At 42.2% G+C, this 133,782-nt stretch overlaps 4 protein-coding genes and 1 non-coding gene across 8 annotated transcripts in view; 2 read left to right on the forward strand and 3 right to left on the reverse strand.

The window, feature by feature from the left end:
- Nucleotides 1-19,242, reverse strand: part of CTNNA3 (catenin alpha 3) — a 431,599-nt gene extending 412,357 nt beyond the window's left edge. The window contains exons 1-4 of the mRNA XM_066555001.1: nucleotides 19,149-19,242; nucleotides 15,452-15,558; nucleotides 9,988-10,180; nucleotides 3,003-3,169 (exon numbers count right to left, since the gene is read on the reverse strand). Coding sequence (XP_066411098.1) covers nucleotides 3,003-3,169; nucleotides 9,988-10,180; nucleotides 15,452-15,558; nucleotides 19,149-19,164 — 483 coding nt within the window. The 5' untranslated portion in view covers nucleotides 19,165-19,242. The remainder of the gene's footprint in view (nucleotides 1-3,002; nucleotides 3,170-9,987; nucleotides 10,181-15,451; nucleotides 15,559-19,148) is intronic.
- A 13,137-nt stretch (nucleotides 19,243-32,379) lies between these two features.
- On the forward strand, nucleotides 32,380-32,461 carry TRNAS-UGA (transfer RNA serine (anticodon UGA)). Its single transcript has one exon. It is a non-coding gene; the product is annotated as a tRNA-Ser (tRNA).
- A 4,028-nt stretch (nucleotides 32,462-36,489) lies between these two features.
- Nucleotides 36,490-50,671, reverse strand: DNAJC12 (DnaJ heat shock protein family (Hsp40) member C12). 2 transcript variants are annotated; one of them, XM_066554948.1, is made up of 6 exons: nucleotides 50,479-50,671; nucleotides 46,566-46,682; nucleotides 43,556-43,634; nucleotides 41,745-41,884; nucleotides 39,786-39,990; nucleotides 36,490-37,599 (listed from the first exon to the last, which is right to left on the reverse strand). In XM_066554948.1, exons 2-6 carry the CDS (start codon nucleotides 46,641-46,643, stop codon nucleotides 37,505-37,507), a joined length of 597 nt encoding a protein of 198 aa, XP_066411045.1. In that variant the 5' UTR covers nucleotides 46,644-46,682; nucleotides 50,479-50,671; the 3' UTR covers nucleotides 36,490-37,504. The 2 variants fall into 2 exon arrangements, with proteins under 2 accessions (XP_066411045.1, XP_066411042.1); XM_066554945.1 differs by lacking the exon at nucleotides 50,479-50,671 and adding an exon at nucleotides 47,196-47,212.
- Nucleotides 50,672-51,096: 425 nt separating this feature from the next.
- SIRT1 (sirtuin 1) lies at nucleotides 51,097-67,428 on the forward strand. Its single transcript, XM_066554809.1, has 9 exons — nucleotides 51,097-51,535; nucleotides 53,960-54,076; nucleotides 54,990-55,231; nucleotides 56,493-56,645; nucleotides 57,724-57,871; nucleotides 60,245-60,324; nucleotides 63,044-63,230; nucleotides 63,950-64,507; nucleotides 65,373-67,428. Exons 1-9 carry the CDS (start codon nucleotides 51,097-51,099, stop codon nucleotides 65,693-65,695), a joined length of 2,247 nt encoding a protein of 748 aa, XP_066410906.1. The 3' UTR covers nucleotides 65,696-67,428.
- Nucleotides 67,429-73,766: 6,338 nt separating this feature from the next.
- On the reverse strand, nucleotides 73,767-103,878 carry HERC4 (HECT and RLD domain containing E3 ubiquitin protein ligase 4). 3 transcript variants are annotated; one of them, XM_066554486.1, is made up of 26 exons: nucleotides 103,766-103,878; nucleotides 102,887-102,984; nucleotides 101,334-101,623; nucleotides 98,520-98,679; nucleotides 97,409-97,485; nucleotides 95,218-95,439; nucleotides 93,141-93,232; nucleotides 91,847-91,977; nucleotides 91,013-91,173; nucleotides 90,572-90,648; nucleotides 88,424-88,548; nucleotides 87,833-87,892; nucleotides 87,232-87,343; nucleotides 86,713-86,902; nucleotides 85,547-85,719; nucleotides 84,470-84,586; nucleotides 83,447-83,470; nucleotides 82,859-82,957; nucleotides 81,518-81,685; nucleotides 81,278-81,421; nucleotides 80,245-80,411; nucleotides 79,462-79,528; nucleotides 79,167-79,249; nucleotides 76,645-76,828; nucleotides 75,995-76,097; nucleotides 73,767-75,140 (listed from the first exon to the last, which is right to left on the reverse strand). In XM_066554486.1, the coding sequence occupies exons 3-26, from the start codon at nucleotides 101,557-101,559 to the stop codon at nucleotides 74,932-74,934; spliced, it is 3,171 nt and encodes a 1,056-aa protein (XP_066410583.1). In that variant the 5' UTR covers nucleotides 101,560-101,623; nucleotides 102,887-102,984; nucleotides 103,766-103,878; the 3' UTR covers nucleotides 73,767-74,931. The 3 variants fall into 3 exon arrangements, with proteins under 3 accessions (XP_066410583.1, XP_066410582.1, XP_066410584.1); XM_066554485.1 differs by having other exon boundaries at nucleotides 102,837-102,984; XM_066554487.1 differs by lacking the exons at nucleotides 102,887-102,984; nucleotides 103,766-103,878 and adding an exon at nucleotides 102,611-102,690.
- Between the last annotated feature and the right edge of the window lie 29,904 nt (nucleotides 103,879-133,782).

A 133,782-nucleotide genomic window follows, 5' to 3' on the forward strand; every position in this document is an offset into this window, starting at 1 on the left:
TTGTAAAGATCATGCTGTCTGAGGCATTCATGAAAAATACGAAGACTTGCACCGTAAATCTACAAGCATGACATGAAGAGGAAAAAGGCAGCTAAAACATGTTGGCTCAGCATGATCTGAAACTGATTAGAGACAGACAGACTGCCAATGCTCTTTGAATGAAATTCTCCAAACTTGTTACTTTCCTGCTGTTCTCTTCTGATCAATAAATTTAAGCAATACCATTAGTCTGTTAATTCACTTAATTAAATAATATCGAGCATTACTAACCATAATGGATGAGCTGCTAACACAGCTCTGAATCAGAGTGCAATACAGAAGACAGTCCTTTGTCTGATCACATTTTTCAGAACTCAGTTGTTACTTTAGAAACTCCAAACTCTTTAAGCATGGAAATTCAGACAGAGATAGGTAATTATTTAAACTGCTCCCTGTTTAAAAAAAATATATTTAAGGAAGGAAAACCTTTCTTTATGGTGTGATGTACTTTATTTTTTCAGTGAACTCTAAAAGGATCTTCCTGTTTGCACTTGCACCCTCAGAGTCTTATAGGATTGTGAATTCGACAAGTGGCCAGAAGTGTTCTGTGCCAGAATGTGACCAGTCACTGAGGGTTTGTACTGGCATCTAGTAAGCATTACTTACACACACATTTATTCACTTTTTGCTCGGTGTCGATCTGATAGAATTCATTAAACAGCCAAAATTCGCTCCACTTTCTTAGCAAAACTTCTAAAATAGCTAATTTCCTGTTCACAAAGCTGTGGTTTTGAACATTCAGTTTGAAATTCCTCCCAGGATTATCAAATCCTTTCAAACTCACTTACCTGTTATTTCTAGTTTTGAAAAGTTACATATGTACAGAAATCAATATTTTTAGAGACTACATAAACTGGAAGGAGACAGCTGAGGTTCATCCTTTTTTCCTAGATATACATCAACAGGCAGATGTGACAGGTAAAAGCAGATGAGGCTTTCTATGACAGCCAGTCACATTGTCTTTGTTTTCCTTCTATTTTTATTCCCAGGTTACTGAGGAAATTAAAGTTTAATGATCCAGCCTGTATTCTGTCAGTAGAAAAAGCTATAGTTTTAAACATCACTGTTGGAATTAACTCATTTTATTGAGTGACCAAGACTAAAAATTTTCAGCACTCTTTGATAAATGGGTTTGAAAAATATTAGATACTTGAATAGGTAATTCCCCATTAAAAACTTTCATACTGAGCAAGATCTCACTAATACTGTAGGGAGTTCTTTCATGATGCTGAACCAACTTCTTTCATTTTATACATGCAAATAAAGAAAAGGGCCTTGATTAGAATTTTTATGTCTTTTATTCTACTATTACTTTTTTTTTTTAATTTTTCAAATCAATTTTGTCTACCCCATAAAAATTGCAGTGCTCAGAGACATGGAAATAAAGAGCTATGAAATTTCCCATCTCTTAAACGATAACAGCTGTAACACCCATGTCTGAAGAACAGGGTAATATGGTAGAAGTATTAAGGCTTTAGAGCAAGTGCAAAGAAAAACATGTGAAAACTTTTAAGGTGTTGATTTTCAAGGCATATGAACTTGAAAAACCCAAGAATATTACAACTGATACAGCAAAGACAAGGTCTACTTTGACACTGTGTGAATACAATGTCTTTTTGTGGGAGCAAGACCATGTTGAAGAAAAACTGAATTCCTAAGGGAATTTAAAGTATAATGATTACAGTTAAACACTTAGAATAGAGCCATGTTGAAATTCATTAAAATACTTAATTGCCTTTAAATCTGGCTCAGTCAGCTGTGACCAAAAGTTGTTAGAAACTGAGGGGTGTTCAATAGCATATGCTGAAATTACATTAAGTCAATTTCCTAATTAGATGTCAACATAAAAGACACCATTACAGCTAATACCACTGTTGGCAAGTTCAACAGCCAGAGCAGAGACTAAATAGATATGCAAAATGTAACACACTCTCCTCTAACAACTAGGGTGAATCTTTTTGCACTGGCTTTACTGAGAGTGTTTTACCACACTAATTTATTCTAAGGGTTCATTTACAAATTCAGTTCTCCCTCCTATTAAGAGGAAATATGGAAGAAGATAACAATTTAATGGCCCTCTGCAGTGCTGGAGTTGTTCCTGAATGATACTCAGCATTCTTTCACCATTTTCAGTTATTTTTTGTTTTAATTTTCAGATGGAAAACATGAAGTCAATTAGACAACCATTTAGAAATACTGAAACTCTAGTAAGGAAAACCATCTAATTTTAGCTCTCTCATGTAAAACATACTCAAATACATCTCAGAAGATAGCATCTGGGATAATGAAAATAAACATTAAAAATGTAATAGACTACCATGAAAAATATCATAATTTGAGAACATTTTCCATAAGCAGTGCAAAAGACATAGGCCATTCCTATTACAGCTGACAAATTTAAACTTACAGAACAACACAGAAGCTTCTGCAAGTCAGTGTTAATTTAGCCTGAGTGCATCTCCAGCAGTGGAGATTTTTCAAGCCCAGTATTGAAGCCCACACAACATTTTTTTATTATTAAATACTTTTCCTAGTCTGATTTGGAGCAATTTTCATTCTCTCTTCTTCATCAAACTGAACTTGTTTCAACATGGTCCTCTAAGCCACTGAGTCTCTTGTGGCATGAGGCATTATGACAGGTGGCATTGATTATTCACCTCTGCCCTGAAATATCAGGAAGTCAACAGAAATTTGTGGTTTTATTAGTCTCTTAGAAATTAGTGAAAGTATTAGTGGAAAAAAAGGAACCAAAAATAGATCAAATATGCTGAGCTGCAAGTAGATGAGTTTTTCTGGTCCATTCACAAATCTCATCTAGAATCCACACTTGCCCCAGCTGCCCAGGTGCTCCGTGCATGAGACCTACAAGGCTCAAGTACACGAAGAGTTTTCCATGCCCGCAGAGCCCTGAGCAGCCCCAGCTGTGGCTCACAGGAGCCTGAGGAGAGCAGAGCAGTACTCACCACAGTCAGGTGCTGCAGCAGATAGGCCACGTCCACCATGTCGGCCAGAACGAGGAGTCTGGTGACCGCGGCCAGCAGGGAGCGAGCGGCTGGCACCACAGCCTGCCTCCGGGGCAGGGAGCAGGGATCGCTGGTGAACGCCTCTGCTGACACCTGCAGGGCCTGACCTGCAGAACGAGACACGCTGCCTTAGGCTGCATCACAACACCCAGAGGAAAGGAAGTCACTCAAGTTCCCTCAGTTATCTGGCGAGTCACAAGTATTGCCAATAAATCTGCTATCTCTTTCTTGCCCTAATGCCTTGAAATGAAGGTCAATGATTACAGATCACGCAGGGTAATGTTCCACATCTTCCATTCTTTCCCTTTCTCTTCTACAGCATCATTTTACTCTAAAATAATTCCCTTGGCCTTCACACTATTACTTTTAACCATACACAACAAAGGCAGCAGCTTTGTTAAACTTCCCTAGTCACTACTTGTTATATTACTGTGTACTTTGGTGTCCTTGCTATTAAATAATTCCTGGTCACAGAAAGGAATCAAATATCGCTCTTCTCATTACAAATATAAGTTAATGGAATGAAAACCTCATACACTCAAACATCTGACTGACATAAAGGGAAATCTGTGCCATGGAGCTAGTGACTGCCAGTCACAATATACTGCTCTCCAATGAGAAGTTTGGTAAATGAAATTCAACAATACGGACCACAGCGACAAACACCATAAATTCCTGAAGGGAGGTGAAAAGGAGATGGAGCCAGACTGCTCACAGTGGTGCCCAACAACAGGGGGAGAAGCAATGGGCACAAACTGACACAGGAGATTCCATGTAAGCATCAGAAAATATTTTTTCACTGCAGGAGTGACTCAGCAGTACACAGGCCAACCAGGAAAGCTGTGGAGTCTCCATCCTGGGAGATGTTAAAAACCTGACTGGACATGGTCCTGGGCAGACTGCTGGCCTGCCTGACCTGGGGCACTGGACCAGATGACCCTCAGAGGTCCCTTACACCCCTCAACATTCTGCAATTCTGTGAGCAAACACAAATCAGAAGGGTCTGAATACAACCAAGCCCTTAGAAATGAGCATAAACTGGGATGGCCAGATGAACACATAAAATCATAACCCTAAAACAGATCCATAAGATGCAGGCTAGACAGATAGGAGCTACAAATACAAACAGCAGAAAATGACAGCTCCAACAACAACATGATGTTGAAACTTCTTTAAATTGCAGTAGACAGCATGACAATCTGATTCCATTTAATCTATTTTTATTTTAATTCCCATCAACTGGATATTTTTCCATAATTACATTTGTCACAAACAATGAAACGCAAAAAATGTCCTTTTAGTGGCACAAATAGAAATTCAGACAAACAGCAGCATTCAAAGTATTTCAATTCTTTTAGACAACCAAACCAAAAGCAACTCAAAGAACCAAAGCCAGGATCTATCATAACTGCACAATTACTGTCAGGCAGATATTTCCAAGACTCTGTTCAACACACCCAGATATGATGACTCCCAAAGTAAATGTTGCTCTACCATCAGCTGATCAGCTACTGACAGCTACTGCTGTGGCAAATGACTGTTACTTATACCTGCCTGCAAAAATCTGCTCAGGCACAGGCAAATGTAAAACACACTGTTCAGCCACAGGTAATTTTTTAAACAGTTAGAGGATTCACACACTTTATCCAGCACCAAAAATGAAAATTCCTTTAAAAACAAGTGAACTGTGAGCCTGTTGGCAATTAGCTGACAGCTCGTGCCAGGCTGTGTCTGTACAGACACTGCAACAACGCCACCAAGCGCAGGCAGCGAGCACCCTCAGAGACACTGCTCAGCATCACTCTGACAACAGCCAGGGGCTCTTCACTGGCTTAGGCAAGATCAACAAAGTTATGCTTTCTTCTTTTATTTATTTGAATAGATTTTCATTCTCCTATTGAAATCCCATCCAAGTATCACATTTTCCTCTCTTCTATTTGTATTTACAATTGGCTTTCTCATCTCATTTTTTAATTTTAACTACAGCAGTGTGAAATGCACATGGAATGCAGTGAATTTTATGCCATTCTTGTGTCCTCCCACAAGGAGGTACTATTGCCAAGAAAGTCCTGTCACCCACTCCTGAACTGCACAGTTAGAGGCTGATGGCTTTACAGCTCCAGAGAAACACTGCTGACAATAGGAGCCCATTTACTAAGGGGGGAACAGACATACCAAAGTTAGTAGAAAGAATTTCCAACATTTCAGTCTCAAACTTGAGAGAACAGAACTACAAACAAACAAGAAAATACCCACAATGGTTTATAATACAGAATCCTAAAGTGCTTTGGGCTGGAAGAGACCTAAAAGATTATCTAGTTCCAATCTCCCTGCCATGGGCAGGGACACCTTCCACTAGCCCAGGTTGCTGCAAGCCCCATCCAAGCTGGCCTTGGACACTTCCAGGGATAGGGCAGCCACAGCTCCTCTGGGCACACTGTGCCAGTGCCTCAGCATTTTCATGATGAAGAATTTCTTTCTAGCATCTAATCTAAAACACCCTCTGTCAATTTAAAGCCTTTCCCACTGTAGGAAGTCCCTCTCCAGACCTCCCGTAGGTCCCTGCTGGGTTCTGAGAGGCTCCAGTAATGTCTCTCCAGAGCTTCTCCTCAGCCTGAACAAGCTCAGCTCTCAGCCTGCCTTAAAAGGAGAGGTGCTCAATTCTGCTGAGCATCTTCACAGCCTCCTCTGGACTGGCTCCCACAGCTCCATGTCCTTATGCTGAGGGCCCCAGAGCTGAACACAGTATTCCACTGGTCTCACCAGTAACAGAACACTTATTGGCTCTTACTGACACTAGTATGTGCAGCCTCAAATCCTGCAGGCATGAACTAACACATTAAGCAGAATAAGGACCAGAGAAGCTTGGGAGTCAAGGTCACATCACAGCACAGAACAACTTATCATTTCTAAAAAGATTAAACAATACAAGTCACCAGTACAATCACCTGTTCTGTTCCTACAAATACCATCCCCATCTGCTACAGCAAATAAAAGGATTCTGCTCCAGCCAGCCAGCTGAAGTGACACTATCAGTGTCAGGGCACAGCAGATCGATACCTCCTGCATGTTCCTAATGCTCAACACTGTGATAACTCAGATTCTCCCAATAGCTTTCTGGAGCTGTTACAGGACATTTCTCTCCCGCCACACAGTCTCTTATCCCACTCAGATACCACTGGATTCTGTTGCATAGCAACTGTTTCACCACTGCGTATCAGGAAGTTCCACTTCCACATCTCATCCATTTCTTCCTATCATGTAATGAGAGCCACCACACATCCCCATCATGCCTCACACCCACCTCTTCATTCTCCCTTTCCCACTCAGGGGCACCTGATCCAGTGATGCTGATGTCAAAAGCTATTCTTGCAGAGGATCTGTTCTGGGTTTGATGAAAGGAGTGTACAGCACAGATCATTTTAAGCCATCTAAGTTCTGCCTCCCAGAACAGAAGTCCCACAGATGCAGAATACAGGCACTTAACTTTCTCATTCTACATGAAGAGGTAAGTTTACTTTTAAGATGAGAGGAGGAACTAACAAGAACATAGTATAATACAAAAGATCCCTATACCCTTCCTTTAGTAAATGCCCTTCTAAGTAAGCACCCACTTCTTGCTAGGAAATGGGAATGTTTTCCATGCCATCAAACTCTTGCCTCCCCTGTTTAGTATCAAAAGACATTAAATATGGCCATTCAAAACATCAAAGTATTTGTTAGAATTTCCTTTTAAAGAGTAACTTAAGGCTCAAAATGTAACTCCAGCAAGTAACTTGCTTTCAATTCACTGCTCTGTGTGATGACAGGTTAATCTGGGAACACACTTGAGCATGATAACAGCTAAACACAAGAAACACTGACACTGCAATAGATAGAAACAAGGCAGACAACAACTGTTGTGTTTCTGACTATATATAGTCAGTCAGCAATGGCAGTAAATACCGAACATTTCAGTTATGCCCATGCAACTGTTTGAGAACTGTAAGGCATCACACCTTCACATAAATGCAAAAACTCATCATCCTAAGGATAACACTAGACTTCAATTCAGACTTCTACAGCAACATTTCACCACATGAACAGCATCACTGCTTGCCATCAAATTGATTAAATCTCAGAATCAGGACATGAATTTGAGACTGATATTTAGTGCCAGAAGCATTCAGGGTTGAACAATGTTCCTTACACTCTTTGCATAGGGCTCAGGTATTCCACAGAACATTGAATTAGAAGACAATCTTGAAATGCTGCACGCACATGAAATCTCTCAGCAAAAGTTTTTCAATACACTTTGGGGTTTATTACACTATTTTAGAATAAAACTGTGGACATAAGTAGCCTCTAACAAAGCTTCACTAAATCAGATCAACAAAAATCATGGCAGTTCTTCAGTTACTAGGCCAGTGAATTTCTGGATGATCCATACAGTCCACCACCCATAAACCTTCCTGCTGACCCATTTAGCAGAGTTCCAGAAGATGTTATCAAGATGTGGGCAGGCCTTAAAAAGTCCTTTCTTGAGAGAAAACAAAGAAAAATGCAGAGAACATCTATTTAAATTACTGGCTCCAAGCCTATAAATCTTTGATAAAACTTCACAGATGTCAAAGGAAGCAAACACTGCGTTTATCCAGGTAACATGTCTGTCATCCATTATAGTAACACCTCCTTTCAGAGGTCACTTACAGAATTCAACTGAATTTGAGACTCCAGAATCTCATCTACTGACAGTGCCAAGAGCAAGCTGTAGTCAGTGAAGCCATATCCATGCCATCATGATTTCTGAAGGCCATGAATTACACACAGATGAATTAGACACACCAAACATTACCCCCACTCTTCATTTTCATCCCATTCATTTGCTCCTTTATTCTCCAAAGCATTATTGTAAATAGGAATATCAGAAGCAGATTGAAAAAAGTCAATCACTCCTTTAAAAGGAACCCCAAATTAATGAGCTCCAAAAGTGATGAAGGAGTTTTCACACTGGCAATTGACACTCCAAAGGAATAAGTGTTTAATGCCCATGATGCATCCCCAACTGAACAAGTTCAGTGACATAAGGTAAAACACAAGAGGAGGTGAGACAGAATTTATTCTTTCCAGATCTCAATGTGCAAATCTGAGTTTGGTTGATGTGAGAGAAATTATCTAAGGCATTTCTTCAAAATTCCATTATCCAGGAAACACAAGGTGTAGCCACGTGCAAAACTTCCTAATTAATTTAAGACTGCATTAATAAAAGTCCCTGCCAGTCAGCACAGTCACACAATTAAATATGTATGCTGTGACATGCATGGCAGGTGACTGCAGGCAGCCGTGGCTGATGACCCACATCCCCTCCAAGAGCTTCAAGTAAATAACAGGAGACATTTAACAGCAGCACAATGTGGCCTGAGTAACAGGCACTTCAGTTACATATGATGTGGCATACCACAAATTAAAAATAGCACACAGCTTCAAAGGTTAAAAATATCTGTGAAATTAAGAAACTGCTACCTTTTTTACAATTGTTTCAACAATTTCTTAAAATTAACCTGAGCAGTTTGGCAAATCCTTGAAGGGAGATCGGCTGCAACCACTCACTTTATCATTGCATAATGGTAGGTGATAAAATGGAGTTAACTTTCTTTTAAAATGTATGAGGTATATATAATCTACTTTATGTATTATTTATTTTTGTAGTTACCTCTGGTCTTGGCTGAAAATCAATAAGTAATAAAAAAAATATTTCACACTTTCAATTTCTCTATGTATAAAAATCAATATAAAACTATATATTTCATTCTTACCTTGTGTTATCAGCCAGTAATGGATGGGCTAACATTTTAAGAGTACTCCAAAATGAATGATTTTGCAAGAGCCTCAGCTGCTCAGTGTGACAGATAACAGTGATACTTGCTGGTCATAACGCTTTTAATCACAAAGGACCTTAAAGTATCTCAGACACCATCTGCATAGATCAAACTCTAAACCACAGCCATCTCTAGATTCAGAGGAAGCCAAAGCAAGTAATCACTGCCCTGAACAGCAGCAGAGACTCAGAAACCATCCCAGCTGCATGCGCAAGATGAACAAATAAAATAAATTTAAATTTAAAGGAAAACCTGATTAAGTTCCATCTTTAGTAAGGACAGGATGATCTAATTAAAACATAAATGAACTTTAGCTTGTGATTTCTGCAGGAACACATTCAGGATGTTGGTCATGCGACTCATGGCCTTCGTGCTCACCCAAATATTCCCAGTTTCCATGGGGAAAAGTAAAACTCAAGAAAACAACGAGCCTGCAAGAAAATGGCTACAACATTCTCTGCAGATCACAAAAACTAGCCTAGTTCTGGGAATCAGGTTCAAAATTGAGAGATTAAGTCAGGAGGACACAGAATATGACAAAACTCACCTGAGAGGAGCTGCTCTATCACGAGGGGATGACTCTTACGGAAGGTTAAAGGGTCCATCCTCCTCCTACTCTCAAAACATACCTCCACACTGGACTATCGTACCTCCCCAAATGAAATCCTTACTAGTAAGGACAAGCACAAAAGAGGGAAGATTTAAGAGGCCTTAATCTGAGATTCAGGTAAACAGTTCTTTTCAAGAAGTTAAAATATACATTAACTTTTAGTCATGCTTAACAGCCACTAAAATGATCAAGAGGCATCCTCTCCTCATGAAAAGAAAAAACACCTACATTCCAAATAACAAAACTTCCACTGATATATGTATTTTTTCCCAATGGGGCCCAGCTTGCACACGTTACCTCCTAATAGGTGTTATCCCAGAATACATAATTAGACAACTCCAAGTTCAGACATTTGCACATCACAACACGTTTCCCACAGATATCCTGGCTACGCTGTGACACCAGGCATGGTTAAGCCAGCTCCTCGTGGTGCCTGAATTGTTTGCCATGTACTTACTCTCTTTCCGCACATCCGCGAGCGCTGCATGAAGCTCCTCTTTGAACACAACTGCTTCCTTGGCAATTTTTTCTCCCTTGTCCAACAGATTCCAAGTGGCTTCCTCCACAGAAGCAAGCAAGACACGAGCTCTTTTGGAACGGCCCTTTTTCTTACTAGAAGGATTCTGTGGACAGTTCACTAATGTTGTAACCTACATTTAAAAGAAATAAAAGAGACAATAATGGTTTAAATTCTACAAGTGAATTTATATTGTTATTAAAATAAAAAAAATATATAATTATGAATAATCAAAGAGATTCCCTCTGCTTTAGAGACAGACAGGCAAAGCTCAGCATAAATACCAAGAATGGGCAAAAGTACTGAATTCAATCTAATGCAATTCTACTCAGTATGCATCATCTTTGTGCTCCTCCTTCTGCAGGATCAAAGCAAAGTTAACAGAAATGTCGCTATTACATTCTATTAATCCTGATGCCGACTTCTGCCACTGCTTGTTTTAAAACCTACTCATAATAAAACAAAAAAATACCAGTGCTATCCGAGGAGGGTTCAGCAAGGCAGGAATCATGGAACCATTCAGGTAGGAAAAGACCTCCAAAAGCATCAAGTCCAGCTGTCAAGCTAACATTGCCAAGTGCACCACTAAACCATGTCCCAAAACCACTGCACCCAGTGCATTCTGCATGCTTCCAGGGAGGGTGACTCCACCGTGTCCCTCGGCAGCCTGTTCCAACGCTGGACACACCTTTCAGGGAAAGAACGTTTCTTAACATCCAATCTAAACTTTCCTTGGGGCAACCTGAGGCCATTTCCTCCTCTCCTAGCACTCATTACCTGGGAGAAGAGACCACCCGGTCACAGCCTCCTGTCAGGGAGTGGTGGAGAGCCAGAAGGGTCCCTGAGCCTCCTCCTCTCCAGGCTGAGCCCTCTCAGCTGCTGCTGCTGGACCTGTGCTCCAGCCCTTTCCCCAGCACCTTGGCCCTCCTCTGGACAGGCTCCAACACCTTGATGTGTTGCAGTGCTGTTGTGAGGGTCCCCAGGATGAGGTGAGAGATGAGAATTGATTCCAAGTTCCCATAAGGCTGATTTATTATTTTATGATATTACATTATATTAAAAGAAAATTATATACTAAAACTATACTAAAGAAAGAGAAAAGAGCCATCAGAAGGCTAGAAAAGAATGAATAATAAAAACCCATGACTGACTAGAGTCCCAACACAGCTGGGCTGGGATTGGTTATTAAGTAGAAGCAATTCACATGGAACCAGTCAAAGATGCACCTGTTGACAAGCAACCTCCAAACCACATTCCAAGCAATCAGATAATTATTGTTTACATTTCTTTCCTGAGGCTTCTCAGGAGAAAAATCCTGGCAAAGGGATTTTTCAGAAAATATGGTGACATCGATGTCCTTCTTGTCATGAGGGGCCCAAGACTGAGCACAGGACTCAAGGTGTGGCCTCACCATTGCACAATCACTGCCCTGGTCCTGCTGGCCACACCATTTCTGACACAAGCCAGGCTCCCACTGGCCTCCTTGGCCAGCTGGGCGCACGCTGCTTTGTGGTCAGGTTCTCTCTCCCCAGAAGTGCTGGGTCTTCCCATACCTCCAGCCTAAGACTTGCAAGGTATCCCAGAACAAATACCCAAAATGAGTACAAACACCTTTCACAATGCTTTCTCTTCTTACCAAAGGGCTATCTCTGTGGCCAGAGCTCAACACCTCCAAATTCTTCAGGATGCTCTTAACATTAAAATTATACACCAATTTGCCCAGAATTTATATTTACTGCAGCTTAGACCAAATTTTATTTTACCAATGCACTTCAACACCCATAAAGAACTTGTTTTTATAGACCATCCCACTCCACATTCCTCATCATCTGAATACAGCCTCCACACTCCAACAGAATGTTTCTGAAAGACTATTCTCTAAGGCATTCCTTGAGCTGCAACACTAAGGAAAGATTCCAAAAACTTTTTTTTTTAAAGTGTTGTACAGGTATTTTAAAGCACACCTTATTGTCATAAAGTTCACTGATCCGTTTTTAATGCTCCCGTTCCTGTGCCAGAACACGGGTAGTACAGTGCTACAGGTGCCTTAGCTCACCTCCAGATCTCATCCATGAATTCATGCACTTGAGTGCTCTTTATGAATCATTACTTGTAAACATAACTGACAAATATCCTGTGGGTAACATTTCTATAAACACATCTACAAACACAAAAGCCCTGACCCCTGCACCATTCATGCAATTTTGGGGTGGAGAAGGAATATCCACTTGACATCAACTGCTTTGGCATGTCACAAGGGAGAGAGCAACATAAATAACTCTGGCTCAGATTGTTAAAGAAGGCTTGGGTATTTTTCTGACTCTAGCTCAAAGGAAGAAAATGGAATTATTTATTGCACATAAATCAGCCAGCTGGTAGAGAATGGACTGGAAATAAAAATCTTTATCTTTTATTTTTACAAACACTTCAATGTTAGTTTTAGAACATTTAAGACAGTTTCAATGTCCATATTTTTAAGAATGAGTTACAGATTACAGGCTAATACTTCCAATAAGAAAGGCATAAAACACCATCAAAAATTAGAAGCGGCCCAAAAAAATCTATCAAATAGAAGGGTTTTTTAAAATTTTAAGTATTTAATCACTATTCCACTAGAAATTAATGTATTCTACTTTGCAGATATTTACTGCAGTTTTTTAAATGTTAAATATCATTCTATATCCTGTTCATTGATATGTTGAGGAGGAAAGGAAATAAAACAAATGAAAAAGTGTAAAAAAACAACGATTCCTGCAGGTGAAAACTCTTGACTGTAAGACCCTGCATCTTTAGCATCACTCTCAGGAAATATTGGAGGTGGCAGCTGATCTCAAATACAAGTCAAAATTTGTTAGATAGCTCTTTGCTCATAGAGATTATGGAAAACAGAAAAACTACTCTGAATTCTCTAACACAGAACCCCAACAAGGAATGTAAAAACTTTATACAATCCTACCCAGAAAGAACAGAAGCACAGACTAACACAGTGTGCCATTGTTACCCTGCACAGCCCATCCCCAGCCTAGCTCTGGTAGGAACAGCACAGTTATGCTAAAGGCACAAGGAGTCTCTAAGCCATTTTCCAGGCCACGTGCCTCCACATTTACAGAGCTGAATCGTGCCACTGCTGCCTGTTATTGTCATTGGTTATTAGGCTGAAGAGGTGGGTATTTGGTTATGCCAAACACTAAGTTTCTAGGAAACTCTGAAGCAGTTCTTCCAATGCTATATTCAGTTACTGGCAGCACTTTGAGACAATCTCTCACTACTGCAGTAGTTCAGGAAGCAATGTCTTGATACCTTGAGTATCATAGTATTTGGTTCACCTCTTTGTAATATAAAAAGTATTTTTAAGCATCAATCATAAAACATTCTTTTTTGTTAACAATGTAACTCGATGTCAATCCCTAGACATTTAGGAAAAACGAGACATGAACTCTGATCTAATGACAACAGCAGAACCCCTGTCCATGGTTTCAAATCCAGTGAATTTGTATTATATACAAATAAACACTGGCTAATCCCACCCAGTGAGCAGAAGGTAAACTCACCATATGTAGAACTAAAACCAACAGTGAGTGCTTTCCCTGTGAGCAAACACCTGTGGTGTGGATGACAGGTGGGAACACAAGCCTTTCAACTTGCCTGTTTTTCATCAGTGATCCAAGGGACCCCAAAATGCAGGGAATTTTCTACACATTGTTTCAGCTGAACCATGCTAACTTTGACAACTGCCTTTTTTGTTGTGCCAGATGCACTGACTGAGAACTAGACTGAGAAGCCTTCCTTTCACAACTAACATCCTCAAAACACCTGGAATACAATAAAGGCCACAGACAGAGGGAAACACCCAGGGCAATTTAGGGACAGTGTTTTATTCCAAGGAGAGAGAAGTTGCCAACTCAGAGAGGGTTTTACACAAACCAGCTGCTACACTATTTTCAGAGTTTCACAGTAATCACCACTACCAATTGCACATGGCAGGGAAGAGGGTCAATTCAGCAAGTGATCTGCAGCTATTTCCACAACGACTTCCTAGGTGCTTCCCAAGCTGGCTGTGCCTCAATTTTTTCCTGTATTGATGCTGTTAATCTAAGGACTGCCCTAACACTGGGCAGGCTAGGACAGACTTCAGAGAACCTCAAGCACTTCCATTGTTTCTTTCCAGCCACAGCATTACAAGACTATTAAATAAATAAATTACAACAGAAATCTCAAAATAAAGTTAAATTGCATTCCAAGCAGCATTGCTAAAGGGAATCTGGCAAGAACATCATTTTTATCTGTGACTGGTCTGATTCTCTAATCACAGACTAATTCTCATTTATTATCTTTCCAGTCTTTCAGTCACCCTTGAGTATGAGCTTTAATCCCTGTTCTTATACTTTCAACATTTTCTTTTGAAGGATCCACTCAAAACATAAGTTTTCCTTACCCAGGTATGAAACAAGCAAAGCGTTAGGCTTAAGAGAGGGAAAAGACAGTCAAAATACTCTCTTAGAGCCAAAACATTTCCAATTGAAAAGGCTCAAGCTTTTCAATGGTTGAGAAGAGCTGGGAGGCAAAAAAAACCACAAAGCTTAGATGGTTTCTTTGTTTTATTCTGGATCTGCACTTCCTCTGTTTTGTCAGGTTTCTTTGATCCTGCCAAACTCAAACCAAAATTTACTTTTCTTTACCTCCTCTAAAAACACCCACAGTGTTGCAGCTGCCTCAGCACAGTCTGACCTACTGGTCTATAGGAGGCTTTTAAATTCAGTCTATCAAGACATCTATTCTTACTACTTTGAAACTAATTTTATAACCCATCCACATATCTTCAACAACTTCCACAAACCACTGACCTGTTAACTGAGGGTTTTTACACCATCAATCATATCCAGGCAAAAATAAATAAAGAAAGGCAGACAAAATAAGAAAGAGGCAGTTCAGTTAATAGTAGCTGGAAATGAAGTCATGATAGAAAAGAAAAGGTCACTCTCTGAGGAAAGTAACCTTCCAGACAGGAAAAATGAGTAAAGGAAGAAAAGACAAAAAAAAAATTGGGAGAGGCAAAGCTTCAAATGGGGAAAATACAACTTTATTTTTAAAGAATTACTTCACACATTGGAAATCCATTTGCAGTGTATTCTACATTTAAGCATCTCCTGGATAACACTGTGCAAGAGACCAGCTACAACATGCAGCATTTACTAGGACAGACTGGGTGACAAAGTTGGAGGTGACCAAATGAATGACCAAACCTGGAAGGCAAACCCCTGGAGAGCTCCTGAGCCAGAGTAAAGTGCAAGTGCAGAAGAGCTGGGGGTGTGACTTTCAGAATAATGCCTTTAGTCAAAAGTTCTTCAGCCTTATTCCCCTCCCTCTATGGTTATCCAGCTTACTTTCTGCAACTCTAAAATACCTGAATTATCAGTGGCTCCAGTAATTTCTCCACTGTAAATGTCTGGATCTGCAGATTCCGGGGATCAATTTTCAGTTTAATGTTTGGCACTTTTGTTGACATTTCACCTGGGTACAAAACAAGAGAAGTGCAATAAGCCAATATTAACCATGACTACAAGCCTCATTGCCTCCTGTCACAGCACAGAGACTAACTATGTGAGGATAAACTTGTTTCATAACAGAGCCTGATCTCAAGAAATACAATAAACTTTTCCAATTCCCCATTTCTAAACCGTTAAAAAAATACACTGATAATTATATAAACTGTAAAACCATAGACTTAAAGTACATATAACTCCTTATATTCATGCACAGATTTCTACACTGACATGTTAAAAAAATACAAGGATAATTCAATTAGAATACCATTAAATAAAATCCTCTACTAGTCCAGAAAGGATCTTTAAAGCAAAAACATCAAATTCCATTACTGAATTTATCACAAAACAAAAACATTAATGCTATGTGCACAATATCCGTTACCTTATTCCACGTGCCAAATTACAGGGGTTCTATAATAAGCACATTAAGAACAAAAAGCATTTACAGCAGTCCTTAAAATTTCTGGAAATTAACAGCAGAAAAAGGGAAACATTTTGTTATTTTATACCCTGCAAGAACAAATACTTTTTAAGTGTCAAGACAGATTAAGTTGAGAAAGCCTATTACTGAAGTCAATAAGATGGAAGTAAAGCCAAGTAAGTTCTTTAAAGTGAATAAATCATTCATTAGGAACTTGATGCAGAATCTACTGATGTGAATTAATAGTTTCCACCAAGTTCACTGGGCCATGGCTCAGGCCATTAGCCTGAAATGTGTGTGTGTCAACAAAGAATTATAACTGCTTTAGCTGGATTGCAACCGATTATTGTCCCAAAATAAAAGACACTTTAAATTTTGCAGTAACTTAACTTCTTACAAAACAAAGCTTGGCAAAGCCTTTTTAGCCAATAAAGACTTCAAATACACAAATAATGGATATCTGTCCTTTTTAAGCAAGACTTATTACAACCACTGCTGCTGTATAATGAAGTAATAAGGTACTGCAATTTTGCAGGCTGAAGAGATATATTGTCACCTTCCAGTGAACCTAGCAGTGATTTAACAAAACACAGTAAGTTCTGGGTTCCTGTAGCAAGAGGTGTAGAAATGGATCTGGAGAGTTATCCACATTTCACTTACAAGCAAAGATAATATGAGCAATAATTAAAGAATTAAGGTATAAAGCAATTTAGGGTTTTTTTAAGGTTAGACAAGTGCCAAGTTTTTCTTTAATTACAAACTATACTAGTGGCAGAGCTAAGTTCCCACAAATTCAGCTGCATCCAGGCAGGCAATAGCATATAGAATGAACTGATTTTTCAGTTTTAATTCTGAGCCAAAAGACAAAGAAACCCGAGATAAGACTGACCAGAAAAAAACCGCTTATCCTTCCACAGATATGAATGGAAAGAGAACTCCAGGAATGTCAAAGCAAATTAACTGCCCATATTTTACACACTTAACATTTAGATACTTTCAACAAACACCAAGGAAACAAACTGGAACTGCCAGCGGTGTCTTTGTGTCCAACACTAACAGCTCGCTCTGAAGGCCACCACTGCCTGGCACTGCCAGCCCCAGAGCGCCGCTGTGGAACCCGCAGCGCTGCCAGCCCCGGCTCTGCGGGGCCCGGAGCCGCAGAAGCTCCTGAGCCGCTTCCCTTGCGCCCACCCCTTAACCAAAAAGCCTTTTAGTTCAACAAGATACTGTCCTCCAGCGTCACTGGGATTGCATCAAACTACACCATTACACACTCTGGCTAAGACAGATCCTTTTCTGCCATGTGTAATTCACTGATTTTCTAAATCTTTGGCCAATATTTCAGCGAATCTGCCTTTTATTCACATTAGGAAAAATAATAAATCTTTATGATGGCGCTGGTTACCAACCCTTATCTTCCATATTTTCACAAGTCTCCCAAAATATGGGCACTTCTTGAAATCCATCACAACAGTTGCAAACAGATGGTATTGACAGTGCTGTGCATTTTTTTCTGGTCAGACACACATCAGTGACAAGGGGACAGGTAAATTAAACTGGATGGGGACTGCACTTCGTGCTCCTACTGAGCCCTAAAGAAGCCACGAGCTGACTCAGGTTATTCTTCTGCAAATACACTCTCACTTGAAACCTTGCAGTGCCTTCCCCACAATTCCTTGACAGGAGGGTGTCAGCACCTGCTTTACTCAAAATGGAGAAATTAAACCTTTTTGTTGCTTGCTCTCCATTCTCACAGCACTATCTCCTCTGCTACATGCTATCTGCAATCATCAGGTCTTTTCTAAATTTTGGCAGATAAATATGTATGGTAATTAAAGTCAATTCCTGTTACTAAAGGACTACTGTGCTCCACAATCCCACCACAGAGCACTCCCAAACTTGGAAAGTATTACAAATCCAACCACATTTTTGCAGGTCAGAAAAAAATGTGAATCCATGTGTCATGACTTTCCCTACTCTGGGTTGTTCTGTGGTTTTTGCTCGTTTGTTTCTTGCCCTTAGCATACTGTCCACCATCAGCATTTTTATTCTTTGCTTGAGCCCTGAGTTCAAAAGCCAGTTAAGCCAATAATAGCTTTTAGCCTTGAGTCGGGCCCTTAACGAATCATCAGCTGAAAGTCAATTGCAAAAACTATTGTCTCTGAAAATTTCAATTATATTCTAAGATATAAATAACCCACTTAAGGGCTCACTTGCTGATTCCAGCAATATTTTTCAGGTAAAATTCTAATGCTTCCTGAATCTTCCTTTTGTTTCTAAAAAGATATAAACAGTTTTGCAAGCCAATGCAGCAAAAACCACAAGATCTTAAATTATTTTGATAATCTGACTGCATATTTTTAGCTTACCAGGCTCTCCTTACTGTTATATACCATATAGGCTAATCAATATTTAAATTCAGTTCTTTAATTATTTAACTAAGGCAAGGATAAGAGGTGATAGAAAGAAAAATAAACAGCCAGCAAAGATCATCCTGGGATTTTCTCTGGCATTTCCACTTACTAAGTGAACCTCTGTCCTTCTACATCATATTCATTAAGATGACAAAACCTGATGTTTGCCTCAGGAAAAAAGTGAAAATCAACATTCCACCTTCCATGGTTTTTTTATGCATTTGTCTACTGCAGTACAACATCCCCCTAACTGAGATATTTTGGTAAAAGGCTGTATAACCTCACACTCAGTTCGATTAACCTCTACAGGAGGCAATCTCAGCCCTGTACACCAGCAGCTCTTACAACACTTAGGATGTTAAGCATGTGTCACAAGATACAGTTGTGTCCCAGAACAGCCAGAAAACCAACCACCTGCACACTCCTACCAAATGCTACCAACCTCAAGATAATGAAAATTCTGTCTTTTCATCAGATATTGAGTCTTTTGGTGTAGTAAGGAAAGACACTGGAAAAACAACCAAAGTCTATATCCATCTGCAATGCAACGTGAACACAGCACCTGCAGCTTTTTTTAGAATCTATAAGTACACTGTATACAGACATAAACTACCAAGTGTCAGAAAGCAGAGCCAAAGACATTCTGCATAAATTAGAAATCCTTTACTTTAGAATCCATTTCCTGCTAGATTGTTAGAAAGTCAACAGTGCATCACTCACCTATGCTAGAAAACATAAGGTCCAAATGCAGCACTAAAGCAACTGTCTATGTAATTTCCTTGTGTTAGGAACTTCAGTGCAAGTGCCCTGGCTCCCTATGGGGCTCCTGAGGCATCTGCAAGGCACTGCCTGACAAGCTCCCAGTGTATTTCAGGATGACTGACAGGACACAGCGGCTGCTGGACGGCTGGCAGGGGGATGGGCATCCTTAAAGCTGTATAGTAGAGCACCAGCCTGGCAAGAAAGTTTAGGCTTGAAAAGGTTTTCAACGATTAGATGGCACGAAGCATGAAATTACTTACACTTCCAGTGTTATTCTTGGAATTCCCAGCAACCGTTGTGCCATGCATTCTGACTGTATGCCAGCTTCAGTCTGGAGGCAATGACTCACTCTCAGACTCCTGAACTGGACAGCAAAGGGATTCATAAAGCTCTCAGCCAGGAACTTGGCACCAAAGTTGTTTTCTCTGTTGTTTTTTTTCTATTGTACGGTACCCTACAGTGACACACAATCTATTATCCTAGCAGTTTCAGAAAATGCAAAGACCTATTGCCTTCTAAAAAATTAAGAAAAGTTAAAACAAAGTAATCAGGATTTGTATTTTTTACCAAGATATATATAGACAGGGCACCTGAGGATTTCCAAGATATGAAACATTGCTGAGAATACGTAACAGAATTTTTTTACTATTTGTTCTTAATTTCAGTATTTCCTGTACAGCTTTATTAGCTGTTACCAACAGCACTCTGGGAATAAAATTTGTCAGCATTTTTGCTACAGTCGGTACAGCAAGTGCAAATCAGACTTCACAGAAGCCACAAAAAACAATTCCTGCATTTTCCTTTCATTCTCTAGCTGACACACAAAATAAGACAATCTTCTAGTTCAGGCAAAGAGAAGTCCAGGCTGTTGTACTGCAGAGAGACGTCTTGTACTCTGTAGGCCAGATCATGCTCTGGAATGGAGCAGTATCTCCAACACCTGGGAGGGACCTGGCCCATTTAACACCAGGTGAAGTCTATAAAGCACCGGCTAAATTATTTAAACTTCCAGACAAAGCTGTTAGGCTACTCTATAACTATCTCAGATTTCATCATTTCTTACCAGTAGCAACAAGAAACATTATTAATGCACAGACACCAAAAAGGGGGAGCTGGAGAAGGTGGCAAGATTCAGATCCATTAATAACATTTATTCACTGAAAGCCCCTTTATTTAAACAGGCTTTGCATTTAGGTATAGGTTGGCAATGAAGTAACTGGAAGATTTTTTTAATCTTAGCCCCAAAAACTGAAACCAGAAAAAACACAGCACTTCTTTTTGCATTTCCTTTCAATCCTGCCTGTGTTTACTATCTCCCTAGAGCACTTTTTCAATCCACATCTGAAGAGCAGTTAAAATTCACAAGAACATAAGATTTCCACCAAGTTCTTCAACACAGTTCTCAGCATAAATAATGCGATACATCAAACCTTACAAGCAATCTACCAAGAAAGAAGAAAACAGCATAAGCCTAGTTCTTTATGAATATTGGAGAATCCCCATGGCAAGCAACGGTTTCTGATTAACCTAGTGGCATTAAAAGATTTAATTAAGGTTAATGAAAAAAAAAAACTTTAGAGGTGGGATAAAGCATCACACCTCAACAAACTTTCTTATATCTAGTGAGATGAAAATTTAAGATTTTTCCCAGGTTTATAAGATTCAGAACAAGCTCTCTTTTCCTTGTTTAGTAATCATGTTTATTTTCCCTATAGTGCTGTCTGTCAAAGCACTGTTTCAAGCAGAAGTGGTGTTCCACTATCACATAAGGAAACAGAATCCCAGAGGAAAAATTAATTACTCAGGATCAGAGAGAATGCCAGTGGCAGAGCACTGGACTAAAACCATAACGGAACTGAAGCACCTTACCCTCACTTTCTTTAACTGAGGCCAAAAAGCAGGCTGAGGAGAGTGAAACATTTTCAGAAACAATTTACACTATAAATCTACAGTAAATTCTTTACTCCTGTGTTAGGGTTACCCTGACACTAGTATTGCTTATTCCTAGGAAGGTCAGCAATCATCTCCCTTAAATGTCCTATCAGCATCCCTCCTCTGGTGGATGCACACACTTCAGCCAGCTGCAGCACCAACAAATTCCAGATGTTCCAGCAGCAGTGGGAATGCTACAGCCTGAGCAGCTCCACAGCCTTTGGCTTTGTACTGGCACGCTGGACTGTTCCTCAACCAGCAGCTATCCAGAAAATGTGTGACTGCCCTCAAGCTACAGCCACTGCAAGAAACATCTCCCCACTGAAGCGTGACATGGACCCTGGGAACCTGACACTACCTCACTACCAGTAACCTACATCATTTCCCTCATCAGTGGAGTTCCACTGGATATGCACCATTGTGGGTGACAGCAGAATTAAAGTAATACTGCTTAGGCCAGAAAAATTCTTTAATAAACTAATCTTTGTAACATTTCTTCCAAGTATATTTTTGCAGGTACTGGAGTTACTAGTCTGAAAATTAGAGTTCTAATATTTAAGAAACTGAAAAAGCATTTACTTAAAAAAAACAACACACAAAAGAAAGTGGTGTGACATCAGATGGCAGCATTACATTTTTTAAAAAAATCATTCATATTTTTTAACCTATTTTAAATTTTTAAATAAAACCCCAAAATCCTTCCACCCCAAAATCCTTCCACATGAGTGTCAGAGCTATTTTCACTGCATGTAGTTTGAGCCCAGAACAAGGACTCCTCTCTATTTAAGTGGCACACAGTTCTTACATGGATGGCTATCTGAGCCCCTAATGATAGGTTAAGGAGGTCTGGCTCCAAGCCCTCCCTTTTGTTATCACATTTAAAGTGTTCCTATCTGTGTTCCAAACCAGAGACCCGGCTCAAATAAAGTTCAAGTTGACCTTCCACTAAAAATAGGATATTGTTCAACTCATTAAAATAATAGACAATAACAGAAATTCCATGAGGTGCTACTAAAAGATTTCAAATTTTATTTCTTTTAAATACAGCTCCCCATTTCCCCTTATTGCTATCTGTCATCTATTACAACACTACACTCTGCTGTTTTGCCTTAAAAAATGTGTCTCAGCTGCAAAGAGATAAAAAACCAGGGTTTCTTCTCTTTCTAGAGCTGCTACTGATTTTGCCAAGAGATGTGGTTGTTTCCTACTCATGGCCTACCCCAGGATGCTTCACCACCATGCACCATTTTATGTAACTAATTGATATAAATGTTTGCATTATTTGTTTTGTGCAGTGACCTAAAGAGTGTTTTAGCATTCTAGGACAGTATTCTTCTTCCCCACTGCTTACAGACATGCCCAAAACAACCCCAAAATTAAGGGTAGCAAATGTGACTGATACTTTATATATATAACATATTGACTCTGAGAAATGCATGAAAATAAGAGAGAAACGATTCTTAGAAGCTGCCTCACTCTGGATGCTGGCAGGCACCCTCAGCACATACAAAAGCACAATCTCATGAGAAGGGACAGAAAGCAGTACTTAAGCAAAGCCACAATCCCTCCACAGCATGCCTGCAAACAGGGACAGACCCCGAGATGCAGATGAACTCTTCCAGTGGGGTTCCCATTGCTGCACAGCACCCCACTTCCTTCATCAACTCTTTCAACCAGTTTCAAATCACACCCTGGCTCAGCAGAAACCCCTGCAGAGCTGGCAGAGCACTTCTGGTGAAACAGCTTCAGAAATAAAGCCTAAGGACATTCCAGCCCCTTCTGACCTCTGCCCACAGCTCAACTCAGGACCACCTGGCTGAAGTGCAGCCATTAAGAAAAAAATAGCCAAACTTTGTTCCAAGGTGAATTAATTTCCCAGTACTGATCAACAGATTTGAACCAGGAGAAAACAGTAAGAGTTCATGATGGTTTCCTCCTAAATGCCTGTCACGAGGCCTAATTCTTTGCTGTTGGTTATCTCTGGGGCTTCACTAGGTCTAACACAGCTCTTGTCTTCAATTTTACCGAAAAGTGTGCACATAAGTGTTTTGAAATATGCACAATGTTACACTGAATATAACAGCCCTCCTTTAGCCCTCTCTCGTAATAACTTTGTTTATATATTTTGAAATTTTTAAAAAATGGTATAAAATTGTGCAGTAACTCATTATTTTCTCACTGAGGTGTGATAAACACACATTTACACAAACCTTACTTTACTAGGTGCAACAACCAGCAAAGTACCAGGAAGTAAGCTAAACTTTTTTAAATAATAGCATCCATACAAGATTTTATTCTTCCTTTTCCAATATTCCAAAATGGCTTCCCATATTTGGAAAATATGCAAACGTGCTGCACAACTTCAGCTACTGGCTTGAAGTGATAAGACCACGATGATTAAAATATTTAGAATATTCATAATTTTTTTAAATCATGTTTAAAAGTTCTTTTTTTTTTTTTTTTGGAAAGCTGGCTAAGAAATCCAGCCTTTTAATTTTTTTTAACTTTTGGAGAGATTGTTTTATCAAGCAGCTACAGTTCCATTCATAGCTTTGTGTACTTCCACCACTAAGAGGAAAATTGCCTACACTCTTCTTCAATCTTACCTTTTGAATCAAGAGTCCAAGGAAAGGAGCTCCTAGAACAGCTCTGTGAAGAACTCCACCTCTGTGCAGGACTCCAGGGGCAGTGACAGTGAGGCTGCACAGGGTCGCCTGTCAGTCCCAGTTGTAGGAAACAAAATGGGAGGGCAGCACTCCCCTGGAGCTCCTCCCAAAATGGCAGCGCCTGCTGCTGAAAGGGCCACCTGGAGACAGCCAAGCCCATTGCCAGCCTTGCAAACCAGGTTTGACACAGAGCTTCTAGAACCTACATCAACAGCAGGGAAGGCAATTGCTCAGAAATCCATGAGGTTTAGGCTGAACATGAGAAGGGAAAGGGGAAGAAGGAAAGCAAAGGCCACTATCTTAAATCCACACTCAAATATAGATGCAATGTACCTCTCCTCCATTCACCTTCACAAAACACTCAAAACACACTTCCAGATTGATAATCCCCCATTTGTAAGATTTTCCACCAAGGCAGCCATTTAAAAAAATGGATATGAGTTAACTTTTGCTAATCTGCTAACAGAGCAAATTAGAGTACCCTGAAGCGCAGTTTACAATACACATAGAACAAGAAAATCCTCCTAAAACTCCCAAAAGGCAGAGGCTGCTCAATATTTGCATCTATTCTGCTGGAGACTGGAAGTCTTAAATCATTCAGTCTGAACATTTGCACAACATTGGGCTGAATTTTCATTTTGGAAAATTTCGATCAAAGCACTTTGGCTGTTTGTAGTTGATTTAGAGGTAAAAAGGGCACAGACGGCCTCAAGGTTGAGTAACCTGGCACTGCCTAACAGCACTGGGGAGACTCAACAAGGAATGAGGGGAAAAACACCCAAACCTAAGGAAGGAGCACATATTGTGACTACACAGAAGAGAGGAGGGAAAAAAAGAAATAAAAATGCCTGAACATACATAATAGACAGTACTGAAATAGTTGCAAGGAACAGGAAAAAAAATCAATCACATTTAAGCCCTGTCATGCAATGGCCAACTGATTTCTAAAGTGTCTTCTGCACTTAGAGATGCAGAGAAAGAATGCAGCAAAAAGGATTATGGATGCAAAAGCATCAAATATTATTAATATAAACTAAGCAGACTTTCCTAGATTATATCATAATTTATTATGGAGAAATGTACGTGGTATTGCCATATTAAGCTTACAATTTTATTCATAATTCATTCCTCTCATGATCATATTTGAAGCTTAAACCCTGAAAAAATCCTTCTTTTCTCACCTGCAACTCATGAATTTAGAAGATATGAACAACAACAGACAGTTAAGAAAGCTGCTGGAATAAGATTTAATTTTCTGAGTACTGTATTAAAACTATATCATGCAATGCAAGTATAAATCTCACCACCTGCAGTTAGTATTTCTCAGCATTCCTTAGTTCTCTCATTTACTTCATGAACATTATTTAAAAGTTAAGAACAAAAACACAATTCACTTCACTGCAAAGATCAATATAGACAAGTGGATTTATGTAAATGATCCCTATTGCATTTTTCTAACCATTAGATCTTTGTAACTGCATCAGTGTTTTATTTATGAAGCAAATTGCTCTAGAGGCGAGCAGCAACCCTCGTTGTTTTGATAAACTCACTAATAAGAGGTGTTAAAAATGCTCATTTTATTTGAAGTTTTTTGACCCATCATTTTGAGTTATCAAATGAGGAATGGGATTCAGCTGCTTAAGGTAAACACCTAAAACTAATTTATATACTGTAGAATCCATCAGAAAAACCTCTTAGACACCCCAGGTCTCCTGCAGACTTCAACCACCTATGCAAGGGCTGGATGTGGAGATGCTTTAAAAGGCTAAAAGTGTCTAGAATGGTGCTAGACCCCAATGTTCAGACACCTCTCACAACTGGAGAGGCAACCGGTTCGAATTCCGGGCGCTTATTAAGAGGGATTACTTCAAAAGCTGTGGTAACTTCATGGCAGCAGTCAGAATTAGCAGGGTTTGGACAAAGTTCTTGCCATCCCAATACAAATAAGCACCTTCTTACAAAAGACCCTGAAAGCATTTTCAGATGTTGCCGAGGCAGCTGCTGGCAATGCTGAGAGGAGTGTTTGTACTAATACACCAAAAATGGGGCAGTACAGGCAACTGTGTTCATTTCCCTGGCAAGATGGACAAAAGCAGAAAAACCACTACACTAAAAGAGACCTCCCAAAACCCCTGTATAAAATATATTTTTGCCCACTTACATACTCATACCATTCATGCCACAGAAGTCAGTCTGAGATGCTGAAAGTTCTGAGCAAAAGGCAACCAGGTCCAGGGTACACTAGAGTATCCAGAAACACCTGTCTGAGCCCCATTCTCTCCTCAGTAAGGGGGGACGTCCATATCCCTCTTTGGCCCGAAATCCTCCCCAGTTTCTACAATGAAGGGGCCGTCTGCCTCGTCAGCATCCTGAACACACGCACACCTGCTTCCCAACACGCCCAGCTCCCCGCTTCCCTTCCCTTCGCCCCTTCCCCTCCCACAGGACAGGCGCTCTTCCCTCGTCCCTGGAGCCAGCCATGGCAACGCACCCGGGCCAGGGCTGACCTGAGGGGAAAGAGGCGGAACCTGAGGGGATGGAGGGGGTCTGACCTGAGAGGATGGAGGGGGTCCGACCTGAGGGGAAAAGGGCGGAACCTGAGGGGATGGAGGGGGTCGGACCTGAGGGGATGGAGGGGGTCTGACCTGAGGGGGAAAGGGCAGAACCTGAGGGGATGGAGGGGGTCGGACCTGAGGGGAAAAGGGCGGGAACCTGAGGGGGGGATGTGTCCGACCTGACCTGAGGGGACCCGACGGGAGGCGCTGACCTGAGGGGAGGGGTCCTGACCCGAGGCTGAGGGGCGGAACAGAGCGGGGGTCTGGCCTGCGGGAGCCCGAGGGGGATCTCACTCGACGGCCCGGCCCCCCCGTCCCTGCTCCTGCTCCTGCCCCGCGGGCCGGTCCCGCCGCTCTTCCTTCGCCCCGTGACGGTAATTAGCTCACAGAGGGAACCTGTGCACTAAGCCTATTCGTTCGGGTTGATTTAAAATCATTTTATGTCAGTGTTCACGTATCCTCACTCCCGACGTACACTGTTTTTTCAGGTACTAGGTTGTTCCGGTCTCCCATGATTGCCCCTCCAGTTTGATTCACCAGACGAGGTTCTGCTTCTTTATCTTCTGCTGTAGGACTTTGGGTAGGATTTCACAGCTGTGAATGAGAGCTAGACCTATTGAGACACTGCACTTCTGGCAAACACATTTAAAATTAATCAATAAGGTACCCATGAAAACAAAGCATCTGTATCTGTGTCAGGTGAAGACAATCCCAGTCTTGGCCAGTGATCATCCAGGCAAGGAACCTGGCCAATTCACCTTTCCCACATACCTGCATCTCATGTACCTGGATTTCATTCCCAGAAGGCAAGTGAAAAATTCCCAACTGGGGAGTGGCTAAATGTACCCCCAGAATGGCAGAAGGGCCTGGATAGACTGTCTGACCAGACACAGGACCTCAGACACAACCCTGTGCCCACCAGTAGAGATGTCATCATCTTTTCTAAAATTATTTCAATTCAGCTAGGCAAAAGAAAATTTTATAATCAGATTCTTTAACAAAATTTCACGCTCCTGCAATAACTTTTGATGTTAGCCCTCACTTGAAACAGTTCAGAAATAAATCTGTTTTTTAGGAGGGCACATTCCAATATTCTGACTCTCCATTTGGTTTCAGTTATTATCTGTAAGTAAGCCTAGTAATTAGTAATTTCTTTCTATTTTCAGTTGTTTACACATCTATTTACTTCTAATGGAAGCACTGAGTTAATATATTTCATATTTGTACATTATTATTTAATCAGCCTTGTCAGAATGATACTGAATCCCTAAGACATAACTTTATACAAACAATAAATCATTTTATCTGAAAAGCTGACTCTTAAAAACAGCCTGCTTACAAGGCATTAATTCTCATTTCCACTGAGAAACTGTGCAGTATGAAATTAGTAGTTTGGGAGTTTGAATTGCAAAATTAATCATATCACCGTAAGTGTCAGAAATGAAATAGCAATGACTGAAGTTCCTAAACTTAGTTCTTGAGATTTACACAAATCTTAAGACCTCCATTGCTCCAGATTTTGCTTCAAACTATCTTTTGGAATTTTCACCAGGCAGATTTTTCTTGCGTGGGAAATGTAGGCTATTCAGGTGAGAATAACCAAAGACTAAAAAGGATTATTCCTGAAGATCCCGAGGTTCTCAGGCAATTCAGCAAAAGCACATGATCACTGTGTTTCTCCACTTGCAGTCCATCAGTGACAGAAACCAGCAGCAATACAGACTTAGGAAAATCAAACTTTCAGCCACGAGTGCCAATACTGCACACCACAGATTTCTGCACAAGTACGATGCTAACAGGAGGGGTGTAATTAGCACATCTGGAATAGTGGAACATAACCTACCTGTAGCAGCTTGATTTGAAAAAATGGGACATTGAGCTGAAAGACCCATGGGGAATTGCCTCTAAAGCATAATTAAAGTTGGTTTTATTCTATTTGTTACTGAGTTTTAGCTTTCCTTCATTCAAGGTCTTGCAATTCAAAATGTACAAAGTATTTGATTTTGAAGAATTGGGAAGGTTTATTACCATGATCTGTCTCTGAGGCATAATAGCAATTAAAGTGGTCATTTACCCAGGACAGTTGCAACCAGCCAATACTGCAAACAGATTTAAAGTTTAGGCACAAATGTGACTAACCAAGAGGGAGATTTTCTGATGAAGGGTTTTTTCATAACTGACCACGATCTGATTTCATTTCTAAAGCTTCTGCTGATGTGGAGGTACCAACACAAGGTGCACCTGCTGATGCTACCCAATGTCATAATTCCTCTCTGTAGTGACAATGTGAAAAATAGCCTGTAAAACTCAGCAAAATAACAGGTTTTAATCACAACTATTTAAAACAGACTGCAGATATTGTTTTTATGGAGGGGAAAACCTCCAACAAACTGGAAAAGAATGATTAAATGAAAAATAAATCAAACAAAAGGTCATGTAATTTAAGATTTGAAGCATACAAAAGGTGAGTAAATCAGGGTCTCCATACCAACATCTGTGCTCAGAATGGGGACAAAAACCAAGCAATACAGAATGGGAGCCAGAAGTCTATTTTACTTTCACGCAGGTGGAAAGAATATTACTCTTTGTAGTGCTGCAGATGCATTATAAAAGCCAAATCTCATTAATAAACCTACCATGAGGGTGGTTTTGGCCCAGAGTAGGATTTTCCTATGATATTCAGATAGTTGGATTTTGAATGCATATCCATTTCTGTTTTCATAAAAATGTAGGAGATGTGTGGATAAACCAGTTGCAAACAGGAACATTCTTTTTGTTTAAAACCCAGTAAATCTGGTAAAGATGTATTAAAGAAAAAGGTTCCAATCCAGTGGCACACACATGCCCAAATTTGCTAAGATGATTTATTAAAAATAAGAATGCAACAAAACATTTGGCTGCATTGGCACCTACAACAACATTCAGTGATATAATTTGATAATCTTGTGACACTGAGCCTGTAATTTCATTAAAATTTAAGTAGAACTAATAGCATTTTTCCAAAAATTATCTATTACTGAACATTTGAGAGGATTAGAGGCAAAAGCAGATTCTACAGTCTGTCAACTTTAAGAGCCACATTTTCAATAGTAAAATGAAAGCTTTGGGATAAAATGGTATGGCTCTTTTTGCATATGCATGGATGTTCAGACACCTTAATTAATATTTAGCTGCGTGAGCAGGATTAGCAAACTCTCCGTGTCTATTCACACACTTGTGGTGACAGATGTCCTGCTGCCTTCATTTCTAATGCTGCTGTAAGTGCCCTGTGAGCAGAGCCAGAGGCACAGGGAGCTGCAGCCCAGTTTGCCTCCCCTGAACACTCAGTCAGGAGCAGCAGCACCTCCTCAGCACTCCCTTGCCAGCAGCCTCAAATCCTTGAGCAGAACGGACCAGCACCAGGACACTTTGGTTTACCTAACCAGCAGACATTTCTTCTTATTCTTCTAGATAATGTTTATAAAAAATACCAATATTAATTGGGATACCAACTAATTCCATGGAAGCTGCTCAGCAGCCATTATATCTCACCAAATTTTGTCATCGTTGGCAAACAAACAAGGGAAAGTTTGACGTGTCTTAACTAAAGAAGTGAAGCCACTTTTGATTCTCTACCCGAAACTTGTCCCCAGATCCATTCTTAGGCATTCACAGAATGTGAAATTTTAGCCATACAGAATTTTCCAGAGTAAATTCTTATTTTCATGTATGGTCTGTATGGTTTCAGCTTTGTCAAATGATCTACAAATTTCTAACAGACAGGACAGGAGGAATACAGAAGAAATACTCTTCAGTATGCAGCATTAGTTTTCCTACTGTTATGTGTTTCTTCAGGGAGAAGTTTTCCTACTGTTATGTGTTTCTTCTTCTTCTGTAGTCTTGTGGTGCAAGCATTATCTGTTGTAAAACACAGTTTATATTGGAGTCATTATTTTGTTCAAATTCTTCAAGGGAGATGTAAAATTTACTCTTGAATATTCAAAGTTACACATAAGCACAAAGTTGTTGTTCTGCCAACATTGCTGTAAATACTTGTTAGTTTAGGCAGAATCTAATCTATTTTTTCTGTTGCAAGCATCATGGACTTCTAACAGGAAGAAATGTTCAAACTATTGAATTTGTAAAACTGACAGAGATTGATTAAATAAAAGGCCCCGGAGCAGATGATGGAGAAGGGATGGAATGAGCATTACAAAACTGACATTGCACTTGAGGTCAACTAAGACGAGAAACCTGGAGGATTGAAGTGCTTGGGGCTCAGTCCCTGTATTTCTTAAGAATCCACTTGTGCATTTTTGATACTGGTTGGTTAATCTGTCCATGTCCTATTGAAGATTTTTCAGTATCTGTCCTTGTTACTTGAAGAAATTAAAGACATGAGAAAAATACAGGCAATTCTATCCTAGCACCATTATTTTATATAACAGACCCAAAACAGACTTTTCTCTGTTACCTGGTCTAATGTCAAGACCTTGCTACCTTTAAGCGATTAAGAAATAAAACTTCTGAGATTCCTTGGGGAGATAAATTCATGTTCAAAGTCCACTTACTCCAGTGGCACTCTGCTTGTGTCCCTAACCCTTCTGTCAGCGCTGCCGGGCAGGGATGGGCACCCCGAGGAGCTGAAGGCTGCTCTGGGCGCTCCCTGCTCTGCGGCTGCAGCTTTGGCTGGGAGCGCTGGAGGTCACTGCAGCTCTGCTGGGAACCAGAGATCCTCCCGACACCCAGCCGAGCTGCTCGAAGAGCTCACGGCGTGTCCGAACAGCGCTCAGCCGCCTCCGATGCATCCTGTCTGACTGAAACTGCGCATCTCATCTCAGTCCTGTGCGTGAACACAAAGCAGTTGGTGTTTGTGAAAAACGCCAATCACTTGTTTTTAAAATTTTAAAAGTTTAATAGTAATAAAACGGTTATGAAAATAGTAATACAATTGGAGTAATAATAATTTGGACAATTTGAATTAGGACAATATGAGACAATAAAAACAAAGAGTTACGGACGTCCGGGTACCTTTTTCTGGGCAAAATAAGCCCGAAAAAGGACACCCGTTATCAAAGGATGAACCCTTAAAAACAACAGCCTGTTGCATATTCATACACCTCATACATGATGCATAAATTCCATTCAAACACAGGATTCTGTCTGGTCATCGTCAACTTCTTCCTCCTAATCCTAACAGCGTCGTTCTGCCCAAGCGAGGCGGGAAGAAGTTCGTTTCTCCTGATAATGGAGCAATAAATTCTCTTTCTCTGAAAGATTTGGGTGTCCTGTGGCTGCTGTCTCAGTGCGAGTCCTTTCTTCAGAAAAAAGTTTCCTACATAGCATAGTTTCTATTTTAACATTTTGATATAACATAAAACTATATTTAACACACTGCTTAAGAGAATTAATACAGCATAACTTTCTAACATAACACACATAATAATAATTTGAATATTTGCGAAAAGCCAATCTTAAAATACGCATTTTCCACATTGTTCAAAGTATAGATTAAAAATCAGGAAAAACTATTATTTTTACCCATTGCAACACAGGTGGAAAGTAAAATGAAATTTAATTTCCATTGTACTACTGCTGGCATAATTAACTGTTGCTAGAGTAAAAAAAAAATTATCTACAGTGAATTAATTTACATATAAAGGTTGTATGATAGAGACCTTTCAAGATTTTGTAATAGAGATTTTGCAATAATTGAAAGAAATAGTACAACCAGGAAAAACATTAACGCCACAGAAAGCTAATGCAGCGCCTAATGGCTGCTGTCTATGCAGGAGCTCCTGGCTGCCTCCTCCCTGCCAGGCTCCGGTTCCATTCGCTGGCGCTGGCGCGGGCGCGGCCCCGACCCCTCAGGCCGAGACTCTCTCCGGTGTTCATTGGCATTTGCTCCTCCTGCGCCGCTCCTGCCGAGCTGCGGCCGCCATTGCTGAGGGGGCGGGGCCGGGGCCGGCAGCGCCCATTGGCTGCGCGGGTTGGGGCGGGGCCTGCGGCGGGCGGAACGCCCTATAAGGGTTTAGCTCAAGAGCGTAAGCAACATCAGCAGCGATGGCCGAGTGGTTAAGGCGTTGGACTTGAAATCCAATGGGGTCTCCCCGCGCAGGTTCGAACCCTGCTCGCTGCGGCCCGGAGGGGCTTCGGTTTTTTGGTCCTCCTATTCCCTGCCGGGTGCACTTTTACTGCTCACGGCTCCTCTCCGGCACCAGCAGCACCCAGAGCGATGGGCTGGGATAAGGGCATAGAGCGGGGCAGGCCCCGCACAGCCATCATCCGCTGCTGCCGGTGCTCCCGGAGGGCCGCATCAGCCGGCTCAGGAACATCGGCCTGAGGGCCTGCACAGCCTCCCCGGGCAGGCCGGGCCGCCGGTCGGGCACTGCAGGGCAGAGAAGCGCGTTCAGACGGCAGTTCCTGGTCACTGCCTCTTGTCCCATTGCGGGGCACCACCGAGTACAGTCTGGCTCCACATTCCTGACATCCCCTTTGGATATTTGTACACAGTAAGGAGGTCCCCTCTCAGTCATCTCTTTGTGACGCTGAATAGGCCCAGCTCCCTCAGCCTTTCCCGATGAGAGATGCTCCAGTGCCCCCATCATCCTTGCTGCCCTGTGATCTTTATCCTACCGCAGCTCTTCAGGCCGTGCCCACCCGTTCCTCCCCTGGCTCTGCCAGAAGGAACAGCAGCGCCAAAGCTGCAGCAGGGCCCAGGGCAAGGTGCTGGTGTTGCACCTGCAAGCAGTGACGAGAGCCCTGGATGGAGGGGAGGGAACAGCACCTGGGGTTGGTGCTCTTTCAACAGCTCAGCTTCCAGGCCCTGCAGGCAGGACAGACAGCATCCAGCTGCAAAGCTCAGCATTCATCCAATGCCTAACACACAAACAGTGTCCTGATTCACCCAAAGGTCTATTGCTCTGCCCCCACGTCCTACAGCTGATACAAAATAAATTAAATCTTGCCAGCAGAAGGCTTCTCTATAAGGAATAGAGTTGCTCCGTCAAACCTTGCCTTTCCTGAAGGAAGCTGGTCTGATTCCTCCTGGACCTCCAGTGAGAGGGGTCCTCAATCCCCTTTTCCTGCTTTTTATGACCTTCTGCACATGCATGATGCACATACACACACAGTATGGTGTTGATGGGGAAAAAAACGACAGAAGTTATTATGCCATTAATAACCAGGGAAAACAAACCAAGGCAGCACTCCCCAGCCATCCACGATTGGCTTAAACTGAGCTCTCACCACCCAGGTGTGTCACTCTCCTCTACGTGTGGCCCCAGCACCAAGGAAGGGCTGCAAACCCTGCCGGCAGCAGGGGGAGCGTCTGCACCGGGCTGCAACCAAACCCCCGCACGAAGGAGCTGATAATCATCATCTGCCCGTCTGACAGTGACACAGCCCAGCGACCTGCGGAGTGGCTTTATCTTCTGTTGTGTAATTTCATCAGCTTTACAACAGCCTCACTGCTTACACTTTCATATCCTGAAATGAGAGATGAGCCTGCTGGGAAGGTAAGATAGCAATGTTGATGCTCAGGAAATTAAAGATACACAGTATCTCTTTTAATAATCAGGATACTTGCTTCTATTATAGAACATATAAACTGCCTTTGTTAAAAATCTCATTTAAAGAGGAAAACAAACAGTCAAGAAACGACCTTACCTATCATTCAACATTACTCAGCCTGAGATTTTAAGTCATGTACTGTCTGTGTTTATTTATCGTCCAAACTAACTCTTACACTGTCACTTGGCAAATGTTGGCAAAGCAACTTCTCAAATATTGGCAAAACAAAAATGTTGAGGAGGTTTTAGTTCTTGATAATCTTATATATTCTGCACTTGCACAAGCATAACAGCAGCAAATAAAGAAAAATTCATTTTATATAATTCTAGAATCCCCCCATGCTATTCAGTTTCACTGTAAATAACTGGCTAAGTAGTTGCTTAATTTCTGTTTAAAAATAGTTCAAAGGCCTGGCAACACAGCATTAAATGACGTTCCCTATACTCTGTATTTTATCATCATACACTTGCACCCTGTCTGCTGTCTCGTAACGTCCAGATGAAAACTCCTCAGCTTTCACAAGTCCAGTGAGGGCTGGGTTTTATCAACATTTTTGTCTGGACTCCAGAGGATCTGGGCTCACCTCAAAACTCTGTTTATTTTCATACCGAATCATTCAGAGCTGTGACACAGCACAGTAAATCAGAGCCCTCATGTACCCCAAACAATCAGGACCCTTTACTGCCCACCTAAGGTACTTCCAAGGGGAGCTCAAGAAGAAAACAGGAGCTTACCATGTCTCCAGAGGGCTGCCCTCCTCCAGCTTGAGACTCCTAGGCCCTAATCTAATAGTGTCTGGGTTTGCTGTTCCCCACCCCCTTTGCTGCTGTCTCCACTTTGCAAAGAGAGTTAAAGATCTCAGTGGGCCCCTGAAAACCATGAACCTCTGACTCTGCTGCCTCAATCACACCTTCACAGAGCCTGAGATCCACCACAACCCCTGCCCCAGTTAAAGCTCCAGCGTGTGAATTACGTTTGGTGCTCACCAGTGCAAGGGACAAAGCACCCCAGAACTGCTGCTGGAATGTCAGCTGGGACATTCACTGGATCTTTTCACACCACTAGCAAAAAGCTTCTAAAAGTGCTGTTTCTTTAAAAAAGCAGATAAGCAGTTTCTGCTTGGGGTGTAGACCCTGAATGATCTAACAGTGACTAAGCCGTCAGGTGCTTTCTTTACTTTCTAACATGAGGGAGAACTGATATGCCCACTCATACCAGTTAACTCTTGTTACTGGCCAACAGGCCAGGTCCCACCTGGTTCTGGGGAATGAAAAGCAGAACAGGGTGCACAGGCTCTTGTTTTCCAATCCATCTGAGTTTGCTCTGCTAGGAATAGATTCATTCAACTCAGGAAATACAGAAAATGGACCATTTCAAGTTTAACATGTACAGAAATGGAAAAAAAGAAGTCTGTATTGGTGGCACTGGCATTCTGGAACACCAGTTAGAACCTGCCCTCCTCTTGAGGACAAATTACAGGGTTGATCTTGAGCAGGTTGTTGCAAAACACAACTTTTGCCATGAGCTTTTACTGGGCTAAGAGCCTTCCAAATGTCTGCAGTTATTCATCCAGAACAAACATCCAAAGGTTCTTTGCCAAAACCAACCCCGCAATAATTGGCTAATAATGACATCAGTTTTAATGACACAAACTATTAGTTTGCTGTTCAAAGGTCTATTGTGTGTTCACTTCTCAAAGGAAACCAGCTCGTGAGGTGCTAAATCCATCCAACTACCCCTTTTTACCTTTAGTGGTAAGTGAAATGGGCAGAGGAGAATCTGGGCTGCCATCTGATTCAAAGTGCTCCAGATGGCTGCACTCCCATCTTTTTGTTGGAGGGAAAATTGTTCCCTATTAGTTTCCTTCACATACAGTAAGAGTTTCTTCTGTTACAATTGTTTGACAGACATTATATAAAATGGACCAAAGTCCTTCTTGAGCAAATACCTTTGTATGAAGTAAAGCAACAAATGCACCAGAAAAAAACAAACCAGATATATTTAACAAATGTTACAGAGAATTATTAATCTCATAATGTTTGCAGCTGCAAAATATGCAAGGGAAAAGCATGTAAAATGAAAGATGATGTGCTACAGAAGTGGCTCTGGGTACCAATGCCATCCACTCTAGGCCACTAGGCCAGCGTGGCGGCTGCAGCAGCAGAGCCCCAGCACTCAGCTTCCACCAGCTGGGAGCAGCAGCAGCAGCAGTGGCAGGGGGCAGCCCCAGGGGAGCGCTGGCTGCAGGGCACAGGCGCCCACCGGGTCAGTGAGATCCCCCCGTTCCTGGGTTCCAGTAACAGCACCCGGGGCACAGCAGGTGGCAAACAGGCCCCAGGCAGGAGGGGCACAGTAACTCAGGCAGCACAGCACGGCCCAGCCACACACACCCCTCCAGGGACAGACAGACAGACAGCAGATTGTTCCCATGTGGGCACAACACTGCACTCGCCTGGTTGCACTTTCCATTGCACTGCCTGGGATTCCTTACTGGACTCCTTAAGCTTTTACCCACTAAGATGACAAATAATAAGAAATTCCAAAGGAATCTCTGTGGTGGGAGGAGGATTTAATTAAAAAGATGAAAGAAACCCCTTTTCTGTATGCATAAAGTTTTATTTGCTGCTGATGGAATTATCTGCCTGCACAAAACCACAATGTCAATACCTGACATATTAGCCAAGTTTGCAAAGAAGAAAACAAACACAAAATAAATAAACAACAATGCAGAATTTGAAAAGTTGCCCAAAGTATAAAAAACTTTCATGTGAGATTTTGTACACATTAGTGCTGACTAGTCTGATGTTTCATTCCTCACTGCACAAAACCCTGGTAAAACCAAGTCTAGCACACCTGAGCAGGGAGGGGAATTGCTCTGAAGCCACGGGACAATGTTGGCACATAAACACAGGGAATCAGTCTTCCACTAATACTTCTTAAGACAAAAATTGCTATCTGGAGAAGTAAAGTTCTGAAACTGCCTTCCAAAACTAACATATTGCTGATGCAAAAAGTGTTCTCGTTAAGGTAGAGAAGACAAGTGATTTTTAGGAGTGCTTGATCTGTCACAGAGACCTTGGATAACAAGAACCTTCTTTCATCTATAACATAAGATCACAACTCTCCTACAAGTTAAGTTTGTAATGAGTACATTATAAATCACAGCAGCGAGTACAATGCAATGGAGAAGTGAAGCAGAGCACAGAGATAAGCATAGCTCTGTTTACAGTTCATTGTCATAAAGCTTTTGGAAGATCCTCTCTGAGTAGGATACCCTGGAGCCCAGGGTTCTACTAAGAGTATGTTTTCTATAACATCACACTATTGAAAGAAATATTAATCACTACACAATATTTGAGAATATAAGAAACAATGTACAAGATGTTAGATAACTTCACAACATCACTTTATATTAATACTGAAAAGGTTATGGAACAGAAAAGTCTCCATCTGTAATGCTCACAGCATGTGTGATAAATCAGTATTTCGACATTGACTAGAACAACACATTTCAATAAAGAATACAAAATACAAATAACTTATAACTGCTGTTAAAAAATACAAAGGGAATGCTGAACAGATGATCTCATGCTCCTGTGTGTTTCTCATTTTAGATCTCATAGTTTCTGAATTTCCTCAGAAGGTCTGATGGAGCATCGCCTGACCAGCGGAAACGCAAGTGCCAGTAATTCCCCTCTGAAAATCCTGAGGGGGAAAAAAGAGAAAGTCAATTAAATTATTATAAACATGCATAAAATTTAATTTTCTGAAATAGTACTTGATGGTCTTCCCAGAAAGAAGTATACAGAAAAGTGGTCACTTCCAGTGCTCTTGACTAGCAGGGACAAACAGAGCACTGAGTTCTTGGCAGGCTGGAACAAGAATCAAACACCAACCCTCACCAGAGCTCAGCTGGGAAGGTCCCAAAGGAGAACAGCAAGGACCCTGGCAGTCCTGCAGGGGACTCACAAAGCAAAGCTGACAAATTCCAGTGGCCTGATCTAGGGAAGGAGAGGGAGTTGGTGATGGGATAAATCTGCAAGTGTGATCTGAGGCCTTTTCATACCAAAATGTGACCTTCCTTTTACAGCAAACTGAATCCTGTGAGCAGAATTAGTGTTCAAATCTGTTGTTTGAGCTGAAATAGCCATGTAGGTGGCAGTCCAGAATTCATCCAGGCCAGTGACTGTCACTGTCATATTTTCTGGAAAAATCCCTTCACCAGGATTTCTTCTCCTGGGAAGCTGAGAAGCCTCAGGGGAAAATGAAAACAATATTGATCTGATTGCTTCTCCCTGTTTGGCTGCTTTGGAATGTGGCCTGGACATCGTTTACACACTGGTCATTGTTTGATTGGTTTCATGTGAATTGTTTTAACTTAATGACCAATCACAGTCTGGCTGTGTCGGGACTCTGGAGAGAGTCAGGAGTTTTTCATTATTACCTTGTTAAGCCTTCTGTCTGTATCCTTTCTCTATTCTTTAGTATAGTTTTAGTATAGCATTCTTTAATATAATATAATATCATAAAATAATAAATTAGTCTTCTAAGAACATGGAGTCAGATAAATCATTTCCTTCCTCCTCTGTCTGGGGACCCAAAAATACCACAAGTGACAGGAACAGACAATGCCATGGATTCAAAGTGGAACCCAATACAGCAATTTTTGCTGGATCAAAACAAAAACATTATCAACACCCTAACATGGGGTATAAACACTGAAGTGCATACACACCCTGTCAAATATATTATAACATTAACATTTATTCATGTGAATATATGCTACTGGATAAATTAAGTAGGCACTTGATGAGTTTGACTTTTTTCCATTCAAATATCTGGAAATTAAATTAAAACTTAAAAAAATAAAAAACTTGAGAAAGAAGAGGCCTGAAAAGAAAATTCACCATTACAAGGAACAAGATGATGTTTACTTCAGAATTTTCCTGTTCTACAAAGGATACAGTGATGATTTAATTACCAAAAAGAAAAAAAAAAGTGCAAATAGTATGAAGTTATAGAGCATAATTTTTCAAAATCAAGTTTTCAGTTAGGCCTGCTATACGCTTCCTTGTAGAATTTTCTTATCAATTTTATGCATTCCACAAATGTTTGGGATTGCATTAGGTTTTGCTACCCTCACAGTTGACCCTAATTTGCCGTTTGATCAAACTGGGGAGAAATGGCAGGATTTTGTTTAACAATAGCTCTGTGCTACCATGGGCTGGGATTATGAAACTGCTGAAGGATCAGGCAGCACAGAGGGTGCCTGTGGTGCTAAGGAGGCTTTGGTCAGGTACAGTGACCTCAACCACAGCCAGGAAATGCTGACTGCCAGGGGACACTTTTGAAACACACATTTATTCTGGTGCATCACTACTTAGAAAAAACAAAACTGTTTGAATATAAAAGAAGCCTTCAAGTCTCAAATTTTAGACTTCATTAATTCATCAGATGAAAACTGTGCAAAAGCACTGAATAATGGATTAAAAAAACCCCAAGCTTAAATATTTTACTTAACAGTTCTAAAATTTATTTTTAAAAGTCACTGAAAATAACTGCCTTCTCTTTTTACTTTGCATTTTTATATATCAGAAAAACTAAACTTTCCATTTGGCTGAATCATTTTTTTTTCTCCTTCTCCAGTTGCAGCTTTTACTAGCAAACAAAGAAGGAAACTTGGGATAGGGAGGAAGGAGCATCTGAAACCTTCAAAATTAAATAAGTAATCAAAAGCATAAAACCCAAACCAAAATCCCAACCCAAACCCACATTTGAAAAGCTAAAAGTTCAACACACTGCTCTGGAGAAGACTTTCTCATGACTGAAAGCCCCCATTTCAGGCCAGTCCCTGGATACTGCAATTTTCTGTAACTGCTGTTTTCACTTACTTGGGGAGTCTGGATTCTTTGAAGACTGTGGTTGCACATCAGGGATTGCAACATCTTCTTGTTCCCTGCTCCCTTCCAACAATCCCTCTCCACTGCTTTCCATCTGTTGGGCCCACATCTCATTAGTTATGTTGTTGGTATTACCAAAGTCATCAGGAGCTTCCAGCATTTGGTCCTTCTTACTTTGGACAGCCCAGTGCATTGACTAAAGGAATGCAAACAGAACAAAGAACTAAGCCCTATGCTTTAAGGGTTTTAAATGACTTTTTCTTTTTTATATTGCAGCAATAAATGGTTAAACAAAGCACATTGAGAAGCCTGCAGGTCAATGGGATAGGGAAAGTATGGTTACATGTCATAAACAGCATTGGAGAGGACACTTTATGGCAGGTGGGGGTGAAGAACAAAATGTATATCAGAATTTTAAGGCCCTTTTCTCCAGTTTCTTCTGTCATGAATTCAGACTTTTATTAAGAGGGCTTGAGTGACTTCAGAAATGTTCATTTTCAAAGCTGTCTTTGACTTCAGAGTACCTTTTGAAGGCAAGACAATTTGAAAATATTTAATATTAAAGTCTGTGGAATAACATCTTTGGAATTGAACTAGGCTTAATTGGATATTTCCACCAAACATTCAAGCTCAGGCATAATGCCATAGTTAAGTGTCAAACTTTTCTCCTAAGCAGAATTGAGATGAGCAGAATTCACATAGGAAACTTTTATTCACCTGCCTTAAAATATGACCATGTAGCCCAATCCAATATTATGGAATTGAGCTCTACTAAGGGCATGCTTCAAATCTTCTCAATAGCAAATTCAGGAAAGAAATCACCCAAAAAGCTCCTGCCTCTGTCCCAGATCACCCCACCAGCCCCTCAGAGCCCCTCCAAAGCTATGAGGGAAGCTCAGGGTTCCAAGGAATTACCCCCTGGATTTTTTCAATGACATCTTTATTTAATCAGACAACATGAAAACCTATCTGATAAGCAATATACCAAGAGGAGAATATATTATAAAAAGATCCCAGCTTTAACCTAAATTCGAAAATAAATAAAAATTTCCTACAAAGTGAGCTGAAGCATTTGAAAACAACCCTCAAGTTACTTAAACTTCCTATAAAAGCAGCAACTTGATAAATTCACTCTAAAACTACTGGCCTAACGCCCTTCTGTGAATGGGCTCCTGAAGTGCTCCAATTTTCCCTGAATTTCCTTAACATCCTGTCCTAGGTTGACCATATGATGCTTTTATCCCCAATCATCTTGTTCTGTTTATGCTGCATAATAAGTTTTGCACCTTTAAGCCTTGTTGCAGAGAGTGAAGGGGGCAGAGAAGAAGCAGCAGTTTGTTTTCAGACACTGCACTCACTCCTCCACATTCCTGCTCCTGGCCTGTGTTGTCTGTGGATGGACAGACAGTGGGACAGAGCTCTCCTTTGCTTTTAGTTAGTTTTAGCTTGCTGAGGCAAAGAAGTTCCCTGGACTGTGGGGTTTTTCCCTTTTCTTTGGCCCTGTTTAACCTGCTCTGGACTGAACACCCAGGGGAGCACTGGCAGCTGCACCTGTGCCCCACCGGGCCGGGCCTGGCCTGCAGCATTTCCAGCACTGGAGGGACTGATCAGAGACTGAGTGAGCTGAACTGCAACCCGGGGAGGGACTTTCTGACTTTGTCATCTCTTTCGGAGCACCAAGGGGTTTTATTGTTGAATATTGTTTAGGTTTTATTGTTTAATAGACAGGTTTTTTTCCACTTTTCTCCAAGGAGGTCTTTTCTCCCAGACCGGTTGGGGGGAGGGGCCGATTGAATCTGCTTTCCTAGAGGAGCCCCTTTGGAGATTCTCTCCCACATTTGCCCTGAACCAGGACACATGCACAGTGAGGAACGTGTCTGCACCATCGCCACGGCCAGAGCCTGGCCCTCAGCAGAAGGCAGAGCTGTAACTCATCCCCGCAGCACGGACCGTCCTGACGGAGCTGCTCAGCGCCTCCCAGTGCCGGAACGGGACGGGGACTCTGCTCCGGCGCCAGTGATCGTAGCGCGCCCGCCGCTCCGCGTTGGTCAGCGTCTCCTTGGCCTGCTGCAGCCGCTGGAAATCCTCCACTGCGACACACACAAAAACCACACCAAGGACAAGCTTTGCTTGGCAAATATATGAATTCAGATGCAAAAAAGGACCTGCCAGCAATGGCTCAGACCAAAGGAGAAGCAAGTGGCCAAGGGATGTGGTTCTGGGTCCAGCTTGCGCAGCTCTGGCTGGCTTTAGGATCACGGCCCCTTTGGTGGACTGATACCAGGACTGAAATGTTCCTTTGTCTACCAGCTTCAAAAGCTCCTAAACCTAAGTTGAGAGAAACTTGCAGAGTGCACAGGTAAAAGGCACAAGTCAGCCCCTGCAGACCACCTTAAAAAGGGAAATTAGAGCAACACTGCTTAGAAGGAACACACTGAGATCTGCAGCAGCACAGGGGTCAGAGCAGAGCACAGCAACAAGAACCATGAGCAGCAAGAAAAAAAGATGAACAGGAACTGACAAGAATAATAATCTAAATATAGTTCAGATTAATTAACTTGTGCATTTTATTAGGTATATTTTCCATGTATGCTAAAATGTTATCCAGACTGAATGAGTAAGAACTCTCGTTTTTCCCTACAGGGTAATTTTTTATGGAATGGTTACTAAGGATGCAGCTGCATGTTACTATTTGTGGAAGGGTTATAAAGATTTAGACTTTATCTATGACTCACCCATGTAACAGTGATCTATTATTATTACTATTATTCATTTATTCAGTTTATAAATTAGAGAGAGTTCTTTTGAAATACACTACACCCAAACACTAATCAAAATTGATAACAATAAATCAAACAAGAGACAACAGGCTGAGGGAACAATTGTACTAGGTTTTCTTATTCTAATATTACTAGGTTTTCTTATTCTAGTGTTATTAGTTTTCAACAAATAAAAGGTCTACTTTAATTATTCTTTATTAACCTTAGACTGATGAAATAAAACTCAAAGTAAACTCTCACTAGTACTGTAAAAAGGTATTTAAGTAAATAAGGCATGTTCAGGTAAAGAGAGAGTATAACATTTCTTTGTGCCAAACAAAGCTGCTCTGATATTTGGCACTTGGCTGCTCTTTTTTTGTACCTCAGCCTTGGTGAGCTCTGCCCAGGGCTCTCTGTGGCTTTGAATGGGTAAAGATTGGCTCCAAATGACTCAGGTGCTGCTCAGTCCTCCCAGCTCTGAGGAGCTGCTCCCTCTCATCAACACAAACATCAGCTGCTGTTCTGCAGAGGCTCCTCCTGGGGCTGCCTTCTCTTCCCTTCCAGTCATTAAATTACATTAAAAGAAAATAAAGCACATTTATGTGTTCCTCACAGGCTTGTTCCTGCCAGTAAATTAACTGATTGATGCAAGTGTGGCACTTGAGGGCCACTGAGCATGGAAGTACACCAGCTCCTCAGGCCTAGGAAGGGACAGACTCCAGAAATAAATTCTGTATCAAAAGATGATCTACTGTAGAAAGAAAAAAGATTCAAGGTCCTAGAAATAAAAAAAATCCAACAAGTGTCTTCCTTCACTATCACAAAGGAGCGTGCAAGTCTTAGAAAGAATATCACAAGCTTGCTATTTTAATAGAACGTGCTCAATGCACACCATGATTAAAATATACTGAGGGGAAACAAAGTTTTAAGGCTGAGTTTACTATCTTGCCACGATAATAGAAGAAAAAAATTGATTGTTTTTACACAGGAAAGAATACATACCTGCTTTTGGGTTTCCAGGATGCTTGTCAGGATGGCATTCAAGGGCTTTAATCTTATATTCAGCAAGAATCTGTTCAACCTAAACAAAATATTGAGACAAAGTAAGTAAACACAAAAAAAATTTGCAAATTTTTTTTGAAAGAGGCTGGGAGGAACACCAAGGAATGCTGAAAAATTTTGTCCCATTCAATTTTACAAGCTTTAGTACAAGGAAAGTAGGTACCAACAACCATCTGCCAGTGACACTGCTTATTTCATCTCATTTCCATGCACTCATCCTTAGTCTTGTTTTTGTGAGGCTCAGTCAGCCAGCATGGCTCGAGAAAAATGTGCAAAGACATTTGACCACAGAGGCAAAATGCATCCCTTCAGTTGCTCTTTACTTTGTTTAATCAACTCCAACTTTCAACAGAGTCTCATAGCAGGAAGCAAAGGCTCTCTGCATTGCTGAAGATCAATTTGTGTATTTGGGTGGCTTCCTCCACATCCTCTTCACAGGAAATTCAGCCAGCACCCCATGAGGTTTCCATCTTGGACACCACAAGATAATTCACTCCATAACCTGTAGTACATATTCTTTCTTCAATTTTCCTTGCAAAAAGGTTGGCTTGGAGTACAATAGATTTATAATCAATGTGAGAATATTGGCATGTATTAGTTTATCAGTTAATTGCAAATTCCCACCTTTTGTTATACCATAAAGTATTACAACCACTGGAAAAACTAACACATGTGGAGCCATGAAGCCACTGGAGTGGGCATCAGCTTAGATTTTCAAATATTTAGTGCTTTTCCAAGTATCTTGCTGGTTCTTATAATTCAGAAGCCAAAACTTCTTTATATCACTCCAGTTCAGCTTAAGCTTTCACAATTCGCCCTAAGGAATCAAAAATTACCATTCTTTCCCATACTACAAAGGCTGTTTATACAAATTCATCATTTGTCCAACCATAAGAGCCACATACAATTTAAATTATTTATTTCAAAATTAAGTCTCATAGCATTTTTTATTTAGAATAAAATTACAGTTCGCTCAACTAGCTGGGCAAATCTTGTTGGCATATTCTGGGAAAAAATGTGATCTACGGTAGTGTCTTAAGAATTCTACACTTTTCACTCTGCTCAGAAGCTCCTTCCAGAGGGACAGATGTAATGTGGTGTATCTGCAGGCAGTAAGACACTTTAAAACACACACAGTGTACAGAGAACTTGGTGAGACTGGTTACTGTATAGCCAGCTATCATCTCAAACACTTAGTTACTTAAAGGGGAACTTTAAAGTTAAAATGTGTACAGAGGGTTAAAATTTAGCAGAAGGGCAGCATGGAAGTTTCCAGCTTAAAAAAAAAATCAGTAGAAAGAAAACTTTATAGGAAGTTTATAGAACATACACAAAATTAATATAAAATATATAGTGAGGTGTTTCACCCAGAAAGACATCCAATACAAAACCAGCATTGTTCTTGAAGAAGGATGGAGATTAAATCTCCCCTCTTCCTGTCACATCTGAAGATGAAGTAGGTGTCTGTGAGCTCAATTCTACCAGAAGCCACGAATGAACTTGGTCTGTGTTTACTTGAATATGGCAAAAAGTCTGTAGGAACTGAGAGTATTTCTGCTTAAATTTGACCAGGTCCAACCAAGAGCGGGATATTCAGCAGCTCATGATGAAAGTGCTGCAGCTGGGAGTGTGCTGTGCATGCTGTGCCAAAGGCTCGACTCCTGTACAAGGTCGTGAGACTGCAAAATCCCCGAAGGGCTGTGCAGGGTCCTGAAGGGAGGTGATCCTGGAGCTCACTCAGCCTGGGATCTCCAAGTTCTTCCTCCCGTGTCAAAAGCAGTGCAGCAACATCTGCTGCTTCTCCCAACAAACAGTACTCGAGAGCTTGTTTTTCAGGACCCATTAGCATTTATTCCAGCTTTTACATTTCATTTTCAAGCAATTTGAGAAATTATTATTGCATGTACTTGAACTGTTCATTAATTGCTAAGCCCTTAAGGAATTAGCGTGAGGTAGAAAGTGAGAGAAAGCATCTGTGAAACAAGGCTGCGTGGAGCCCTGAGCACTGCCCTCTGCTGGGATCTCTTCTGGGAGTGCCCTCGGGAAAAGCTTTACATTTCCCTCCGGGACACACTGAAGATGTTTACTCCCGATCTTTATACTTCACCACTAGGACAGGTGAGAGCAAATTTACTGATTAAATTTACTGAGCAAAAGACAGACAGCTTTTATCTCCACTGACTACATTCCTCATTACAGCAGAGTAATCAAAACTCCTTTTCCAAATCAGAAACACAATTCCAGTTAATATAACAGCTAAATTAAAAAAAAATAAAATAAAATAAAAAAAAGAGAGAAAATCAGCTTACTAGACTAGCCGACAAAAAGTTGTATGGACACCTTTAACACGATGCACACTTGTTATAGCTGCAAATCACTCAAAAATAGCTTAGCTAAATCTCACTATAAAGCATGTATCTGCTATCAAAACAAGATAGTAACTTTAGTATTTGAATTTAATTAAAAACAGCATTTAAAAATATTAATATGGTAAATTATAAAGAGATATTGGTTTTGTTTTCATCTGAACAAGTGAATACATTTTAAAAAATATTATACTATGTATAAAGCCCAAGAAACTCATCAGCGTTATCAGTGCCCTAAAGCTATGAACTTTCACTGTATTCCTTGTACATAAATAGCTCTTTTTCAGTTTTCAAAACCAATAATATATATTATAAACTATTATTTGGATGCTGTCAAACACATGCAGTTGGCTCTCTCCATAATCCAGTCCTGTTCTGCATGGCATTTTCAACCTAAGCCTTACTCCAGGCTCTAAATGTCGGAGAAAACAAAGGAGATAAAACTGAGCTTTCCAAGGGAGATCCTATCAGTGGCAAGAAAGAAGGTGCACAAGGCATTTCAAATATTCCTGCCCGCAGATTCCCTGCAGACACAGGAGCACGTTCAAACTGTGAACAGCTGGCGAGGAGGGAGAGGCTCTTACCGTCGATAGTTCATCGCATCCCAGCAAGTTGTAGTAATCCTCCAGGTCCTCCGGCTTGCAGTTCAGGATCGCATCCATCGGCACTGGTCCAGCGGGCTTCCCCAGGCGGCAGGGAGGCTGCAGGGCACAGCGTGCAGGCAGAGCTCACTCGGGGATCTGGAGCAGCCCAGGGCGCCAGGCGCTGGCAGTCCGGAGCCAGCTCCGCTCCGCTCCGCTCCGTGCGGCGCCTTTGAGCGCTGGCAGCTGACCCGCACGGAGCGGGGAGTTCCCCGCTGCCATTGGCCCCGCTCGCTGCCAGCCCGCCCGCACGGAGCTGCTCTGGCACTGCTCCCTGGGATTTGTAGTTGCCACAGTCACTCCAGCGTTAAACCCTGGCTCCCGCCCAGACCGCAGGGTTCCGGACACTGAAACGGGCCGGAGATTTCTCTCACCATCACCCGTGCAGCCACTGCAAACCAAGCACACACCGAGAGGCTGCCCCACACCTGGGCCATCACCTGTTCAATTTTTATTTACAACTTTTGCCACCATCTTTGACCAGATCATTAGATGGGTAACTACCGATGAGAGTAAGGATTACTTCCAAAATAACAATTACAGGGTGCAAACTTTGGAGAAGAAAGCACCAACCTTGCCAAAGTCTCAGGGATCTGCCAGTCAGCTCAACACAAAGGGAACAACCTTCACTCTCTGAAGGTTTCCTTGGTACACAGACACTGCTCCTGAAAACCAAACAGCAATGGTACACCACTCACTCTGACCAATTGAAACTACCCGAGGACGTGAAACACTCACTCACTGTCTACTATCAAATGAAACTACTCTTTCTCATGCCAAATTACTTTCAGACTGCATATTGAAGGTCTGTTCTGTGTGCAAAACATGTTCCTCGTGAAACTCATTTTACATTGAGGTGAAATATCTTAATTTTCAACTATGATTAATAACCAAGGTCTCAGCCCAACAGCAACTCTGGACACATTTGGTGTTTCAAAAGATTACTTCCTAACCTAACCACATGCTGATGTCTTTGCCCTGGAGCCTTCGGAGCTCTGGTATTACATTTCCCACCCCTGGCAAGAGCTCTGCAACCCAAGATGTTTCATGTCACTAACTCCTGATGTTTCCTTAGCAGCTGCAAATAGATGCTGTGAGTGGTTATACAGTTCTAGATGCAGTGACCTTGTAGGAGAACGGATGCCCAGGATATGACCAAGGCTGGAACAGGCCATGTGTGAAACAATGAAGGGCCCAGTGACCATTCAGAGCTATTTATGAATAACAAATACAAAATTTTTGCATCCACAAGAGCTTTAATATCTGCATTGATAATGTTCTGCATTTAATATTAATCTTCCACCATTTTCTCTTCAAGGTTGCATCATCTAAAATTTTCTACTTTTACTGCATGTTCAGATAGCCTACTAAGATTATAAAATATACAAAGTAACTAAAAGCAATAATATTAAAAGAAAAAGCACAATCTTTGGTGAAACCATTTAAATCTGATAGAGAACTCTACCAACATATTTATCTGAGTAAATAAAACAACAGAATTTTTTTTTCAACGTCACTACAAGTGGAAGAATTAGCAATTACAAATCTCTCCATCTCCACCATTCAGAACTTAATATCCAGAAAAGAAAGTCTTTTAATAACAGAACATGTAAATATTTAAATAGGTTGTACTCTGTGGGAGGACAAAAAACAAACAGCTGTCCCTCCTCCCAACAGCATTCCTGACATCCCTTTCTTTTCCAAGTATTCCTTGTGTATTTGCGTAAGGTGAAAGGGAAGCCCTTTAACCCTTTTCCCCGGCAGCTTTCAGTGGCTCTTTCTGTGCTGCCAGGCAGCTGCAGGTCCCAGGGCTGCACTGCAGTGACAAAGTGGGAGCTGGCAGCTGGCAGGGGATGGGCTCCCGGAGCCTCAGCCCCGCCTGTGCCCCTCTGGCCAGGCCACACTCAGCAGGGCTCTGCCCCTCCGGTGCTTGGGGCTCCACAGCACAGCTGCAGCCTGGAGAACACAAAATGCGCTGAGCGGGAACTCAGCCTTTCACTGCTCCTGTTGACTTCTGAGGGACAGCTCCCAAAGGATCATCAAAAAGGACAGCAGGGGCAGCCATACCTGTTACACAAAAAAAACTACAGAGATTGGCTCCAGGACATAAAGTTCATTTAAAAGGGAATTGCAGCACAGGAGATGGCACAAACTATTGCCTACATATGGTTAGTGTTGCTCAGGATGTACAAACTGTTCTGGAAGTGAGGAAATCTCATATTTGTTCTCTGTACCCAGCCACCAACAAAAGGTGTCTCTCAGTCCTAACACATATTGACAATTCTATTTGTTTAGAGCCCAGAGTGAATCTAAATTCTACTTCAATGTAACAGGACATTTACCAACAACTTGGAAAAATCATAAATAGCCCTTTAAATAAATCTCTATTTGAATTCATTCCTGTAAAATACATCAAATATTCCAAGACCTGTTCTCAACTGACTTCAGGGTTTTGCTTCCTGAGGGCAGAGAACACATTTATGAGAAGTCCAAGGCACAAGACAACTCATTTGAGTTTTGCATGGTGTGCCCCCATCCTTGTTCTCACACAAGCTCAGAGCTGCAGAAACAGGAGAGGACCCAAGCACTGCCAAACTGCCTCCCACAAGAAGGCAACTCCTGCAAAGCCATCACTAACGTGGGGAAATGTCTGCAGGATCAGAGGAGGCTCTGGGATCCCTGAGTCACTCCCTCTCCGATACCTCCATGGAAAGCCTCAGATCCTACATCTGCAGCACTTGGATTATTTCTTCCTTAGAACTGTCTTCACAAAAATAACTACCAAACCAATCTTAAAGCCCCACCTCCCCTTTATATGCTGACAAAAGCATCTTGCATGTGTTTTTTAAGAAATATGGATCTTGCCTCAGCTTCCAGAGGCAAGCAGGAAAAAGAACGCTTCCATACAAAGTCGCACAAAATAACAAAGACTTTCTGATCTGATTACTCTGCAGCTTGCTTTGAGAAACAAGTAGTGGGAAAAATCAGTATATATGTATTTTTCAGGGTTGTTAGTACCGGAAAGAACCAGAAAAAAATTCCTAACCTCCTTCCCCTTACAAAGACCACCTATAAAGTTAATTATCCATAGAGTAATCCCTTTGAAGCCATATGTATCAAAATTTTTAATCTCGAGTTTTTTTTAAAAAGCTGTTTGTTATCAAGGACTGCAAGGGGGAAATTCTACCTGTCGAACCTGGGTCTTGCCACTAAATTCAGGAGTTCCATTGTATTAAATCCACTAATACTATTCTGCAAATAGCTCGTGATGTTGAACAGTAACAACAAACCAGTATTTAAACGTCTATCCATGAAGTTTAGACCAAAATTCCAGGTTGGTGGCAGACCTGGGAAAGAGACCGAGTTCTATCCAGTCCAAACTCCCAGGTGGAAAGAAACTACGCCATGGAAAGCCCAGGCGCGGCACCTCCTGTTTGCTGTGCAGGGATGGCCCCGCTGCAGCGCCCAGCTGGGGCACTAAGGACTGCTCCTACCCTCCACAGAACGGGAGATCCCCGGGAAAGCAGGGAGACCAACGTGCACAGCCCTGCGGAGCTCGGGAAACACAATGGGTTTGGGCGTGTTCGAACAAATCCCAACTCTCGCCGCTGACCATCAGGTCACTCCTACAGCACGCAGGCTCCATTCCTAAAGCACCATCGGTTTAGACAGGTGCTGACCCCCCCCAAAAAAGCTCCTGCATCCTGGGAACTCAAGTACCGCGATGCAGAAGCCCAGGTGGGGCCAAGGTGTTATCCCGGAGCACACGGGGCGATCCCTTACAGCAGCCCTGCCCGCGGTGCCGGTGCGCTGCCCAGGCAGGCAGGCAGCGGCCGTGCCCAGGGCTCACCCTCACCTTCAGCTCCGTGCGCTCAGAGGCCGCTCCGAGCCCCCGGCGCCGCTCTGCGGCTGCCAACGGGCTCAGGGGCAGCCCCGGCGGGCGGGTTCCCCTGGCCAGGTACCGCACAGCCCAGCACAGGGCTCTGCAGCAGGGAGCTCGCCCTCGGGAAGGGGCGATATCGTCTGTCCGATACCCTGACGGAGAGTGAGCCCTGAGGGCTTCTCACGCCGCTGGCGAGGAGCGAACAGCGGAGCCGCCATTTGCCGGGAGCCGCCGACCGGGGAGTGCAGAGGAACCGCGCGCTGTCATTGCTCGGCAGGGAGGGGCTGTGAGGGACACAGGCAGGGACGGGAACGGAAGGGAAGGCAGGGCACGGGGCCGGGTCGATGGCGCCCCTCAGGCCCCCGCAGGCTCCCGCAGGCTCCCTCGGGCTCTTGGCGCCGCCATGGCGGGGCCGGCGGAGGGAGGGGGCGTGAGGCGGCACGAGCGCCACGTGACGCCGGCAGCGCCCCCGGTCACGTGCTCTGGTTTGTTGTTGCCCGGTCACGTGCCGCGGTCACGTGCGGCGGTGCTGCCCGCGGCGGGCGGGGGGGGGCCGGGCGCGAGGGGGGCGGCGGCTGCGGCGGCGCCAAGATGGCGGACGGGGACGCTGCGCCGCTCCGCCCGCGCGGCCCCGCCGGCCCCGGCAGCGACAGCGCCGAGCCTGCGGCCAAGCGGCACCGCCGCGGATCGGGGAGCGCCGCGCCCGCTCCGCGCCCTGACCGCGCCGCGGGGCCGCCGCCCGCCGCCGCCGCCGCCGTGCCCGCGGAGCCGCCGGGGGAGGTGGCGGCCGCGGCGGCCGATGGCGGCCGGGCGCCGCGGGAGGACGGCGGCAAGGCGGCGGCGGCGCCGCGGAGCGGCGCGGACGGTGGGGCCGGGCTGCGGGGCCTGCCCCGGGCGGAGCCGCCTCCGCGGCGGGACGAGGGGGAGGGCGCGGAGGCGGCGCCCGGCGAAGACGCGGCGGAGGCGGCCCCGGGCTGCGGGCGGGCGCAGTGTTCGAACGGGGCGGCCGCGGTGCCGGCCCCGCATCCCGGTGAGGACCGACCCCTCCCTTCTCCCCTCCCTCCCTCCGCTCCTCCGCGGCTCCCTCCTCCCCGCACGGCGCCGGCCCCGGGTGTCGCACGGGGCGCGGTGTCACGGCTGGGCGCGGGGAGCGCCGCGGGCCCGGCCCCGCACACGGAGCGAACCCCGGGGCCCTGCGGCTCCGCCGGCCGGGGCAGCGCCGGGCCCGGCCCGGTACGGCACGGCTTGTGCCGCACGGGGACAGCGGCTCGGCTTCAGCCCTGGAAACGGTTATTCTGCTGTGGTGCTGGCAACAAGTTATTAAAACGAGAAATGATAAGCCCGGTTTCCTTTTCATAATCTCTGCCGTGTTAATTATTGTATTTTTCATCCTTAGAAACTTGCACACAGGCTCAGGAGCAGCAGCCTTGACTGGTTCTTTAAAGAACTGCAAGTGACAGTCTTGGCTAAGGTTTGAGTGACTGCTGCAGAAAACTAAACTATAATCTTTCTAAATTCTTTCAGACCATATTTGAAGTGTACTGTTGGGCAGCATCACTGTGAAAGTACCTCCCAGTACAAACTGATCAGGTTTGAGTTGTGTTTTGTTGGACTTGGTAATTTTGGGCTTTTTTTTTAAAGCAGTGTTTTGGAAAGATTTATTAAAATGTATCAGACACTGCATTCTGCCAGTACAGTCTTTACATTTTATCTTGGAATGCAGTTAAAGATACTTTATAGTAAAACTCTACTGAAACTTTTTGTCTGTGCAAAAGCAGTCCAAAAGGAACAGATACAGAATAAACCTGGAACAGCCTCAGTATTGAAATCCTCCATTGGAGCAGCTCAGAGCTAAGCCAGTGATCTCTAACCAGTGCCTTACACGAAGACTTTTGCTCAGGTCCCCCCGAGCCTCAGGCGTGTTTTGCTGTGCCTGGTTTAGTTCTGGCCAGCATTACGCCTGCTGTCCTTTGAGAAGTACTCAGGGAGTGTTACAGTTTAAACTGTTACTTTATCCTGCTTGTATCTGTCTCTCTTTCCTAAATCCCAGGCTCTGTGGCCTGTGTGTGAGGAGCCTTTCACAATGTAAGCTTTGCCGCTTGATACAGAAGCCATGAAGGTTTCTTAAGTTAAACTTGCGCCTCGCAGTTACTGATGTCTGCTAATGCACCTTTTCCTTCTTCAAAATTTTCAATGTCTTCACTGACTTCATGCATAACGAGATGGAACTGAAATGCTGTAAATAAATAGATTAATAATAGTAGTGTCTGTGAGCTCCTGTGGCCTCAGAAGAACAAGACAGCCAGAACCAACAACAAATTTCTGTCACTGACCTCTTTCTTTTCTAATCAAAAATAAAGTATTTATGCCAACAAGGAGAAGGACTTGAAGAAGAACACAACCTCTGAATAAAAAATGGTGGTGTTTCGTGATGTTCTTTATTTAAGAATCAAGTGGAATAACAGCTAAAATAGTGCAGGGGCTTCTTCAGTTCTTCAGATAAGAGACTGAGAACTACATTAGTGACTCTGCTTTACAGAGCATGACTGAAATTTGTTCTTTGTTTATATCTTAGATTTTCAACAACTGAATCTACAGGTGCTGAGGGTATTTCTACTAAAGCCAGTAAAAAAGGTTGAGTTGTCTAAGTTTTAATAAGCTGCTCAGGTTGGAATGTAGATTTCCCCTTCAGTGTGAGCTCAGTAACACAACTTACTTGTGTTACAGAACAAGTGCCTTGTTCTGCCCTGGGCTGGTTCATCGAGGTCTGAGATGGAGTTAGATTGAGTTTCTCTGGCTTAGGGCCACGGGCTCAGCTGAGGTGACTGGCAGCAGACCCAGCTGCAGGGGCAAATGGATGAGAGAAACTGAGTGAAGGTGGTTCAGGGGAGCATGTTCTGTGTCACAAGTGAAATACTATAAATTGTGTATGTGGTCAGCAAATACAGCTGAGCTGCAAGGTAACACCCTCACCAAATCCTGTGAATTTGTTGTAGCAAATGAGCACTTGTGGGTTTCTTTCAAAATGCTGTTAAAATGCTCTTAAAACCTAGTCAAAGATCTGTCTGCAATGGCAACATGTTTTCATTTCACCCAGTTTTTCAATGAGCTGAATGCAGTGACAATTGTAGGGGAAAGACATTTTTAATTATACTTTTAAAAGGTTTGGATTTTTTCTATGGTGAAATATCCATAATGCCCAACACTTCAGAGAATGAGCTTTCAACAAGGTCATCATGCAGTCCCCTGAAGCCCAGCATTGAGGTAGCAAACCCTGCAGTAAATCTACCAACAGCTTGGAAATATATCTATAAATGTGGAGAAAAATAGACATTTTCTGTGCCTAAGTGACAAAACTGCCAATTGAGAGTGAGATTTTTGTTTTTGTGATCTGTTTGAAGATACTCCATGCCCTTGGGCTGGAGTGTAACCCCCTGCTCGTGCTGTCTTGCAGATAACTTCCTCCTCAGCGATGAAATCATAGCCAATGGCTTTCACTCCTGTGACAGTGATGAAGAAGACAGAGCCTCACATGCAAGCTCCAGTGACTGGACCCCAAGACCACGTATAGGTAGAAGCCTGGAGCATGTTCTTGGATGCTCTTTGCCTTTGAACAGTCCTTAATCCTCCCCAGTATTCAAATTATTTTTCCTGTTGCAAACATATTGGCAATTAGTGCTTCTGAACAGTTTAGAGGTGTTGGCTGTATTCTGTATGTTATTTAAGGAGTTTAAAAATGAACCCCTTGAAACTTGCTGTATTTTGATTTAAATTGTCAATGTCTTATTTTTTTTCTTGAATAGAAATCCTGCCACAATCCCTATTAAAAGTATACACACAGGTTCACTAAATTAGACTAATTTATGGCATATTTCTATAGCCTGCCTACTTAGTGTTAACTCTTTAAGGGACAAGAAGATGATCCCTGTATGATTTTAGGACAGTGAGCCCTCATCTTGAGTGTTTTTGGAAAGATCAATCTTTTAATGGCTTGAGGAGGTAATGTCTGAAGTAATTCATGTTAGATGACCAAAAAACCAAGAAAAATCCATGGATTTCTGGGCTCTATGTGTCTGTTTAGAGTGATGGTTTATAATACCACTGGAAAGTATGTGCATGTTTGTTGTTTGTTTGGTTTTGTTTGTTTTCAGCTTATTCCTGTAAATACCAAATGTTGGGAAAGTACAGATGGAGACACATTGTGAAAATCCCGTTGCACCTCTAAAAGAGGTTAACTTTGCTGGAAACTGGGATTTTTACTTGACTTTCTATGAAATCTTTCATGGGTTAACATAAAATAATGATAAATAAAATGCCCAGCTCTCACTTCAGAGTTTAGACCAAAATACAGGGGGTTTGATGAATGGAGCATTAAATTGGATTAATGAAACTGTACTAGCAAGCATTAGTAAATGGAACAATAACCATGATCATCTGCAGTACCTGACTCTGTTTTAAATATCTGTATTTTTTAATTTTCTTAGGTCCCTACACTTTTGTTCAGCAGCATCTTATGTTGGGTACAGACCCACGGACGATTCTGAAGGACCTGCTACCAGAAACCATCCCTCCACCTGAACTGGATGACATGACTCTGTGGCAAATTGTGATAAACATCCTTTCAGAGCCACCAAAGAGGAAGAAGAGGAAAGATATTAACACCATTGATGATGCTGTGAAACTTCTGCAGGAGTGCAAGAAGATCATGGTCTTGACTGGAGCTGGGGTAGGTATTGCTGCAGTGTTGGTGTGCAAATGTGAAACCAGGTTGGTTCAGTGCAGCATGCAGGGGTGGGAGCAAGGCACTGTGCTGGGGGGAGAGTCCAGCCCACTGCAGGGACTGCAGCTTCCACTGGAAATAACTCCATCTCTCTTCTCAGAACGAAATATTCTTAGACATAGAAACTTGTGAACAGCTGCTCCCGTGCAAAACAGTTACAGAATGAGAGCACTTTACCTGTCCAGAACTTTTTCTATCCTAGTCTTCAGACAAAGGGGATGGCTTTTGTAAACAAAATCCCAGTGGATCTCTTAAAATCCCAGATGGAGCTTGAGGGACTGGAAGAATAGGATTAGAAAAGAGTTGGGGGGCTGAGGAGGAGTATGATCAATCATAGGGACAGTTTGATCGGATTTCTGCAGACTGAATGTTACTTTCAGCACATGGTGCTTTGTGATGGTGATAAAGTTACTCACTGACTAAAGAACATTTCTGCACGGCTGCACATTTGCAGCTCAGTACCTGTGCACCAGATCATTTCTTGCTTCTGTTGTTCACACACAGATGGTGTGACAAGACTCAGAGCAGATGAGTAATTCAAATCAACTTTTACAAGAGCGCTGCTACTCCCAATCCTGCTCTCTCCATACTTGCATACACCTGTTTCTCCTCCTCTTCCCATGCTATTTTGGGGTAGTCTGAGACAATGGTTTCAGTCCTTATTGACTATTACAATGCTTTGATAAGCAATGTTTATCAATAAACAACTTCTATCAAAAGGGGTTTATTCTTCAGAAGCAAGAATATATATTTATTAAAAGCAAGACTATTCTGTTACTGTGTTAGCATGTAAAAAAAATTTAAAATATCAACTACCATATCTAAGCCTGAGTTGGCAGATCAGTGAACAATTAATAATTAAATTTAATGCAATAATGCTCTAAATTTTTGTTCATATCTTACAAAACTTCCAGTGGTAAAAGCAAGTTCTGGTATCCTGTTACTACCTGTGCAGACTGTACTAAAGGGATTTTTGTCCACTTGTCAGATTTTGTTTCTGTGCCATTTCTCCTGATTGTGATTTGGGAATTGTTATATTGGACCAAAAAAAAAAAAAAAGAAAAGAAAAATAAATACAGAGAACTCAGGCTGGTTTTGTTCTTAATGTTTCTGAGCACTGAGCATACAGAAATGTGGTTTCCCAGAACAACACTTTATGGTCCAATATGTAGTTTCACTTATTTCAGATTGCAACAATATATTTCAGGTATCAGTGTCTTGTGGAATACCTGACTTTAGATCCAGAGATGGCATCTATGCACGCCTTGCTGTGGACTTCCCAGACCTTCCAGATCCTCAAGCAATGTTTGATATAGAATACTTCAGAAAGGACCCCAGGCCGTTTTTTAAGTTCGCAAAGGTATGGTTTTCCAGCAGTTCTTGTCTTGGTCGTAAAGGCAGATGACAATATTAAAATGCATAACTCTGATAAAAACTAGAAACTGCTCAGCAACATTCTCTCTCTTTTTCAAGCTTATTTTACTGTTCCTGTTGTAAGTTCATGATATAAACAACCATTTCAGATGGTTGAAAAGATCTCAGTGATATTAAACAGTATCAAAAGCAGAGATTATGTCTCTTAGATAAGAAGGAATTGTAGAAACTGTAGACATATGGAGAAACAAAAAAAAAAAAACCAAACCAAATTGCATTTAGTCTTTACTTTCCTTGGGACCAAAAAGAAACCAAACCCAAGACATAAGAATTTCTATAGGACCAGTGAGAACTTGTGAAATCAATCACCACTGGTTGTGCTCATTCTTTCTTCCATTTGCTAACAGTTCATACTACTGGTCTGTCCTGTTACAAAGATTGGAAAAGAAAACCCAGTGCATTCTTTCTCTGCTTGGCTTTCTCTGAAAGCCTTCTATCCAGATACTAACAAATTTTGATGCTCATTAGTATACTTGGTTCCTTTGGGTTTTAATATTAAAAAAACACCACCTCCACAAACAAAAACCCACCCCAAACCAAAAAACACCACAGCAAGCAAAAAAATCAACTTACTTGAAACCTGTCTACACACAGCTTTTACCAGAAAAGTCCAAATCTAACTTAGCTGATACTTTTTACTTTTCTGCTTTTCCACTCCTCCTCTTCCTTTTCTGTCTATCAGAATACATGTTTCTAGTAACAAATATTGAGGTCACTTGACACTTAACAAAGGCGAGAAAGCTTTCCTATTTCATAATTCTCAAAACCAGAAAAAGATCTGAACATTGCTTTTATGCTGTGTAGAACCAAAGTCCCAGCTTGCAGGGAGCAGTTCCTCCTGCCAGGCTGAGGAGCTGAGCAGTGGGAGAGGAGCTGGATCCAGGGCAGTGGCCAAGGGCACAGGGAGGGACCAGGGGAAGGGCTCTGGGATGGCTGGGACAGTGCCCAGCTCAGGTAAACTCTGTATCCACATCCAGTGTCTAATGTGCTGCTGAATTCCCCAGGAAATCTACCCAGGACAGTTCCAGCCATCTCTCTGTCACAAGTTCATCGCTTTGATGGATAAAGAAGGAAAACTCCTTCGCAACTACACTCAGAACATAGACACACTGGAGCAGGTGGCAGGGATCCAAAGGATAATCCAGTGCCATGGTTAGTGTGTTTAGTTTCACTTATGTTCCCTGTGGGAATTCTTACTGGTGCATGTGACAGGGTAATCACTGTTGGAATTAAACTTTCTTTCCTTGAAATCCTGTCTCTTGCCAACAAATATTCTGATTTTTAAATGCTGAAGTTTTGTTTTAGACAGCTTACATATTTAAATCAGAAGTGTTTCAAGTTGAAATAACTCCTTTTGGGAATTGAGCTTGATGAAGGGTCTGTGTATCAGTGAAGATCCACACCCTGTTGGCACAAGCTTAGACTGTAACTTCTAAAATGCATTTGGTGCTTCTTGATCTCTGTGACAACATGACATGGAAACCAGTCTTGCCATAGGTCCCTCTCACTGCCCATTCCATTTCATTCCTCCTATGAAATGGGAGTCTGAGTGTTATCTGATTCTTTATTTAGGTTATATTCCACTGAAATCTGAAAATATCCTGACACTTCAGTGACTCCACCTCATGTATAAAACATTGAGCATTAATCACCAGTTCAGTTGAACTGAAGATCATCTTGTTACACCTTCAGTGTCATACAGATTCTGTAATTATGAAGCCTAATTAAGTGGAATTGCTTTAATTGCTTGATACAAATGCTTTCCGTTTTCAAGGGCTTGCATATGTCAAGCTGAAAGTCCAAGGATTAATTTTCAAGAAAAGTATTCAGAAAATTAGTTCTTAAATGCATGTTTGGATCATTTAGTGAACTTCAGACACATAAATCATCTAAAAGCAGCACTGGCATGTTTGTAAAGCCCATCCATCTAATTGCACCTTTGCCAGGGGCCAGACTCTCATGGTTTCCATACCTCCAAGGCTCAGCTCAGTGCAGATCTGTGGGGTTGGATTCTCCAGGCAGAGCAAGCACAGTGCTCTGAACAGAGCCCAGGCAGCACACAGCACTCTGCCAGTCAGCTCCCAGCCCCAGGGCTGGTTTCCATCTGTGCTCAGTGTGTCACACGTTTTCTTTTGGCTGCCATTTCATCTGAGGCATTTATCACAAACCCCTTACCTGGCTGGGTTTTTGCACATCACTGCTGTGCTCAAGCTCCCCATTTTTCCAGTTGCACACTGCAGGGATGGATCACAGACCATCTTTAGTGTCTGTCCTGTATAAGGTGATTCTGAATGACAGAGATGCTTTAAAAGCATCTGCACTTGGAGATTTTGAGGCCTTTGAAAATTAGCAAAGGTTGTTTTGAGCCCACCAAGCTTTATCTGACCTACAGCTGCTGCTCTTTAACAAATGGTTGTTGCCTAATGATGGTGGCTGGAGAGAAACCAAAACTCTTCTGTGGGGGCTCACACTGCTCTACTTATTCTACTTTTTCCTGTGGCTGGGGCAATGGCAAGTTAATCATGAGGAGTTAAAAAAGAACCTTGCAGTGATTTGGGGAGTTCTTATGTGAACCTTCAGCCCCATCTGTCACTGCACACCTACAGTACAGTTCCTCCTATGAGAACTGTGGTGTCTGAGATGCATTCTGCTGTTTTTAAAATGGCTCTTGCATTCAACCCATGCATCTGAAATTAGATTGTATTCCTTGCCATTGCTGGAGCTGAGTGAGCAGAGGCTGTGGCCTGGGAATGGCTCATGCATGGGCACCAGACTTCTGCTGGTGAACAATAATTCACATTATGGAGTTGCAGAGAAGTGCAGCAGATGCCTCTGAGTTGGGTCTGTGAGCCTGACAGACATCCCTAACGTGCTGTAAGAAGCTCTGAATTATTACAATCAGCTAATTAGAATGAGCCAATAACTGTCACACCTCCCATAGTCCTTGGAATCCCTCACTCTGGGGAGCTGCAGTGCTGAGCAAGGTTTCAGAAGCTGTGCTGTTTGCAGGCCTGCAGTGATCAGCAGAGCTGAGCTGCCAGTTGCTCATAAATGATCTGCTCCAGGTTTTTCTGTGCTTTCACTCTCTTTGTCTTACCCAGATACAATACCCTGAAAGCAAATTGTCTTTCCTAATGCATTTCCTCAGTTACTCTGTGCTCTGTGGGTTCCTGTGCTGCTGATGCTGTGCAGCACCACTGCTGTGTAACAAGAAGGGCAATTTCTGTTCTCTGCTCCTTGTCTGTGCTTGCACAGCTCAGGGGAATGAGAGGACACAGAATCATTTGTGTTGGCATGCATGTGGTACATGGCTACTCCTAAAACAAGATTTCTGCTGACTAACACCTAGAACAGCAACAACTTCTAGTATTACAAGGGTCTCCTCTTAATTTTACATTACCTTTTTTAATGCCTGATTTCTGTAGCACTGCAACATAACAGCCTTTTTGTCAAAACAGCTTGGGCTTAAGACCAAATCTGAATCACTAAAAATCCTGATGCTACCATTCGGGTTTTTCCCCTCAGGTTCCTTTGCAACAGCTTCCTGCCTGATCTGTAAATACAAAGTTGATTGTGAAGTTGTTCGAGGAGATATTTTCAATCAGGTAAAAAATCTACTTTAACTCACTGCAGCTTTCTAATAAGTAATTAACTCAAAAACACCCCACACCAAACCCTGAACCATCATACTGGGATTGCTTACAAGATCTGCTTTTAAAAGCCTCCATATCTCTGCATGTATTTCAAAGAAGTGCCTCTCTGTATTTTAGCATTTCCTCTGGTATTTAGAAGTATACTCAAATACCATACTGCAAAAATTAGGTAATGGCAAAAATCAGAACAAAACCTTAAGAGTCCATTTTTAATGGCTCCTCTGATAAAAAGTAGAGGTTTAATGGTAAGCAAAAAGCTGGATTTATACCTAGTTTGTGTTGATCTGAACTTATAGTCACACTGAGAAAGCATTCTTAACCTTTTATAACACTGGATGCTCCTTGAGCATTTTCCTTTACTGAAAACGTGTTTCAAACAGCAGCTGATACATGGAGGAATTGCTAACCACAGAGCAGGCTAGAGCAAGGATCAAATGGGGTGTTGGTGTTCCTAGGACTCCTGAACTATCCCATGTTCCAAACTCCCCATGTCTGGGTGTCAAGTGACCTGGGAGCAAGGCAGGAGTTGGTTCTGCTCTGTCAGAGCAGAGGAACCTTTGACCTGGAGAGACCCTCTCTGCCTTTGCTCTTCTTCCCCTTCTTTTGAAGGAACAGAGGAGATGATTCTGTGATCAAAATGATCTTGTTTATGCAAATGAAAGAGGACTCTCCACAGGCTCATTGGTTTTTTTGATAAATGCTTCAGAGTCCACAGTTGCAACTTCAGATGAGAAACATGGAAGGGATGTAAATCCTTCAGGCATTACATTTGAAATGGAATTCATTGAAAGCCTTTCAGAAGAGATGTTTGAGTTAAAGCTTTAAGAAATGTGAATCTCATAAGCCTGAAGCCTTGTAACACTGAATTACTGAATGTGAAATTTGGTTTACTCTGCTATTAAGAATAGTATTTTTAAGAACATCCTACAGATATTTTTAGCTCCTTTACCTCCAGAGCCAGCTGGCTGGAGTTAGATTTTCTCTTTCTAATATATAAAGATCTGAGGGGAAAGTTCAAGACTCATTTTAGCCATCTGCTCCTTTTTGGGGAATCCTTTAGGTGGTTTCCCTTGACTGTGGGATTATTGAGTGCTTTCTTGCTTGGGTGCAGGGTGAAGGTTTCCACCACACCAGTTCCTAGCTCTTGTGCCAAATTCTTCTTATCCCACAAGGCATCCATCCCAAAAGGCTTTTTTTTTTGTTCAAACACTGGAATTTTTGGGAAAGATCATTTGACACTAGAGGAAGACCTTCTACTTGTGATATTTTCTAATTTGGAGAGTATTGTCTTCTGTCCCACTGCAGGCATCCATAAAATTAATTCTTTCATTTAAACTTACAACATTCTATATTATTTTTTCTGCAGCTGTTCTCTGTATAGTAGGGACTTGTCATTTAAATGTCAGTTTTCAGGTATTTTTCTATTCCAATAAGTAATGTACATATCTTTTCACCTTTCTAGCTCTAATTTGTAGCTTGTGATGGTTTCTGTATGATTGCAGCTCCTTGGATTTATTGTGAAGTCTTATATTTTAGCACTACAGCTGAAAAAACTTGTACTATTAGAAGGAAATTGCTCAGTATTGTGTGTAGATCTTTCACTCACCTTCTTGCTTTTCTTCTCTCTTAAAAAGTCTTTAGATAGGGAAGAATTGAAAGAGGTCCCAAAGATCAGAAAACTCCCTGGCTCAGGAAAAAAGGGAATCTACTTCTCCACAAATCTAACTAGTGGCCACTTTGGTTAGTGAAGCAGGATTCTCCTCTGTTTCTGAGGAATTAGAAAAGTTTAAAATGGAGACCAAGCAAGTTCTGGCCTCTGTTCTTGTCCTGGATGCTCTTAGCCAGCTACCTGCCACAGTGCCCTGTACTTTTGTGGGTGCAACACCTGTAACCTTTTGGAGGAGAAACTCCTGCTGTGGCACATGTGGTGTTTCAGAGGGCAGCCCTGCAGGCAGTAGCAGGGGCTGGGAGGTGTCAGTGTTTTGGAGGGCAGCCCTGCAGGCAGTAACAGGGGCTGGGAGGTGTCAGTGTTTCAGAGGGCAGCCCTGCAGGCAGTAACAGGGGCTGGGAGGTGTCAGTGTTTCAGAGGGCAGCCCTGCAGGCAGTAGCAGGGGCTGGGAGGTGTCAGTGTTTCAGAGGGCAGCCCTGCAGGCAGTAGCAGGTCCTGGGAGGTGTCAGTGTTTCAGAGGGCAGCCCTGCAGGCAGTAGCAGGTCCTGGGAGGTGTCAGTGTTTCAGAGGGCAGCCCTGCAGGCAGTAGCAGGTCCTGGGAGGTGTCAGTGTTTCAGAGGGCAGCCCTGCAGGCAGTAACAGGGGCTGGGAGGTGTCAGTGTTTCAGAGGGCAGCCCTGCAGGCAGTAACAGGGGCTGGGAGGTGTCAGTGTTTCAGAGGGCAGCCCTGCAGGCAGTAGCAGGTCCTGGGAGGTGTCAGTGTTTCGGAGGGCAGCCCTGCAGGCAGTAACAGGGGCTGGGAGGTGTCAGTGTTTCGGAGGGCAGCCCTGCAGGCAGTAACAGGGGCTGGGAGGTGTCAGTGTTTCAGAGGGCAGCCCTGCAGTAGCAGGTCCTGGGAGGTGTCAGTGTTTTGGAGGGCAGCCCTGCAGGCAGTAACAGGTCCTGGGAGGTGTCAGTGTTTCGGAGGGCAGCCCTGCAGGCAGTAACTGGCTGCTGTGTGCAGGTGGTGCCCCGCTGTCCCCGCTGTCCCCCCGAGGAGCCGCTGGCCATCATGAAGCCGGACATTGTGTTCTTTGGGGAGAACCTGCCTGAGCAGTTCCACCGTGCCATGAAGTACGACAAAAATGAAGTGGATCTCCTCATTGTCATTGGGTCTTCACTCAAAGTAAGACCAGTAGCATTGATCCCAAGTAAGTGACTGTCTCTGGTAATATTTTCTTTACAAATTTTGGATCAGAAGTGGGATTCTCAGTTAACGAACTCCAAGCTCTTAGAAACATCTTGGCTCAATTCAGTGAGCACCACTAAATTGTAAGACGAAAGCTTGCCTATATAAAGCTGAAATGCAAAATTGAGAAGGTAACAAATTCTAAATGCTTTTTCTGCACTCCAGGTAGATCTCAAGGTAAGTAAATTATTATCTGAAAAACTGCTCTCTCAAACCTGAATGACTCCATTCTAAGATTCATTTCTCTCCGTGCTTGCGAAATGCTTTAGTAAGGCTTGAAGGCTTTAGAAAGGAAGCATCTCAAAAGCAGTAATTCCTCATGTGCACTTAGGTACATAAAACAGATGCACAAAATCAACATAATTTGAAGATATTATAGTACTAATTTTAGTCTTTAATATTACTGTAGCCAGTATTTCTGTGCATATGTTTCTCAGTGATTGAGAAATGCTTTTAACTGGAAAAAATGGGGGGGAAAATCCCATCTAAGCAGGCTACAGTAGGCACAGCATCTCAAACCACCGTTGTTAAATTTGGGACTGGCTTGCCTTCTTCCTGACCTGGCTGGTTTTTTGTCTTTGTTCAAGTGAAGGCATGAAGAGAAGCCTGAGCTTTCTCAGTCGGTCTATGCTGGAAGTAAAACCCAAGTGACTACCTTTGAATTCTCTTTTCCATCCATAGGTTCCATCCCCCATGAAGTGCCTCAGATCTTAATTAATAGGGAACCTTTGCCTCATCTACACTTTGACGTGGAGCTTCTCGGAGACTGTGATGTTATTATTAATGAATTGTGTCAGAGGCTGGGTAGTGAATACACAAAACTTTGCTACAACTCGGTCAAACTCTCGGAAATCACAGAGAAGCCTCCACGGCCGCACAAGGAGCTGGAAGCGCTCTCGGCTGAGCTCCCACCAACCCCTCTGAACATTTCAGAAGGCTCCAGCTCACCAGGAAGGATGAGCCCACCCGATACTGCCGTGGTGTCACAACACCCACCTGAATGTAAGCTAGAAAACTGTGAGCCTGCCTCTGAAACTAAAGGGACCTGCTCAGAGGAGACGCTTCAGGACACACAGGTGTCATCAGAAAACCCTGAAAATCTTGCTAGTGAGCTAATGAACTCTGAAACAATGAAGGAAAATGGATCTAATGATGGAGAAAATAAAGAAAAGAGTGAAATATTGAAGAAGTGTTGGGTAAACAGATCTGCAAAAGAACAGATTAGCAAAAGGCTGGATGGTAAGTGTTAATGCTTTTCAGTATTTTACTTCCTTTTGGCTGATACATTTATGCTAGACTTAATTTAAAGTGATAAAAAGTTACTCTTGAGACAGTGGGTTTTGTGGCTATTTTTGTTCAGACAAGGGTCTACGTAACTCTCATTGAACCATTTATTTCTTTTGGAGAAGCCAGTAGGAAATACTTTTTCTATTTCATAATAGGTTTAAAAATCAGTGATTACATACTCACCTAAAAGATTAAAGTTTAGGAGGTTGAAGGTAGGTATCAAAAAATAAATCCCTTCGTAACATTTTCAAATGCATTTTCAGAAAAGTTAGTTTGATCCTGAGGTGTTCAGAAGCTGGTCACAGTAGAGCATGATTTGGTATTGCAGTAGAGCTGGAAGACAAAGTAATGACAGGACTTAAAAATCTCACAGCTGGAGTGAGGCACATTTTTAAGGAAAGTTTAGACTTTCCAAGGAAGCCCTCCAGTGTGCAGTCTTGTAACTGATGTAAGGAGTCAGGAATTAAAGTGCAATTTTCTAGAGGAAAGGCTGGGTTTAGACTTTGATGCTCCATGCAGGGGCTCCTGTTCTGTCATAGGTAGAGGAAGTCTAGCTGGGAATGTGTTCCCGTAAAACAGCTGCTGAACAATCAGCATAAATTCTCTTTGGTGCCAGAGGGAGGGGGAGGAGGAACACTGAGTTTCCAGTGAAGCATTTCTTCTGTCCTTTGTAATAAATACACACACGTGGGCATAAATGCCTTTTCTTGTCATCTGATTTGTCAGTTGTCACTGTTGAAAACAGATCTATGCAGGCACCTTTTAACCACAAGCTTTTGTATCCAGCATGTCCCTGACTGTTCACATTCTGTTGCAGGTTCCCAGTATCTGTTCCTGCCACCCAACCGCTACATCTTCCACGGTGCTGAGGTGTACTCGGATTCCGAGGACGACATCATCTCCTCCAGCTCCTGCGGCAGCAGCAGCGAGAGCGGCTCGTGCCGCAGCCAGAGCTTGGATGTGGAGGATGAGAGTGAGATGGAGGAGTTTTACAATGGCATAGAGGATGAGGATGCTCCCGAGCGGGAAGAGGAGCCTGGATTCGGGGAGGATGGAGCCGAGCAGGAGGAGTTGGCAGCTGAGGAATCAGCCGAGACCAGCGAAGCTGCAGGGATGGAGCATCCGAGCAACGCGCTGTGAAGTGATCGCTGACTGGTTACAGGAACTTCCCACCAGCAATAGGAGCTTTGGCATGTCAGAATGAATGTTTACGTCTGAATTTAGAGCAACAAAACCATAAGGATGTAGTGTTTATAAATAACTAAAACAGATTTTCATGCTTAGTTTTTTACCTTTTTCAATAAAAATCTATTACTGCGCACTCAACACTAACTCATCTTTTTTTTAAGGTACTAGGATTATCTAAACAACTGTCACTATGTTCACTTTTAAGTTCATCTGTCTGATCAGGCATCCATGTATATAATACATATTTTTGCTTAATAAATTTCAGCTTATATTATTTTTAAACAGTTTTGAAAAAGCCATTGGAATGTTAAACTAATATAAAGGGAACAGCTAATTTAGACCAAAGAATGGTATTTTCACACCTCTTGCTTTGTAACACTTTGGTTTATTTAAAATCTTCTTACGCTTCTGCTGAACCTTTCATTCACGCCTAGTCTGTCATTAAACACTGGCATTTTCTAAGACCTACTGTGGCAGCTAATTTTTTTTTGCTTTAACAGTTCCTTTGTATGTTTGAGACAAACCTAATTGCAAGCAGATAGCGAGATGGAAACAAGACAGCAGCACTTGAGGAATCCAATGGTTTTTAGATTGATCAAGAAGTGCTGTGAAAATGCTGAGGTTGCTGAGTGTTTGACTTCCTGTGGACATGAAACGTTGTTGACATTGGCTCCCTAGCAGTGAGAATCCAGCATTTTAAACAGAAAGGATCCCCCCAGTCAGAGGCTGTCACGCTGGACCCAGCGGCCACATCTAGAGCAGATTGCTTTATAAATAGCATTTGAGGAATTGCCAAGGCTCCCGTGTGGAACAGAGTTGAGAAGAGTGTTCCTCCCAGTGTGAGAAGGCGCAGAAATGAAGCTCTTCCTCTGTGCTCACGGATGCACCAAGCCCAGGAGAGACTGACTCCAGTGGTGGGAGTCTCTGTTTATGCTGCCAAGGAGCTCCACGTGGATTAATTCCTGCTGGCCTGAGCTCCTGACTGAGCTGGGAAATCTCCTCCAGCTGCCAGCTCCACCCTGGACACGACAGCAAAGCGGCTTCTCCCACTCTGCTCTCTCAAGTGCGAGGCTGCCTTAAAACTGGATGTTGCAAATGTTCAAGTGCAGATTGTTTCCAAGCCTTTAGAACTATTTTGTACAATTGCACAGTGCAGTAGTCAGTGAAACAGCATTTTTCTATAAACCACTTTTTCAACATTGGCCCAAATGAACTCAACGATGTAGATTATTCATATATTTTGCTTTAATATTTATTACATTTTGGAAGATGTATAGTAGCTGTTCTTTGAACATAAACCAACAGTTAATAAATATTTAAGAACAGCCTCCTGTATTCATCGGGAAATGTTGGCATGTCGTCTCATTGTCCAAATTGAACACAGCTCTTATTTGGCTACATTAAAGAATGCAATATGTTTAGTTTTCACTTGCATGTCACAATGTATTAGTTTGTGCTATAGGAGATATTTTAAATTGAAATACTTTGTTTTAAATTATTTTTACAGTGAGGATTGGTTTCTGCTCTTTTATATTGTATATAGTGTCTTTTATGTAATCTACTGGCATATGTTTTGTAGAAGACTGTTTAAAATGACTGGCTATCTTCCTGCAACTTTTGAAATACAAAACCAGTGTTTTATACTCGTACACTCTGTTCTAAAGTCTATTAAAATTGTCATTTGATTTCTGGTTTCCATTAATTTCTAGCTATACCTTACAAACTTACCAAAGATGCCCTATGAAGTCAAGGTGTACCCTGGCTAATGGAAGGCATCACACTTGGAATGGCTTTTTTCCACCTGCCCCTGGCAAAGCCTGCATGCAGCTGCCCTGGATTGTTCTGGGTTTGTCCTGTGGCTCCCTGGGGGCTGCAGCTGTGCTGAGCACACCCCAGACAGCAACAGATCCCTTCCAGTGGCCCTCAGGGCCAGTTTAATCAGCTTCCCACTGTGGAACACCTCACTGCTGGATGATTCCACTGCACTTCTGAACCACCACCTCTCAAACAGAAATTGATTTGTATTGGCAGAAAAAAACCCAGAGGTGATAAAACTCACACACAAACTCACACACTTGAGGCACAAAGTATTAAAAACAGACTCAACACACAAGATGTTTTTCTATCAATTACTTACTACTCTGAATGACTTGAAAACATTTTCCTCTTGAATAGAACCAGCTGCACCTTTTTCTGCACTTAGATGAAGTTCTGCATTTTGTTCTTTCTTGTGTCTTTGATAATATTATTTGAACAGAAGAGGAACCCCAAACTATCTCTCACTCCTCCATTTCACACCCTGCCCTTTCCCCTCAGCAAGGTGCTGTATTTAACATGGTGAGGAGCCCAATGGTGGGCTTGAGAAAACATTTGCTGTCCCAACTTTTTGTTATTCCAAAGTAGTCAGCACCTTGCAGGAAATCTGGAAGCATGGCCGAGCATGTCCAGGTCCAGCTGTACTCTGTACAATCTCAGAAGAGGAGATCACTTATTTTTTCTGATAATTTACACAACTACCCTATGAAAGCATCTTAGCCCTTAGTATTTATATTGAATAGATGCCCTGAAAAAAAAAGCAAAGACAAGCATTTGTTTGCCATTCCCCAGCCACCTTCCAGCCTATTCTGGTACATTAGACACAATAATGACCTTGCAAAAGTATTTAAAGAAGCACATATTTAAACATCTTCTCATAACTTCTTCTTAATGGCCATGTATTTTCTATGAATCTGGCTTGAATTCAGAAACAGGAGCACAACATTCTAATGAAACCAGCACCCAGAATCAAACTGAAAAAAGTGAGAAAAGAAGACCCAGGGGAGTACCTCAAGCTTAATAATCTATGCTTAAATACTGAACCAGAACAGCCAAATGGAAAAGCAGCTGCATTTATTTGCATGATACACCTATCTACAAAGTGACTGGAGAATAAAACCCAGTGCAAAAGGCTGAATTTCAGGCTAAAACAACTGGCCATGTCTAGGTGACAATGTGGACCAAGCTAGCTGTAAATCATGTCTAGGCATGTAAAGCCATGTCTAGGTGACAATGGTGCACCAAGCTAGCTGTAAATCCTCAAGAAGTCATGGAGTTGGACCCTGAGTTACTCTCTGCTAGGCACTTTCAAGAAGACACAGACTGTTAGGACTCAGTAGGAAAATAACAGTATTAATGATCCTGATAATGGTGCACCAAGGGAAAAGAGCTGCTGGTTCTGCCCCAGCAGGAGGCCCAAGGCTCAGAAAAGCAGAGGCACTGAAGTAAAGTCTGAACCATTCACCAACTGTGCAGCTCTCTGCCTTGGGACCTTGGAAAGGAGCTGGGCAAATTCAGCTGGGACAGGGCTCCCAGAGCTGCTGGAGGCCCATTTCCCTCTCCTTATACCCTTCTGGAAGCACCTGTAGCTGCAGGTGGACAGGGTCTGTGCCTCAGATGAACCAGCACAGCAGTTCTCAGGAGCAGCACAGTCACAGCAGCTCCAGGAGCTGAGCTGCAGCTGCTCACAGCAGCCCTGGAAACAACAGCCCACAAAACCCCAGCCAGGCACGCCCAGAGCCTCCCCTGACCTGCCTGGGGGATGCAGGTGGAAGCAGGGACACCACCACAGGTCCTTCCAGGACTGTTTCTCAAGGGACACACTCCCAGGTGCTCTCTGACCATGGCTCTGACCATGGCACTGTTACTTTGACTCTGACAGAGCAGAGAAACTGTTTCCCTGCAAAGCCCCCTGCCATGTGCCCTGGAGTGGCAGCCCCGGCTTCCTGGGAGCAGCTCCTGCACCAGGATCACCAGGGACAGAGCCCTGCACAAAGCAAACATGCACCAACTGCAGACTCAGTTATTTCCAAAGTCACAAAGAAACACAAACTGAAAGTCCTTAGAAACAAACCACAAACACCTTTGGGTGGGATTTGGTTGTTTGGCCATGGGTTTTTTAGCTCTGTACAATTATTATCCACCACCTTTTCCAATGGCAGAGCCCTGCTCCCAAGTCCAAGCCTCGGCTGAGGGGGACCCTCCTTCCCCCAGCAGGAGGGAGCCTACAGGGAGCCCTGGATCTCAGAGAAGCTCCCAACACTGGGCTCCACAGAGACCACCCAGGAATGCTGAATGCTATGGAGAACTGGCCTTAGGCCCCGTGGAGCATCACCACCCTCCTGCTCCAGACTAAAACTGAGCATTCCCTTCTGGGCACCGGCAGAAATCCCTGCAGGGCCTGACCTCTGCATTAACACCTCAGCCTGCAGGGCTATTCCTGCCACTTCCTCCTCTAAAAACACTGCAGGCCTTCCTTATCTCAACTCGCCTCCCCCTCTGCTTACTCCTGGTATCATACTGGCACCTGGTCAGGATCCCCTGCGGGTGCACAGCCTCAGACTCTGGAGATGCTGCACCTCAAACACTGCTGCTGGCAGGGCTCCCACAGAGCCTCTGTGCAGGATCAGGCCACCAAAAATTACACTGATTACTTTTGAAATTCTTCAAAGACATGGCAGGTACAACTCCCACTGGAAGCTGGCTCAGCTACAGTCTGCCAAGTGTGTTCCTCCTCCCAGCCACGCTGCTGTATCTGCTCAGAAGAGGGAAGGAACCTTGACTTGTGCACTTTACTCAAAGTGAAGTCTCTGTGTAACATTCATCCTTTGTTCCCTCCTGTAATGAGGCTCATGAAGGGAGGCAGTGAGCACCTGCAGACATTCACTGCACAGGTGAGGATTCATCACCTGCTGCCAAGCCCAGCCTGGAGCACTGGTGAGATCAAGATCCCCACCAGCACTGTACACACCAGCTACTCTGAAGTTACCAATTTGGTACCTCCTATGTGGAATGAGATTCCCAAACCTCATTTGCCTAATCTGAAACTGATGTGCCTTTGGCTGGAGAACAACAATAATGCCCAGTGCTGTCCTGGCTAATGTAAGGGGGCTCTGATGGCACTCGTGGCACCTGCCCCCCTTATTTTGTTGTTTTGTAGAGTCAATAGTTATGTGCAAGCCCAGGGGATATGCAGGAGCTCAGATGTTCAGACCAGCAGGGCTGCAGATAAGGCATTTCAGCACAGTTCCAGTGTGCCTGCCATGGCCAGTGCTCCCCCCACCCCCAGCTGCCTTGTGGTTAGAAGGTAACACATCTTTCTCATTCAACACTTTGCAGCGGGGACAGGAAAAGGTTTGCAGTTACCAAGTTTTAGCATTCTCACAGAAAGGCACTCAGTGTAAGAGGTAGCAGCACAGAGAAAAATTATGGGTATAGGCACAAACCAGTTCCCTTCCTCAGGAAAATAAAAAAATTGAGGACTCAGTCACATGGTGAGGGAGCTCAAGTGCACAGAAATGATGCCTGGTGGAGTTCCTGCATGGATTAACTGTGCACATAGAGCAGGCAAACACTCAGGGGCATTTCCTGGGGCTTTAAGGAGCTGCATTAATCTGGTGATAGCAGGTGACAGAAGATGCTCTGTGCCTTTCAGGGTCTAGCTAGGGTTACTGAGGTCATTGTTCCAGACTTGACCAACACAAACACAAACAGTAGACTGAAGGACCAAACCAGTAGGCTGATAATCAGTGCACCCAGACTACAGTCTGACCTGGCAAGCTAGAAATATCCACCTGGTAAGCAATGGGACCCTGACTCTTGTCAGGGGAAACAAATACTTTGTTTTTGCTCTTTTATCTTCTCCCCTTCAAAAACTGAGTAAGGCAACTCCTCACAGTACATACAAGTGCATAGTTCTGGCTGCTCACAGAAAGTCAACACAGCCACTCTTGAGGGGTTCAACTCTACCAGTGCTAAACACTGTACTATTAAATGAAACCTTTATCTACATTTATCTTAACTGCAGAACCTTGTGTGCCTTTAAGGAGCTCTCTTTTATAGTGATTTACATTTGATTACATTAAGCTTCATTTGTTATCAAGTTTATTGCAGCAGAGAGCAGTGCAATGAATTAAAACCCTCTTCAGAGTTGTTTATAAACATTCTTAAAGGGAATACCATGGCTCAAAGCTTTATGATGAGTAACAGCCTCATTAATAGCAACTCCCATAAAGTGCCAAAGGAGACAAACCATTCTGCTTAAGCAGGGCTCACTGCTTTAACAGTTCTACACTGGGTTCTTACCTTTGCCCTGGAAAATGAGGGACAAACATCTGCTGTACCTTTAGTTCAAAAAGCCTGGGTAGTTCTGCCATGCAAATTCAACCTTCATCCCTTACTCATGTGACAGGTGCAATAAATCCAGTCCATGGCTGCACTGCTCTGCCAATAGCAAATCTCCTTCAGCAGTCTGACATGCAACTGGTCTTCTCCAGTGAGAATTCTGAATCTTTATCAAATGCTAATCTAATAATCAAATAAAAATACTTTAAAAATTAATTATTGTAAAATGCTCACACTGAAGCCCAACCTACTGTCATTCCCCAGTTTGCTTTACCCTTTTAAGCAGTGGTACCCAAGGTTTCTTGAGTAACTGAAGGTTTGAGGGAAAGGAAAGTTCTAGGTTTTCTTCACTAACATCATGGCTATTTCAGCTACACATAAAATGGGGTTTTTCCCTCTTTCTTACACGTTGCACAGCATCAAATATTGTATACAAAATGATACTTGATCCAGCACTTCCTGCTGCCTCAGGGCACACCTTCAGCAGAGCTGTGCTTCCCAGGGCTGCTGTGACTGCCAAGGGAACTGAGGGCAGCACAAGCACTGCAGAAAGCCTTGAACAGCCTGACACAAGTGATGCCACCACTATTAATTGTTCTGGTATCACACAAAGTCCTTGACCTTGTTACCCAGACAACTGTTTCCACTGGGCATTGCCTTCCTGCAGAGTGAACTGACACCTGTAAGATAATCAGGAGCATTCAGCATTTCCTGCAGAAGTGAGTAAAACCAAGGCCAGAGCTGCAGAGAATTCTCAGGTGAATGCTGTCCTGAGGGAAATGGCTCCAGCCCTGCTGTGCCAGTGGGCTCTCAAGGTGATGTTAAACCAACCATTCCAGCACCCTCTTCCCAAACTCATGTCCATTCGTGTTCCAAGAGAGTAGGAAATGTATCTGCCTCATGCTGCAGCCACGTGAAGCACCTGCCACAGCAGTTTAGTCAGCAAGAGCTGCACATCAAAAATGAAGGACACCTATGATGTTCAGTGCATCCTAAATTGGGCACCAAAAATGGGCAAGTGAATTACAGCTTGGATTCTGCCTCTGAGCCCTCACCTACAGAATGAGGTTCTTTAGTCACCCTTCAGGTTAACATTGACATTGACTAGAAATCCAGTGCAGCAAAAACCAGAGAATATCTCACAGGGAAATGAAACACATACATGCACTACTGGATTTGCATGATATAGACCAAATCACACTTTATGTGCACAACTGCATATAAAGCCCTTCTTATTGAGTAAACAACAACTCTGTGCACCAAATGAAACAAGGCTCCCATGGGAAAAAACCAGCACTTGGACCTCCAATTATACACAGGGGAGAAAGGAAGAAGATAATTTTACATTAGCCACTTCCTAATTTTTGAATATCTACCTTTGCAATTTTGGTGTTTTGTAATCAAAAATGGTGTTTTAGTATTACCTGCATAATACCTTTTCTCTCCTCTTTGTCTCCTTTTCTTTCTTCCATGTACAGTAAGATTAAGCTGCTTTAGTATTTGTTGGTTTCTTGTTTTTTGCAAGAGGGAGGACTTCCAAGCCAGGTAACAAATGTTGGAAAAGATGGAATATGGGCTGCATACAAAGAAATTACTAAGAGGTTACACTGTGTGAGAAAGCTGTAAAAAACAGTGTTAAGGGAAAAGACTGATTTTAGCTGTACTGACCTTTTTTTTTGTATTATATCAAATACAAATGTTATGTACTGCCAGCACAGAAACTGGATATTATATAGTTTTTATTGCAATGACTGCATTTCCCTGCTTCTCCTAGTTGTACTCTCCAATTTAATGCACTGGAAGTTCCTCTCCACCTGAAGAACTCTGCTTGCTGCAAGCATCCGTACACATCAACCAACAAAGGTTTTCATTCAAGTCTTTTATTATAGCTTGAATTTTTTCACTGCATTTAAAAATCTAAAAAAAATAAATATTTGTTTCACAGCTGCAAGTCACATATGCATTAACACCACAAAATCTGGAATTTAACCAGAGAAGGAAAAGTCAAATCCAAAAGTGTCCAGCTAAGCACAATCGTCTCAGGGCAATTATACTAAAAATAAAATCTTAAGAAAAAAGGGAGAGGGGTGTTAAAGGTTATTTCAAATGCATTTATCTGGAAAAAAGTGAAAATTCTATTAGAAACCATAAACTACGCTTTCAGCATTTAAAAATAAACGTTTTAACCTCTTGACAGCAACAATTGGCTGGTGCACCTTTTTCTTTTCAGCTGTACTCTCGACACATGACTGCAGAGGTTTCAAATCATAAATTAACCTCTTCTATAACTGTGTCCACTTAATTACAGAATCAGTCCTTAAAAAGAAAACAGTGTCTTAAGTCAGCTTGTCCATCCACATATTAAAAATGCCATTGGCTGCGGTTTTGTATCGGCACTAAGTGACTGCTTCATGGATTGTACATTGTGAAGATGAATGTCTCTTGAACAATCACTTTCATTATTAAGGTTCTTAAAACAAACCAGAAAAATAGATATCTTCAGAAATCAGAGTAATCACTTTTTTTTTTGTTAAAAGCCATAAAATAAGCTCATATTCAATTACAAGCAATAGAAACCATACTGGTATTGGAACAGAACTATTTTATCACAAAAATTTATTATTTACAAAATGAAAAGTTACCAAGTGAATTTATCAGGGAAGAAGTTAAATATTCTAAATGATTTGAAAAACTGAAGCAAGTCTCTCATGCACTCACACGCCAAATTGTTTGCATAAGGTGAAATGTTAATTCTTGTTAGTGAAACTTGACTCCCATTCACAATACTCTCATTTTTATTGTAAGATGGCAAAATCCACATGGCTCTGTACAGGAAGGTATGTATTAAGACAGCTCCTTAGTTTTGGAAATGATTTTTTTGGCTCTCATGAATATCCATACCACTGAACATTTTTTGCAAATAATCAGTTATATTATCAACTGCATCACTTAATCCACTGAATTTACCACCACAAGAAAGACACGAAAACTCAATGATCCCACGGTACACGGAACTTTCATTTCTCAAGTTATACTAAACTGAAACCTTCATAGTGGTCTATAGCCTGGATCAACTTAGATTTCAGGGTTTCTTTATCAGTGTATTTTGGAAGATCAAGAAGATTAAAGCACGTGTGAGCTACGGGCAGGTAATCCTCTCCCCCTCCTGTTGGCTGGATGACCAGTTTGAGACACTTCATCCCAAGGATTGGAATCCGGTCGCTGCCTGTCAGAAACACTGCCAAGAAAAAACAAAGGCTTGAAATTGGAGCTGGCTGAAGACTGTCTGTGTCACATGCGCTGCTCTAATCATTGCTGGCCTTTTGTAATCATTCCAGCCATGGCCAGCTTTTCACACCAAAGTTCTGTCAAGTCTGGAAAACAGGGAATAATGACTCCACCCTGTCTCTACCTTCTACATCTGAGCTCATAACTGTAATACAGCAAGTGATCCATAAAGAAAAGTATTTCATTTTAGCATATGAAACCAAACAGTCCTTAAAATACTATAAAGTTTTTCATGCCACAGAACCTTCTAACTTAAAATCCACTGGCTGAATCTTTACTGAGCATTTCCAAGAATCTTGTAAACACAGAATTAGTTTATTCAGTAAGTAATTTATCGGAATTGGAAACTAATCTGTGATCTGTTCCAAGCAAATCCTCACTCACAGCAAGCTTTAATTACTTTACCACAGATTTACAATCAGTTACTACTCCAAATTTCCATCTCTGTGCAGTGAAAAACCTGGAGGATGTGGACTATATGTCAAAGCACAGGAAAAGATATCCTAGTTACCAAATAAATGTCACCAGCAGATTAGGTTGTTGGTGTTTTGGGGAGGGGTGGCTTTTCTTTTCTTTAATGCTGCTCTGAGCTACTGTGATCTGTAACTACCCGTCACCCAGAATGACCCAAGAAAATCAGAGAAAAGCTCACAATCAATTTTTTCTATTCTGCTTTTTTTTCCCCAAATAGTTAATCACATCATTACAGACAAATACTTACACCTGCACTCTTATAGCAAGAGCCTGAAATCCCAGTGATCCTGTTCAGTTAGAAACTTCTGTAAAATAATTTCAAATACTTACACAAAAACTGTTTTTTCTTCTCCAAAGACAACTCGTGAAAAACCTCCCAGAATATTTTAATTGTAGGATGGTTTTCCCAGTATTCTCCTTTGTATTCTGTATTCTAAAATGAGCAGGAAATGGGGTTATTGCTTGCTCACAGAACAGTTGGATAAGCTGAGAGTGCAGCAGAATGAATGCAGTTTGTGTACAGGCACACAGCAAGTGACACACTACTACTCCATTCCTCACTCCATTCCCTTCAGCTGCTCAGTCTGAATTCAATATAGGGACAGATGCCTGTACTGCAAAGCATTTTCAATCCCAAAGACCAAGTCTCACTGAGCTCTGACAATCGAGAATATTTACTTTTAATAACTGTGTGCAATCACTTCACTTTCTCATGTCTAGTATGACAGATTGTATGGCTGCCTCAGGGTTCTGTGGATTTTTCTGCCTCTTCTCTAAGTCTGACTTCCTTCAGAAATTAGATGGAAAAAGTTAAAGCAGGAAGGTAAATAATATTTTAGGATCTCCATTCACTGATGTTTTAAGGTGTCAATAAATAACAGGAATCACATTAATTAAAACAGAGCTCAAGAGGACACCTAGCTGCTTTTGCACCCTGAAATTAGAATTATACAAAAGCAAAAGCTAACTATGGTTCTTACCTTCTCCAGCTCCTTCCAGTCATAATTTGTGTTCCCAATCACCATTGCCTGCAGCTCACTGGGCTGGAAGAGCTGAAGAACTTTACCTCCACACACTTTGTGGAAGCCTTCATGGAATGCACTGTATAGGGAAGCCACAGATCTATTGAAGATGTAATCCACATATGCATCTACAAAATCTTGCCTGTACAAAGAGAAAGAAAGAATTATGTTAAGGAAATAAAGAGGAAGTAGTACAGGTCATCCTTCTACCAATAAACCAGTGGCCATTTCTGTACAGAACAGAGCATAGACAATGAAGCAACAAGGAGCCTAATACATTGTATTGTCTGCTTTATGTTACAAACACAGTGAAGATAAAATGGCACATGAATGTATTTCCCCAGCACACCCCCAAAGGCAGCCTGCAACAGAAAAGCAGGAACATTAATGTTATATACTTCAGGGAAAACAAACACCTCCCTTACTTGTGTGCATTGCAGTGAACTGGACTCACTGGCAACAAGCTGAAAGGTCTGAATTCCAGGGAGTGTCCTGAAAGCCACTAATCAAACTCACTGCTCCATTTTTTTTAATTAAAAAGATTACCATATTTGCACTAAAAATGCAAATCAACTTCAAAAGGACATTTGAGTCTTGCACAGTAAAAAGACCAGTGCCAAGGAGCTGGGATACTGAGGAACAGATGGCCTGTTAGCTGTGCTTGGTACAAGGAGTTCTCAGATCCTGCTGGAAACATCTCCAGCAGCACTGAAGGAAGATCTAAAACTTCTTGATGTGATACAGCATTTATGATAATTTCTGAAATCAATGCCAGTGTACACTGTTTAGTTTCTGCACTGGCGGTGACCTCAGCTGTACATTACAGCTATCCCACCAACACACGTTCACTGTGCAGAGAGAGAATGCACTTCAACACCACCCCCAGTCCTTGAGTAATATCACCAGCAGTTTACAGAATCATAGAAACACATTTAGATGATGTGTTTATTCAAGCTGCTGCACTGAAAATGCTGGAGATGACCAAAGTGGTAATCCACACCCCTGCCCTTCAGCACTCCATGAGATCTCCTCCTTATCCATGGAGGGCAGGTAACTTGTGTAACACTAACAGTGCAAGGCTGCTCCAGGGAAAAGTCACAGTGATAAACTGATTTATACTGTAAAATTAACTGAAGCATCATGGAATATTCAGAGCTTGAGAAAGAGGAATTCTTCATTACTGCAAGACAATGTGTGGTAACAATGCAGCAGGCATTCCATAGACTCCTTGAAACTTTTCCCATAATTCAACTTCAATTTTACAGTCACTTAGTGACAGAACATCAAGAGAACTGCAAAGCTACAGTGTTTTCCATGTGCATTCAGTTCTCATGGAGTGTGCTCTTTCCATTCAATTCTCCCTTTACCCTGGAGAAGTACAAGCACAGAGAATTCATAAAGATTAAAGAACAGACTGGAAAATTCTGCAAAAAGGGGACAAAAGCACCAGCAGGTATGTTCTGCCTATCTTCCAGGAGCAGAAGGGGAACAAAGGGGAGGAAAGACTGTATAAATAAAAGTAACAGAATCCTTGACTGAGGAAAAAACCCTCCTGTCATTCTTCTTCTGACAACAACACTGGATTAACTTATTTAATGTTATCTACTCTGCAAAGGGAAGACTTCACTGAAATCATATTCATGTATGAATGAGGAGTTGTAATAATGGCCCTTAAGTCAGAGTTCTCATCATTACTCACTGAATTGCAATGACTGCAGCTTCCTGCAGTGATGCCTTAAGACTTCAGCTTTTATTTTTTTCACATCCCATACTGCATTAGTGCACAACTGTGAACTCCATACAAAGCATTAGTTAACTCCACATTTATTTAGACAAAACAATCCCTCTGGGCCTGTGACCCAAAGACAGCCTCAGGCCCCAAAAAGTATAAACAACAGTGAACTGGGGGGCAGCAAACTGGGGGAACATGACTTCATTACCTGAGGCTGGAATTGGAGGATTAAGCCCTGATATGCAAACAGACCAAACTGATATCTGTCTCAAAAACTGGTGACCACTGTCCAGCTTGGGAGGAGCCTCTGGAAGGCTTCTGGCTGCCCAGAGTGTAACTACTGAAGGCCTTGAATAAATACCCACATTATTAACTCTCTCTAGCCTCTGTCCTAGGCAGGCACTCCAAGGCATCAGCAGCACCTCAAACATTTTTAATCTTGTAAAATGCTTATGACTGGGCTTGAAGGGGATCTCTGAAGATCCAGTCCAACCTCCTGCCATGGGCAGGGACATCTTCAAGCAGACCAGGCTGGTCCAAGCCCTGTCCAGCCCAGCCCAGAGCACTCCCAGGGATGGGGCACAGCCTGTCTGTGTCAATACAGAACAACAGCACAGGAGAGAAGAGCTTGGGAAAACAGCCAAAGCAGTTTTGCCTCCAACAGCAGTGACAGAGCCCAGCAAAGGGAATTTACAGCAGCCCAGTGACCCTCCCAAGGCAGCCAGCAACACTAACCCACAGAACTCACCTATTTTGTTTGACTACAGGAATGTCAGCACCTTTAGGAACAAGCTCCTTAATTTCTGTTGTACCAAAATTTTCCACAGTGATCTATTTGAAGCAAACAAAAATAATGCAAATCTTATTTATTGCATAAATACTACTTCCCACCACTTAGTGAACAGCAACATGAATGGCAGACATAGGGGCTAAACCTCATGGAATCAGCTGCTGATGCTTTTGTTCAAACACTCCATCAGAGGCAATTAAAACAGATGGTGTGAGCTTGGCAAGACATACTTCAAACACTACATAAAACTTACAGTAAAATTAAGACAAAATGCTTCTTCTATGTCATCCTCTGGATAGTCCAGTAGCTGTTGCATTCCCCTGCAAAATAAGTTACAAAATACTTACACCAGGGGAAAGAAAAATGAATTTATTTTGCTGAAGTGTTCTTTATGCTTTGATAATTCAAATTTAAGAAGTATCTTTCTACTGTTATTTCATTCATTATCTTATTGACTTGCACCTTGTGTAGTGCTGGGAAATTCCAAGCAATCATTTCCTTTTGGTTATCCCATGGGGTGAAGAGAGAACACTCCTGTCTTAAGACTTCAGCTAAGGGGTTCCCAAAGCAGAGGCAGCTGGTACTTAAAAACCACTGAATGGCTCTTCCATTAACACCTTTGATTTCTCCTTGAATCTATGAAAACTTTGGCATCCCCAACACTGAGGCAACCAAGCATCCTTTTCTGTTCATGTGAGCCTCCTACCTGCTAGTCAGTCCTATTCAAATCCCTGGTCAAAAGGAAATATTTAGCATGTATTTGTTCCTGAAATAAGCAAAAATATTTTCTTGATGGATTTAATTTAGGACTGAAACTATGTTCACACTTAGGTTTATAAAATTAGTGGCTAAAGCTCGGAGGGTTTGAATTTCAAGGGTCTTTTCCCCCTAAAATTCTTGTAGGATCATAAAATAGAAGAGACAATCACTAACACCAAGCACTGAGACACAGGTGTTTACAAATGTAATGCTCTTAGAGGAAAATGTTGATTTCAAAATTAATTTCTACCACCACCCGTTTTTCTTTCTTGCTTACCTGCCAACATCTGGCATCAATTCTTTTAAGTCATCCAGGGATGGTTTCTTATTCAATAGCTTTTTGTACAAAGCCAGAGGAAAATGAAGGTCTACAATAGTAAAATTATATATTGCTAGCCCACAGACAACACCAATCAAATGAAACAAGTCACTGTCTTCAAAGGTCTAAGAACAGAAAAACAGACAAAATGGTTTAAAATAAAGAAGTTATTTTAACCTTGCAGAGTGCAGGAAGAAATGTACAATACAGTATAATCTGAGTGAATTTAATTCATATTTTCTTTAAATATGTATGTATCTGTAAGTACCAAGGAAAACAGAATAAAGTTTAACCAGCTGAGACTGAAATCCAAGGGAACAGAGTCCTTTCTACTTAAAATTAAAAAGGCTGAGCTGCAACATATCCTGTGTTACAGGGGACCCATACTGCACTAAGGTTCTGGTTTTGTCACTGACTTCCTATGGCACTACTCAGTGATTTAAGATGTCAATTTTTAAAAAAAATTATTTTGGGGAGAAAGAGGGAAGAGTTCATTATTGAAACCCCCAGAATTAATTCCCAAGGCTTTAAACACACCTGTGGAAATGTAAATATTCAGGTATTTGGGATCCAGCCACCCCAGTCAGTGTTCTTTGAAAGATGACTCAAAAGTCAGGGATCAAACCTTCCAAGAAAGTGCAACTCCATGAGCACCCATCACCCATAAATGCAACTGCACACAGGGAGCCCTGTTCAACAGGCCACCTCCAGAATTTGTCTCTGCACCTTGATTTCCTGATTCTGCCCTTGGAATCGGTTTGTTCTGGCTACTTCTTCCTAAAAAACCTGGTGGGCTTGGGGACAACCAGCAAGGAGTAAACAAGGAATGGGGGAAGTTTTGATCTAACAATGGCCAAAAAAACCCAATTTTTTTTGAGAATACTTGCTTCAGCTCCTCCTCTTGAAATAAAACTACCACAAATTACAATGTTCAGATATTATTAATCTAAATCCTGTAAGTTAAAATGACTGAATATAGACCACAGCCTACCTTATCAGAGAACCAGATCAGCCTGGACTCCTCGTAATACCTGAACATTCCGTATTTGGGATCTAGCAACTCCCTCATGATGAGCAAAAAAAATTCTTTGCGAACACCTCCAGCATCGACGGCTTCCTCCCCTACAAAAATCACCTGAAACACACAACTCAGTGAGCACTGAACTGCAAAGAGACTGTCCAAAGATGTCCAAAGCCATCCTGCAGCAGCCTGAGCAGCGTCCTGTGATACCTTGAGTGGCTTCTTGTAGTCCACGTTCTTTGTTTTCCTGAGCACCTCCACAGCATCCCCCACAATGTTGTCCCTCCGCACCATCACTATCAGGCAGGGGTTGACAGACTCAAACACTGGCAGGAAGAGAGAAGACAAATTCTGCCTGTGGGCCTGATCCACAGCCATCTGCAGAAAAACAAAGGAAAAACTCCTGTCAGTATCACCAGGCCAGCAGAAGTGCAGATGGGAATAACTACTGAATTTGCACAAGTTTTCTTTGCATTCCTTTTATCTCAGGAAGTATTTGATTCCAGGAAATATTTTTCCTTTACTCATTGCTCTCAGGCAAGTGTAAGAACTCAGGTTTTAACATTCACAGTCAATATACATTGGATAACAAAAGGAAGCAAAAAGATCCTGCATTTCATCTAATGAAGAGTAAGCTGTTTAATATAAATCTGGCATGAAACCAAACATACATTAAAAACTAATGCATGAAAAGCAATTCATTTAACTTGCATGATGATTTCTGCATTAAAATTGTTTGAAAAAGAAAATGCTGTTGCAAATGTTCTGAATATGACAGAGAACTCTAAATAGTTTGTGTGTTTTAATACTATTTAATATTGTTAATAGAAACATTTAATGTGAACATTTCCCTGAATCCATCAAATGTTGGTTACTAACTGTGCATATTCATTTTTAAAGGCACATAAAGGACATTTATTATTAAATAAGAGCAAGGTAGTATTTTCCTGCACGAGCCCATTACCTGAGCATGACTTACATCATCTGGTTATTTTCAGACTCAGATCAATGAGCCAGGCAATATTCCAAGTCTGCTCATGTGGGAGGTGGGGTTGTTCCCTGGTTGTGGGAGGTGCTTGGGGTTTTATGTTTGTTTGTTTGGGTTGTGGGTTTGGGTTTTTCATTGCTGTTTGGGGGTTTTGTACCTATACTATGGGTTGATAACACATAAAAAACCATCTCACTACTGAAAGGAAAAGAATTTCCTTGGAAATGTATGGCAAGTACAAAACAGTCTAATTTCAATGTGATCCCAAACCCACTACCCTCTATTGTGTGCATACCCTGAGATAAAAACTAAATCCTTGATTTTTATAGGGGAGAAATGATACAGAGTTCATTTCAAAATTAACTCCGTGTAATTAACAAAAAAACACAAACAAAAACCAACAAAAACCCGCAAACAAACAAAAAACCAACCAACCAAACAACAAAAAAACCACAAAACAACACCACCAACCAGTCAAACCAAAAAACCCAACAGGAACCCCCAAGGTCCCAAACTTAGGGAAAAAATAATGAATCTGTACCATTAAAAATGGAGCCACTTACCTGCATCTGTATGATTGCATCTGTTTGCAAGAGAGTTGTCTTTGCCTGGGCATCAAATACAAACGGGTATGTGCAAATTATAACAGGAATCTCTGTTAACTGCAATGAGAAGAACCATGTCATAGCTCAGCTTATTCAAAAGCCACAATCCTGGTTAAAAAAACCTTTAGAGTAGCACTCATTTAATAGATCTATTTTACTGGAAAGAGAACTCAACCCTGACTTATTATCAAAGCACCTTAGGAACATTAAGTAGATTTTTAATTGTTTAGTACTTCAGCCAAAAACAAACACAAAAAAACCCCAACAAAACTCAATCAAGCCAGGCACAAACAACACTCTCACTTAGCACATTTTAATTTCAGAACTGTTATTGCAGCTAGTGGGTATAGAAGTAGCCCTTGTTTCCAACTGCTGTTCCAAATTTGCAATACAGACAATTACATATTTTTGCACCACAAAGATTTTTTTCAGATTACACCCATGGCTAATTTGAAGCTTTACTCCCAACAGAACACAGCAGACAATCCTTAACATTTCTGATTTCCTTACATTCTTCAAAAGAAATCAGATTGCATCCAATCTTACCTCAGTTAATCCATGGTTGACATCCTATGACAGCATTTGCACAAAGGTAGCAACAATTAAGATGAAAAAGCAGCATTAGTGTCTGCATTAATTACTCATCTCTGATGTAGAATTCAAAAAATATTTATTTACTGCTTCCCCCCAAGAGAAGGTTTACTGAGAAATAAACATTGACCATAAACATTCTAATTCATTTATTAAATACAAGCTTGTCTTTCAACACCCTGTTTATCACTCTTTAAAAACAGGGCTGCTAAAGTACCATGTTTGCTTGGATGCACAAAATTACACACTTAAAATGTTTACTTCCACACATTAATTAATGACATCTGCTGGTGCTGTTGCAAAATAATAAAATATGGGTGTCTAGAGAAAACTTATTAAATTACTTACAATATTCTTTCAAAGCTAAAGTCAAGGAACTGTGCAAAAACCTATCCAACTCACTAATTCTCTGCACAGTCATTAATTTGCTCCCACTTATCACTCTTCTGTTTACAGATGCAGGAATTAATTATCTCAGTTGTAGCTGCTAAACTCAAAGTAGAAAATTCCATCAGTTATCTGCCCCTGCAGCTCCTGCTGCACTCATTACCCAAGACAGCTGCAGCTTGCTCACTGACTGGACCTGTCTAATATGGCAAATTCAGATTATTCTGGATGTTTTCCTACTGTGGATTCTTACATTCCCAACGTTTTTGACATAGCAAGTCTTCAGTGACAGCATTCTGAATCACTTTTTAACTGACAGATTCAAATACTGAGCAGTGTCAGTCCTAAGAATGACACCCTAGGAGAAAAACACCTTCTTAACAATTCCTCCTTAGCCAGTACCTGATACGAGTCTGCTCAGCCCTGCTCATCTCTGAAGGTATTTGTATGAAAAAAAACTAAAAAAAAAATTTCTATGAAAAAAAATCCCCAGGCTTAGAGAATCTATGGATTTCTTTAAAGGGATAAAACAAACACAAAACATGGGAGGAAAACACCCACAAAAACCCAAATAAAATCATTACAACTTACCATTCCCAATACCTGCTGCTGGAACCAGTTGGCATAGTCATTCCTGATATCTATCAAATCTTGTATCTCATGAATGTAAAATCTGTCATACTGTATAACTTGTCCTCTTTCATTTACCTACGGAAGTGCAATTTATTTTTTTATTAGCTTTCAAAGGGATATTTTTCCATGTTTTTCAAGCATTTCCTACGTCAGCCACAGATACCCAGCTACCAAAAAAATTCTAGAAAAAACAACAGTGCCTACAAGAAAGCAAAAAACAATGTTAAAAACATGGATACATGGACTATTCAAAATTCCACCAAAGAGAGAAGGAAAATACAATTAGCTGCACTACACTTATTGCATAACTGGGCTGCCACTCTGAAACATCAGGTGACCTCAGAGGAACAGTGATAATACACATATTCATGTGCACAAGGGAATAAATACCTGTTCCTGTATTCACACAGGTTTAAGAACTATGATTCAATAACTCTAGTCTTAGTTATAGTATGAACACTATTACCTGTGAGCAGAGGGACAATTTCCATCTAAAAACAATAAGCTTAAAAAAAAGAGAGATGTGGGAAAAGTAACTTTATACAGAGGCTTGTCTCTAGAGCACAGTTTTAATCCAGAAGCATCCCCATTTTCCTCATACACACTTCTTTTCCCAAGCACTGCTAACTGGCAAAGCAGCAAGATAGTTATAAAGCTCCTGCCTTTATAATCAGATAATCTAAGCCTACTTTTCACAAATACCTCCCACGTCCCCCTCCAAACCACCAGATACTCAATCTGCAAAATATCCCAGAGCTGTCACCCCTTTTCCCCCCCTCTCACTTTAATCCATACAGAAGCAAATGACTGGGTAACTCTGTGTTCCCAAAAACCAGTTAATTCCATCATCATGTCAGACTGGAATCCAGAATCCCAATGATTCATAGGTCCAGATGGAACAACTACAGATATTTCTGTAGATGCAATTCTGATCTTTCACACTGATCAGTAACTTAGCTTCTACCAACTGCCCAGCACAGAGATGCTGACAAAGCCAAGCAGCCAAGGAACTGTTCAGAAACACCACAAACGTACTCTGTGCAGTATTTCCAGAACTCTGAAGGCTGTGTGGAGGAAATTGGTGAGTATTCTTCTGTCAGAAGGGGGAAGGCCCATCTTGCACACCTTCAAGAGGTGCACTACGACATCCTTGTAGAGTTCCACTATCTTCAGGAACAAGGGAGGTTCAAGTACAGACCACCAATTTTCTGTCAACACATGGTGAACACGTAAATTTAGTACTTGTCACTGCCACACTATGTTATCCTCTTAACTAAGAAACGTGTTTGGCTAGAAAGCATAAGCATCAGTTACTGCAGACTCTGCAAAAAAAGTTGCAGCACAACAAATGTGCTATTGTTACACATCAAATCTAAGTGCCCTGAAGTCTCTTCATCCAGACAGTGTCACAATGTAACATCTGATAAGAAAAGATGGCTCAAAACCTGAAATCTTAAGGGAACAGTAGTGAGAGCAACAGAAAATGATGGAAAAGGATCTAGAGCTCAAAAAACTGTCAGTTTGCTTTTCTTTACTCTCACCAAAAACTACTGAAAAAATCAAAGTGAGATTACAAGGCAAAGCATAACTGAGGAAAATGAAATAACCCTCTCAAAAAGAAATCAATTAATAGCAAAATATTCTGAAAACAATTCATTAAGCTGAATTTCTTTAAGCCAAGTCACAACAAGAAAGTGTAAAAAGTAGAGTTAAAAAACCAGAGCTATTCTCAGCTGCATATTTGAAGACCACATCTTGGCACCAGCAAGAAAAGATCAACTGCCTCAGAAGCTCAGAACAGGTGCTGTAGTCACAACCAAGACAATTTAACATCTGCTCTGCAACACTTCTGTAAATTGCTTAGAGCTTGTTAGCTGTCTGACCACATAATTTTCACTTTAAAGAGCAAAGACACATATCAATTACACTGAACTACATAGTTTAATTCCTCCCAAATGGCATCAGTCCAAAACTACAATAGCAGATGAATTCACAGGGATGGCCTGTTAACTCACCCTGAAGCAAGAGAATAAGTGTTTTCTTACACCAAGCAATGGTAAGCCTTAACTTTCTCACTGGGGAATTGCAGGGAACTGTAAATACACAGCAGGTGCTGCCAAGGCCAGGTCTTCACCGATGGAATTCCTGTACATTTTCATCTGCAGATCCTTAGTTTTAAGAACAAAAATTCAGTTTCTTACCAAGAACTTTCAGAGGAGCTTTTTCTAGGTTCAGAATAGCTGCTCCAAAAGGAATAGCTAACGTTGTGAAATTGTTTTCATCACTCATCAGTGGGCACTCTGGAAGAGTGAGATACAGCCTCAAAGCTTCAACATCTGGTAAGGAGCTGGTCAATTTGGGAATAAGGTTCTTTTCCAAACTAGCTGCCACCTACAGCACATCAGAAAATTCTGTTTATTTTAATACAATTGAGATGTTAAACAAAATGCCCATGTATATGAAAACTAATCTAGAAAACAATAATTAAGAGCTTCAGTGAAAACTATTATACATTTAGACAGTGACAGTAAATATTAAAATAGAATATGCTGATGCATCACCTAATTGTCACAACAAAACAAGGTTTCACACATTTGCAGTCAATACATTATTGAGTAAATAAATCTATTTACAGAGCTGGACCAAGCATAACAGTAGTATTTCTGGAGAGCTGTAACCCAGAAAGATAATCCCAAATGTAAAGAAAACACAGCACAAACCTGTTGTGATATCTGAGCGTGCTCAGGCTGTATGAGTTTGTGGAAGAGCAGTCTAGCAGCATTCATGTCAACCCCTGAGAATCTAGCACTGGTTTTGTAATGATCATCATTGCTGCAGGAAGGAAAAAGCCAGAAAGACTCAATCCTGTGTTCTCAGCAACTCAAGACTTTAACCCCTTGACTTTTAGACCTACTGACTAAGGATTTAAAATATATCAGACCTCCATGTTTTATATGGCCTTAGAAACAACTAAGAAACAACCAGAAAAAATCTCCTCTAACCACACGAAAATCACACAAAAAGCCTTGGATGTGAACCAGCCCACGCAAGGAATTACCTGGAGTTACCAACAACCCAGGGGTGACAAATGTGATGAGCTCTGCTGGCTTACATGGCAGCAGCCAAGCCAGCCTGGAGCCATTCCCACTGGGGCAGCTGACAAAACACAGGGCAGGAAAGAAGCAGGAGTTTCAATGGAGGAATGAGACAGGAATGACACAGGAGACCCTGGGAAGGTGTCCCAGGGACACAAGGGACACCAGGAAGGCAGCCACCACTAATGCTGTCCACAGGAACACCTGTTAAAAACCCACCTCTTACCTCAATGCCAAAAAGCTCCCATTGAGGCACCCAGCAGAGGAGAACGTTCCATCAATTTCACTGAAATTGGTCACATGAAATGTTACATTTGGTTTTCCTTTTAAAAATTAGCATTTGCAAGAAATACAACCCCCTGTATTCAATCCCTAATGAATTACACTGTGCAAAGGATGGGACTCTGACTCCAATGTGACTAAACAATTCTAGATTAAACTTCCATTCAAGACTCAACACTTAGGACAGCTCAAATCACAACCAGTCTTGCACTCAATTGCTTTGCATACTCTTTTATTAAAATAGAAGCAATAATCTTTGAGTTGTTCTCATATTCCTGTAGATGTATTGCTATTTTTCAATGTGCAATTAGATACTTAATTTCATCTTGTATAATCATCCAAACTGGAGCAGAGATGCCACAGTCTCAAGGATCTAAACTACTCAAGAAGCACGACAACGAAGGCACAGCGAGAGCTCTGCATGTCCCAAAATCAGCAATTACAAATAGCTCTGCTCTGTATGCCCACAGCCCCACTAATGCTCAATTCAGAAGCAGAATCACCAAAGACCACTCCTGTCCCTTCCATCACTTACTTAGCAATCTCTAAAGGAAGTCTTCCAGGTGGGAAACTCAGCAATCTTTGAATAAACGTTTCATTCACAGTCCAGATCTGCTTCAAAAGGTCAGGATTCCTAAAATCATCTGGTGGCACCATGTTCTAAATAAATTGTAAAGAAAACATAAAAAATCAGGCACACAAAATTGATTTCCAGAAAAATCAGCCAAGGCTGAGCTGTCTTAGCTGACAATTTGCCTACCCAGACTATTGCAGCGAAATACTCTGTGTTTAACAGTTCTGCACTCCCTGTGAAAGCAGAGCATACACTAAAATCATCTCCATTAGGTGCTAATTCACACACCTTGCTAAATGGCAACTCCCTACACATCACCTGTCTCAGTGATGAACACTAACTGAGCTTCAGATGTGAGCAGCAAGCATCTCCCCTCCAGCCACCAGGAGCCACTTAGCTCCCTGCCAAGCTGTGAGCCCACAGGAAAGGAGCCATTCCATTTTCCAGACAGATGTTCTTCCACCCCACTTCCATCAGGCTCCTCTGAGAATGATCATGCTTCTGTGAACATGCCCTGCCTCATCAGAGGAGCTGCACTTGGAAGTGCTGCTCATATAAAATGAATTGCACTGAGAGCTGCAATAGTAAAGAGAAGGAGAAGCAAGATCATTGTTTTCAGTAGGAGCATTGGTTCAAAAAGAGATGGCAAATAGCACCAAAACCAAGATAAAACTACCAAGAGAAAACATTCCTCCTGAGGGTGCCATCTGACAACACTGAGCTGACTCAGTGTGACAATGACTATCTGCTGCCAAAAATCAGCACTTCTGATTCCACCCCACAGCATCAGCTTGAGGAACACTTTTGCCATTTCCCTTCTGTCCAGCCAAAGGAAATAACTCGGGAACTGAGCAGCCCAAAATGGATTTTGGCTGGGCCCCTTAAATGGCAGGGACACACAACCCCCAGGGGTACAGTACACACAGAACTAAGGAAGAATTCAACACGAATTACCAAACCAAAGAGTACTAAAAGGGATACTTCTGCAGCATCAAAGTTCATCCATTGCTGATATATTTTGTACAGAACAAGCCACAATAACTCCATTCATAGTCTCCAGTTCACCTCAATTAGTGAGTCAGAAACTACTCCAGTAATTATGAAAATTGCACATAAAGTTATTAAGGAAGCTTTAATAGACAAGTTTTGAATCTCTATTATAAGCAATTTTCCAGTTTACACCTGCTAAGCAAGTTTCTCTCAAATATAGCAATGGTTAAACTCTATCAGAATTTAGACAAGAATCCAACAAGTCAATCCTAGAAAAACTGCTCATTCTGTACAACCAGAACGGGCTGTGAGCACAAAGCACTGCTCCAAGTCTGACCTGTACTCAGTTTTTCTTCATAAACATGCTTCCCCACTAAAACCCATTTTCCCTTGTGTCCAAATTAGTTTTCACCCTACATACTCAACTCTTGATGCTTTATTAATCCCCATGGTCTAATATCTGCTGAGCTGTACTGGAAACAGTCCCATGAATCTTCATCTTGTTTTTATTTCATCTCCCAACTCATCCCCCAACAGCATTTTCCTTCCATCACACTTCCACATTGCCACTTTTACTGTAAAGTCCTTCTAGACTCTTTTAGATAGCAGAATTTAAACAGATCAATTCTTGTTAATTTAAAATGTAAGCTTTAAGACTGTGATAAAACGGACAAAACAAACTATGTCACCAGCAGTAATTTTTAGCAAAAAGCTCCATTTATTCCCTTACCACAGTGGTACTTTAAAATGGCTACAGAGCAGAAAACACCAAAGCTGCTGCTGTGGAAGAGACATGAGGAAGACTGGGCAAGGAGCAAAGAGCTCAAATATTCAATCAATTCTTCCCTTATGACATGAAAAGAAGTGCATTCATCCATCAAGAAAAAAGCTTATGCCAAAAAAGTCTCAATCTCACATGATTTCTGACAGCTAACACACACTAACTGGATCCAAGTCCTCCAGCTGCTACCATGACTTAGTGCCTTTGCTTGCACACTGCTCCAACAAACTCTGCAATACAGTCACATGCACCTTCAACATCAAAATAGTTTAAAATGCATCCAAAAAACTACAATCCAACTTTCACAAGCTTTGGCCAAATTACACTCAGTTTGTTACCTGTGGATAAAAGTAGTGTGCAAAACTTTGGTCCCCACCAGAGAAAATTCTTTTTACACAGTAGCGCTCCTCACTGTCTGCAATAGGAATAAAAAACAGGCCACTGTGAAAATGTGAAATTGAAAATGATTAAGATACTGCAACCAACACTGGGTTACAGAAAGGTTCCCTTGTGGCAGAACCTTGATACAACACACTGATACACCAGTTACTGATACAAAGGTAAAGACCACCAAAGACCATCTTTCTCTGAGGTAAGTTCTAGGTCTAGCAGCCCTTACCCACCAGCCACAGGCATGCAATTCCTACAGCAGGAACACAGAGCACAATCAAACTGTTTGGGAAAAATGATTACAATCCATAATCAGTTCAAATCTCAAGAATTTTAAGCACTACAAAGGAACAGGCAACCAAGCAGTAAATGCATCAGCTGGTGCTTACCTGTGCTCATTGGGCACTGAGTACTAAAGGGAATCCAGCTTCCTTTCACTGTGAAGGGACTTTTCCTGTTACTGGTGGTCCCTGTACCCAGCTGCCCATTGCCTCCCAGTCCAAAAGAGTAAATTCTTCCAGAAGAAGGGACAAATGCAGTGGTGTGCTGCCTAGGGCAAAGAGAATTCAGTACCACAAACCTAAGCACTGGAACAAGCTTTGTGCAGGCCTGGCCAGCACTTGTGCTAAGCAGTGTGTGAAAGGTCCTGTCCCGCCCAACACTCACTGCTCTCCTGCAATGCCCTGCCACTGGCAATATTCCATTTACACTCCAACAGGCAACCCTCCTTTTTTATGGAAAGGTTCCCAGAACGAAGCTGCCAGTGCCTAGCCCCTGTCTGACCTTTAGAGCATATCAGAAATGAATGTCTAGAGACTGCCTGCACCTCCTTTCCCTTCCCATCCTGCTCAGCTCCAGATTCCCCCTCTCCTATCACAGGCCTGTAAAGAACCAGCTGGGAATTTGTGTAAATTATTTTGTACTTTCCCAAATACACTTTTCTTCTACAGGAAATGAAGTGACAGCAACAAACTCTCACACCTCACACTATTGTTCACACTGCCAGTTTAGAAAATCACTTAAATACACACCTTCCTTTAGCTCTTCTATGAATGGTTTTAGAATCCCCAAAACATCACCAAATATCTTTTGTTAGGGGTCATTTTGTCTTCCCTGACCACAAAGGCTAAGAAAACCCCCACTTCATATTGCAACAGATATAAAGTTTTATACAAAACAAGTTATGTGTAAGAGTCACAGGGTTAGCACAGAATAGACCTTACCTGCCACAGGTGATTTGTGTGACAACACTTCCCATAAGCTCAAAAACTTTCCTGGGATTTATCTCATGGCTGGTTGAATTATGACCCAGCTGACCATAGCCTCCAGCTCCAAATGTAAAAACCCCACCTTCCTAAACAAATAGATTTTTTACATTAAGATGATTGCGTATCTCAGAACAAGAAACTTCACAGAAATAGGGGTTTAATAAATCTTTTCTGGTGATTTTGGCATTGCAGGGAAAGGACAGAAAATATACAGGGCACAACAGGGTCCTGAGATACAGAGGAATCAGAAGTTAACTGGAGTTATGAAAACGTGGCACAGCTATGAAATATTACCTCACTTGTGTTAAATCAGACTCATCTAATTAACTTATTATCATACAACAGTCCTGCCGTTAACTTGTGTCATTTACACAAAGATCCTAATCCTCAGTTTCCCTCTTTTCCAGTTTTCTTGATGAACTTCACCCGTGTACAAACTCCCACTATTAAAACTCTACTTCATCTTTGAAACACTAAATACAGATGTTGAAGTGATTAGCAAACAGGAAGCTGCCCTGCTCAGCAGATGATACACACTATGGCTGAAACAGCCTCAGTATTTGAAAGCATAAGAAACCAGAAATTTCAACATTGTTGTAAGGCAAGTCATTTTTTAGGAGTTTTTGATTAATCAACAAATTAACTAACACCCTTACTGTTTAAACCAAAAATATTTTCAGAAGTTATACACCTTACCTCACAACAACTTTGAAACTTGCCATTTTCAGATGCTTTGAAATTGTGACTCTCTTTCTTTCAACTCTACTCTGCATCAGCCAGGCCCTCAGCTGGAACCCATCACCAGCTTCAATTGCAGCATCCACTGAGAAAACCCAACAGCCTCAGTCACTGAGTCAGGATAGCAAACAGTGCCAGGTTCTTCTGAGCTTCAGGAGGATTTGGAGAATGCTCACACACACACAGTACTGCCTACAAAAGGTGTGTGAGCCCCTGGCTCTGCAGGGACAGAGGAGCCATGCACCTGGGTGGCAATCTCTACAAACATTCACAGTACATTCAGTACCTCAACTGAGCCTATCAGCTTTAAAGAAAGTTTGGAGTTAACTTCTATGCACGAAAAAGGAAAATGAGGATTTAGAATGCATTCCTCTAATCTTCCCTCAAATTAATCCCATAAATTTACAAGAAATTTTATTTAAAATTTAGTTTATTTTTTCCTGTTCAGGTAGCATCTTCTCCTGGAAACATTAAAAAAATTGGAGCATAAGCATATCCTTAAGTTCTGTACCTTTGTAAGGGCAGCAGTATGATCCTCTCCACAACATATATGAACGACCTTCTGACTTCTCAGGGACTTCAGCAGTGTAGGAACATACCTGTCTGAAGGTTTAATAGAGAAAGGTCACTTATTTCAACAATAAAAATCAAAACCCAAGTAGTTTTGCTTGTTTATTCTAATTTGGTTCTAGCCAAGCAAGCAGCTTAAATTTGTTAGCATAACACAATCACCAGGACTGAGTTTATGGATCTTGGAGATGGAAGTGTTACTACAGAATAAAACAGGGACTATGACACTGAAAAAGTTTGTAGCCCATGCCCTCATTTTCACTAGCACGGGATCATGTGTCAATACACAGACAACTAAATATGGAACATTACATTAGACCTGGCACTGGCACTAGAAAAGAAAATAAATTATCATTATTTCTGTGTTTTAAATGAATTGTTTATGTATTTTCATGCTTTTAAAGTGTTCCTGTAAGTTGGTATTGATACCTTTTCCTTGGTCCTAAAAATGGAGAGGCAGACACAGCTAAGGGATAAGGGGTTTTTACCTCAGTGTTTAATTAGGATCCTTACTGGTGCTCCACCTGGCCAAGGTGGAACGTGCTGCAATGCTCACACATGACAGACCTCCTATGGCATTTACAGACCTTACAAATGAGCACATCTAACAAGGATGCCCCAATGGGAGGCCTGGATGAATGCTGTGATATTCCCCCATCTGTGGAATTCTACCCTGGATGGCCCAATCTCTATTTCACAGGGTGTGTTCCAGAGGGGACCTTGATTTCCCAAGACAGGGTAGGGTTCTCCAGCCTCCTGCTACGAGGCCTCCTGGCCTGGCAGAATAGCAGCACCATGCCAAGTTATCAGGCTTAAAGAATGCTAAGAACACTGAGGATACATAGAAGGTATATTAAAAAAAAAGGCAAAACATCATCTTGGCATCAGTGTCGGTTTGGCTTCTTTGGAAAGTACATTTATACACAGTTTAATGTTACTGACTGCGTGACAGAATGGAGCTCTGAACAAACTGGAAGCAAACATAACTTCCCTCCATCACTAGGACAAGTCAACTTTGTCAACTTTGCACAAAGGCAATTCTTTAAAATGTCAGTGCTAATGTCTTAAAACCTGTCAGGCATGCTAACATGTCTGCAAGAAACCCTATGAACGCATTTAAAAGGGATTTCATTGAGAAGTGATGCTACATAAAAACATAGGGTTACATTTCTTTACATTCCAAAGAATATGTAGGAGCAACTGAAGTCTCCCATGATTTCTGAAAAATAATTGTAATTTTCTTATTATATGAATGTGACAATTTTTAAGGCATTCAGATGAATATTTTATTTACAACCCATTTTCCCCATTTTAAATGGTGTTGACAACAATGAATCAGTAAGAAAGTCTGAACTCTTTGATGAAACCATCTATAGATTATCCACTACTAAACTGTGTATTAAAGGACTCTGACAGCAAACACTGCCATCCTGGAGCCCTATGAGCACATACTGTGCATGTAACACAATACAACCAAAAAAGAAAGAATTTTTTGTCTAATCTAACCACTTGCTAAAAATGATTGAGGGTCATCCACTTAGCAGAGGAAATTTTGGAAATGGTTAGCCAAAATTGTGAATGATTATCAAAAGTGGCCTGAGAAAGGAATGCAAAAGTAAATGGCAATAAAATATGAAGATGGCCTAAATGTGACTACTAAGGACAACCAATTAGTTGTGACAGATTACTGCTTTTGCCAAGCAATTTCATCCACATAAAATTCAGTTCAAACTGTAACTACTGCACAGTATTACAATTCAGTCCCATTAAGGAACAGGCAAAGAATGCAAGTGAAGCAGGCAAGAGCTTCAACATAACACTCACTGTCAGCATTGCCACTACCCAGCACTGAGGAAACACCTCTGTGCCTGCTCCGTGCCATCCCACGTGGCACTGGCACACCCCAGCAGCACTGACCCAGGTTTGCCAGGTCTGCTCCCTGCCAGGAACACTGCTCACCTCAGATTCACCACCCAAACCCTGCAGCACCAAACCCTCCTGAGGCAATGCTTCCTTACCAGTATCATCATTAAGACCCAGCTGCCCAAATTTGTTGCGTCCCCATCCGAAGATGGCTCCAGAAAGAGTCAGTACAAAACTGTGAGCTCCTCCTGCTGCAATCTGTGCAAAAGGGATTCCCAGCAGAGATTTAATCATTTGTGGTGAGGTTTGTTTTTTATACTCATAACCTAAGCCCAGCTGGCCATATTTGTTTTGTCCCCAGGAAAACACTTCACTTCCTGTTTGAAGGAAAAAATAAACAACCAAGAAATACAATTAATACAGTTTAATAATACAATGTTTATCCACTGTAAGAAAAGCTAAAAGTTAAGACTGTCACTCTTCAAAAACTTTTGAGTTTGAAAATGCATACAAATTACTGACTTCTGAAGCTAAGCATTCTTGTGTAATTTGCAGGCATTCAACTCAAGCACTTAATCAGACTGGAAGTATTTAAATCACATTCAAACCCTTCCAAACTGCTCTTAACATTCCTGTTTCCACAGTGCTGGATCTACTGAGCTTGGTTATTACAAAGCAAGGCACTGCTCCATGGCAAGTTCCTCTACTGCACAGATGTTTATGCAGACATCTGCTGAAGCTGCACCCTGGACATGGAAAATTTTCCTACTTCCAATCAAAAGCCTCATTTAAGGTTTTCTAAGGTAAGATACTTAAATTTTGACAGACAATTTAAGAGATGGATATTTTTAAGTACTGTCTTCATTACATGATCACTGAAGCACAAAGTTCATAATGTCATTTGATAATTTACAAAGAAAAACGACATTTTAAAGAATGACAATCAAAGACCTATTGATGTTAAGACTGCTTCTAAAATAAAACATTCTCTTGAACAACCAATGTTTTGCAGTAAAGATTCTAAAGATCAACACCCAAACACAAAATAATTCACTTTTGCTGACGTGACATGTTTTCAAGAGCACTGTTACCTTCAAAATGCTTCATCTTTCCAGTAACAGTTTTATCAAGATGGGGAAACCACTGGTCTCAGATTTTATTTATTGATATTAACAACTAAACCCAAAACGCCCTACAGCGCATGTCAAGAACAGAAAGAGAGCTGCAAGTCCATGAGCTGGCTATAAAACAGTGATGCTGTACTTGAAGCCTGTAACTATTTAAAACACTGAGTGAATTTCAAATCACAAATTCCTGTGACATTCTTGCACCTTTGACCAACAGAACACTTGACAACACAACTCTGCTGCAGCTCTTAACTCAGGCAAAGGGTTACTCCTAAAGCTCTGCCTGCCCTGAAACAAAGGCATTCCCTTGGGTTATAATGATAATTACACCTGGGAATATATAATGGCACAGGAAATGCTCAATATGAGCCCATGAAGAGTCACATACAGAACCCTGGCACATATAATCAGTATAAACTACTGGATTTAAAGGAAAAAAATTATTCAGCGTACAATGAACACCTGCCTCCCCACAGTTATTTGGTTCATATTTTAAACACACATTGTTCAGAAACATTGACAAACTACTGGAATTTTGTTCTGAGCTGGGAAGTTCCCATTAACCCTTTTCAGCAGCCACTTCTTCCAAGTGGAAGTTTTGGCCACAACTCTCCTGTCTCGTAATGAGAATAGCAATAAGCAGATTTAAATTCATTTTTGTTTCTGGAGAGCTGCACTAACCACACATGCAGTACAAGTGAGGCCAACTAAGTATGTGCTCACAGCCCCAGCAGGAATTTGAAGACAGGTATTTAAACTTTCAAAAGGTGGCTTGTATGTGACATGGCACTTTAACTATGGAAGCACCAAAATCCAGAGGCTTTGCCATAATGAAGCACACAAGGCAGCCACTCCTGCCAGCCTCAGTAACTTGAGGTAACAGGGTAAAACAGACCAGTGTGCCAGCAGGATGAGAAAGATTGGGGACCAAGAAAAGAAAAAAAAAATAAAAAGGAAGTCATGTGAAAGCCAGATAATGAAAAAAAACCACAGAAACACACCCCCTGAAGAAATAAAAGCACATCTCAACATCCGGTTGTACATTTGTTTTTCAAATTCAAGCTTCCCTCATTCAATTACACAGCCCCTACCAACCTGAAATCCCATCTGTGCTAAGTGGTAGCATGTTTAATAAAAAAAAAAAAGATAAAATGTATCTTGAAAATTTTTGAACTCCCTGGTACGAAATTACACAAAACTTCAGGAGGATTTGGCTTACCTTTTGAGAGTGCTAGTGAGTGATAATAACCACAAGCAACCTGGACAATCTGGATCTCTGATAAGCTTTTAATATTTCTATTGGAGTAAGAAAACAGAGAAAGAATTAAGCTACCAGATCATGGTATGAAATAACAGGTAATATACAAAATGTGAATCCTTTTTATTGAAGGATATTAAACATCCCAACTTTAATTAGACACTATTTAGTAAAATCTGAAGACAAAACTGCTTTTCTAAACCTTCTAAGGTCAGGTTCTGTCTTATTTTTAAACAGATCAAGTCTGTAAAAATCCATAATGAAGAATTAGGGAGGTTCATGTGCTGGGAAGGTGATCTCACAAGCTGAATGGAGGAATGAATACAGAATACAAGAAGAACCTCATTCTTACTTTCCAGTTTCCAAAACTTCAGTTTACAGACCTAATACATATTGCACAATATTCTAAAGAAGTTGCAAATACATGCACATGTGCACTAAAACTAATAATGCTTTCAACTTGGGATGAGAAAAAAGTTTCTAAAGGGCCTGTGGGCTTTTAAATTAGATGCAGATAGAACATTTTTAATATGAATTATTAAGGTTCCAAGGAATTGTTACTTTTGTATGTGGACTTCAGGTACTGGAATGCTTATGGCATTCTGAAAACAACCCTGGCCAACATGAATTTTTTAAACTAGAAGTTGTATTATTCAATCACAACTGAAAAGCTTTGGGGTGAAAACTGAAGTACAAAGATAGGACACCAAATGTACCTTCTTCAAATTGAAAGTTTAACACTCTGCTTCTCTTTAACTTCTCTTAAATGGCATTCATACTGTTAAAATACCCATCCTACTTTTCCAATATCTCATTGTTAGGGGAGGACTATTAAAAAAACCAACAAACAAAACACCCCAAAAAGCAACAAACCAAACCAAGCACACCTGTAACACATTTCTCACAAGACTTTCTGAGCAAGGAAACTGTCCACACACAGCTTTCAAGTGTCATAGCTAATATACATTCTCTATATTTATATGGCTTTACCTGTAACAACAGAATAGCTTAACCAATGTGATTTAAGCACATCATTTTAAAAAAAGGCAACTTATTATGTATTATTTTTAACCTGGGCACTCTGACGCATTCCTCTGTTCCTGGCAAGCCAAGCTGTCCATCAGTAGCCAGACCCCAAGCATATACCTGACCTTTGTCATTTAATGCAAGAGTGTGGGCTTCTCCACATGACACAGCTACAATATTTTGGGCATCCAATGCACCAACATGCTCTAAAAAAAGGAATAAATAAAATTAGTTGGTTAAAAAAAAAAAGCTACTAACAAGCTAGGCTTGTTCCAAACAGTTTACACAGTACTAAGACATCAACAAAGCCCGTAAGTTCTGCTGCAACACCCTTTATTTAAAATTATAAACATGCAATTCTAGGAGAAATGAGTTAAATTTGACACCCTGAAGTAACCAAGTAATGACTGTTTCTGGAGCAATGCACGAAGTGCACAAAACCTGCACCTCGATCCTAACGGGTCCTTCTAATCCTGCCATCTGAAAATGAGTGCAGAAACTCAATTAACAGTAAGGTCAAATAGATTATTGTCAAATGACTACACGTGTAGACATTATGTAAGAGGAAAACATTCCACCACAGCAAATTAAATTCACCTATTCATTATTAAGAAAGAGCCTGCAAAACAAGGCAGGGCAAATTACAGACTAAAGCTACTGATTTTGCAATGAGCTACACAATGTCTTCTTTATAATGCAAAATACTGTAGAAACAGATCCTAAAGAGTAATTTTTCTAGACATACAGTGACACCTCTGAAAAGCACACACTAAAATATCTCTGATTTTTTTCCAGTAGCCTGCACCAATGCATTTGGAAACACTCAAAGCTTGGTTTTGGGCTTATGATTTGTGATCAGAATAACACTTCAATTCCAGCAATAAGCAGAGAAATATCAGGGCCTGTCATTAAGGCTGGAATTTTTAATAGTTCCCTTAAATAAGGGACTGCTTGGACTTTTTACTCCCAGTTTTCAAACACAAATTCTATTCCAGCCTAAGAATGGCACAGCACTGGAAAAGCCTGTGTATTGTCAATGTTATGGGCACTCTAAACACAGCCCAGCCCAAGTCAGCTTCACAACAGTAGCTCACATTATCTGCAGCATGACAGGCACTCAGCTTCCAAAATAAACTAACACAGGCAGCAGATATAAGTTCTTTTTATTACATCCAGCTGGTCTGACTAAAGAGGCTGCCACCCCAATTCACCCATCAGAGCCTCCCACAGCCCTGCCAGTGGGAGAGGTCATGGAAGCACTCTCCAGCTCGGGCACCAGCACACAGATTAGCTCAGGCAATCTCCCCCAGCTGCTGAACCAGCCAGCCTGACTGCCTAAAATGGATTAAGGAACAGCCATGCAGTGCCCATGGCAAGTAGAGCTCCACAAGGAGGAAAGAAAAAAGGCAGTGGGACAAGGAGGTAGCAAAGACACACAGTCAGCAACAAAATTATCTTCAGTTAGCAGGAACACATTTAAAAGAGAGCATCCACCCATCTATAAAGATACCAAGTCTCTTTGGGCTGTGCAACTGAAGTCATCCCAATGCTCTGACTTCATACAACACTCAGCAGTATTATCAGTAACCTCTGGGTGAAAGGAAGGTTAGGGAGGACATTACAATCCTCATGTGCCTGAGCATGTTAAAAAAATTAGAGTAGGTCCATTACATATGAAAAGTCATGCAAATTAAATGTCAGATATTTTCATTGTAACCTTTAGACTAAAAAACAATTCAGCAAAATTTCTGAAGTGGGCAACAAGCAGTCAGAGTAAGTTTGATATGCCGAGTTTCTCTTCGTGTTCGCGAAGCAGATGTTCGCACAGGATTAAAGTTTATCAGTTTTAATATCCACATACTGTTTCCCAATAGAAGTCCACATTAGTTAAAAAAAAAATCAAGAAAATCTTTAATTGGCATGAAAACTGAAACTGTGTAAAGGAGAACTACTAAAATACCCCATGACACCTCATTTCCATCTGAAAAATTTGTAGCAAATATTGAGCCAAGCAAGTTGTGAAAGTGCTCTAGGAGTGATTAGAACCAAGTCTCAGTAAGCCTTTCCAGTCTGCTGTGTTGAGTGAGTGAGTGAGCAGCACCGTTCCTGGCTCTCAGCACCAGCTATGACTCACATGCAAGCTCTGAAGGGAGCCCATGTGCACACTCCTCTGCAGTCCCTGCAAGATGTTTACCCAGTTCTGCTCCAGAACTGCACTAGGAGGGAGCAGAAACACACACCAAACATAGGTGGGAAGAAAAAAAGCCCAAAGAAGTGTTACACAGCATCCTTTAGGCTTTTCCAAATCCTCTCCCCGTAGTGCTGCTTATGCTGATAAGTCTTTTATCAAAAGTTTTATTTTTAGTTCTTACAAAAAGAGAACATTGCTTCAATCACACCTGCTGTACACCACGTATTAGACAATTAAAAACTGCATGTTTCCCTGCAGTGATATGCCAAATACTCATTTCCACCATATTCCAACAGCCAAATCCACACATGAAGTACAATACCAACCCGTGGATTGCAGCAGGTCAGCTCCCCTTGAGAGTAAAAACAGTCACTGAGTCTCCCACAGCCATGCTTGAAATAAAAACTAGTGGCAGTGTCCACCTGCACAGCATGCAAAAATATGGGGGGACTGCCATGTTTCATAGCTGTTTGTTTCCAGCTTCACAAGAACCCAGCCCAGCAAAGCAATGCTTTTCCAGTCAAAAAGATGTCCATTCTTGGAAGAACTGCTGTGCATGAGTTTGCCCCATGAAGACACTGGCAATCTTGGCTTTGATGAAGCACAACAAAACGAAAGCCACACCCACTACCCCACAGAATCCCCACAATTCATCACTTCTAAACTTACCAGGTCTTTTCCTGGCTTTGTCATGCCCTAGTTGTCCCAGATCATTGCATCCACATGTATAAACTGTCCCATCATCCAGGACAAAAACAGTGTGTCTCAGTCCACATCCTACATCTCTGACCCTTTTATTTAGGAAAAAGTCACTTTTTCTGGGTTCTAAAACAATCTCTTCATCAATTCCACCCAATCCAAGCTGTCCAAAAGATGCATTGCCCCAGCACAACATGTTTACACTTCTTTTTATCAGAGATCTTCCAGCTTTACTTTTCTAGAATATTCCTTCTGCGTAGCTGTTGAGACAAAAGGAGAATGTACATTTTTCAGTATTGTCCCAAACATTTACATTACTTTCTACACAGCATGTAATCCATGAGCTCACTTTCTCTATACCAATGTATTCAAACCCTGAACAATTTTTAAGAGTGTGCTTTGCTTTCTTGGACAGGATTTCCATTAGCTCTGCAATAAAATGCTTTCTTTCCCATTTCAGATACAACTTTTAAGATGTGCAGGTCACTGGTTTTGCATAACTTTGTTTCAAAAACTTAAAATATCATTCTTCGTAAAACTTTTTTAATCCCTAATCCAAATTTACACAAACTTGCAGTTGCAACCAATTCCAGCCTGGGGAAATGACTCCAACTATCTTCCAAGGGGACAGTCCAGGCAACTTTCTTTACTTGAGGAGTTGCATGACTCCAGCAGGGACTGTGTATGGCCTCAAGATCATCACCAAAAACAACACTTGACTCATAGCTTGGAAAAAAGTGGTCAGCTCTGATCAATCCAGTTATGCAACACAAAGTACAATATGCTGTGTCAGTCATTGCATTTAAACAACTAGGAGTCAACTGAACTCACAATATAAAAGAAAATAAAGAGCTGAAACTCAAGGCCCTAGTCTTGCACTGCCATCAACACCAGCTACAGCTTCAGTTACTCTGCAGTAGCAGGAGGCCACGTACACCAACTCCCTCAAGCAAGTCCACACCCCTAATCCCTAAATTACAATTATCAGTATTTGTGCTGACAGACTCTGTACCTTTTTGGAAAGGATTCAAAGCTGCCCTTCTCTTTCATTTGCAGTAGTGCATACAACAAAAAATCGGTGACAATGTTTTCACTACTACTTATACCCCATTTCCACAATAGCAAGTTTCCCTGCATTTTCAGAGCAATTTAAAAGCCAATGTAATCTAATGAGAAATTACTATAAATTTTCATCTGTGACCATTATTCAGAAGACATTCTGCAGGGTCATAACATGTATAAAATACCTAAATTCCAAGCTGCTTGGAGAAGCAAGCCAACACTTAACATCTAAGCGTTACATCCTACACCAAAGGGCAGAATTCTTGCCAGCACAACAGGATAAGCTATTTTTCTCTGCAAAAGACAAAATGCAATAAACAAGACACTTATTTTTGTGACCGCATAAAAACCCCAAAGGCAACACCAAATCAAAACAGCCAAACAGCTTAAAATATATTGCATTCTGTTTACCTATCTCAGGAGGTGAGGCATGATCAAATATTTCCCTAGCTATATCCTACCACATTCAGAAGGGGACATCGAAATGAAGACGTCTTCAGTTAAACCATAGCTACGCAGCAGCACACGTCACACATCTGGAGCGGTGACTTGCTTCAACCTGCAACACAAGAAATCAGAAAGATGTATCACTATAGTTCTTCGATATTTCTGTAGTCAAGATTTATCTCCATCTCCAGCAGAGAAAAAAAAAAAAAAAAAAAGAAAAGTTCTCCTTTCTGTTGAACTATATATGTACGTCCACGGAAGGCGGGGTTGTTTTGTTTTGCATCATTTAAGAGCCAGTAGCCAAAGTTGTGTACTTTGATCTCAAATCACGGCACTCTTCCACCCCTGTGCCGGTCATCAGAGCCAAGTGGCGCGGTCAGCGGCTGGGTACCCCCGCTCGTGCCGGCGCTGCCCGGTGTGGGCACCGGCCCGGCCGGGGGCAGCCCCGCACTCGCCCCGGGCCGCCGGGAAGCGCCTGGACGCTTCGCGCGGGCTGCGGCGGCTGCCGGAGCCGCTGGCGAGCGCTCAGGCCGTGCCCGTGAGGGGACTCCGCCCGGCCCGGCTCGCGCCGCGGCCCCGCGTTCCCTCGGCGGGGCTCGGCTCCCCAGGCCCGCCGCGCTGAGCCGTGGAGGGAGCGGCGGGCGCGGCCCGGCGGCGGAGAGGGGCGGCGGCCGGACCCCTCCGTGCCTCGCGGCCGCTCGGCGGCGCCGCCCGGCCCGGTCCCAACCGCCCCGGGCCGCACCTGCCCCGCGGCGCCGCCGCCCGGCCCGCCCCGCTCCCGCGTCCCGCCCTGGGGCCCCGCGGCCCGAGCGCGGCCCCGGCCACTTTCCCGTCCGCCCCGCGGGGCCCGAGGGCGGCAGCGCCCGGCTCCGCCAAGGCCCGGCGGGACTCACCGGTGGTAGCGAAGCGCTCCGCTCCCCTCCGCAGCCCGCCCACCGCAGGCGCTCGCCGGCCACGGCCGGGGCGTGAGCAGCGTGAGCAGCCCCGGGCGCGGTGACAGGGCCCGGCCGCCGCTGCCGCGCAGGCGCCGGCTCGGCGGGCGGGACCGCAGCGCCCGCTCCACCGCCCGCCTCCCGCCGGCCCGGCCGCGTGGTCGGGGGCGGGGACGCTGCGCGGAGCCGTCACCGGGGCTCGGCCGGGCTCCGACAGGGACGGTGCGCTCGGAGGCACCGCGTGGTTCGGTTCCCGCCGTTGGGCTGTGAGGAGGCGGGGCGAGGAGCTGACAGCAGGAGTGAGGCGCGCAGCCCCGGAGGGACGCTCTCCTCCTGCCCGTGTGCTCGGGGAGCGCGGGGCTGGCGCGGAGCTCGGCTGTTCCCTCCGGCGGTGACCGAAGCTGTGCGCGTTCTTGGCATGGGAACACGTGTGAGCGCGAAAATACAGAGCCGCCGTTGTGTTACATGGCAGGTTTTAAACTGAGAATTAAAAAACTGGAGTGGGTTCTGGGGCAGATAGCTCCCTCAGGAGAGGTCTTCGTATGGCGAGTTTCGTCTGCCTTGCAGAGTTCTCCAGACGCTTGGGCGCGTGTTGCTGTTCCTTATTCCTGATCTGCGGCAGCCTCTGCTTGATCTCTGAGGGCACGCAAGGAATGAGATCAGTGAGTGGGAAGGAACTGGATCCGCCGGGGGATGCAGGAACACACTGTTCTCCACACTCCAATTACGCGTCATTAGCTCGCGGGAGCACGCAGCGGTTCCCGCGGGTGATCGGTGCCGCCGCTGCAGCGCCGTGAGCACCGGCCCTCCCCGGCCTCCTGCTCCGGGAACGGCCTGGCTCTGGGGCTCTGCCCTGCCCCTTTCCCGCAGAAAGAAATGCAGCTTTCGGAACGTGCCAGTCTGCTTACAAGCTTCTCTCTGTGTCCATGCCCAAGATGGGCACAGTCAAACGTTTCTTTTCACTGAACACGTATCTCTAGTGGAGCCGCTAAAGGAGAAGTTTACACGCCAGATACATTTCTTAACTTTTTTCCCCCTGGTGTTATGCTTGGTACTGGGAGGAAAATCCATTGCAATTTATGTAATTGGACCGGGTTGGTAATCCAAATGAGATTTCCTTATTTAGCAGCCTCTTTACAGAAGGATCCACCTTTATGTAGGTCGGGAAGTGAAAAAAGGCCAGGACCAGGCACACGTCACAGCAAGTGATTTTGCAAACTGTGTGTGAGGAAAGTTCTGTGTTTGGTGTCCTTCTGCCGTTTTGTAAGACGGAAGTCATTTCACAAAATCCCAGTAAATGGGATGTCTTTGTCCAGCCGTTAAACACTCTTGTATATGTAAACAGGTAAAATTGTACGGGACTTCTCAGGATTTGTGGTTGTAGATTCATCAGGAAAGATCCAAACCAGAAATATGAAATTCATACCTAGAGAAAATGAGATTGCTGCATAGCTGACACAAGCTAAATGATGCAGCACTTTTCAGGGCAACAAATGCCCGTTTTTGCTATTTAAAGGAGAAATGAGAGTGATTTTCCTTTTGCCGTTCTGCATCTAAGACTGAAAGGTTAGCAGGAGCTGTGACACAGAGCAAATGGAAGAAAACATTTCATTTCTTGTCTTCTAAACTTCCTTTTTCCTTTATTTGTGAGCCCAACGGAGTAGTAACTGTGAATAACTACACTGTGAAATGGATTTTAAATATTGGCATTCATTGTGCAATGTGTCCTCTGACCAGCATGTGGGGATATGCCCAAGTACTTGAAGAGAACATTATATGCCCACTACAATTTTATACAAGGAAAAGTCACTTGGTATAACTGGCTTAACACATTAAATAAAAAATATATAAAGCATGAAACAACATACAGTGTTGCACAAATCTCAACTTCCTTCTGCAACAGACATAGCTATTTTATTTTAAAGAATTATATTCATCCTAACATCAGATTACTGTAAATTGAATAATTCAAGTGTGTCTTCAAATAAAGTACGAGCCATATTTTTATTCCACATACCATTTATCTTAGCGAATTTGCTTTTTTGTGCCCGAGAAGCCATATCCTACCTACCATGCCTTAGTACCTTATGGGATGCCCTCCTTGGGGCTGAAGGCACACAGGCAGTGGTGGGCAGAGGATGTGTGCTGTGGTGCCACAGCCCTGCCTGGGCTCCCTGGCACTCAGTACAACCCACCCTGCATCACCAGCACTGAACCTGCCACAATGGGGTTTGCACTTGCAGTGCTCAGGGGAGCTGTGGGGTGCTTGCACCTCAGAATTCCCATTGTCCCTTCTAGTACCTGCAAAAAACCCTCAGAGATGCAAAGTCCAGTGAAAATGAGAAATGTAAATCTGCTTAACTTCAGGGAAGGAATTTATTTCCTTGTAAGTGCCTTAGCCTGAGGGTTTCCTATTACCATTGCACAGTCTTCTTATTGATGGTCACAACAAGCAGGAAACTATTTTCAGTTCCCCTGCCATTATTGAAATAGCAATGCTTGGCTACTGCCTGGTGATTGCTGTCAGCACAATTGTGGCTTTTAAATTGTACCCCAGTTAATCCCCCACTGAGATAATATAAAAATGGGAAAAGAATCATATCTAGGGTTAACTAATATGTCCTTCATGCTCAATTACTAGAAAACATCTTTCAGTTAATATAAAGTTTGAAGGCTACAGTATTATGGCATTAAACTTTCTGTGTAGTTAGTAACAGAGACAGACTCTGCTCTCTGCCTCCATTTCTCCTGGCAACAGCCAGGACATACTTTATAAACTTCAATTCCAGATTTCAAACCCCTTTGCTTTATACTTTGATGTGTCACAGACTACAGAAAATAGAAATGGGTGTCCAGAACAGCTGATAACATGAAATTCGAGATGTCAGCATTTTGCTGTGAGAAATTACCCACCTTTGTGTGAAGCCTTTGTGTAGAATATTCTTGATGAAGACAAAGAAAAGGCTTTAAAATGCAAATAGGCTTACAAACAAGGGATGGCCAGACCCTTTTATGGCATTTCAGTTTTACATTTCATCCTTAGATTCTTCACAGTATCCATGTAGAGAGCTCACATACACAGAGGATGTGTTTTGTATACTCTGCCAATTCATAGCTCAGTGTGTTGTAGTTCTCTCTCTGCCCACCCTGCTCACAAACAGTTCTGGTTAGCTCAAATGCAAATGTGCTTACCAGTAAGACCAATCATTTATTAATTGATGGCAACATGCTGAAACAAACTGAACAGTTTTTTACCTGTTTGTGAACATAATTACTATAAAAACACTAAACTGACAACATTGCAATTTCTGTGGTTAACTCAAGGCATCTCATAAAGGGAGCTGGTTAAAGGAAAACTGAGGAGACACCTTCAAATTAAGATAAGCAAAACTAAAAACCTGCAACCCTCCCACTCCCCTCAGCCTCTCAGGCCACAAACTATAGCTGAAATAGCCAAAGGCAAGCTATTCATAGGATGATGAATGCAGAGAAAATGAAAAAGCAGTGAAGGGTGAGGATGAGCCCTGGACATGAAGTCTATAATGAAGGAAACAAGCTGACCTTTGTGTTAGGGATGAAGCTCCTGCATTCACAAACCCTTGTGTGGATCCAGTGTCCCCAAGCCCACACAAGCTGGCACTGAGTGCCTCCCCTGTGCCCTGGCAGTATGGCAGCAGCCACACAAGTGCTGAGGCACCTGCAGCTTGGGGCTGAAGATGCTGAACATTTTTGAGCATCCTACACAGAGTGTTGGGAGTGCAGCCCCTTCCCACATGTGGCATATTTTCTTCCTATTGCAGTGATGTTTCACACTATTACATGTATTTTTCTGTTATAAATAGATCAGCAGGCCAGGTGCTAACTGAGCACGAAAATTCCCATGTAATCTTTGGAGCTTTTTTGGTTTAAGAGATGGATGCTGAGACACCAGTTCCCATGTCATTAAACTGGGTTTTGGTCAGGCCAAAAGTGACATTTGATTTTTGAGATGCAATCCTTCAGGAACACAATATCAATAATTGAGCGGGCTGTGCCCTGCAGAGACCAATTTGGTAACAGGCTGAACCTCAGCTTATAAAATAGCTGCAAGTGGTGCCACATGCTGCTGGTTCTGACATGACACTGTGTCTTTGCAAGGCAGCATGATGAAGCACCCTAAAATTAGCCTTCTTACTATTTCGTAAAGAGCAGGCAGAAAGGTAGCAGCCTGCACTGAGGAGAACAAAGAGCACAGGAGAGGACCAGAACTGAGGCTCACACACAGCCTGGTCACAACACTTCACGGTGAGCACTCTTGGCTTCTTTGCAAATTTCCATGTGGGATTGTTTAGGGTAATGTCTTATCCCAAGCACAGGCTGACCTGATTATGAAGAAAGAAAGGTGCTCGTGTAAACAGAGGTGGGGAGGAGGGACCTGTTCTCTCAGGGGGATTTGGATTCAGCAGAAGGGAAAACTAACTGTGAAAATTACATGGATGGTCTCTTCTAGGGGTGTGGCGGGAGCTGGCATTAAATTCACAAAACTAAGTTTGTTGTTACTGGAATACAACTGTGACTGGAAGAAAAAAATGGGCTGATATGAAAATCAGAAACAGAATGATAAAGTCCCTTTCTATTGAGCCAGACTGATTTTGTCCTGATACTCTGTTCTATCTCTACCCCACTTACTGCATGCTGAAGTCCTTTGCTTTACAAGGACTAGGACTTGAGAGCAAAAAAAAAAAAAATCCACCTTTCAGGCAGGAGGAAGATAGGGGTGTTGGAAGGAAGAGAAGTAGGAAGATAGATGTGTTAGTGTACAGGACCAGAAAGAGTGGAGGAAAAGATCCCAGACCAGAGTAACGCTTGCTGATGGGGAGAGAAAAGAAACATTTGAGGAGAGGAAACATTTGACTATTTCAGAGGGCACGAGCAGCCTGCCATGGCAGGGATGTGAGCACTGGCTGTGGGATGGAAGGGGCACCCCACACCTCTCTGGGAAGCAGCTGGGTGGGACATCCTGTGGCCCTGTGCCTCAACAATTGTCAGTGCATGCTGTTTTCTCTATTCCTGTGGTAGCACTCTGCAAGAATAGCTGGGAAGAAAATAACACTTGGGCATAAACTGTGCCTGGTACATCCAAACTACATACAGCTGTTTCTGCTATTAGTTATCGCTCAGAAATATGGGACTGTTTTGCAACACAGGTATTTTTGTTCAGTAAAGATGATTGGACAGTACTCTGCAGCTTTTATAATTTAATTCAGGACAATATTTGTGATTTCACATGTATTACTAAAACCCAGAGAAGCATGATTCTATAAGATCTCTTTTGTGCTGTTAGCAACCAACAAATATTTGGTGAAGCAAGGACTGAAATGTGTCAAAGTGGGAGTGAATCTATGACATTTGTATCAACTACAGTACAGGACTTCTCTGTTCATAAAGGGGATTAAATATTCACAGTGGTCAAAGAGCCTAGGACAGATTGAAAACTAAATTTCTCTTGCAGATGTTCTTAAGGAGTGCCACAGAAATTGTATATGAGCATAGTTTGGAGTCCTTGAAGGACTGTAACTCTTAATTTGCTATAATGTAAGCCTCAACCTTGGCATTAGAATAAAAACAATTCTGGAGATAGAAGGTGAGCTGTATGAGCTGAGCAATCAAATTCTCATAACTGTCTGAAAAATGGAATCACTGCTGCTCCCTACACACAATTCCTATGTAGAGAAACCCAGTGACTCCTTGTGTTCCCAGAGATCTCCTAAGTCAATATTTACTTTATTTAGGAAAGAAAAATTGCCACAATTAGTAATCTTTTGTTTCTGTTTACTGACACTGGAGTGGTGCAAAGTGCTGCCAATTTTGTGGTTGATTTTTTAGTATGAGTGATTTGGATGCTCCTATTTCACTGCAGAAGACTTTGGGTCAGTGTTTTTGGGATAATGTTTCTTTGTTTATTTGGTCTACCAGCACAGAACAAACTGCTTCCATTTAGAACTTCAAGCTTGCAAGGGGAAGCCAAAGCAACTGAATATCTTTTGGAAGCAGAAACAGTAGAGCAGCCACTTGTGCCAAGCCTCCATTGCATTTAGCTGTGCCTTTTTCTTGGACAGGGAAGGAGGTAGCAGTGATTCATCACCTCTGTCTGCCTGATGAAGGCTTTCTTGTCATTCATGTCAGCAAGTCACCAGCACACCACAAAATATGATCACTGGTCCCAGTCAGAAATTATCATTTCAGGGCACTGGATACTCCCCACTTTACATATACAAACTTACTTGCATAGAAAATAGTACAGAGATCTTTTCAGCTCCTGGTCAAGGTTCTAGAGCAGCAAAATTACTCCTAGAATACACAGAATGAATTTGAGGGGAGTCCTAGAGCTCAGGACCCTGGAGATGTAAGTGAGATTGTTCCTGAGACTGTCTCAGGAAAAGGCAGAGCATTTCAAGAGCATCCAGCTGGCACAGCAGCTTCTGTTCACCCCATGGCCCAGTGGGGACATCCAAAACCAGACAGATTACAGGAGAGCCAGCTTGAAACACCAATCTCCTCAGAAAACAGCTACACATCATATTTAGCCAATAGACTTGTCAAAAAATTGTCCAAATGTGATATAACTTCTGCAAATACAAACAATTCAATACAAACACTATAAGGTGCTTCTAGCTTGTAGCAAACTCAGCCAGGCAAACTGGCTTTTTAACAGACAGTATCAATATTACAAATTAAATTCCTTTGATTATAGCTTCATTTCTTTTTTTTTAATAAAATGAAGGAAAGGAATGCTTATTTGTCTCATGAACAAGTGGTTGTTTTGTAGCAAGTAGCACTAGGATTAAAAATCACTTTTCTGAGAGGCAAATGATGTGGTCTTTATAATTTTCCCTGACCTCTTGTTCAAGTTTGAGTTTCTAAATAGTTCATCACCATTATAAACCTGTTTGTGTTGTCTTCTGTGTTTATAATAACCACAAGCATTAAAATAGTCTGTTCATAACTATAATAGTCCTGCAGAATTATAATAGGCAGGAACCTAGAAATGTTCCATTTATAGCCATTACAAACACTTGTAATTTCCAGTGTGTTGTATCAGAAATGACCCCTCAAGAATCCAATATTTGGGATTAAAGTGTCTGGACATTTTCAAATCAAATTTATGAACACTGTTATCTTTTGGCAAAGTTTTAGTTTAGAATAGTTAATAACAGCACATACAGTTTTAAAATCTTCATTTTTGAAACTTCCCACACCAGTAGTTTTACAGCTAATTTTGACTGGATACAGAACTATTTGCCCAAGTAACAACAAAACAGATACTGTTATTATAATGATTTCTGATGTTTTCTTAAAAAACCACAGCAGGTGGTTTTAAAAGAAATACCATTTGAAAAGTGGAATTAAATGGATTTTAAAATATAATTTAAGTATACATATTTTGAAGTTAAATTTAAAAGCTCAAGGATTATCAAATAAATTTATGTTTTCAGCTGTATTTCAAGAAACTTAAAAATTTTTAAAATTAATTTTTGACAAAGTAAAGATTCAAATAGCATGCTTGACTCTGCTGTAACTCCTTTGGACATATATTGATCAGTATAAAGAGAATAAAGTTAGACACTAGTAATATATTCCTCATCAAATATTTTCTGATGTAAACCTTTGGCTTCCTCAAATCCTGCATCTTAGGATCTAGACCAGAGAGATCTTCACGTCTCTGCAAAAGATCCAAAGGTTTTCTCTTGTGCCTCAGAAAGAGACACCAAGTATTTCAGGATCAGGAAGCATTCAGTATGTGTGCAGTTTCTTTCCTTGGTGTTCCAAGCCCAGGAAACAATCCTGTTTCCTATTTCCTCCTTAGTACTTCCATGCCACAACTGCAAGGAGCCTGTGAGGGCACACAAAGTCACTACATCTGCTCTCAGAGTGCTCTTTTGGGATCAGATTGTCCATTGGATCTTGGATTTTCAACTTTATTATCTTGATTACAGCTGGGAAAACTCTGGAAGTTCTCCCTGCTGAGTCCCTTCTCTTCACCTGCCCCAGCCACTCAAAGCCATCATTTCATTTTCCCTGCTTCTCTTTCCTCCAAGTCAAACCCTGAGACAGGTTTGTTATTTCTCTGTGGAAGTCCATGGTTAAAGTAGCTGAGTCTGGCTGGTTTTATATGACAGCTCAGAGCCCCACAGCTGAGTGTGTCAGTGAAACCCCAGGTTTATCCTCCTTGCATTTCACATGAACTCTGTGCAGCACTGCAGCAGAGCAGCAGTTCTGCTCCCCTCCACTCCAGCCCCACTTACACTTCCCTATTCCCTCCAACACTTTAAATCCTATTCAGTGCCAAAACAAATCCACTCCACACAAGAGGAATAGCTTTCATACCCACAGGTTATAAACATTGTGATTGAGACTTTCTGAACTCTGTGCCTTCAAAATGGGTATTGTCATTTTGAAAACATGGTGACTAAAGATTTAGGTGACTGCCTCCGGTCATTTTAACATCAAACTCTTGGCCAGTATGAAGGTAAACACCTCAAATGGGAATATACAAGTAGAACTACACAGGCAAGTCCTTAGATTTTCAACAAAAATATAATAAAATTTAAAGCCTATCTTTTTAACTATTTAAAGAAAACATAGTCTTGGTCTTCATACTTTGACTTTCCAAACTAGTAAATATTTCTTCATAAAATAGAGGTTTTCGTGATTTACCATGTTGTCCTGATTTAACATTAAGAGCATTACATCTAAACTTTAGTTCAAGTGTTGAATTTCCACAGCCCCACATCACCAATTAAGCATGGCAGAAAGGTTTTGTTGTGCTTTAAAAAGTGTTTGCTAATCAGATTAAATGAAAAGCACTTACCATATCTTCATTTTCTTTTTAAGTATCACAGTTTGAAGTCTTCCAATATTCTTCCTTTACTAAAGCAAAAGAAAACAGTGAGACACTTAAAAAAGGATTTCTAAAGGCACCCTAGCCAGAAAGAGAATTCCTTTCTATAACTGGTGGCATAGCACAAGGCATTAATATATATCACTGATGTACCAGTTGATCTAAACTTGGCTTATTATATGCATGGTTTATCAGATCACAATGTATTTTAAGTCCTGTGATAGATCTTTTGACTCCTTCTGTTGAGTAAATAATGTTTTGATTGGTATGAAATTAGATGGTTCTGGAGATTGTCAGCTAAGTAAGCAGAACCACTGGCCTGGGAAAGTAGTCAGTGATATTTCTGATTGCAAGGTGACTTATTTGAAATAAATTAGAGATCTTATTTAAGCTCCTAAAAGAAAAGGCATAGCCTCCTTTCTTTTACTTATCCTCACTCTTTCTCTGTCTTCTGTATTTGTGAAAGTCACCTTTGGCACAGCCAGCCAAAGCTTGGCTAGTTGGCATGGCCAGTACCTCACACTATTGCTGCTCTGAGGGAATTTTCTGGGTCATGATCATGTAAGAGAGCTTACCTTACCTGAATGCCATTTGTTCTTCAGCTAAACAGAATGATTCTGATACTGATGGTGTTTCCTAAGCTGGTAATAAGAATTTCCTTTAATTCTCCTCTCTGTTGCTTCTGAAAGTTTGCATGTGTTTTGACATGAAAGACATTTCATTTTTTTAAAATGAAATCTATCAAATCTGTCAGTAGAGTTATATCCCTAAACCCCCCTGGTGTTCTGAAGCTTCATCGGTATCTATAGATAACATTTTGCAGCGCATCATCATCCACATTTTTACAGTTTACGTTATAATGCGAGTCAGTTTAGTGTTACAATGCGGCATTTAAAGTGGGGAGGTGACTCAGTGGCCCGAGGGAAGGCGTTCCAGACAGATGAGGCCGCGCCAGGGACAGAGCCAGAGCCCCCGGGAGGGGCCGGGAACCGATCTGGAGTGAGCACGGAAAGGCGACACTGGAGCGCTGGGAACACTGCAGCTCCAGCCATGTAACGGGGGTCACTGTGGGGATGGTATAAATAAGAAGCTTGACTGGGCCAATATTCAAGCAGCAATCAATTTATTAATTCATATGGTAAAGTATGAGCAATACAGCGCTGGGTACAGTGGGGGAAGTTTTCCCTCCAACTGCACACCCATAGTTGGGGCTTAAAGATATTTATAGGGGTACTCATCAGCTTTCTCAGCAGTTTCTATTCCCAATTTTTACTCATCAGCAGTTTCTATTCCAAATTTTTATGTCACAATTCTATACACTATTAGTTTTGTGATTAGTGATTTAGTTTTTCTCAGGATGTACATCCCAAAAGGAGTATCCCCAGATGGTGGTGGTCCAGTTTCTGAAAGAAGGAAGATGAATCCCATCTGGTGGAGTCCAGTTTCCAGATGTGGGTCCAACTTTTAATTGCAAGGACTATAAATCTCATAACAGTGATGTCCAGCTTCCCCTGGTGGAACCTATCAGACCTTGAGTTGATGTTCGTCTTCCTTTCTCAAGCTGCTTTTCACTGTTTTGTTAAGGTGTGAGATAAGCATGTTTCCTTTATATATATTCCAAAGCTATAGTTTCAAGGATACAAGCAATATTATAAAATTATACTTCAAAAGGTTATTATTGCAAAACTCTTTAAGGCTTAACTACAAGCAAGGAGCAATATCCTTAACACTTTAATTCACATGCTCCTAAATCAAGGTAATTGCAAACAAAAGATTGGTTCAAAGGCCTTCTTCCATGCTTTACTTTCCTCAGTTATTATTAGAATTCGTCTTTATAAGTGTCCCATGGTTGGTTTCCACACATACCACAATCACAAATACACACATTGCCTGCATGTACCTGACACCAAACACAGCTTTGTATTTCCCAGGGATCATACCCTGGCTGTGTTTTCATATCAAAATGACCCCATTGTAATTCGAAGGAGGAACAATCTCAAAGCCCTAGGAGTCGTGCCAAGGCTTTCCCCGTGTCAGTGCGGGGAGAGCCGGCAGTGGCTGCGCCCGGGGCGCTCAGCGGCTCCAGCCCGGATTCCCCAGCACCACGGGGCCGTTCCTGATTTCTGTGCTGGCACCGGGACTGCCACGCTTTCCTGCTGCCCCCGTGTGTCCGTGAGAGCTCCCCTGGAGGTGCGGATAGAACCGGGCTTGCCCAGCTCTGTCCCCTTCCCTCAGCTCATCCTGCCATACCCCACACACAGGCTCTCCTGCCAATGGACTTTGCTCCTGTCCCCTTCCCTCAGCTCATCCTGCTATGAACCCCACACAGGCTCTCCTGTCCATGCAGTTTGCTCCTGTCCCCTTCCCTCAGCTCATCCTGCCACACCCCCCACACAGGCTCTCCTGTCCATGGGTTTGCTCCTGTCCCCTTCCCTCAGCTCATCCTGCCATAGCCCACACACAGGCTCTCCTGTCCATGGGTTTGCTCCTGTCCCATTCCCTCAGCTCATCCTGCTATGAACCACACACAGGCTCTCCTGCCATGGAGTTTGCTCCTGTCCCCTTCCCTCAGCTCATCCTGCCATGCACCACACACAGGCTCTCCTGCCCATGCAGTTTGCTCCTGTCCCCTTCCCTCAGCTCATCCTGCTATGAACCCCACACACAGGCTCTCCTGCCAATGGAGTTTGCTCCTGTCCCCTTCCCTCAGCTCATCCTGCCATACCCCACACACAGGCTCTCCTGTCCATGGAGTTTGCTCCTGTCACATTTTAGCAAACTGGTATCACACCATGTTCTCCTGACACCTAAGCCAGACATTTCTATGCAAATCCACCCAACCAAGCTGTTCTCTCCAGCCAGCCCTTCTGGCCACCTCACTGAACAATCATGTTGCTGCTCTCCAGGCTGTTTATCTGAGGTCTACCTAGCTGAGGTGATCCCATGAGTGCAGGTTTAGAGATGAGCTGGCTGTCAGGCCACTACTGATAAACACTGAAACTCTCATCTGAATGTACCTGGAAAGCAAGAGGTCTCAAGAAATTATTTTTAAAATGTAGACTGTCCATGAATGCGCTTTCCTTATTTTCATCTACCAACAATTTTTAAGACATTCTAATTAAGGGGTGTATCTTGTGAAGTACAATTTTGACAACTGAGTTATTGAAGGTTTTTTCCTATTAAACATCTGATAGAGCTGGTATTTTGTACAGTTTTGCTTGTCTAGAACAGGCTGAAAACACCAGCCATTCTCATTCTAGGTTTGGGTTCTCCAAAATCCTAAGGGTCCTGATCTACAGTGCCACACACTGGCAGCCTCAGCCTCCTGCCACCTGCCTGGCCCTCTGGGGTTAATTTGCTGTGGCCTCAGGGCCTCTAACACAGACCAAACAACACTGCAAAGACACTACCCCTGAACAGAAAAAAGATACTGAAGATACCTATATTTTATATATAGGGTTCTTAGTTCAGACACAAGTCAAGATTCTTTGAGCTTATTTTCCTCGTTACCATGCAACTCACATTAATCAAGTTTTCACAAATAATTGCCACACTTTGTTTTATTCTTTTATGTTAAAACCATTTGCAAATAGAGTCTCAGTAGTCTCTCTGTTTTTTCAGGGTTTGGGAATTTCTTTGCAAGGAGCCTGGGTTAAATTCTGCTCTCTTTTCTAGACGTATGCAGCCATTTAAGTGATAAGAGTAAGCAGTGAACTGTAAATCTCTGTTTGACAAATGTGTAATTGGAAATAGAGACTGTGGTTACAAAACAGGCATCCCTGGACTGACTCTTAATCCAGTTTTAAAAATACAATTCACAACATGTTGTTGTGTTAATCTCAACCCCAAGTCAAAAGCATTCATGCTCCTGTCTCTGCACAACAGTAAGTGGTTAACAAAGGGAGACACTGCAGATGTTATATCTACTTAATATTAACTTAATATCAACCACAGAAATAGCTACCAGGAGAAAAAAAATCAAAGTTTTCTACAAGTAACACAAGAAGAAGTCCAAATAATCAAAATATAAATATATAATATGGCTTTCACTGTAGCAATATTGCTGTATTTCCTTTTCCTTTAGATTTACTTAAGCAGATACTGCCACGCTGTACCAGCCACTCTGAAAATGTGTGCAGCTGGTATTAATTATGGATATGAATTTATTATTATTACATGTTTTGGAGATGTATGTTCTAAAGAAGGGGAAAACAAATAGAAATTGATGGGCCTGTGTTTGACTTAGTGCCCTCTCTTACACTGAATCCCAGGGAAATCCCAAGTCCTTTGGTGTGTCAGCTCAGTGAGGTGCTCACACCTGTGCCAGCATCAGGCTGAGGCAGGGCCAGCCAGGGCTGGCTCAGCTGGAGACCTGAAAAACAGAAAATAAATGAGCCTTGTCTGCTACACCAGGGTCCCATCAAACACAAGAGAAGAAAAGACATGTAAGACAAGAAATGAAGTGGTGAAGTAAAAGAAGATAGGGAAGGAGAGGGGTCATAGGAGGAAGGCAAATCTCACGTATTACAAAGTGTCCCAAATTAGGTGAAGACACCAGAACTGGTACTATCAGATCCCTTCTCTGGTCTCTTTGGTCTAATCATGCCTTGTAATAGGCACAGTGAAATCCTGTGGTGTCAAAATGGATCCCACAGTCTCTGGTGATGCTGGGAGCAGTAGCCCTGACTGTAAATCTCACACTTCAGTCAAGCTGATTGTTTGGCATCAGTGTCAAATCAGGCTTCCTCCAGCTTCACTTGCCCAAGGAAAGTCATGAATGGAGGAGCACATACCCAGTAACCAAACCCAGCTTCTGGTTATTAGTTTTAATCATTGTTTTCTGATCTTGTGTTTCTGTCAATTACCACACACAGTCTCCAGGACATTGAATCATATAGATAGGAGTCCTCATTAGTTTTATCTCAATTTCTAATTTATTTTAAAAACCAATCTAAGAGGTTGCATCCAAGTTTTGCTTTTTGGGCAACTGCCAGTCTCTGTGTGTTGGTATTTGCTGTGTGCTCTGTGAATCCTTGAGGCCTGAGGGTGCTGACCACGGGAAGAAGGCTGGTGTGAGCCAAACTCTGCACCCAGACATGGTGCAGTGCCACTGCCAGGAGATCCTGTTGGAACCCAGGACATCCCTCTGGCTGTCCTGAGCAGCCCAGACCCCTGCCAGGGGGCTCAGAGACCCTGGCACAGAGCTCAAGATGCCCCTGTGGTTTTGATTATGACCCATGGAGCAAGTTACCAACCTTGTATGAAGATCTGCAAGCCATTACAAATGAAGTAGAATGATAGTGAATTTATCACAGGGTGGAAAAGGAGATTTTGGGGTTTTTAGAATGGGAGTTCAAGGGGTAAGAAGGAGGAATCTGGGTGTGTCCAGCCTTTCTTCTTCTTCTTCTTCTTCTTCTTCTTCTTCTTCTTCTTCTTCTTCTTCTTCTTCTTCTTCTTCTTCTTGGCCTCCATCTTCTGCTGTGATGGTGGCACATGGTTTAGAGTAGAAGCTCAGTGTCTAACATAGGTGATGGGTATTGGGAAGTTATTGTAAACATGTTACACGTAGTTTTTAGTATAAAGAGATAACCCTGCCCTGGGGCAGGCAGAGTGCCTGGAACTGTCCTGCTGGATGGATCTCAGCTGGACAGGAGAAAGAATTTTATAGATAAGATACAATAAACAACCTTGAGACCAAGAAATGAAGAGCCCTGACTCCTTCAAGCCCCGGGCTGGGAAAAGAGACTTTCCAATGTATCTCAGGGTCACTGTGCCCAGCAAGAGACCCTGAGACAAGATCCTACTCAGCCACATGGGCCTTTCCAGGGAGAGGGCATGCATGTTCTATTTGAACCATAAGGGAAAACTGTCCACTTTAAAATCTGAATGCTAGCAGCTTGTAAAATGTTGGTTAAATGACCAACATTAAAACAAAAGTAATTTCCCTTAGAAAATGAAGAATATAGGAGAAGCTAAGGAAATATTAACTGTACAGGAACAGTGAAATGCCTGTGAACACTTTTTGCCAACTCTTTAGTATCACAGGCATTTTGAAAGGCTGATATTTACAAGATAGCATTGTACAATGGCTAATAACAGACAAGAAAAAGATCAGAATTTAAAATAAGGACATGGTGTTCTCCATGTTTTTAGACAGGGAGTCTGCCTTAAAGAACCTAATGCTCTTACAATTGAGTAGAAGCTTTTTACAAGAAAAGGGATTTTACAAATCACCTTTTACAATTGCCACCCATAACATCAATCACTTCATGTTCTGGAGATTATCTATCTTTATAACATTTTTCAGCTGTACCTTGTCTACTGCAACAAAGCAAACTACTGGTATACTTTAACCTATTGAATAATTTTGAAAAGCAAATAGATGGAACATTGGGGTACAAGAGATTGTGGTTCTGTGTGGATGACTGCAAGATTGTTTTCATTACTGTAGTTATAACTTTCTGGAAAAGTCTGACTCCTCTCCTATTGATGACAGTGACAGAACAAACTCTGATTTCATTGGAAACAGCGTCAGGCCCCATAAATCACAAGAACATTTCATCTAAATAATGAATGAGACTGAAAAATTCTCTGCTAACACTTGGGCAATCCTCAGATAAGGTGAGGATTGAAGCTGCCCTGTGCAATGATAAAGTCTTGCTTGGGCTGGGTGCAAAAGAAATAGGCACTCAAGGAATGTTTTAACATAATTATTTGTACTTTCTACAGAAAAGAGGCACCATTTCTATCATCCTTCTAATATGTCTCTACTTCTAAAATTAGAATCCAAATTAGGATTACACAATACCTGGCAGACTCATGGTAAGAGATGTGCTGCATAGTGATATGAATAGAAAATACCCAACTCATCTTGCACAAGGTTTGTAAATCACTTGAAATAGCTCTTCCAGGAACATCCAGAAATTTGCCATTAACACTTTTCTTACCAAAGGAACAATGGCCTCACAATAATTTATTAAAGTCTATAAAAGAGAAATAGAGCTTGCCACTGCTGTTCAGATTACCCAGCCTCTAACTGTAGTTATTAAAGCAGCAATAGTCACTGATGCTTCAAGAAAAGCCATGGCTGCTCTTGCCCAAAGCTGCACAGGTAGGGAGCAATTCACTGCCCCTGGAACAACCTAGTCCAGCAAAAGGCAAAGTGAACATTCATCCTTGCCCAGCAGAATGGTCACAACCTAAGACATGCCATTAATAGAATAGTATTAATTTCATCCTAATATCTAGAAAATCAAGAATTTTCCATTTATGATAAGTCCAAAGGTTGACAAATACAGTTGGATAATCCTACTGAGGAATAACAGCCAACCAGCCATGTACAAAGTTCCATTTTAAACTCACTTCTTGTGAGTCTTGTTTGAGCTTGTGAAGGTAGTTTGGGCTTTGACAGCCAAGATCTGGAGAGAAATAGTGCTCATGTAATTTATTCTAGGACACTGTGCCTCATTCTTCTGCCAGCCAGCAAACACAGAGGGACATAAGGCTGGAGGTCATCATACTTTGAAGTGCTTTTTTTAGTGCTCAGTAGGCAAAAGCCTGATTTCATTTTTATTCTATAAATGCAGACAGAGGAGCCACAGTATTTTCATGGGCTTTAGACTGTTACTTACAAACTAGTGAATCTGAAATTCTCTGGTGTTGCTCTATCAAAATGCCAGCTCTGCAAGACCTGGCACATTGTGTACGCTCCAACTTTTTGTGGTTCCTGGAATTTTTGGCCTTGTGTTACAATTTTTGGCCTCTGCTGTTACAATGGTCTATCTGCCACAGTAAAGGCTCATAACTTTTTGTGGTTTCTTAATGCTGTACTCTCTACATAACCCTGAGCTTATTTACTGCTCAGATTATTCAATGATTTTGCAATTCTAGCATCTTAAACTCTGTCTTAAAGTGGAAGTTTTTTGCTTTTTTGATCATCTTGAATAATTTTGCTTATCATGCACAAACAGCACACCAACAGCAAGACTCTATGGTAAATAATTACATCTCAGCATAACTCCCCATAGATTTACAATTATGACCAGACACATCAAACTTCATTTTCAGGCTGCAGGTTTTGTAGCCTAAACATCTACAGACACTGTCCAAACCACAGCAGCACAGGGTACAGTATCAACAGGCAGTTCCTGCAGCACTGTATGGCTCACATCTACTGTTACAGATACCATAAAGAATATCTTAGATCTCTATTCCAAATATAAAGTCACATCACACACCACCCAACCCATAAAATGTCTCACCTGTGCCCAAAAGAAGGGCTGCCTTCACTACACAGCCTTTCCCTATTTTCACCACAAACTCATGCTCTAAGGTATTCTGCCAATGGAATTTGTGCTGGTTTTTGCTGGGGTACAGTTAAGGTGTTTTCCACAGTAGCTGTGCTTTGGATTTGTGCTGGAAGAAGTGTTGGTAGCACAGGGATGTTTTGGGCAGTGGTAGCTCAGGGTGTTGGGTGTTGGTAGCACAGGGATGTTTTGGGCATTGGTAGCTCAGGGGGCTGGGTGTTGGTAGCACAGGGATGTTTTGGGCATTGGTAGCTCAGGGATGTTTTGGGCATTGGTAGCTCAGGGTGCTGGGTGTTGGTAGCACAGGGATGTGTTGGGTGTTGGTAGCTCAGGGTGTTTGTTGGGTGTTGGTAGCACAGGGATGTTTTGGGCAGTGGTAGCTCAGGGTGCTGCTGGCTGTTGGTAGCACAGGGATGTGTTGGGTGTTGGTAGCACAGGGATGTGTTGGGTGTTGGTAGCTCAGGGTGTTTGTTGGCTGTTGGTAGCTCAGGGATGTGTTGGGCATTGGTAGCTCAGGGTGTTGGCTGTTGGTAGCACAGGGATGTGTTGGGTGTTGGTAACTCAGGGTGTTTGTTGGCTGTTGGTAGCTCAGGGATGTTTTGGGCATTGCTGAGCAGAGCTCACACAGAGCCAAGGCCTCCTCTGGCCCTCACCCAGCCCCACCAGTGAGGGGCTGGGAGGGGACAGAGCCAGGACAGCTGAGCCCAAGTGACCCAAGGGATGTCCCAGCCCATGTGGGGCCGTGCTCAGCACACAGAGCTGGGGGAGGAGAAGAAGGAAGGAGGACATTCAGGGTGATGGAGTTTGTCCTCCCCAGTCACTGTCACACGTGATGGGGCCTTGCTCTCCTGGGGGTGGATGAACACCTGCCCAGCCATGGGAAGTGGGGAATGAAATAGGAATGGGCAGATCCATCAGGCCAATGAATGGGTCTGAGGTTGGTCTCAGTGGAAAAATTTGGAGGTTTTTGACCATGGGAAGATCTACTGAACAGCTGGTCTACTCTGACACCTGACTGGGTGCATCAATCAGAGTGGAACAGGTGCTCCAGCACAGGAGCTAGTGGGCTCATTGACAGAGCTTTAAACCAGCTTGGAAGAGGCAAAGGGACATAACCAGGCTCAGTAGCACTGAGGGATGGGATGCTGTGCCAAAACTGGAGGAAATGAGCACTTACAGATCCCTCAATCTGCTTCACAAGGTGTTGGCTACAAAGTACCACACCTTAAATGTTTCTACACTAATGCACACAGTACCAGGAGCAAGCAGGAGCAGCTCTAGGCTTTGGCCCAGGCCCAGAGCTTGACATCATTGTATGGGTGAAACCTGGTGTGATGAGTCTTGTGCCTGGAATTCCCTGTTGGATGGTTACAGGCTCTTCAGGTGGGAGAGGCAGGGCAGAAGTTGCACTGTATGGAATAGAGGGATTGGAATGCATGGAGCCCATGGCTGGCAAGGGCACAGCTGAGAGGCTCTGGATAAAATCAGGAGGCAAACAAGTAACACAGATGTCATCCTGGGAGTCTCCTATAGACCTCCTCTGCAGGCCAATGACACTGACAAACTTTCCTTTGAGCATCTAAGGGACACTTCCAAATCAACTGCCTGTGTCTTTATGGGGGACTTCTACTTGCCAGAAGTTAACTAGTACAACCTGGGCCAGAAAATTCCTAAAAAATCCCAGATGACAACTTTATGGAACAGGTCCTAAGGGAGCTGACTTGGAAAGATCCCCTCATGGATCTGCTGCTTGTCAACAGAGAGGATCCTGTGAGCAAAGTGGGGATTGGGACTGTCTTGGCCACAGTGACCATGAAGTGATTGAGTTTAAAATCTCTGTTGACAGGAGGAAAAGTGCCAGCAGAACTCCAGCCCTAGGCATGAGGAGAGCAGACTTCAGGCTGTTCAGGGAGTTAGGAAGCAAGGTCCCCTGGGAATATATTTGTGCAGGTGCTGGAGTTGATCAGTGCTGGTCACTTTTTAAACATCACCTCCAAAGTGCACAGGAGCAGCAGCTCCCAATGCTGGAAGCTAGGCTGGTGAGGGTGAAGGCCAGCTTGGCTGAACAGGAATCATCTCTCAGAAATAAGGCAAAAAAGGAAAGTGTATGCCCAGTGGAAGCAAGGTCAGGAGACATGGGAAGAATACAGATATGTTGCTTGCAACTGTAGGGATAAAATTCATGAGGCCAAAGCTCAATTAGAGTTGAAGCTGACAGAACTCTAGGGGACAATACAAAGGAGTTTTTTCAAGTACAATAATGTCAGGAGGCAGTGTAGAAATAACACCAGGCATTCCAGGACGAGGATGGTCACCTCACAATCAGGGACACGGACGAGGCAGGGCTGTTTAACACATTCATTGCCTCTGTCTTCATCATGGATGGTGCACCAAGGGTGTCTCAGTGCCTTGAGCTGGAGGACATGACTGAGACAATGATCAATTCCCAGCTGACCCTGAAACTGTGCAGCATCTGCTGCTCCAGTTGGGTCCCTACAAATCCATGGGACCTGATGGGCCCCATCCAAGAATCCACAAAGAACTGATGATGTCATCTCAAAGCCTCTCTCTATGAGTTATGAGCTGTGTTGGGAATCCCAGGTAACTGGAAGCTGGCAAATGTTGTCCCAGCTTTTTCAAGAAGGGCAAGAAAGAGGACCCTGGAAATTAAACCTGTCAGTGTCACTTCAGTGCCTGGCAGTGTTATGGAGAAGATATTCTGGGAGGCATTGAAAACACCTGAAAGAATGCAATCATTGGTCACAGCCAGCACAGCTTCATGAGAGACAAGTCCTGCTCATCAAATCTGATTTCCTTTTGGGACAAGGTAGCCCACCAAGTCAATCAAGGGAAGCCTGTTGATGCAATCTTTCTGGATTTCAATAAATCTGAATCTGAAATTTTGACACTGTCTCTTCCAGGATCCTTCTGGACAAAAGGTCCATCCCACAGACACATTATGGGATGGGTGAACAGCTGGCTCATGGGTCTGGTGCAAAGGGTGACAGTGAATGGGGCAGGCATCAGACTGGTGACCTGTCACTAGTGGGGTTCCACAGGGCTCCATTCTCAGCCTTGAGTTTTTCAACATCTTCATAAATGACTTGGACACGGGACTGGAAGGGACACTGAGCAAGTTTACAGATGATACAAAGCTGGGAGAGGCTGCTGAGTCTGTTGAAGGCAGGGAGGCCTTGCAGAGAGACCTCGGCAGATCAGAGGACTGGGCAATCATCAACCATATGAAGTTCAACAGGGAAAGTGCTGCATTCTGCACCTGGGACACGGCAACCACCTTTCCTCTGTGGTGGTCAGTGACAGGACCTGGGTGAATAGCCTGAAGCTGTGCCAGGGGAGGTTTAGGGTGGATTTTAGAAAAAGGTTCTTGTCCCAGAGGGTGGCTAGGCACTGGAACAGGATCCCCAGGCAAATGGTCAGAGCCCCAAGGCTGACAGACCTCAGGGAGGGTTTGGACAATGCTATCAGGCACATGACTCTTGGGGATGGTCCTGAGCAGGATCAGGAGTTGGACTTGATGATCTTTATGAGTCCCTTCCAACTCAGCTTACTCTGTGATTCTATTTGAAATCCTTGCTTTTATTTGCTTGTGTGCACAACTTTTGTTTCATTTATTTAACTGCCTTTATGTGAGTCAGTAAATTCTCTCACTTTAACTCTTCCAATTCTCTCCCCTCCTGCCAGGGGTTGGGGGTGAGCCCCTGTGTGGGCCTTTGTTACCAGCTGGGATTAAACCACGACAATCTTTTACAAAAAGAGAGGGAAATAATAAAAAAAGTATCTGCAATGCATCAGGAAGTTCTACGTGAAAGAAATGCCTTTCCCTCTGACTTTCCATACTGTTACAACTCATAAAATAACATTCTGAAGAACTGCATTCCACAGATGAACTCCTTTGGTATCACAGGTGCTCACTTGATAATGTTTTGAGAGTTCTGGGAGAAGGTCAAGAAGCCAGCTCTTACATCATTAACTATGAAAAGGCTTATATATCAAATCCCCATCATAAATGCATAATATTTTTGCAATCTTTTAAAATCAGAATTGCGAAAAGCATTTTTAATAAAATATCAACAATTGAGCAGCATGATGAACTGTTTAAAATTACAGGCCACTTTTTGTTGCTCGTGCATAGGAAGAGTAGAAATTAAAATCTCTTCTCTGCGTTTACCAAGTGGTGTTGTAGGTTTTGGCCAGTCAAGGTTTTAAGCAATGAAATTCTATACAGTAACAGGGTTTCTCTGTGTACTGGTTCAAGTGTGTTGAAGTTATCCCACCTATGTTTCTTTCTCAGTTTTATTTAGAGCTTAGTTTCGACTGCCTCTTTGAATCGCTTTCCCTCCAACCGCTCACTTCTCTGCATTCAGTAACAGATGTAGAAGTTCTAGCCCTTTGAGGATCTGTAGTTATGGGTCATCCTGAAGGATTTCTGCACTGTTCACTGTCTTTATTAAACTGAACACTCCATAGAAGTCAGGAATATTTTACTATATAAATAACACGTTTGCTAAGTTTGCCTTTGGAGTTGCAAAACTTTTATGTTGTTACCAGCCGATGGGTTTCCCTGTGACTGAAACCTTTGAGTTCTGATGGAAACGTAAGGAAAGAGCGATAACGAGTAATCTGAAAAGGCTGAAGTGTACAGCAGCTGCCAAGAGTGATCCAATGCCACTCCAGAGGCTCTTGGATGAATCAGCAAAACCCACATATGCATCTATAGGGGCTGTTGTGTGAGTGAGGAGAAGGCAGTGGGTGCCCAAGGTGCTGAGGGAGCAGTGGATTCCCTGTCCAATGAGGTGGAATGCTCCGCGGGCACATGGTTCACGCTGCTCAAAATAACTTGGGACCTGCACACTGACAAATGCTGCTGCTCCGGTGGTGACAGGTTGTCCAGCTCCTCACAGCCATCCTCACAATAACCAAGGTTAACTTCCCTCACTGGATGGACTCCTAACTCTTTCTGTTCCTGAGGACTCGGAGAATCCCTTCGCTTCCTTAACTTTAACCTCGCACTTCTGGATACCTCTCAGCGCTACTCACTGCCACTCTGGGCAGCAACATCTGGAGGAATTAAAAAAGGTAATCCCTCAATTTCAGATTGGTCTGCATTTTGATTTTGCAGAGTGTAGCAGAAGGGTTTGATAAGCATGTGTATTTGAATGCTAATCACAGCTGGCAAGGCATATACAGGGAACAAATACGTTTTTAAACTGACGTAGATTATGCTGAGGTATGTGCATTGCAGGGAAAGAGAAACTGTGTTCTGCAGCATTATAAAGGACCTGAATAGCATTGGTGGGGTTCTTAAAATCCCTTGGAGCCAGTCTGACTCCTCTGAAGAGTCAACACGATTCTAATGACCTGAAGAGTTCCTTGCCGGGACTCTTTCCTCTTCCTGCTCATCTTCCCTTCATGGAACAATGGAGGAGTGAAATATATACATTCTTGTATTCAGCCTTAAACCAAGATGCCATCATTTGGAAGTCCTTCTTAAGCAAAATCAAGCCTAATTTAATGTGACCCCCATAGTTAAATGCTTTCTATTTATTTAATTATTTATTCTGTCATGTAAAATGACCCCCGTGGCTATATTTAGTGCAGGGAGATCTGCTCTCTGGATTAATGTACACAACAGCTGCAGAAACAGTCCTGCTAGAAGGGCATAGCTCTCACCCTTGAGCTCACTATCTCCTTTGCTCTCTTTCTCTCTCTCAGAAAAGTATTTGACTGTCAGTAGCAAATGTTTGGCCCAATATATTGCAACATTAAGCAGTAATCAGAAGCCCATGTTAAGTTACCAAATAATACATCAACAATTGACAAGAGAACAGAGCAGCTCCTGAGCATAAGTTAACAGAATATTATAGAAATCAAGCTAAAGACACTGATTACTTCATCAGCAGTTTCGTTTCAGTTGTGAGATTTACATTTTTGAAGATGCTCTAGAGTTTAAGAATGAAAACAAAATCAGCAAGTGTTAATGGAACAATTTCATAAACTTCAGCTCTGCTCTTCTCCCTCTCCTACACCTCCTGAAGGTTCCTGAGGTCAGGATATTTCTTTGGTTTTTTCTGTCTTTAATTTATTTTTTTTTACTGTCAGAAACAGCTAACAAAATTAAACAGCAATAGCATGGTAGTTCCTGTAGCTGAGCAGAACAATATTTACATATCAAAAAATATTTATGGTCAATTCAGAAGATAGGTCTTGTACATGGCAGAGTACCAAGCACAAAGGGGAACTGTGTGATCTGTGCTGGTTTTTATTCCTGTGCATTCTTTAGAGATTTTAGGGCAGGTCTTGCTGTGGTAGAAATCTTTTTCTATCCATAGCTGATAACAATTAGTAGTCTAGGCATATTTGCACATAAACACAACATTAAGATAATTTGTCAAAAATGTACACAGTACCACAAAGGTAATTGGGCAATGCAACCTCAATTGTAATCTAAACCACAGGATGAGGGGGGAAAGAAAAAAAAATCAGTTTAACTTTCTTTTTAAAATTTAACTGGATTCATGCTTGTTTTCACAAATAGGAATGGGCAAATTATTCCTGTAGAATATAAACCTCATTTAAACACTGCAGTTTGAAAAGATGATTAAAATATGTAGGCTTTTATGTTACAATGCTCGTAGGGAAGACTGTTGAAAAAACATAAAAAAGAACAGTGGACAGAAAGAAATATAGTGAGACTGTGAGAAAAGAAAGGCACAACTGAAAAACCTGAGAAAAAAAAACCACAATCCAGACTTTTGTGTCTAATTTAACACTTAAGTTACCTTTTCCACCAGGAACCTGTACTTGTAGGAAAACTGAATCTCATTTTAAAATCAGCCAGCCCACAGATTTGAAATTTCCAGCCAAAGAGATGTGCAAATGCCATGTGGTTTCACTGCCCTCCTTTTTCAGTGTGCAATTGCTGCAGGGCTGCAGTCAGCAGCACTCGTGTGTGAGTCCCTGGCACTGGTGCCACTCACACACAGGGGACAACAGAGACATCAGCTCAGCTCTTTGGGTTGTGCAAATTCCCATGGCAGTGCCAGTGCAGGGCTGTGATTTTGTGTCAGTCTAGGCTGAGCCTGTGCAGTGCCTTTGAACACTGGGAGCTAAGCTGGAGTTCAGTCCCAAGCTGAAATCCTCAGCCACGTGCAGGTGTGGATTTCTGCTCTGCTCCCACACACTGCCAGCAGGACCCACAGACATGGCTCAGTTCAGATCATTTGGCTCACAGTCCATGAAAATGCATTTGCAGTCTAGCAGAGTGGTGTGTGTGTGTTTGAACCAGGATAAATGAATATTGTTACCTGCTAGTTATATTTTCATTAAGGACTTCCATATGTACATTCAGCATCAAATTGTGGATCTCTGCTGCAACTCTTTTGGCCTTGCATATAAACTTTTTCTCATATGGGCAATCCTTGAAGGAAAGAGGATTATACACATTACTTGAATCAATAAAAACTCATCCTACATTGAGAGCACTTGAAGTTCCCTCAGAATTTGTTCTGATATCTGAGGCCTGGCTGCACAGGGCATTGGGAGAAGAGGATGGAGAACCATCCCAGGCAGGCCTCAAAGACAGCCATCACCTGTCTTCCTGCTGAACTTTTAATTTAAAAATCAGCTGCAAATGTATTTGTTTCAATGACATGTTGTTTCTTCAAGATATTGTTTGCTTTGCAATTCAAGGAGATTCACTGAGGAGGAAATGGGAACTTGGGACATGGGATAAAGGGTATCAGTTCTCATTTTGAGAACTACTAAGGGACAATATTAATTATGAAATAAGCAAGATATTTTGTGATCGGAGTGAAAAATCAAAGGTCTTTTCATTATATGAGAGAATAAAAGAAATGTTGACAAAGTTAGAGAGCTCCTAATGTGCCTTTCCCTTGAAGCAGAGTTGAGTATTTCCTCCTGCTCAGGGTGTCTAATACTGTAACAGTGAGGTCATGGGCCAGGGCATGACTCCAAGTGCACACAGGGCTCCTGCAGTGTCTGCTGCAGAATAACTTGGAGAGAGGATTGATCCCATCCCATTTCTGAGGGATTTTGTTTCCATGAGAAGTTGTTAGACTCCTGAGCCTGGAGATTCCCATTTTCCACATTTAATTACATTATTGAAACTGGGGGTTTGGTTACCTGACTCAGTACAGGGAATGGAAATCAAAGCCACTAAAGTGTCTAAAGCAGAAAAGCAAAGCACCCTCTTGCACACAGCTTTCTAAACACCATTTAAAAATATCTCACACACACGCCCCCAAACACACAACCTCAGTCCTCCAGCCCAGCCCAGCCTTCCCTGTGTCTGGAGCCTCAGCCTGTCTTGCAGCAGCCACAGCTTGTCAACAGGCAGTACAGAAAGGGTGACAATGGCAACTGCTAAGTGAGAATTCCTGCAAGCCCAGAGAATGTGCCTGTGATCCTCCAACGTCTGCAAGGCACAGCACTTGTGTCAGCTCTTACCTTGATTTTCACAGCTGCAGTCATACAGCTGCAACACCCCCAGAAATGTTAAACTCTCTATGGGTAAATGCAATTTATGTGCAATTAAATGAATGATGAAGTAGACAGAGACTGCAATATTTGCTAAACTTTCCCCTTTGCACACTGAGGTGCTGGGCATGCAGAGTGCTGCTGTGTAAAGGGCACAAAGGCCTCTCTGCAGAGCAGAAGCAGAAGCAGAATCAGAATCAGGAGTTTGTGTGCTTGCTGCTCTGCTGCTGGGGGTTCACACAAAGGCACTCCAACAGAAGGAATGGAGCTTGAAAAGCTAAGACAGGAACAACCAAAATTTCTCCTTTTAACTTCTGAAAGACCAGGATGATCCAATGCTTTTTGCATCAAATCTGCTAATTAATAACCTGTCTATTCTGATATAGAGAAGGAGAGTTTGAAAAATTATCTTTAGGATATCAAGCATTAGAAGCTGTTCTCACAAAATAAAATGGGGATATATCAGATATATCTAGGATTCTCTTAAGCTTGCTGAGATTTCACTGGTGCTATTGCTGTAGGAAAAACTCAGATTCTTTCAGTGGTGACTCAGGAATGAGTCTAAGAAAACTCAAACAAGAAGAAATGAAAGTGTTTAGTGTCTATGCAAGACCCCTGTGGTACACATTTCCTCCCTTCCATGTAAGATTTTCAGGTCAAGCCACTGCCAAAACAATCTGTGGAAACTTATTCTACCTTTGTGAATATTTAATGCTAAAGATCCCTTGGCTAATAAGAGAACATTTCCATAAGCAGAGGCTCCTGGAAACTCAAATCTTGTTCAATTAGTTGCCTAATGGAAACTGAATTAGCAGAGTGAAGAAATTCCTGGAATCAGTTTTGTTCATGGCATCCTCTGGTGCCTTTCAGGATAGCAGGAGCCCAAGGTCACTGCAGTTGGTGTCCCAGGAAAGCCAAAGATGCCCTCGTGCTGTGGTTTGGAGCTGGAGCTAATGAGCCAGTCAAGAGTAGAAACTGCAGGCTGCTGGTGGCAGTCACCCCATTTCCCCTTAAATAAAACCAGTTTAGAGACATTACTTGTAACCAGCAATGCAATTCCTGCCCTTGATACAGGTTCATTACGGCACTTTTCCAGTCAGCAGAATCATTGGTGCTTTCATTGCCACCACAGATTGCTGCCTACTGTGGTTTTGCTGCTTTGTCCTTCTTCCTGCCTGCTCAACACAGTTATCTGCACTTATCTGCTCAGCAGAGACATCTGCAATTACAATACAGTTAGCACAGTTCTTTGACAATAAACCACAACAACCTGGACATCTCTCAAGGCAGAATTAATAACCATAATGGGATTGCCCAGTTGCCTGAAATTTAACATTTTCCATTAAATTAAAAATATAAAATAATTCCAAATATTTTAAAACTTCAGTAGACAAGCACTGCCTCAAAGTGCTACATTTGACTAGAACCCAACGACTTCATTACTAAAAATAGAATAAAAAGTCATCTTCTACACAAGCTGAAAATAGAGAAGAGTTAGATATAAAATTCTGAGCCTGGGTGAGCTCTAAAGAAAAGTGATGGCCCTCTAAGTATTAAGAATTTGGCATCAGATTGATTCTCATGAATATCTTGCTTCCCAACTCTAGGAGGAGAACTCTGCTCCCTTCTACCTCTTCTGCTCCAGTGGGCAGAAGGAAGGAAGTTGTTGCAGGTCCTATGCTGGGGAACTGTTTGTTTTCCTCTCTTTGCTATCAGACAGTGGCTTCCTCACTGGGATTTTCCAAGCTAGAATTATAAAATTATTTGGCCTAAATACATCTAAACACATCTTTGAGAGTAGCTCCTTATGTTGCAGTAATACTCCTTAAGCAAATTAGCAGAAATTATTTCTTTCAGGTTTCAATGCTTTTGATTCATCAAAAGATGAATAGAAGACATGCAAGAATAAAGTGTCAAATATACCCAGAATGAAGTCTCACATAACCATACTGAACACACAGGTGCTTTCCTATGTTTTCCTGCAGAAAATCTACACTATGCAATAGCACTTATGTCTGTGCAACAGAGGCAAATGAAACCCTGAATACTCTCAGTCAGACAATTTTCATATACTCTTTAGACAAAACTATTAAAGGAGTTCTTCAAGTTCATTTGACTTCAGGTTTTGATCACACTATTCCTTCCCTCCTTAGAGCATCCAGTGTCCTCTAAAGATCTGCATCATCTTTTTTCAGCTCTGATGACCTTTACAGGCACTGAGATGAAGATGTGCCATTCTGAAATGCTGCAGAAAGAGTGGCCAAGAAATGCAGCAAGCTAAATTTTGCCACCTTGTAAAACAGACACTTCTGCAGCCACATAAGAAAGCCTTCCACTGTGTCCTGTGAAGCTCCAAAGAGCTGGATGTTCTAATTCAGCCTCTCCACACGTGGAGAGGTTCTAGGCTGCAGTTCATTCATGGGACAGGTGTGTCCTGCAGGCTGTAAACTCCCCATGGCAGAATGTATTTCAACTCTTGGGAGCTGAAACTGTAGCTTTAGCAGTGACCTTTAGAGCACATAGTCTGTGATCAGCACATAAACAAGCAAAGAGAGCCCCTGAAACACGTTCAGCTGCACTAAGGGGGCACAGCTGCCCAACAAGTGAAAGCTGAGCAAGCAAAAGCAGTTTCCACTGAGCAGGAACTTTAAGCCTCATGAAGAACTCTTTGTACTCTGAAGAGGTTAAATTATAAACTCTGTGCAGTCATGAAACAGCTCATGATATTATCTCGTGTGGGCTTCCCAAATCAGTGCTCTCCATGTGCCACAGCTCCACTGAAACACTGCACCAGATAATGGAATGCCAAGTGTTCAGTGGGTATCACAGAGCTGGCTCAGCTGCAGGGACTCCATGGTGTGCTTAAAGGCCTGCAATTTATATGGCATTTTATTTCCAGCTACAAACTCAGCAATATTTTGATTGGGTGCCTCTGTAGTCTTAGTGATTTTCTTTGTTTAATATTATAATAATAAAGTGAAATCAACAAATATAAAATGCCCAATATTTACATAAGGAAGAGGATTTCAGTATTAAGAAACCTGCCTCAATCAGAGGGATTAGGGTCTCAAAATGCACATCAGATTATGATAGCTGTATGTCCATTCATTGAAGAAGAATAGAAACAGTTTAAATTGAAACCTTCCTTTTTGTAAATAAGGAATAAGGGCTGGCACTCACACTCCAGGAAGAAATACTGCAGCAGTATGAGACATTACCACTTCATTTATCCTTAAGCATCCCTTTTCCAGGGAAAACTGTCCCACTAGAAAAGCCCAAAGCCTTTCACAGCAGAAATACCTTTTAAACTTTTCCTTCCCTGATAACTTCAGCTGCTACACAAGGCTGTGAATGGAGATGGCCAAAGCTGGGGCATGGATGTTCTCTTCTCTTGATGACAAGACCAGAACCTTCGGCAGGGTGACAAACCAGACAGCTTGGGGCAGGAACACCTGAAACCACTGCAGCAAGATTTCCCAGTGAAGCAGGAGGGAGATAATGAGCACTGCATAGCCTGAGAGACAGGTCCAGGGAACAGTCCTGCACTTGTTTCAGTACCTGGGAGGAATCAGCTCTCCCAGTGGGGTAAAGAGCACTCATTTGCATTCCTGTTCAGGGCACCAGAAGAGGAGGGTGTTGTCAGGGTGTCTGAATCCCCCTGCACTCACCATGGCTCTCATGTAAATAAAGGGAGAGCCCCACACAGTTACACTTGTTCAAGTGTCAAAGGGGATGCTTTAGCTTTGCTTGTCAGGCATGCAGGTTAAGTATGAGCTTCCTGATGCTCTCATCTCATGTGGTACATTTTTCCAGAATTAGGATGACCTAAGAACATGATTCTAAAACCCCTGTAGTTCAAATTATGTTTGCATCAAATAATGACACAGTTCTCTACTTACTTTCAATAAATAATGACATAGTTCTCTACTTACTTTAAATAGCTTATTAGAAATAATGCTGGATTTAAGAAGCTAGGGAACATTTAGCACCGTTATAGCTTCCTATAATGCATGAAAAATTGTCATTATAGAATATTTTAGTTCTTTTTCCTTCCTCCTCACATCCCTCTTATGATTTTGAGGGTTCATTTACTTACTACTTCAGTGCTTTTCAAGCTAAATTTACTTCACTTTAAAGTACTGTTATTCTCAACAACTTTCAGTCCCTGAAATATCCAACACTTAATCTAATCTGGTGAGACTGTTTCTTAGCTGAGAAACGCACGTCAGCAACGAGGAATATTTGACATTGAAACTCAGTTAATAGCTCTGTAG

The sequence above is a fragment of the Molothrus aeneus genome, chromosome 8, assembly GCF_037042795.1.
Source record: "Molothrus aeneus isolate 106 chromosome 8, BPBGC_Maene_1.0, whole genome shotgun sequence".
NCBI lineage: Eukaryota > Metazoa > Chordata > Aves > Passeriformes > Icteridae > Molothrus > Molothrus aeneus.

Coding starts and splice junctions, on each gene's coding strand:
- DNAJC12 (XM_066554948.1), bottom strand. CDS start 46,643: ATGGATGCGATCCTGAACTGCAAGCCGGAGGACCTGGAGGATTACTAC. Junction 43,635..46,565: donor GATGCGATGAACTATCGACG/GTAAGAGCCTCT, acceptor TATTTTGTTTAG/GTTGAACAGATTCTTGCTGA. Junction 41,885..43,555: donor TCCTGGAAACCCAAAAGCAG/GTATGTATTCTT, acceptor TGTGTGTCGCAG/TGGAGGATTTCCAGCGGCTG.
- SIRT1 (XM_066554809.1), top strand. CDS start 51,097: ATGGCGGACGGGGACGCTGCGCCGCTCCGCCCGCGCGGCCCCGCCGGC. Junction 51,536..53,959: donor GGTGCCGGCCCCGCATCCCG/GTGAGGACCGAC, acceptor GCTGTCTTGCAG/ATAACTTCCTCCTCAGCGAT. Junction 57,872..60,244: donor AAGGATAATCCAGTGCCATG/GTTAGTGTGTTT, acceptor TTTTCCCCTCAG/GTTCCTTTGCAACAGCTTCC.
- HERC4 (XM_066554486.1), bottom strand. CDS start 101,559: ATGTTGTGCTGGGGCAATGCATCTTTTGGACAGCTTGGATTGGGTGGA. Junction 98,680..101,333: donor CAAAGCCAGGAAAAGACCTG/GTAAGTTTAGAA, acceptor TCCTTTTTTTAG/AGCATGTTGGTGCATTGGAT. Junction 81,686..82,858: donor ATGCAATCATACAGATGCAG/GTAAGTGGCTCC, acceptor GTTTTTCTGCAG/ATGGCTGTGGATCAGGCCCA.